This window comes from Eretmochelys imbricata, chromosome 14, assembly GCF_965152235.1.
Source record: "Eretmochelys imbricata isolate rEreImb1 chromosome 14, rEreImb1.hap1, whole genome shotgun sequence".
NCBI lineage: Eukaryota > Metazoa > Chordata > Testudines > Cheloniidae > Eretmochelys > Eretmochelys imbricata.
In genome coordinates, this window is record NC_135585.1 from 20,781,812 (window position 1) to 20,925,990 (window position 144,179).

General features: G+C 46.2%; 1 protein-coding gene across 1 annotated transcript; it reads right to left on the reverse strand.

Annotated features, from left to right (window-relative positions):
- Positions 1–20,572: 20,572 nt before the first annotated feature.
- Positions 20,573–99,689, reverse strand: LOC144274707 (heparan sulfate glucosamine 3-O-sulfotransferase 3A1-like). The gene is made up of 2 exons (XM_077833750.1): positions 99,163–99,689; positions 20,573–21,191 (listed from the first exon to the last, which is right to left on the reverse strand). The coding sequence occupies exons 1-2, from the start codon at positions 99,687–99,689 to the stop codon at positions 20,573–20,575; spliced, it is 1,146 nt and encodes a 381-aa protein (XP_077689876.1).
- Positions 99,690–144,179: the final 44,490 nt, after the last annotated feature.

Consider the following 144,179-nt stretch of genomic DNA (forward strand, 5'->3'; position numbering starts at 1 on the left):
ATTCTCCCTGCCAGAAGGAAAAAGGCTTTTTAAGCTGGGAAAGCCAAGAAGCAAGAAAACAGAAGGTGTCCTGGAACTTCTGGGGAGAGGTGAGGAGTTTGGGATGTGAGTAAAGCTATAGGGAGCTCCAATTCAAATATTCAGCAGGCTTCATGTCTGAGCCAATGGCACCAGCTGAAGATGAACAGCAGAGGAGTAAATAGTCTGCCTGCTGAGTGAGTTAACGTGGACTACCAACAAACCCACAGGAGTATAGGAAAGTGGTGGGCCTTGGTAACCAATTGGCAGTGTCCAACCTGAAATGTAATGCAAACTAAAATAAACCAGAAAGGGGGTGTGGCAGGGGTGGGCCATTCACTATGGATAACAGAGAACAGCACAAAGACTCCCATTGTTTAACACAAGCCGCTTTGATGCGCAATCAGGAAACCCCCTTAGCAAAACAAAACGTGGCCTGTGTCAGCCCCTGGGGACACGGGGATACATTCTCCAGACCCTTTGGTTTGTGTGTTTAGACTCATGCCACACTGAATCTCATCTAGGGGGAAGAGCCGTTTCGCCAGGCTATGAATAGTGGCTTTCATCGGCTGTCACTTCCCATTATGGCCGGCATGACATGGAAATGCACTCACAGTGGCCTCGCAGCTTGGGAGTTCGGCCGAGCCCTGGGAAGGGGAGTTTCCTCTGCATCCTGAAGCACAGAGATATTGATCCACATTCTTCTTTTGCTCTGTTGAGCCTTTCAGATTTAAACCCATTTAGACTTCTCCTGAGCTTGCGGGCCACTAAAACCCACCGACTTCAGGGCAACAACTTACCTCTTCACCTGAAGGCATGGGTGTGTGTGTGTGGGGGGGGAGAGTTTGCAGAAGCAACCCAGGCCTTTGTGGGTTTTATGCCATTTGACATGGGCAGTTCTACAGGGTCGAATCCCAGCAGGCTCAACACAGCTCCGCAACCTTCTAAGCTGAAGGCTGGGAATCTGAGCGCTGGGGGGGTTTCGGAGACCTTCTGAATCAAGGGCCCAGCTGTTCTGCTCTAAGAAGAGGTTTGTCTTATTGTCTTGCGATGAATTTCCCTCCCTGTATGTCACTTGTAAAGAACGGCAGAATCTCTCAGGAGGACACAGGAATGTCACAAAGGGAGGTGCTGGGTGCAGAGTATTTTGAAATGCCCTTAATTAGGTGCCTAAATGGGAGCTAAGAGCCATGGAAATGGGGATAAATGTGCTTGTCTCCCATGCTAAACACTTGGAGGGCTCAGGGTGGAAAGTGATGAATCTTGTTGCTATTCTTACACTACTGAATTAGTCCATTTTTTTAAATGGAAATTTGTGACTGCTGGCTTTTAAGTTCTCATCCGGAAAATAATGTGGCAAGCATCTGTGCTAGCAAGATGGGTGGTGGTGACACACTGTCTGATGCTGATGCATACATCCTTCTGAGTACAGAGAGTGAAATAACTCCTCAGGCTCTATAGCGTCTCACCAGTGCAAAGCCACAAACCACCCCACCCATGTCTCGGCCCACATGACACAAACCCACACACCAGAAAGCCACCTGAATGTGTGTCACTGAGCTAACCAAACACATACACACAGCAGCAGCTCTTTGCACGGGGGAACTTTTAAAATGAATTGTACCAAGCTCATCAAATACCATTTCAAATCTGTCGGCACTTGCATTTTTGCCAGACATTAATTTCAATGTGTCCTGTCTTATTTCTTGCTGGAGACAAGAGTCCTGCTGCTGGAAGGAACAGGGGCTGCGGCTGTGCTCGTGAAAGGAATTTTCCACGCGCGTGGGGGGGCGGGGTGTAACAGAAACAGATGGGTTTTATGATAACAAATTGGAAGGGAGATTAAAAGGTAGGTGAGATTCTTGGATTATGATGTTTAGCATTTTTAAAAAAAATTCTGGTGTTGGGTTATTGGGGCTTTTTAGTTTTACTGAAAAGGAACATTGCTACATTTCAGGTACAAAAATGTGTGAGCGACGGAGCAGGTTATCAGCCAGCAGGGTCTGCAGGCTTCTGGAGCCCTGGCCACGGCATAGGGTCTAATTCCAGCACTGTGGGCAGGTCTCCAAGTAGAGGCAACGTGCAGGAGCTCTGGCCATACTGTAGGGCAGCAGACTAGAGTGGAGATAGGGAAGTAGGTGGGGCTCCTCTCGTGCTGCAGACTTGGACTGAGCCAGAGAGGGGAGCATATGGGGAGCAGGGTGGGGGGTCCCTGTAATGGGGTGTGGGGTGGTGCAACATAAGTCTTAGGAAGCAAGGGAAGCCGGGACATCAAGGACGCCTTAATGCCGTGGCCAGAAGGAGAGAGCGATAAAGGGGGTGAGCCCTGCAGAACCAGCCTGGTCAGCCCCCATTTGCCTGGTCCCATCCCGCTTAGTCTATTCTCTGAAACCTTCTGTTTCATTCTTTTCAACTGGGTGTTTTTGGCCAATGCAGGAAGAAATTTTGCTCTTTCCCTCAGCCATAGCGCTGGAGCCCAGCATTGGGAAGGGGAGAGGCGGGAGGGGATTGCTGCAGCTTATCCATCTCAGGATGGAGCAGAAGCCAGAGGAACATTTGAGAGGCACCTGGGATGCTTTCCCAGCCCCACGTGATGGGTTGCAGAGGGCCTAGTCCAAAGCCAAATGATGCCAAAGGGAATCTTTTCATTGCATTCAATGGGCTTCAGATCATTCTCCCTCTCTCCTTTCATTCCCTCTCTTCCTTACCTGCTCCCTTCCAGTGGATTTGTCTGAAAGGTTAAAGCTGAAGCCAAGAGATATAGGAGGGTGGGACTGGAATATTCATGCAAGAAAGTGAAGGATCTAAGGGAGGGGAATTTGGGCTTCCTTGCTGATAATCAGTTGTGTCCCAGAGATGGCCTATTAATTTGTTTAACCATCTGCAGTCCCTCACAGGCTCCCCATCCGGACAGCTTGTCAGAGGACAGGGATCAGCACTTGCATCCTCCCCGTAATATGCTCTGGGCAGCTGCGCACTCTTTCTCGCCCGGTTGTCTCCATTATACAGCAGCTTGAGTCCAGACAGGAAATAATAATCATCATAAAAGGCAACACATCCTTGGGTGGCTTGTTTGCATCATTTCCCATCAGAGCATCCAGGGGATTCTTGCTCAGGGATGGTCAGTGAGTGTGCTCAATAGCCAGGCCAATGGCGTGTCCAGTGAGCAGGTCTGGTGCTCAGATGGAAGCCAGTGTGCGTGCAATGTGTGGTGGAAGACAACAGCATATTCAGGGGCTGGTATACTGCAGGATCCAAACAGCATGTCTGCACTACAAAATTAAGTTGACCTAATTTAGGTTGGCATACAGCTGCCACAGTAATTGCATCGCTTGTGCGTGTCCACACTTTGCTCCTTGTGTCGGCGGTTACGTGTCCTCACCAGGAGCGCTTGAACTGCCAGTGTGGGGCATTGTGGGATGGCTTCTGAAAGCCAGTAACAGTTGATGTAAGCCACGTAGTGTCTACACTGACACTGCATCGCCCTAACTACATCAACATTGACTCTGCGCCTCTTGTGGAGGTGGAATTATTAAGTCAGCATAGCAGGGGAGTTAGATCAGCGGAAGTGAAATTTTAGTGTAGACACTTCCATAGTTAGGTTGACCTAAGCTGCCTTGCCTTGACCTAACTCTGTAGTGTAGACCAGGCCTAAGATGTCGAGTTTCTAAAACCCACTCTTAATTTATCTGGGCAGCAATTTCCCAGTGATAAGATGGGGATATTACTTACTACCTTCTTTGTCAATGTAGTGTGTAAGCATTTGGGAGCTGTCTCTTATTTTGTGTCTGTACAGCGCCTAGCACAATGGGATTTCTATCTGGGTTGTGGCTACTAGTTGCTACTGTAATACAACTAAATAATAATAAGCCTTTGCCACTAGTCAAATGGAGCTTGGATTTCAATGACCCATGATTTCAGGCAAGTATTTTCCAGCCTGTGTCAACACGAAGTGTGGCATGGCATTGCTACTTCTTAGCAGTACTCAGTCTCCTGGTCTTCATCTCAACTACTTTCTCTAGCACTGGATCACAAATAGTTGGGAACTGGGAAGTAACAGAGCTGCTCAAATGTTAAAAAGTCCAGACCCACATGTATTTTCATGAATAAAAATTCTGCAAATACTTTAATTGAAAAAACGTGAACAACTGCCGAAAACGTGAGTGAATCCCTAAAGGCGGATGAATTCTAGCATCGATATTTATTCATCTGAAAGTCCACATTGGATAATACATTATTCGCTTCTTACTTTACTTCTGTTTAAAAGGTGCTGGGGACCAGAAGCAATACCATGTGACTTGGCTGACCAGTCGCTACCGATAATGCATTGTTGGAATGAATAGTTCCCAAACAGCACATACACTGCAAATGGTTTGTCCAAACTTTTTGGCATGTAGCAGCAGATGGTGTAGGCATTTGCAGGAGTCAGGATTAGTTCAGGAGCAAATTGCAAATGGAAACCAAGGCTAATGTCAGTGCTTAAAACAGGTTGGTCTCCATACCTTTGAATAAAAACATGAGAGGTAAAAAAACCCGAGTGCATAGCCACTGCAGAAATGTAAAGACAGGTGTTTTTTCAATGGGGGCGGGGGGGCCCTGGATCGCTGCTAGTGAACTCTGAGAAGCAGAGGAAATGAAGGGACTTGTTTTCCACTGTGGCCGGTTCCTACGCATCCATTTTGGTAACTACCGTGGGAGGGGGGCGTGCCAGAGATGAACATTTGAGTGCCCGCTGCCAATCAAAGGAGGAGACTGGAGAGGCGAGGTTCGGCTTGTGACAAACAACGGATACGAGCAGGTCAGCCCTTAGAAGAGTAGAGCTGTGCAGTAGCTCAGCTCAGGAGCTGACGGTCTCTTTTTGGGAATGTCTACATTTGCAGTCTGGGATGTGATGGCAGCTTGGGCAGAAATACCCGTGGTGCCTTTACTCGCACCAGCATGGCTAAAAACACCGGTGTCCGTGAAGTGGCGTGGCCATCAGCACAAGCTAGCAAGGTGAGTAGGCACCCAGAATCCCTGAAGTACTCACACTGCCCACGCTGCGGTTTTTGAGCACAGGTGCATCTACCCACGTTGCAATCACACCTCTGACTTTTATTAGAGCTGGGCAAAAAATGTGAGCCAAAAGCAGGACCAATCCCACTGAGCAATTGTTCTGGTTGAACACTGGGGGAGGTGTCATAACCTCTTTGGTAGCATTACTCACCAGGGATCAAATAAATGCAATTTAAAATAGCAGTATCAGTCCAGTGTTCGCCTTATCAGCTTTCAGTGTCAACAAGTACTGAGAATGTGCTGTCTTAGAGGGGGTTAGGATGCTGAAGTGTGAAACGTCTGCTGTGGGTAGATATTCACATGCTTCTTCTGGCCTGTAGCTAAAACGAGACATTGCTTCAGTTAAATAGCTAACGCTCTCTCGGTCAGGGGATTGGAGGGGCGCAATCGCTCTCTGACTGCTGTGCGCCTACCCACAGGGCTTGCCCTTGTGCCTTTCTGGTGGCATTGCCGCATTGGGTTCTTATTGCTGGAGAGCTCCGTGGCGCTGTATACCAGCCAGGCTAACAAGCCCCTCACACTCTTCCCTCAAAGGATGAAAGGTAGGCAGAGCCATAACCTGTGATCCTGGTCAGATAGTAAACTGGGTTATAGATACGTCACTCGGGCGGACCAATCACATTAATGCCATAGCAACAGAGATAGCTCCTTTAAGTGGCTTTTGCTCCAGAGTGACGCCTCCAAACAGTTTCAGAAGAACTGGTGACAGGCTCTGCAGAAAATCTCGGACTAGCGCAATCCCACAGGGTGTTATCAAGGAATCTCTCATCTGGCCAGTGGTTTCGTCCAGTGGGGACTATTCTATTACCCACCTCCCGGCTCACTTCTGATGCCCTCAGTGCATGGATAACTCATAGCACTAGGTCCTTTTCACTAAGAACCCAGGCCATGCAGTGTCTTTGCTTTCCCAGTGCCTGCCCAGACTGGGGCTTGGGTAAAGGCAAACCGGCTGAAGCTCAATCCAAACAAAGCAGAGCGGGGCTGGTAAACTCTAACAGAAATCTGGGACGGCCGGGGGAGCAGCGCCCTGTAGCCCACTGATTGGCTCATGCTGGCCTATAAACCAGGGAACCATCATGGGGAACTGTGAATAATGACACAGGCCGCCTCTTTGCTTCCGCTCCAGACCCTGCTGTGCTTTGGCCCTTGGACTCCAGCTTCTGATTCATCCCTGACTCCGCTACTTGTCTCCCACCTGCACCTTAGTGCCTGACCCTGACTTCCTGATCCAGCTCAACACAGACCGCCCCGCCTCCTCTCCTGACTGCAGCTTGGTAACAGATCGGTGCACGTGGGCATGCCCATAGCCTGGCCCTGACACCATGTGTCCACCTACACAGGATGACCATACAGGACAGTCCCTTTTTTAAGATCTGTCCTGGACATCCCAACTTTTTTGGCAAAACTGGGCATTTGTTCCATTTGCTCTTGCCAACTGATCATCAACTGGCGAGCCAGCCCCAGCCCTGTGCGTGGCGGGGAGAGAGGGAGTGGAAGGGGAGGGGAAGGCGGGCGGATGGGCGCTTAGACTGTCAGCCCTGTACGCGCAGGGCGGGGGGGGGGGTGCAGCCCTGCTTGCGGGGGGAGGGGTGGCCAAGTTTCGCTTTGGGAAATATCGTCACCCTACAGCTACATCTTGTGAAGGTCTGTGGACCAGGCTACTGTTACCTGTGGCTCCGTGACCTCCAGGTTGTTGACCACCATGGGCGCTGCATGGAAGCCATTCAGGAGCTGTAGCCAGGCCAGGATGCAGTGCCCACCTGCTCGGTGAGGTGCGCGACAGGGAGCATATTACACGTCTCCCAGCGTGCAACGACCCCTTTTCTTGTGCTTCCAGGTAAAATTCAAGGCTTTGATTCTGGGCTGCAAAGCCGCAGGTGGTTTCAGTGCTGGCTCCTGGAGGGAACGTCTAGCTCTCTCTCTCTCTCCATGGCAGCTAGTATTAGCTGGGGTGCTTGAGATAGCAGTGTGGATTTCAGTGTCAGGAGGCCAAAGCATTCTCAATGGAGAACCCTCAGTGCTGGAACCCAGTTCCCCGTTGGATGACCAAAGTCAGTGTCTGAGCTATGGCTTTGTCAGACCTTCGCCTGCGGGAGCACTGCATACACAAATGGTTGAGGAGAGCCGTCCACTGCTGACGCTGGTTGAGTAACCTGCAGGTTTTTTCAGTATTGTTCAGTGGTCAGAGATTACATGATTGGTCCTTTTTTCCGTCAACAAATGAAGCAATCAGTGCTGTGCACCTTAGCCGGGAGGATGATGTCTGTGATAATGGCTTGAGGATGAAAAGGGGAAAAAAGCTAGATCCTCCTGGGGAAACAAACATAGCACTAATAATTACATCTGACATTTACAGAGTGCCTCTCCTGCCAAAGGAGCCCAAAGCAATTTACAAACTTTACCCACCTCAGAAATGCAGCCACCTCTGGGGAGGAAGACAGCAGCTGTTTAACATTGCAGTGGAGTTTATGGAGGTCAGATGTCGTCGTCGTCGTCGTCTTTTTTCTTGCCACTTCCCTGTTCGGGGTCAACAACTTTTATAGCCTTCTTCCAGAATGTACAGATGTAATTAGCTCAATTAAAATCTGGCCAGGAGACAAAGGAATTACAGCCTTGCTCCTGCAAAAATGCTGCAGGGTCTCTAAAGACTCACTAGAGATTAGGGTGTTGCCGTGAAGTCTCTTCCCAAAGTTGGTATCTTCATAGCACAATGGTACGAGCATCGTGCTGGGGCATCTAGTCATCACTGACTAGGAGGAGAATGGCAATAAACCAGTGTTTTCATTTTAGGTCTCCATTATTAGTGCTAAACAAGCCTTGTCTTGCTTCGCGTATGAAATCAAGCAGAACAGCGCGCGTGGTAGGCCTACACCTACCAGAACTAATGATACATCTGCATATCCTATGCAGTATTTCCTATACTATCCATATTAAATGTGACTGTCTTTTCACCCTCTGTTTTTACAGTACCTAGTACAATGGGGTCCTGGTCCATCACTAGGACTTCTAGGCACTATGGTGGTCAGGGCCGGATTAACCTTTTGTGTGCCCCCATGGAGGCAATGGAGCATGGCGTGGGGAGCAAGGGGTCAGCCAGGGGCAACGGGGCATGGCATGGCAGGGGCGGCCCCCACTCCGCCTAGCCCAGTGCGAGGGCACTATTTACAAACCGGCAGTTGCCAGACGCACAGAGGCCCACTCGGCCTTGTGCTGCCAGCATACCCCTTCCCCTTTGGGGGGCAGGCCCATGCTGCACCAAACAGCCCCGCCACGCAACATCCTCCCAACTCCCTATGGCCAGAGCCCCCCCCCCCCCCCGACCCATTATGCCCAGCGCCCCCCAGCCTCTCCACACAAATGCATAGTGACCTGCTCAACACCACCCCTGCCCAGCGCCCCCCCCCGCCCACAACCCCACCACAACCCCCTAGCACCCCACCACAGAACCCCCACTCTCTAGTGCCCCAACACATACATCTTCACTGCCACCTCACAGCCCAGCGCCCCCTCCCCCATGCCCTGCCTCCCGGCTGCACTCACAGGCTGGGAGGTGACACTGTCTGCCAGGCTGAGCGGCCAGTGCAGCCAGAGCTGGTCCCAGGGCGGGGAATCGCTCCGGTCCCTTGGGAGTGGTGTGATCAGTCAGGCCAGGACCTGCCCCAACCAGGCTCCCTCAAGACGCACATCCCCTGGAGGGGCACAGCTAAGCTCCCTGCCCTCTCCCCCCTCAACCCTGGCTGAGACTGGCCAGGCTTCTGCACCACTCCAAGGCAGCTCAGCTCTGGGGAGACAGGTAGGGCCCCACATGTGGGAAGCAGAGACTGCCCGGAGCCAGAGGTGCACTCGGGTCCGGGTAGGGGGCAGAGAGGAGCAGGGGGCGTGGGGCGAAGGAGGCAGCAGGCGGGCAGGCCAAGAGGAGCAAGTGGTGGGCAGGGGGAGCCAGAGGGGTCTCAGGGTGCAGTGCAAGCGGAGCAGGCCGGGGCCCCTTGTGTGCATGGGCCCGGCTCCATGGAGCCACTGGCGCCATTGTAAACCCGCGACTGATGGTAGTGCAAATAACTCAGTAAACCCTCCCTATTAGGAGAAAAAAACAGAAGCCAGCTGTAGTGTGCAGAATGGTTAGTAATTAGATTAGTGACTTATTTTGCACATCCTTCTTATGAGACTATTTTTCCCCATTGCCTTCAATTATGCACCCCACTCGAGGGGATGGCTAGCAATGAGCAGTATGGGATGTCTGTTGATTTTATTCCATAAGCCCTGAATGAGAGGAGATAATATTTCCCAGCCAGTACCTTTCAGTCATTTCCTTTGGCTGTTGCTCGCATTCCCCAACCCATAGGCCTTGGTGAGAGAACAAAAGAAATTATCTGGAGAAAATACAGGAAACTGAGCCAGCTCCCCAACTGGTGTAAATCAGCATCGCCCCACTGAACTTACTGGCGCTACGCTGATTTACGCCAGCTGGCACTCCGGCCTACTATGTGTCTGTCAAAGGACTTCTAGATGTCAGGCCTGATTCCGATTGCATGTCAATTTCACATCTGTAGACAAGGGCAAATATTGCAACTAATGTTTAAAAAAAAAAGTAGAAAAAAAAAGATAATGGTTTCTTCATGCATGTTTCCTTTGCAGGTTGTCTTTATGACAGGGGAGAGCCCCTTAGAAAGTAGTCATGCGGCAGTCCTATGACGCACTCTGTAAGTCTCAGATAATTTGTTTCCTTCTCTCAACAAGGCCCATGAGTTGGGGCCCACAAACATCCAGGGGAAGCAGTTGAAAGATTGTGGCTAGGGAATACTTACAAAGAGCATTGTTATTCATAGACAGGCTGCATTTAAAGAACACTAATGTCCAGTGTTACCAATCCCAAGTGTTCAAAAATCCTGAGTCAGGCCAGTGAAAATCATGAAATTGGCTTGATAATCGTGAGATTTTTAAAAATAATAAATTTTGGGCTCTGTTTGCCTTCTGGTTTTTTGAGCCTTTTGGGTACCTTGAGTCAAGATTTCAAGCATTTCTCCACAACCATGAGGACTAGAAACTTGCTTTTTAAAATTGAAAGTTGAGATTCTTATGTATTCACATGACTCCAGAAGCTGAGGTCAGGAGAATCACAATAAAATCCTAAGCGTTGGTCACATGGAAAAGCTTTGGGGAATATTTTAGTTAGCCAGCTGGTTTGATGTCATGTCAGTAAAGTGGGTTGAAAATTTTCTTCAAAAAAAGCTTTGACAGAAAATTGGGTTCTTGATTAAATGAAAATGTTCATGGAAAGTATCTGATTTAATAAAAACAAATGCATATTTTTTTACCAAAAATAAAAATCTCAAAACCCTCAAATTTTTCAGTGCGTGGCTGAAAATATTTTGTTTTTGTTTTTTTGGGGGGGGTTTGCCATTTTCTGACCAGTGCTAAGTGTTACAAAGATTTCCTAAAGTTAGGCTCCTAAGACCATATTTAGGTAACAAAAGCTTAGATTCACAAAGGTATTTAGGCTCCTAAGACCTGGTCTACACTAAAAAGTTAGGTCGACCCAGCTACGTCGCTCAGGGGTGTGAAAAATCCACACCCTTGAGCGACATAGTTAAGCCAACTTCACTCCTGATGCAGGCAGCGCTATGTCAGCGGAAGAATTTGTCTGTTGACCTAGCTACTGCCTCTCTGGCAGGTGGATTACCTATGCTGCCCAGAGAACCCCTCCAGAGAGCCCACAGTTAGTGTCTACTTTGAAACACTACAGTGGCACAGCTGAAGCACTGTAGCATTTCAAGTATAGCAGCAAGTGGCTTGATTTTTCAAACGTGACGAGCACCTAGCGGCTCTCGTTGATTTCACAGGACTTTGGATCAGATCCTTGGAAATTTGAGTGCTCAGCACATGTGAAAAATCAGGCCCAAAATAAGTAAGGAAGTCCCGAGTCTTGGATCCATGTCCCTTGCACTAACCGTGAGATGGCATCACCTCTCATTTGCAGTGTCACACACACATTAATAACTGCTATGAAGTCAAATCTGTCTGCATGCAAATAGCTTGGCTAATAAAATATATAAAGCGAGGTAGGCTGATTATTACTTCATGTCTTAGCAGAACTATGTCTTTATATTGTGCTTGCCATGCGGCACCAGAGCCTTCCGAACCCCACACAATTATTTCTTTATTTAAACTAAACTCCCCAGTTACAATCTGGGTAGTCTTTTTTGGGTGGAGTGCAGAACCCACATTGTTAACTCCGGATAACAATAATTAAAAGAAAATAAAATCAAAGCAGCTCAGGAAATAAACGGAACATTTTTCTATGAAAGCCAAATGATTCTATTAAACGTCTGTGGTTTAATAAACTATTATGAAGTTTGGGAGCATATTTTTCCTGGGACTTAATCTGTTTACATATCTAAAAAAGTAAATAGAATATCACTTTACTTGACCACACAGAGAACCTGATACATCATGGCAGTGCTGCCACATATGTTTCTTGGTTAAATGTTTCCACCTTGGATTTCACTTAATGGAAATGTTCAACTTCTTATGCCGTGTGTGAAATCCTGGCTCCACTGAAGTGGACTTCAACAGGGCCAGCGTTCCACCCTTTGTGTCGTCAGTGGTGCTGCACTGATTTACACCCACTAGGCCCTGACCTCAGGCAGGTCTCTACATCTCTGTGTGCTGCAGTTCCCTCACTTCTAGGACTTCCCGAAATCACAGAAGTCTGGGGTGGACCAATTAATAGTTGTGAGGCATTCAGGGCCAGATTTTTTTCAAGGCATTTAGTTGCCTAAGGAGGTAAGTGGGTGCCTATTGCCAGAGCTGGGTGAAATTTTTCGTTTGAGTTGACTGAAACAATTTGTGAATTGGGGTTGGTTTGGGCGAATTGTTTTGGCTGTAAAAGCGCTATAGTTTTAGCGGAGATGTCTAGTCGGTTCATTTCAGAACATCCAAAACAAAGCGTTTTCACTTTTTGATTTGGAAAGACATTTTGTTTTAGAATTGCCTCTGTTTTATTTAAAAAAAAAAAACAAACCAACAACCTCAAAATCACAACAAAAGATTTTATTTCAGACCGACCAATGCATTTTGGTCGCCTTTGCTCATCATTTAATTTTGCCAAAATTGTTTGTTTCGGGATGAGCTGAAACAATCCCCATCCGCGCCCACCTCCCATGCCATCCCCAAGTCTTTTGTTTTGGCCACCAAATTAATCATGCAGCTCTACGTAGTGGGATTGATTTCAATGGGATTTAGGCATCCAGACACTTTTCAAAACCCAGTTTAGGTGCCTCTCTGCCTCTTTCAGTGCCTAAATGCCTTAAAAAATCTGGCCAACAGATAATGAGGGCCACAGTAATGCCTGTTTGGTAAATAGGAGGTACAACAAATTTACGCCAGCGTGCGAGAAGAATTTGCCCCTTGTTTCAAACCATTTTATACATCTGCACGTACATGTGATCATTGCTCCTAAAAGGATTATTTTAAAGTGAAGAAAACACATACAAATGAATATTTTTCCATTTTAGTATGTATCATATACCTTCCCCCTCCTTTGCATCTAAGCCATCAGCAAAAAGACAGCAGAGCCTCTCAATACCCGTAAACTTTATTAAATGTGTGCTTCTTCAGTCTTAAATTAAATTAACCTGGGCCATACAGAAATAGCACCAAAGGGAGGAAATGAGAAGATCACAAAGCAAAAGAAAACCAGAAAACATTATGTACAAACAAGAGGGTTTTTTTTTTCTATGTTTAAAAATACATGGACAAGTCCCCTGCCCTGGAGATCTAACTGAATATATGCTAAGTTATGTGGGGCGCAAAAAAGGAGGCTGAATAGCAGTTATTTAAAATAAATAAATTAAATTCAGGATATAAATTTCCATATACCAAGCACATCATTGCTTGAAATATAACTTAAGGTTATAGCCCTCCCCCCCTGGAATATCAGTTGCATTAAATACAGGAGCCTCATTCCTTGGAATCCCACGACATATTGGTGTTTAGGTTCATTTCTAGTGTTTGAAATATTTGGATAAGACAATTCCTTGTGAGGTTATTATATACCCGATGGCACAGAATGTTCATACAGCCACTTTTTCCCAGGGACTCACAACAAGAAAAATCCTTTTAACACATCAGTGGAAAGGTCACAAGCTACCCTGCAAAGTAAGTCCGGTTAGTCTGATCTTTTCAGATCCAGGCAGCTAGATCTCAGTTCAATAGTCTACCCTGATTCAGCAAAGCATGTGCTTAAATTTAAGCATGTGCCTAGGGCCCGCTTCTCAAAGGTATTTCGGTGCTTAATTCTCTTAGAAATCAATGGGAACTAGGTGCCTAAATGCCTTTGAGAATCTGGGCTTAAATGCTTTGCTGAACTGGGGCTTCTGAGTCTGATCCAAAACCTACTGAAGTCAATGGAAAGATGCCTGTTGACTTTGCATCTGACCATTAGAGTGTCTAGAGAAGGAAAATGCACTGGCTGGTTTTGTACCATTTCACCAAAAGCCAGGGCCTGATTTTGAACCGTGAGAGCACCTGTGTATCGCACTGAAGTCAGTTGAAGGGAGTTACAAGTGCGCAGTGCGTCTGATGACAAGGCTGTCAGTTATTTAAAATCACGGGGGGGGCGGGGGAGGTCCAATTCTGTACTCATGCTGTGCAATTTCTCTCTGGCCTGATTCCAACATCACACCCATTTTACACCAGCGTATCGTTATTATGATTCATAATACAATAACGCCTTGGAGCCTGTCATGAGCCTGGACCCCTTTGTGCAAAGCATGTACAGACATAAAGCAATGTCAGCTGAGACTGATTTACAGTGGTGTAAATGCGATCAGATGGAGGCTAAGGGGAGATGCCGCTGTGGAACTGAGAGAAGGCTATGACCCTCCATACAGATACAGCGCTTTAAAGAAACACTGTGGAAGTCTAAAAGTTGCATATGACACAAAACCAACCCTTATCTGGGCCCAAGACCACCTTAGCTTATTAAAAACGGAAAGATTTTTAAACATCTTATTTGCTTTTCATCACCAATCCCCTTCCTTCCCTTCCCGCCCCCTCCCCCAGCCCACTTTACTCCATTGGGAAAAATCAAACTCTTTAAGTCAATTTCACTTTCCATGTTCTGCTATACTTGCTCAGTAATATTGAGCTGAGGGTTTCCCTACACAGGGGACTAGTTAAATCCATCCCACACCCTTGTTTAGGATTTTCAAATCAGACTAAGGGCTTAGGTAATTTGGTCCCAGATCCTCAAAGGTATTTTTTTTGAATTCACTTAAATACCTTTTAGGATCTGAGGCTTAAATCATATTAGATTTCAATGGGATTTGCGGGCCTAACTTTTCTTAGGCTACTAGGAAAACGGCAAGCTTTATTCAGTCAGTAGGATTTTCAAAAACACCTAAGTGATTTAGGAGCTTTGAAAGTCAATGGGCAGGAAAGCATTTCAATGGTACAGATGACAGGTGCTAAGGGTTTGTCTATACACCAAAGCTGCACCACAATTGGTATAGTTAAAGCAGTATAACCCGCATAATGCAGACACAGTTATATTAGTATAGAGATGCTTTATAGCAGTATAGCTATTCCTGTACGGGAAGGGGACTAATCTATATTGGGATCAGCCACTGTTATACCAGTCTCCATCCACATGAGCTGTACTGCTCTAAAAATATTGGTTAAAAAAACCCCACACCCCTAACCAACACTTATACTGGTACAAAACCTGTGTATAGAGCAGGCCTACCTTTTACTGAAAAACAATGGGCGTTAGGTGCCTATAGGTCATTGTGCCTGTGAAACTTGCTCCCTGTTGTGCCTAAGGCATTTAGATGCTTTTACAAATCCTACCTCTTAGTTTTGTGAAACTTTTTTGTTTTGTAACAAAGCCTAATTTTTGGCCCTAAACTCAACTGTGTCCCTTTTAAATGATGCCAGTCGCTCAGTAACTAAGCAGGTGGTCTAGTTCCCCCAACTGGTGTCATAAGGCCATTTGATTTCGACGCCCATTTGCTTTCACAAGGGTTAGGGGGAGAACCTTGCACCGAGATTAATGATACATCCTTGTACCTCTATCTTTGCAAGACAATTTGTTCCAAAGGCATCCCACGACATGCTTTTGTTGCATAGCCAGTCATACTCAGTCTGACAGCAGCAGACAGTGATTACAGGCAATGAACACTTTATGAAACATACTGGTCCTTAAAGACTAACAGATTTATTTGGGCATACGCTTTTGTGGTAAAACAACAGTTCTTCAGCTGGTTTTTTACCCACGAAAGCTTATGCTCAATAAATCTGTTAGTTGTTAAGATGCCACCAGACTCCTCGCTGTTTTTGTGGATACAGACTAACACGGCTACCACCGATACTTGATACTGGTCCTTGACTCTGTTAACAAATGATTCAAGATGGGATTGTCAATGTCCTCAAATGGAGATGATGGCTTATAAGAGATCCAAGCCATTGAGTCTGGGAAGCGATTGGAAGGTCATGACTGATTTCTTCACAGTGCAGGGGGGAATTGCAGCGAGGCTGCTTCACTGGAGCTCTTAGGAAGTCACAATGCCTGGTCCAATGGCCACCACAGGGTGACACGGTACAAGCACATGGGCTAAATTCAGCAGTGGATATAAGTTTAGAAGGACTTTTAGTGAGCTTTATACCTCCTTCTGAACCCCCACGCTGTCACCGTGCAGGACTGTCAGACTCTCTCCGGGTATGTCTACACTGCCATCAGAGGTCTGAACGCAGCACATGTAGTGAGACCTGAACTAGCTTTAATCTAGCTAACCTGAGTGCCAAGAGCAGGGAATCCACAGCAGCACGTGGGCTGTCCAAAACGGGCAGCTAGCTCGTGTGCTCACGGCTTCATTGTGGTTGGTACCTGAGCTAGCCAGAATCAAGCTAGCTTGTGTATAGCGGCATGTGGAGCAGGCATACCTCCACTGCAGTGCAGACGTACCCTCAGACGCTGCCAAGTGGGGCTGAGAAAATTTAAATGAGATTTCAGAGCCATCTCGGTGATTTAGAAGCACAAACCCTATTGGCTTTCAAAGCAACTTGTCTTCCTGTGTCACTTAGGTATGTCTCAAAATCCCATGCGGGAAGGCTAAATTAGCCTATAGGAGAGTAATTTACACTTCCATACAAATCACGTCTGGCACTGGTTGCATGTATAAGCCAGGCTGAAAAAATGACACCGAGGTTTATCTGCAGCCCAGGGGATTCTTGCCATAGGAATCACAAATATTGAATACAATGTTCAGCCATTATAAATATTTTAAAATGAGTCTATATTCCACCGCCAGGAAGTTCAAAGTTCAATAGATTCCCTGTTGCAGAGTAATGCAGCTTTGGGGGAGGGGAAAGCATTATGTCATATAAATATACGAGTGAGCGTCTTACATGAGTCAGAGCTGTCTGGAAACACGATCTAATAGGCCACATTTCACAGAGAGGGCTTTCATTTCCCTTCAATGTGTCCTGTGTGTGTTGGGAATGCATAAGGACCATAAATACTGTAGCCCTCTCTTAAAAACAAGGGGAATTGTCAGCAGACCTCAAGAGCGCCTTTTCAAAGTGCTAGGTATGGGGAGTGGGATTTTCAGACGCTGGGTTCCAATTCATGTGAATGGATGTGGTATGGCCAAAACCAAAAAGCCACATCTTGAAACTTCCACGGATGGTTTGGATGAAACATATTGGGCCTTTTTAGTTTTTTTCATCTAGGGTTCTGATCTGAGGCCCACTGAAATCAATAGGAACCTTTCCACTGACTGCAGTGGCTTTTGGATCAGATTTTAAACACTTGACTGGGGCCAGCTCTTCACCCACAAGCTGAAAGAAGCTCTGGGTAACAGAATCAGGTCACTCAGACAGCTTCAGCCTTTGGTGAACTTCAAAATGCATTGGTCCCTCAACCCTCCAAGGAACCAGCCACTGCCTTGCTGTTAGGCTTAACCATTTGATACCTAAGGAGGCAATATCATTGCTCAACAACAGCTGAGTTTTGGAACTAGAGGTGTAAAATGGCACGCTCACACGGGAAGCAGAATATATGGAGATGCCTGTTCAAAGAGCAATGCCAGCAGGACAGCTGTAACCAAGCCATAGATTCAATTTTCAGGTGAAGCGATGATAGCAAAACAAGTAAAGAAGGGCCAGGTTTGATGGTTCTCCCATCACCCCCACCAACTGAGCATGATCATCAGAAACTATAGCGCTGGTCAAAGCATTTTACATTCTGAAATTTCATTGAAATATTCTAGTAAAATGTCAAATTTCAGGGGAAAGGAAACACACTTTGTCATTGATTTTTGCTAAAAACATTTACCAATCTGCTCTGATTTTGGCACTTGGGGCTAGAAAATGGAAGTCCAGAGGAGGTGGATAGGGAAATATAACAAGGGGGAAAAGTTAACAGCTTTACTGCTGCCCCAAAAGAAATCTTCTGGTTTGAGTTTTGGATGAAAGTTCAGGGTGGTGATGAAAATTCTTGAACTGTCCAAATTCATCTGCAAGTTCTGTTTTACTCAGCTGAGAAAGTCTGGCTGTTGCCACAGCCCATTTGGCTGTTGTGACCACAGCTGGCCAGGATCTTAACAACAGGCGAGCACTGTAGCCACCCATGACTCCACCCTTCGACAGACCTCCCCGAGGATTAAGACACAAAGGGAGGCACTATGTGCTCGAGCGAGCGCTGTGGCTTTGCTTTGTTCTGGGTTGCATTTGGCTGATCTGATCGCTACTTTTTGTTCTTTGTTTGGTTAAGATGATTATAAAATGTTTACCCAGATGTTTTGTGCCACGGGATGCTGCCAAAAAAAGGGCTTAAAGCTGGAGCCGGAACATTCTGAATCAAGAACTGAGACAGAGGATGACCATATTGGCTGAAGGTAGTGGGGTTGCTGTAGCCTCTTGTGCTGAGGATGGGAGGGTGTACTGCAGAGAAAATGACTTACCAGTTTTCTAGCACCCTACTGTTAGCTTGCCAGCCAGCTGTTACTGGACTCTGGGTAAGGAAAACTGAGCTCATATAAGGCTTTATGGGGTCAACAAGTGGGAGACAGTCTTGGGGCCAAGGCCTTCAGAAAGCCCTGCCAACATTAACACAAAGTGATTTTAAATAGATCGGGAAGTGGGTCCTGTTTGTGAATCCACCCAGGTTTGGTTCTGCAGCAGTGAGGGGGATTACTTTCTGAGCCCCTATAGCCTCAGCAATGTGCAGGATCATATCTTAAGCTGATTAGGAGAAAAGCTGGGAAGTGGATTCAGGAGAGCCAGGAGTGGGTGGAAGGCCCAGCTCTATCCTCTTTCTCTTTACACGAATGTGATATTGGTGGCAGATGGTGCCCTGAAAGCCCTGGACCCTGACCTGATTTCTTTACCTTTGGAACAGGTAGGCAGGAACTGGAGGGACCACCTGCAGAGCTAGAGGGTAATTTCACACACATCATCTTGACCTCTTCGATTATCAACTCATTTTCCTCCTGAACTCTCTTCTCTGCTTTGATGCCTAAAAAAAATCCTGACAACGGTTATGCAGCCGGTATGCTGGAACCACTGCTTCTCACGCTGACCAGTATTGTCTCATTGTTACCTAGTGCTCCCCGGGCTGTCTCCATCTTGTCCTAGACCGTAAGCTCCTCATGGCACGGACTGTCTTTTGGTTCTGTTCAGTGGAGTCCTGATCCATGAAGTGCCTAAGCACTACTGTAATACACCTAATAAACAGCAATCGTAATGCACAGAACCTAGCACAATGGGGTCCTGGTTCATGACTGAGGCTTCCAGGCGCTAATATAAATAATAATCATCTAATGAAACTATGGACAAAAGGGCCAAATTGTGTGATTTGGGCACCTGCCTAATTAATGGATAGCTACCACCAACTCACTTTATAGAAGCCACAAAACAGCTGTCAAGAATCAGGGCAAAGAATTGAGATCTCCAGGTATCGTAACAGGGAGGATTATTTTAACGAACATATTGAAGAAACCCGACAAACCCAATCTGCTCTTTCCTGTTTTCTCCCCCATGTTCCGCAGAAGAGTGCTGCCATTTCGTTCTCAGCAGGGCAGCCATTAGGTTCTCACCACACTCTTGTGAACAACTGGCTGGTTTTTTGGGTTTTTTTTCAAATGAACCTTTGCTCCAAAATTTTCTCTTCTAAGATTTTTCTGAAGCCTAGAGGGCCTTGTCCAACATATTTCTGAACGTGGCTTAGCAGGATACCTCACATGCCACCTCTCCCACAACTCTGGCTCTTACCCTGTTATTCCGTATTCAAGAATATACAGGACATGGAGTCCCCCCACACCCCACAATGACTTCCCTCTTAGTATGAAACCCCATGAGGGCCACACCCTCAAACTCTATGGATGACATCCAATGGGACGCATGTTGGCTTGGTGAAGTTTCTGAATGGGAATCTTGAAAGAGTGGGTGAGCTCTGAAATAGCGACCCGGAGAGAGTACAAGTGATGGGGGAAGCTGCTTGTGAGCTGGTGGGCTGGAAAACAGCCTTTTGGCTACACTGAGATTTTCATGTCAAAAGATCACTTTTTGTCAAAACCTATTTCCTCCCCTCCCCCGCTTTCTACAACCAAAACCCAGATTATTTCAATTTTATATATAAAAAACCCTCCCGTTTTTCACCAGTTGCTGAAAAAAAGCTTGGTTTTTGGTTGCAGAATTTTTTTTCCACTTTTTGGATCAAACTCCCCAAAATTTCAAAGAAAAATTGATAAAAAAGTGAAAAAAAATTGATAAAAAATTTTCCACAGGAAAAAGAATGTCCTGACCAGCTTTGGGATCTTCAAAAGTGAATTAGGTATTTAGGACCCTAAGTCCTATTTTCAAAAGTGACTAAGGGATACATTTTTAAAGGCATTTGGACACCTCCCATGGGAGTTAGGCACCTAACTAGATTTAAAAATCCAGCCATTAGTCATCAAGGCCCAGATCTGTAAAGGTATTTAGATGTTGCTGCGCTCACTGTTGCAATATCTAACTGATTTAGGAGCCTAAGTGCCATTTTCAAAAGTGATTTATGCATTTAGGAGCCTCAATCTTCATGATGAGATTTAGGTACCTAAATCTATTAGGCATTGCAAGGCTGAGCACAGCAACGCCTAAATACCTTTTAAAATCTGGGCCTTAGAAGCCTAAATCATTAACTTTCAATGACAGTTGGGCTTCTCTAAGTGCCTATGTCGCTTTTGAAAATGGAACTTAGGTAAATTTGAAAATGACTTCAACAGCACCAAGCTTTGGCCCACAGCCACCTTGCCTTATCCGTGGAAGGAGACACCAACCCGCTGCTAATAGAAGAAAGAAAACAAACCAAGCAGTGACATTGTGCCAAAAAGAACAAACAGAACGGAGAGTGTTTTCAGCACAACGCTTACATTTTTGTTTTTCCCTCTCTACTGATATGTAAAAAAAATATATATTATATTATATTTTTTCTTTTCTTAAATTATTCTTTTTTTCAGCCTCAGTCCCAGCCGAAGTCGTGCCCAGTCATCTGGTAGAACTTCATGTTGAAAGGCCTGTAGAACTCCCGCAGTCTCTGCAGCACCTCTCGGTCTATATTGGGGTGGGTCCTGCCTTTCGTTTTCCCCAGGCAGTGGGGTTTGCTGCTGCCTTCAGCCTTCTTCAGGCAAGGGAAGCCCTTGGTTTTGTTGAAGTAGAAGTGTTTGTCCGTAATGATCCTCTTAAGGCCCAGAAAGTCCTGGACCCTGCCCAGCTCCCCGGCGGGGTCACTGATCAGCCTCTCCCCGCTGACAAAGAGGATCTGCCCAATGGGGAAGTAGAGGAGCCAGTTCTCCAGGTGCTTGGCGTAAATGCCGATCTGGATGGCGCTCCACGAGGTGTCGATCAGGCCTGTAGTCCTGTTTTTGAAAGTCAGGCTCTCAAAGGTGGGGATATCGGGCTTCTTTGAGAGAGTCTGTGTGTAATCGGAGATGGCTCGGGTCACGGGGTCCCGCACCACCACGATGAGCTTGGTGCCCTTCGACATGGCAGAGATTCGAGCAGGTGCTTCCTTGGTGACGAAGTAGCTGGGAGTTTTCTCCATGGTGATCTGCCCATCCAGGGTTCTGGGCATCAGGTCCCTAACCGGAAGAGAGAGAGAAAACACATTAATGCAGAACATCATTGGGACTGGGGCACGCGAGTCCAGGGCACAGCATGGCCCAGACGATGATCACCTGGGAGTGAGCATCAGGGTGCAAGGACACTATCTGTGTCCTGGTGACCAAGGGGTTAACTCCATCTCCTCCTGCACAGGTGGTGAAGGGGAAGAGCTGTGATGCCCTGGTACTTAAGTACTTAAGCACAGGCCAAATTTCAAGCCCATTAGTGGCCCCATTGACTGCACTGGGACTGAACGTTTTTTCAAGTGAGGCACGTCCTGAGAACTTTGCTGAATTGTGGCCTATGGGTGGCTCTTTGGGAAACAGAAGGGAAAGCTGGGCTCCACACCAAGGGTCATGGGATAGGGCTGAAACCCAAGTAAGGGAGTTTCCCATTTCCTTTCTATTGCTTAACTTGATTGGTTGCTGTGACCTTACTGACTGTAGCTGCATTGCTCCACCTGCATGTTCTTCCCTATTCCTTAATTGGATATGTCCATTAACAAACAGTTCCACCTTCGCATGGTACCTCTGAGTTGTGTCAATAACAGAAATGCGGTGGGCATATGGATTGCCCCTCTCCAGCCAGACACATTTGAGTGTCTCAATGGCTCAGAGAAGGGCAGTACTACAGAAAGCATGATGCTACTCAGGGAGCTAGGGCGGAGAGACTGTCAATGTGGAAAAATAACAGACAAGAATGCAGTATCATACATATTGAAGTTAATGCAACAGGAAAGGTAACAATACCTGATGATCCCTTTCCACTGGAGTCACCACAAATACCCCCATGGACTTTGGTGGGAGCTGGATCAGGCTCTTGGGGCTTGTCTACACGGAAAAAGCCTGGAATAGCTATTCCGTACTAGCTCCCCATGTGGACACTTTTAGCTTAATCTGTTTTGGAACTGGATTGAGCTAATCCACCCAAATACGCTCTCAGTGCAGAAAGCGGACTGAAAACTGATCAACAGCACTGATGTGAAGAGTGGGTTAATAAGGATGTCAATTATGATACTGCCCATTTATGTTCAATGAGACTAAATGGTAAAAAAACAAGGTCCAGGAGTTACTGGGGTTCTGGTTTCTGTGAGGACACTATAGTGCCCCAGTGCCTCCAGGATCACTTGCAATAACTTCTTATAATAACATTGTACAAGCAACACGCTTGGTTGATCGTAGGATGACTATTAGCTGCCAATGTGATATGGCTGTGAAAAAAATCTAATGCGGTCTTGGGATGCATCAGGAGAGGTATTTCCAGTAGGGATAAGGAGGTTTTAGTACAGTTATACAAGGCACCGGTGAGACCTCACCTGGAATACCGTGTGCAGTTCTGGTCTCCCATGTTTAAGAAGGATGAATTCAAACTGGAACAGGTACAGAGAAGGGCTACTAGGATGATCCAAGGAATGGAAAACTTGTCTTATGAAAGGAGACTCAAGGAGCTTGGCTTGTTTAGCCTAACTAAAAGAAGGTTGAGGGGAGATATGATTGCTCTCTATAAATATATCAGAGGGATAAATACCGGAGAGGGAGAGGAATTATTTAAGCTCAGTACCAATGTGGACACAAGAACAAATGGATATAAACTGGCCATTCGGAAGTTTAATCTTGAAATTAGATGAAGGTTTCTAACCATCAGAGGAATGAAGTTTTGGAATAGCCTTCCAAGGGAAGCAGTGGGGGCAAAAAATCTATCTGGCTTTAAGATTAAACTCGATAAGTTTATGGAGGAGATGGTATGATGGGATAACCTGATTTTGGTAATTAATTGATCTTTAAATATTCATGGTAAATAGGCCTAATGGCCTGTGATGGGATGTTAGATGGGGTGGGATCTGAGTTACCTAGGAAAGAATTTTCTGTAGTATCTGGCTGATGAATCTTGCCCATATGTTCAGGGTTTAGCTGACTGCCATATTTGGGGTCGGGAAGGAATTTTCCTCCAGGGCAGATTGGAAGAGGCCCTGGAAGTTTTTCGCCTTCCTCTGTAGCATGGGGCACGGGTCACTTGCTGGAGGATTCTCTGCTCCTTGAAGTCTTTAAACCATGATTTGAGGACTTCAATAGCTCAGACATAGGTGAGGTTTCTCGCAGGAGTGGGTGGGTGAGATTCTGTGGCCTGCGTTGTGCAGGAGGTCAGACTAGATGATCATAATGGTTCCTTCTGACCTTAGTATCTATGAATCTATCAAGGCAATTACTGTACAGAGCAGTTTCATACTCTCTAATTACGTAGAGAGTATGTCTTCACTGCAAAAAAAAGGTATGTTCTTAACTCGGATTAATAAAGCAGCGTGACAAGGAACTCAGGTTTTAACTCAGCTTAGCAGCTCAAGTTAAATTCTGTAGGGGAACGTGGGCTGAACTCGAATTGCTAACCTGAGTTAAAAGCTGAGTTGCCTTTTCTTTTAACCTGAGTTAGCTAACCCGAGTGAAGAACACACCCTTCATGTGCAGTGGACACATACCCTTAGGGAGATGTGGCAATGCACTTGATGGGCCTGTCTCACAATAACTGATTTTTACACTGGTATCAGCATGTACAATGGAGGATGGAGCAGGATCTGAGTCAGGAGGAAATGGTATAAAAACATAACAGGGAACTTCCAGAAAAAACTCAAACCATTGCTTGCAACTGCACAGTAAGAACCAATTTAATCTATAAATTATCAGAGTCCTGTCCCTTTAAATTCCTGCTTGCCCACATTGGGATTTCCTGCCTCCTGGCTTGAATTTCGTTCAATAACACTGAGTTCCTGTAAGAAAGACACTCCCTTCCTGTAGGGTATGAGGAATTTTAAAGGGCCAGGACTGTCAGTCACAATCTTTTGGGGTTATCCAGGAGACAGCACAATGGTTTCACCTAAAAATGTGCAGTACTCGCCCCCTGCCCTCAATGCTTTCCTCCTTCCCCTCAGCCCCAAGGAATTCTGCACTCCACATTTCCGTCCTGTCCATTCGTGAAACTCCCATCGTCTTCGGTGTGAAGTGGTGAGGAAAAGCAAAGGCAGCCTTTGCCTCTAAGAATTCAATGCAATGCGCAAAAGGCCTGGGAATTCAGGGTTACGATTACCCACCCTCATAGGTGCAATGCACTTTGCTGGGCCTAAACTCTGTGAGGTCCAAAAACAAATTACATATGCTGGGTTTCTTATGCAGGCCAAGCTTCCACTGATGCTAGTGTGCGTTTTGCCTGAGAAAAGACTGCAGGAGCTGGTCCTATGTTCGCTGCAGTGCTTAGACAAAGAGGAACGAACTCACGGTGCCACCCTGAACTATGAGCTCCTTTACATGAATCTGGTTAAGACAGACACATACAAGTTGAGGCAGAGCAAGGGTGGGGCTTTGGGGGAAGGGGCGGAGTGGGGGAAGGGGCTTCGGGGCCGAGCTGGGTTGGAGCACCCCAGGGGAAAGCTGAAAGTCAGCACCTGTGGCATAGGAAGAATAAGTGACCCACCCAGGGTCACACCGAGCATCTGTGGCCTAACAGGGAATTGAATCAAAAGCCTCCTGAGTCCCAGTCTAGTATATTGATCACAAACTCATTCTTCCTGCTGTCACTGAAGTTGAGAGGCCACAGGGCACCATGTTCGATCCCCTTAGGCTCATGCCAGCTTTCAGGACACCTCTGAATGAGCCCAACGGCTGCAAAATGCCAGTCATTCAAATGAAGCTGTCCTGGGCCAAGTGAGAAGCCACCTCAGATCTACTGTTTGTTGATTCTCACTGCAAACAGCTGCTATCTGCTGTAAATGAGCCTGTTCTTCCCAGAGGACACTGAAAATAAGCAGGACGCCAGCTGCTGCACTGGTAGCAGGTTTCCCCTCAGTGCAAAGAAGGGCTCTCAAAGAAACCACACCCTTTGCCCCTGAAAAACAGGGCCTGTAATCAAATCAGCAACTGACCCCTAGCCTTTGACCTCCCCTTGGCACGACAACCAGAGTGCCATGATGAACTGCCCCTGGCCCATATTGCAGTTACCGTCTGGCAGTGGCAACATCTGGATTGGAAACCTGTGCAAAACACCAGCAAAATTAAAGCCATCGATCAAAAAGGCCCCAACAAAAACCTAGGCTGAGTTGTTAGGTTACAAATGAGATAGAAACGACTGATTGTTTCTAGAGGAATGCTTTTTATTGCGTGCCATGTGTCACAGATGCTTGTGCAAAGAGCAGGCCCTTCACAAGTCTGAGGATTAGCTGTCGCCGGCTGGACAAGGCAGTTTTTGTGAATAGCTTTCCTTGCACAGCAGCACCAGTTGCAACAATGCCCATTTTGCAGGTACTCTCTTGTCTCCCTCCCGTTTGGAAGCTTTGAACTGTAAATTGGGAAGCATTCAACTCCTTTAAGGGGAATGAGACGTGTTAAGGTAGCTGGAGCGCATGCATGCGATCTTGGGAGAGTAGGTGTGCTGCCATCTAATGGCACTCTCTCCCTTCTGGGGCTCATGTTGCAGTTAGGGTCTGCAGGTAGAGTTGCTACCTGACCAGGTTTTCCCAGGATCCTCCCTTTTTTGAGGGAGCAGTCCTGAGAAACCGGTAAGGACATTCAGTATATGATGCCAGCTGTCCAGTTTTATGGGCTCAGTATCATCCTGGCTGTTCTGAGTTTTTGTATCTCAGAGGTGGCAACCCTATCTCTGCAGGTGGGAACCTAAACGTACAGTGCAACAGAGAACAACGGGAGCTTGCAATTTAGTGGTTACAACTTATTATTAGCATGTATTATTTGCATTGCCATAACTCCTAGGAGCCCCAGTCGTGGAACAAGACCCTGTTGTGCTTGGCACTGTGCAAACACAAAGCAGAGACAGCCCCTGTCCCAAAGAGCTTAGGACCTAGAACTGTGCTACACGAAAGAAACAGCCCAGTTCACTTTCATACCACGAGCCGTTCATTCCAGCCTCATGATGTACTGTCATTAACACGCGGTAAGAAAGTGTGAGAGTAGGTGCAGACAACTGAAAAAGCAGCATGACTGGCTGCTGCTAGCAAGATCTTGATAATACTTAGCTGCTTGTAGGCAGCACAGAAGAGAGTGGAGTTTTGAGAATCATTTCAATAGAGACATGAAATCAGTGAGACAGAGTGAGTTCCACCATTCTTCCAAGGTCCTTATACTATTACAAGGACTTACATGGTAACATTACCAGAGTATCTGTAAGGCAGAGAAGTACTGTTATCCCCTTTGTATAGATGGGGACCTGGAGCCCAGAGAGACTAAGGGTAACATTTTCAAATTCACCTGAATTAGGAGCCTTAATCCCATTTTCAAAAGTGACTCGGGCACTTAGAGACAGATTGACAAAGGTATTTAGGCACCTAACAATGCAGATAGGTGGTTGGTGGGATGTGCAAAAGCACTTAAGCAGGCTATGCAACTAACTCCCATTGGTTTCAAGTGCCTAGAGTCCAAGGATTATGTGAGGATCTCAGCTTGCTTTCTTCTTTTGATTAAGATAGAGGGTGTTTCTAGCCCCCCCACTATTATAGAGAGAAGCCTGAAGACTTCACCTGGCTGCTACCTGAATGGGTAAAAAAACAGAAGGAAAAAAAAAATCTGACATTTATCACTTTTACAAAAAATCTCATAATTTTCTGGGGCCTGGTTCATGATTTTTGAGCGCTGGGGTTGGCAATACTGCAAGCTGCCTGTCTCCTGCTACCCAAAAAGGAACAAGACTGACTGACAGGTTACACACTCTTTGGCATTTCTAGGACTTTGTCTTGAATACACTACAACACAGGAATTGCCAGAGGGGCTAAAAGCAGTGGTCCACCCAGTCCAGTACCTTGCCTCTGACAGTGGCCTGTTTGAAGCATTTCAGAGGAAAGTGCAATAAACCCTACAGTAGGGGGTTATAACCAAGCCCATGGGGGAAGCTCCTGCCTGACCCTCATCAACTGGACGCGACTTGATGCCCTGAAGCATGGAGGTTTGCTCGGAGGCAGGGGGAGCCGAGTTACATGGGTTTGTCACCCACCCCATACCACAAAACTGATTTAAATGAGATTCCCAACTGAATGCTGCAGAGGGTGCTGAGACTTTGTGGCAGAGGCTTTCAGCCTGAAACACAAGTTTTATGACCAAAGCAAACTATAAACTTCTAGAGGGTGTGAGTGGGATGGAGGAGATGGGGGTTGATAATGGAAATGCTGATTCACCCCGAGCTGTGAAGATGCAGAGGGCCCAGATCTAACAAAGTAAAGTGAGAGTTCCCACCAAAGCAGCTGTGATAATTACCAACATTTGCTAATACTTTAATTAGCCTGATAGTTACAGTGTTCCCAGGGGATTCTAGGGGAGCACACATTTACGCCTACGTTCATAAGCTTCATATAAGTCTGGATAATGAATATATCCATAGGTTTCAGAGTAGCAGCCATGTTAGTCTGTATCCGCAAAAAGAAAAGGAGTACTTGTGGCACCTCAGAGATTAACAAATTTATTTGAGCGTGAGCTTTTGTGAGCTACAGCTCACTTCATCGGATGAAGTGAGCTGTAGCTCACGAAAGCTTATGCTCAAATAAATTTGTTAGTCTCTAAGGTACCACAAGTCCTCCTTTTCTTTTTGCGAACGTATCCATGTGCATACGCATGACAAAACACCACTGAGTGCTGTTCACGGTGCAGGGGTGGAAGGTAGCCCCTACATGCAGCTCCAGTACCCCATGCTAATGCAAACCCTTTGTCACATCCTTAGAGGGAGAGAGAACTTCTGAAGGCAGCTTAGCTCCCTGTCACAACAGCCTGACCTGCCTCTCGCTACCAGCTAGGCCCAGCCCTTCAGGGTCGCCCAGCTCCATGGTGAGGCGGACAGCCCCTCGTAGGGCCAGGGGGAGAGAGCAGGAGGCACAGAACATTTTAAACCCTGAGTGTAACCCCACTAAAGTCAATAGCTTCACTCAGGCCAATTGATTCCACTGGGACAGGACATAGCACAGCCGGTCAGTAAATCAACAGGACTATCTGTGATCAGCAAAGGAAGGGGCTCTGGAAATGGCAGCCCAGCCAGGCAAATTAAAAGCTTGCTTACTTCTGTTTGTGTTTTGATAACTCCTGCAATCCCAGCTGCCTCTTCCCAGTTAGGAGCTTAACCCTTTTGGTGAGCTCCTTCCAGCACAAAGGCTTTCTTCAGCGCTCAGAAATGAATACGTACCTTTTCTGCCGGGGTCGGCAAAAAGAAACGAGCTGGGAACCACTGGGAATGCATCACCACAGCATTGGGGAGATTAATTAATTACAAAGGGCATCTTTCATGGACATCACCGGTTGCCTGGAGGACCGATGGCATCTGGATTTTATTGCAAAGGAGCCACTTGAAAAGACCAGCACCACAAAAATGTTTTGGCAAAGGTGCTCACAAATGGTCGCTGCCAGAATAAATGGATTTTGTTATTTTAATTTTAGTGGGGCTCTGGGTCCTATTTAATTGCTTAAGAGAAGAGGAAGATTTCCCTGAAAGGGAGCCTTTGGGATGTTTGTACTTATTCAGCCTTTTGCAGTTCACCAGCTCCTTCCGCCCATCTCTGCCTGCCGGGTCCTGTTCCAAGCTTGAGCCTAGGAACTCTTCAGGAATGCACTGGCTGAAGGAATCCCTCTGTTGTGCTTACTCTACTGAGGCCAGGAGAGTGCCCCAAGCCCAAGGCTGAGCCTGCTGCCTACAGACAAGGAAGGTCTCCATTTGGGTAACCGAAGGGGAACACAGCCACTGTGGCAAATCAATCCCTGGTGCAACTCCATGGACTTTGACAGACTTACCCCAAAGATGAATTTGGCTCAGGCAGGGCATGGGTTCTCAACCTGGAGATTGCAGCCTAGCAGGGCCAGGTGGAGGAGGTGTGTCACAACACTCTCCCAAACCTTTTCCTGCTGCACCAGGGAGGTCACAGCATGGAAAAGGCAAGAACCACGGGCTTAGAGAGTCCAGCTATCAGACTGGGGACTTCTAACCGGCTACGCCTGTTATAGTGTCCAGTCAATACAGAGCTAGCAGTCATTATATGCCCTAACGTTGTGGAAATGAGATGCAGCAAAGACATCAGAGCAGAGGTACAGTGCTTGTCTCCCAGATGCATGGCATTAACATATGAAGACAGGCCTCCTTTGCCTGGCAGACAGCAGGTGATCAATAATGCCAAGCAGCGCCCTTTTCCCATCCCATCCCAATCCGAAGGGGTGTCAGTCACCCAAAGAGACAGAAGAGGTTTCAGTGCAGCTGTTGACCAATAGAAGCAAAGCCTTTGTTTGACTGCATCTCTCCTCCCCAGCCCAGATTCGCAAAGTGAAGGCATTTATTCGTTCCGCTGGTGAGCCAGACCAACTACACAGCCAGGCACTTGATGACACAAGGCACACCTGGAATGAGCACAGTTCAGAGGAGCAAGAGAAGAGAAAGCCTGGGGTACAGCAAAACTTAAAGAAGTGTAACATCCTCTCTCCTCTATCATACTAACACAGGCTGCCCTTGTCCTACATGCATCACTGAAGCGTCTGTAGGCTTGCAGCACAGAGTCCACTCATTCTTCTTCCAAAACTCACCGGCTACATTACAAGGCTTCTGAAGGGCGCAGAGCTCCCCCACGGTGAAGCGCCAGGCTCAGCTGTTACAAAGACAGACTCCTTAGGGAACTCAGGAGTTAATAGCCAGGGATGTGGTGAGCTCAGAGACTGGGGCTGTTAGGATAGGTACAGCATGTGCATTTTTGTATTCCAATGCTTTGTATTTCTTCAGCTGCTGGTCTCTGAGCATCTCAAAGCAATTTACAAACATGCACTTTCAAGCCCCTCGGGCAAGTGGACAAAGAGAGGTTAAAGCCCAAAAGTGTTCCACTGATTTTGAGTGTCCAACTTGAGACGAGGGCCTGATTTTCATAAGGACTAAGGGCCACATTTTTAAAGGCTTTGAGGCCCCTAAAGATGTAGACAGGCACCTAGTGAGAATTTTCAGAAGTGCCTAGATGCCTGACTCCCACTGAGTCCAATAAGAGTGAGGTGCCTAGATGCTTTTGATAATCTCACTAGGTGCCTCCCTACATCTTTAGATGTCTTTAAAAATTTGTCCCTAAAACCTTCTAGGTCTTCCCAGCCAAGCGGTAAATGAGCTCAACCCCCGCTCGATCTGATGAGACCACAGTCTGAGATGGCACAGCTCCTCCTTTCTATCGTTATTATTTGTCGAAGTCTCATGTGAGATCACTTTTGTGGTCACAAACAAAGCTAGAATACTGGGCCAGATATTCAAAATTGCGCAGCACCTACATGTTGCCACTGAGAACAATGCAAGCTGCTGGGTGCTGAGGACTTCTGGAAATCTAGGTGCTAACATGGGAGCAGCTGGGTGCCGAGCACTTTTGAAACTGGGACTCACTGTATTTTTCAATGGGGCCGTAGGCAAGAATTCACACGTGTGTGTCTTCAGCCCTTTCCGCTGTATTCATTTTAGCATGTACCGATGTATGTTTTACACAGTTTCAGAACCAGTCATTTACAGCAGAAGGTAAATTTCCTCCCTCCCCAGTAAGCGTCTGCCATCAAATCCCGGCACTGCAACTGTCTCCGCATTGTCAGGGCTGGAAGGCGGGATGAAAACAGCTGCTATCGCCTCCAGTTTGTTTGTGTCCTTTTACTCTAAGCGTGAAAAGCGGGGAGTGATTAGCAATAAAACCAACAGCAGCAGCGCTGTCCTGGAGACCAGCTCCCGTATGGCAGTGGCTCATTTCTGGTGTCTGTGAGTCTCTCACAGATGTGACAGCCAGTACCTGCTGCCTGTCTGGGAAAATGAAGGAGAATTTCCTTCCATGATCAGCCACTTTTCTCTCAATTGCAGCACTCAACTTCCTGCCTCAAGACCTTCTTGGGCTCCTTTAGAGCTTGGGAAGGATTTAATGCATCAGTGGATAGGGTGCAGTGAGTGGTCATGGTCCCAATCTAAATCTATCCAGGCCTGCAGTGCCTTGGGAAAGCTGAAGTGGATCCTGTTGCAAATCAGGCAGCTCCACTCCAGGCTCAGCGCCTTAAGCATTGAGAATTCAAACGCAGGCAGCAGGGACAAACAAAGCTGCTTTAACCACAGCCATCGGAGTCAATGGACACTGATCCCTACTGGGACCCACGCTCATCAGGGATCTGGGTCTGGCGAATAAAACCCAGACTTTTCCTAGCATGCCTAGTGGCACCTGTTTGTCCCAGCTGGCCTAGGCCAGGCTCAGTGTTCAGGTGTCTGTGCTGGATCTACGCTGGAACAGTCACTTATGACAACGCTGCATTGTCGGGCTGTCCTATGACATGATGGCGCCAACGCTGTGTTGTTGGGGCGCAGTGGAATGATCCCAACTGACCATGTGATAATCTATGAATCATCTCTGTGTCACTGTAGCACCTTTCACAGTGAACTGCCTCTGTGTGTGCCGTTCCTTCGAGAGGATTAGCTAAAGGCCAAGACTATAACAGGGTTCAAAAAAGAACTAGATAAGTTCATGGAGGATAGGTCCATAAATGGCTACTAGCCAGGATGGGCAGGGATGATGTCCCTAGCCTCTGTGTGCCAGAAGCTGGGAATGAGCGACAGGGGATGGGTCACGATGATTACCTGTTCTGTTCATTCCCTCTGGGGCACCTGGCATTGGCCACTCTTGGAAGACAGGATACTGGGCTATATGGACCTTTGGTCTGACCCAGTGCGACCGTTCTTATGTTCTTATAGAACTGGACCCCAAAGGACTAACTAACTCTCCTTTATCTGAATGCAGTTATTAGAATCATTTCTGCTACACTGCTCACTCACTGTGCTTCCTCACCTTAGAACCCCTGAACAGTTCCCAGTCACATGCTGCCTAGTGTCCATCTGAGGAATTGCAACTTATTCAAGAACATAAAGGATGGCTCAAAGAACTGGTTTCAGCCCAGATACACAGCTTACATTTCTATATGTTATTCGAGTCTAGCTCCGGCGGGTAAGTCTGAAAGTCAGCGCCTTCCATGATCTATATGCAGTGAAGTGACTGTGACATAAATTGGCAGTTTCGTCACAGTTCCAAATGGACAAAAAGAAAAAAAACCATCATAACTGGCACCATTGCTGGAAGTCATCTTCTTCATACGGCTGATGTAAGTGTAGAGCAACAACTAGAATTTTACATCCAGATGGTTAAGCCAGATAATTGCATCTGGAGTAGCAGAGTGTATTGCTGTGAATCCTCCTTCGTATCTGTGAATCGTGCAGAGTTGTTATATGGTCCATAGTCTGTTCTGCGTGACCACAGGTGCACACTGCAGGGTCTTTAATTTTCCATTTGTGCAGCAAGTATCTTCATCTGCCATGGTTTGTGCAGATGCGCTTTAGGGTTGCCCATGAGCTTTGTGGGAGATCGAAGCCAGGGATCTTCTGCATCGCGTCTTTCACGAGGTGTTTATTTGTGGCTTTTGTGAACTCCATTCGGCTTTCCAAGCCTCAACAGGATTGAAGTTGCATTGATGAAGGTTAAACGCATGGGTCCAAAAGGGCTTATGTGACTTCACGTGGTGGTGAGGGACATTGTTAAGGTCCTGGTGGATGGGAAGACATTTCTTTTCCATGATCCTCTGGAATTCCCGAAAACTCTTTGGGCATTGCTGGAAGTGATAGGGATTAACTGGGTCATGAGAACTAAGCTACCCTCTCAGGCCTAGATGTGAACTATGGAAGTACACTGGTGTATGAACTCTAGCTAGCACAATAGGGCCCAGGTCATATGCACCAAGGTATTTACATGGCCTCTATTTCCATGTAGTTGACTGCTTTACAGTATTTCATGTAATTAGCCACAACACTCTATGAGATAGGGTAGCACCACAATCCCATTTTACAGACAGGGAATTGAGGCTGACCTGCCCAAGGTCACACAGGAAGTCTGTGGTGGAGGAAGGACCTGAACCCAGGTCTCCCAAGTCCCAGGCTAGTGCCCTAACCACTGGACCATCCAGCCTCACTACCAGAACACTAATAAACTAGAAAGGGACAGAAAGCTACCCAGTTTTGATGTGCGTCACAACTCTTCCAGGACATGGTGGATGGCAGCTGTATCCACAGCTGCAGACAAGAGAGCTGCCCTCCACATTCTAATCCTCTCTTTGCAACGTCCCGGTAGGTTGCTGCAAGGGCTGATTGTGCTATCAGGTGCAGAGGCCTGGGATGCCAAGGGAGGAGGAATCAACAGGGCAAGATGAGCTCCTAAGCAGTGAGGATCCTATTTCCACACAGATGCCCTTGGGCGCTGTGAACAAAGGACAACATAGGCCAGAGGCCGCAAAACTTATCGGCAGCTTGACGGCTCGGCAGAACACAGTGTCATGCACTGAAGCTGATGTTTATGCTTATAGTTGGCTTTGTTCCCGCTGACTTGGCCATGGCCCCTAAAGGGCACACAGGCCATTAAGTATCTGCCAGAAAAACGATGGGAATGAAACGGAAGCGGATGCCGAAGCTCCATGACAAATTGTTTACACAAAGCTAGGTTTTCTAGAAGGCACAAAGTCATTAAGAGACAAGGGATTTAAAGGGCTGCGGTCCCAGGACCGTATGGCCTGGAGAGTCTTATTGATGTTATGACATGGTGCTTATAGCGAAATATAAAGGCAGCGTTCAGCCTCCCTCCCTCTTGGCTCTACAACACATTCACTGGGCAGCACAGGCCTAGATGGGACTTCACCGACAACCAGTGGGAATGCACCATTCTCATCCAGCCTGCAGACACCATTGCAGGCTATGCAACAGGAATATTCAGCCCAGCAGCTGTGCCAGGCACTAGGGATTCGTGCAAGGGGAAAGAGGGGAAAGGAAAGCTCCCTGCCCAGGGAGCAGAGCAGCTGGGGAGCCACCACAGGCCACTGCTGCAGGCCTGAGGTTTCAGCACCCCCACAGCCCTGAAGCATCCCTCTGCAGAGGAGGACTGGGCAAGGGGATCCATGTATGAGCTTCTTCCTGTGTCCCATCTCTGCACTAGTATGCAGGGGAGCCAGCACAGAGCTGAGTCCCTGCTGCAGAAGGGGGACACTGACACCTCCAAACCCTGCCAATTGTTGCACAGTGTAGCCATACCATGGGGGATCTGTCTGGCCCCTGGGGCAAGATTGGCCCCCTAGAGAAGAGGCAGGTTCTTATTTACTGAAACTGATGATAAATCGCTTACAGTGACACTCAGAGAAGATGCAGGAACATTTTTGCTACAGGGCAAGGTTTTTCATTACAGTGGCAAAAACTGGTCCTTCCTCCCCCTAACCTCTCATCTTATAAACAATGCCCAACATTGCTGAAATGTAGACACCTCTGGGGTGGAACCTGGTAGCTGTTTAACAACTGCACAGCATGGCATTGTTAAACAGGAAGTGGAAGTGAAGCAACAAATACCTTCCACACTTGAAACACTTCCACTTATATCCAAACTGCCAATTCAGAAATTAGCGGTTAGACTTTCAGTCCCTCACTTGACTAAAGGAAACAGGGCTACTCACTTGAGTAAGACCGACTCACAGGAGTAGAGGTGAGCATGATCAGCCTGTTTGTTTGATTAGTGCATATCTCCTGTACTCCTATGCTACCAACGCACCATTCAGGCCCATTCTCTGAGAGTAGGGGTGAGGCTGGTGAGTTGGTGTCTGTCCAAAGATGGAATCTATTTGTCACACAAGCAGGAGAAGCCCTCCTGTAACCTAAGGATTCTGCAAGATCATAACACCAGAAGGGATGATCCTTACCTGTGTTTACACACATACAGGGCTCACCTACTCACTCGCTAACACGCACATTGAGCCTGTGGTTGTACTGGTTTTAGGGCATATTGTATGTGTGTATACACATGTGAGCTGTTCAAGGAGCCAACTGTGACCAAGTGGGATGCTGCCCCTTTAAGATAATAGTCTGAATCTGTTTTGCAGCAACCTTGGCCACTGAAGGACATACCCTGAGTCCTTCATCAGTTTTCACTGCTCAGGCGTCTTCCATTCAAATTAATAATAATCAGTAGTATACCTAGTACTTTTCAACCATAGAAAGCACTTTACAAAGGAGGCCAATAGCATTACCCCCATTTTACACATGGGAAACTGAGGCACACAGCAATGAAGTGACTTGCCCAAGGGGACTAAGCAGACATGTAGAAGAGCCAGGACTAGAACCCAGGTTGCTAGAGTTCCAGTCCAGTGAGTTTTGGGTGAGTAAAGGCTTGAGCCCTGGGTGCATTTAGAATTCAGAAAATTCAGGAAATAGAGATTTCTTATACCTAGATGAACTCAACCAATAAAAAGTTGTTCCCCTTGTAGGATAAGGCTCCCCATACCTAACTCTTTGTGTGTGGAGAACTGGCTGATGCGGTCCTATACTGTGAAAGAATGACTCCCAGGAATAAAGGTGGTTTTTTTTCAGGGGGCGGGAACTGGCTATTCGTGTTGCGTGGTTCATTCCTCTAGGCTTCAGGAAGGTGGATAGTAGCTTTACTGGCTCCCAAACCCACAGTGGCTTTTTTTTTTCCTTATTAAAGAAAAATCCCATCAAATATGACAATTCCCAATGGAATTCCCAACTCTGATCCCAAAGGGATAACACAAGGCAAGCCTCTGATTGCCAGGTGCTGGGACTGGACAACAGGGGATGGATCACTTGGTAATTGCCCTGTTCTGTTCACTCCCTTTGAAACAGCTGGCACAGACTACTGGCAGAAGACAGGATACGGGGCTAGATAGACCATTGGTCTGACCTAGTATGGCCGCTTTTATGTTCTTCAGTGTTTGTACAACATGGGATGGGACTGAACGCCCAACAGCATCAAACCACATGTGCCAATTTGATTTCTCCGTGCTATCAGCAGGGAAATGCATGGTGCATATATCCTCTGTTGAGAGCACATCTCTGTCAGTGACATCAGTGTTACAAATGATTTAATCAGGTGCTACTTCTGTGGGAGCAGCAGTGATGTGTCGTTGCTCTGCTGGGTGACAGCATGGTTAAAAATGAAGCCTGCTTGTTAATGCAGAATTATCAGGGTTTTGCATATGTGGCAGGAGGAGATAAAATAAAACATATTTCCTCTGGTGCTGAGAGTCAACAGCATACACGGCTTTAAAAAAAAACAAAACAGCCCAATAACCTAACCAGTATTCGAGATGAAGTAATTGCATTCTGAGATCCTTTGTCCCTGTTTCACAGTTTTTTCTGCCTTGGTTTCTTGTTTGCTGTTTTTCTATCAACATTTCAAATATTACCCAGCTGGGTAAATATGTTAGTGGTCTATTTATGGGAGAGATCCGAGTGGGAAAATCAGACATCTTTCACCCAAAAGCATAGCAATGCTGCTATCTCCAAAAAGCCAGGTGATTTCCCTGTTCCTCATGGGTGGAGGTGAGTACACAGCTGGGCAGAAATTTTGCGAGACTATGGTTTTTGGTCAGAAAATGCCAATTCATTGAAATGAAAACTTTTCATGTGACAGGGTCAGTTTCAACAAAACTTTCTTCTGAAAGGTTCCTCATGTCCAGGATGGAATTAGAGCCCTAATCACTGGGTGATGGAGTCTCTCTCTCTCTGTCCCAATGAATATTTAATTATTTATACACAATAGAACAGCTCCAACATGAAAGACTAAGCAGGACTGACCCCAGAAGAGCCTGCTGATTGGAACACTCAGCTGTGATATGGGAGAGTCTTTCCTCTGTCTAATTTGGAGTAGAGGCTTGAACCTGTCTCTCCCAGCTGAGTGCTCTAATCACCAGGCACTGGCTGTCCTAGGGTTTGGATCTCTCTCTCTTGTTTAAAAAAGTATATTGAAAGATCTCAGTTCTCCCCCTCTCACACACACACATTTTTCACAAAAAAACATCAGAAGATCTCACTTTCGTCCCAGTACAGAACAGGACATTTTTTGAAATCTCAATTTTTCCCCCCAGAATGGGACAAACGTTCACTGGCCAGATCTAAGTGGGAAAAAACAACTAAGTTTCCAGCCACGTGTGGTCTTCACTGATCACAAGGCACTTTAGACAACATTAGGATGGTCTAGCCTTTGGGGTGCTTCTCTGAACAGAATTTCTAAATCAGTGATGGTTACAGATCCTAGAGAGATCAGTGTCCACAGAAGAACTTAGGTAGATAGATAGATGTGCCCACCATTACTGCTCTCGTTCCCAAAACTATCTTCTCCAATCACTCAATTTGGCCAGAAGATTTAAATCTCCCTGCATCCATCCCCCAGATGCAGCTTGTCTTCAGTGCAAGCTGAGGTGGCAGCACTGTGAAGCAGTGTGGAAATATGGAACCTTCCCCAGAGAGAATGGAACAAATGGGCCATAGACACTTAGGCTGCCTTCTTAGCATGCCTTCCGGGTCAGGGCTGGTGGGAAGAACTGGCAGGGCGTCTGTCCAAAGAGATGACTTGGACTTCCAAGTCATTTCTCCCTATCACATCACTAAGTTCTCTTTCAGGAAAAAAAACAGTTGATCCTCCTCTTCTTTCAAACAGTTTTTAAGAGATGACCTTTCAGTGCTACTTCCTTAAAAACAAAACCCACTATCACCAGAGATTTGCTTTCCTCCACAGCTCCCAAAAGCAGGACTAAAATTTGCGCAAGATCAGACAACGAAAGGGAAGCTGTTCTCTTGTGACCGATAACTTATCATGCCTGTGTGGTTTGTGTACGTACACAAACTAAAGCCAAAGTCTGCCCAAAGATATTAACCTGTCCCTATCATTAGGCTGGTATGGGTAATATTTCCAATCAGCTTCTCTCTCTTGGCCTGAACCATCCAGCCAGGCTATAAATTTTCTTTAACTACTAGGGCACATCTGACTGACTTGAACCTACTTCTTTCCCTTCCCTTGGAAGTCAGATGAAATCAATCAATAGAAAGAGGCAGTCTAGCTTCTAAGAAAGAGTCTGTGGGAATGAAAAAGCCCAAATGATTGTGGGAAACGTTCAGAGAAATCTAGAAGGAAAAAAGAATGAGATGTTTTATGCATTAAAAGGAGTTAAGAGCCAATCCAACTCCCATTAATGTCAACGGAGAGTCTGTCCGTTGGTTTTAATGGAAGTTGGATTGGGCCACAAATGAAGGTCTTGGGCATACATCTGTGTAGAGGGAGAGGAAGAGAATGCAAGTGAGATAGAGAGACAGGTAGAGTGGGTAGCTAGGAGCTTAATCCAAGGTGGCAGAATCTGTCTTTTTGTTCTGTGTTTGTAGAGAACCTACCACAATGGTCCATGGTCCATGACAGGCTCCTAAGTTGAGGCAAGACATCCGGTCTGATGGATTTGACAGATTGGTGATACTAAAGAGACAACTGCTACTGGTGCTAGGATTTTCTGTTCAATTTCAATACAGAAACATCCATTGAAGTGAGAAGTTATATTTCAGACAATCAGTTACAGAAGTGAAGCAGAACCTTCCATGATATCAGGACAAAAGTGCAGTACTATTGGCTTATAGGAATAACTGATATTAGGGCTTCCCTCTGCACAGGGGGAAGGGTGTCTTCTAGGAGTGACTCATTAGACATTTTAAGCATCTTATGAGGCAGGAGGTCAAGGAAGCATGCACAGAATTTGGCAAGGAGGCCATCCGGCCTGGGGGCTTTCCCCACTTCCATATTCTTAATCACCTCAATTGACTCATCCTCAGTTAGGAGCACCTCACGATTTCTATGTTGGGCTGCAGTAATTTGAGGTAATTTAATATTTTTTGAAAATTGATCCAAAGATCTGTGGCAGGGTTTGTGTCCAATTTGTACAGATTTTTATGGAAATTATAGAACTCTTTATTAATATATTTAGGTGATGCACATAATTTACCACATTCATCATGGATGGCCATGATTCTACATGCAGAGGACTTTTATCTTAGGTGGTCTGCCAGCAATTTGTCATTTTCTTCACCCCATTCCCAGAAGTCCTGCCCGAATCAAGAGAGAGTGAATTCTGCCTGTGCCTAGTGCATCTGATTGAGTTCATATCTACAGTTCATCAGGGATTATAGCAAATCTGGATATGGGATGGTGGCAGAAGACAAGTCAAACTCTTCTACCTTTTTCTAAAGGCCTATCATATTTTCTCCATCTTCCCTCTTATTGAAAGATGTAAAACTTATAATTCTACCCCTCAAACAGGGCTTGAGCGTTTCCCCCAATAGCCTGCTAGAAGATGTTGAGGGTTCATTTGTCCCCAGGAACAGGCCAATTTCTTTTTCCAATTTTTTTTTAAGTGGGGAATCCAATAAAAGTGAAGAATAAAATCTCCCTCTACATGGCTGTTTCTCACCCAGCACTGCTGCTATTTGAAGAGTTACAGGGGCATGATCAGAGACAGCATGTGTATTAATGGAGGAGTGAATTACAAAATTAATCAAAAAGAAAAGGAGTCCTTGTGGCACCTTAGAGACTAACCAATTTATTTGAGCATGAGCTTTCGTGAGCTACAGCTCACTTCATCAGATGCATACCGTGGAAACTGCAGCAGACTTTATATATACACAGAGAATATGAAACAATACCTCCTCCCACCCCACTGTCCTGCTGGTAATTAAAAAATTAATCAAGTCACTGGAGATCAAAAAGACATCTATTCGGGAATAGGACCCATGCGCCAGAGAAAAGTATGAATAGTTCCTACCCACTGGATGTATTAGCCACCAGACAGTTCCAGATTTTTAATGTGAAACTCCAGACCCATTCTAGTTTTGGTTGTCTTATGACCCTGAGGCCAAGCTTTGCCCACAAAAGGTTCAAGCACCTCATTAAAATCCCCAGCAATCAGAATTGGGAGATGGGGTTCTCTATATAGTTCAGTGGAAGGTTACAGTTTCATCAAAGTTAGGCCCCTACATACTAGCAGTGATTAGTTCAGATTCATTTATGGTGAATTTAAAGATCAAAAATCTGCACTGCGTGTCTGAAATTGACTCAGTGACTGTTACATTATGGAAGAGGATGGCTACTCCTCTCAATTTGGTTGAGAAGCAAAAAGACACCGCTTTTTCTACCCAGTCATGATCTCAGCCATGGTCAAGTGTTTGTCCTGAAAAAGCATTACATCTGCCTTTGCTTTCGTTAACAATGACGACACTCTTGGAGTGTTGACCCGCTTTACATTCCAGGAAATACAATTAAGATTCAGGGCCATTTGGCTGTGTTAAGAATGATTTTTTGGATGTCTAGTCTTACAAATGAAGGCAATGGAATGTTTGTATTACTTGTGCTATTATATTCCATCCTGCTCCAATACAGAAATCCTTGGGGGGTAGAAAGTCTATGGATGACATGACAGACACTTATTGCACCAATTTTGGATTACCTTGCCACTTGCCAGGGAACAGGGAAGAGAGAGCTCTGGAATGGGAGAGGGAAGAACACAAAAAAACCCAAGCGCAAGCAAAACCGTACAAACACATAACATATATGTAACTATCTAACTTATTACCAAGCATAGCAGATCACAATGAAAAGGCAACAATTATCAAACACATAAACACTACAAATAAAACTAAACCAATCATAAGTTGTGGAGGGGGCAGGCTGGAGAGACACACCAGTCAGGCCAGGCGCTCCACCACTATCCATTTAATATGATCAATTAATTAATTAATTAATTATTACCAGGCACCCTATTTTTCTCATACTCGACATTGTAAGGAGATAGAAAGGGAGCACACACTCCACAAACGTAATATTTATTAACCTGGTATATCAAGGATACGCCTGCGTATGATCCCCTATTTGGCATCAGCTTGCCAAACCAAACACCAGAATATTGGCAATTCAGCTTGGTGCACTGAGAGAGACGTACGTTGTGCAGATTACTTTCCCAGGGCCACTTGCCGCCTCCCACTTCTAGTTCACAACCAAACATCCGGTTTCCCTTCTCTGTATTAAATAAACATATGTCAAACAGGGGAGAAATCTGACTGCTCCCTCCAACCATCAGTTACTATGCTGACGAACAGAACAAACAATTCAACTGGATGAGTAACGATTCTTCATTACTTCATGCTCATGTTCTCGGGGTTTGAGCTTATACAGTGGTAGAGCGGGGAAAGGGGGCTGAAGGAGTTGGAAGGGGGGTTCAGGGTGAGGGGGATGGGGGAAGTAAGGGGGAAAAGGGAAGGGGCGCACAGGATCAGGGTGAGAGGGAGGAAGTATGAGGTGAAAGGGAGGGTAGAAATCACTGTGCATGTAGCTCAGCATTGACCCTCTCCACTGGTCCATAGGGTTCACAACTGCATTGCTCAGCTCCTGTGCGGCTTTCCATGACATCCTGCAGGGAGGAGAGCCATCTCTTGCACTTCCAGCACGTGGACTGTCAAGCTGCTAGGTTTTGAGGACCCCAGCAGCCAGGCATGGAGACACAGCAAGGTCTCCCACTGGCACCAATTTTAAAAAGAGGAGCTGGAGCCCTCAAATTTCTACAGAACAACAGGGGTGCTGCAGCACCCACCGGTGATCAATTTGGTGTCCATTAGTGCCAAGCTGCCGCACAGGCCTGGTATATTCACAAACAAATGGTTCGTGTTGATTAGGGTTGTTGTCAACTGTTTCATTAGTTCCACAGCACAACCACAGGAGCAGAGGCACTTACTATTGCTAGCTCCCAATTTAAACAAATCCTTTCTGTTGATTTTCGCCCATGAGATCAATTTGGGATGAGTTGTTCCCTTACATCCCCTATGGGGTACTTCACGTTCAGCCATTTGATGAGAATTGATAGACATGTTCCAAAAGTTAATAAAGTATCAGCTTGGGGCAGAAGAAACACCCCAAATCAGTAAGTAAGTTCGTCACAGTAACTGGATAAACTCATAAGTGCAGGTAGAACAGACATAACAATTGGGAAGCAAACTTAGTATAAAACAGAACAGCTACTCAATTCATTACGGGCTATTTTTAAGAAAGGTTCTGCTTCTGGTGGCTTTTGGAATAGATACAGTTCCTCACCAACCTTGACATGAAACTGAGCTGGAAACTTTATAAAATATTTGAGCCCCCGCTGCCTGGCAAGTTCTCTTGCTCAACTATCTCTGTTCAACCACATCTTTTGAAAAATCACAAAAAGTCTGTCTTTTTTGGAATCCTCCAAGATAGTTCTTTCTTTCCATGAGCTAGCTGCATTATTTCTCCTTTTACAGTAAATCTGACAATCAGTGCACGAGGTTTGGCATTTGAGGCTAGCTTAGGAGCCAGACACCTAAGTGCTCTTTCTAAATCAAATTTAAAATCATCAGGCAGACTAAGCACTTCAGAAAGGAGCCAGGGAACAAATTCTAGGGGGTTTCCTTCCTCTGTTCCTTCAGGTACTCCTGTAATTCTCAAATTAAAGCAGTGAGACTTTCACTTGAGGTCTGCAACGTTAGGTTTAAGAGAAGACAAGTCTGTGAGGCATCTCTGCACCTGGGCAGAGAGCTCCTGATCTTCCACTGATGATATTCTTCCTTCTACTTTGTTCAGCTGTCGTCAGCCCTTATAGAGAGGAGTTAATTGAGATAACTGTCAGTTGCAAATCTGTGGCCTTGATACATATTCTGTCCACAGCAACTTTCTCCAGCATGGCTATCATAAACCCAGTGACCTCAGCAGCCGCATCATGTTCAGGGGACGCGGGGCCTCTGTTCTCCTTATTTTGGGGTTACTTGTAGAGCTCCTGGTCGACAGTTGCCTGCTGACATTCCAGAGATTTTGGGTTACTTTTGTTCCTTTATGGGAGGAGTTGGTCAGGGGCCTGGACTCTGGATGGAAATGGGTATTAGTAGATGGCTCTAGAGCTCAAGGGGTCTGCTCATCCAGCGCCCCCTGGAGTCCCTCAGTGTTTACTTTCCTTCTATATTTTCACTAACATGGTGGTGTGCGTTCAAAGACATCTAGCACGTGAGCTGTCATCTTACAAAAGAAGACAGCGCGATCCAATAGAAATATCGGCAGACTGGGAGTCAGGAGTTCTATTCTTGACTCTGCTGTTGGTGTGTCCACTGAGTACTTACCATCCTTCACGAAGCTCTGAGATGCATGGATGAAAAGTGCAGAGTATATTTATTCATCTCTTTTCAGGATTTCTGTGGCATCTCTCAACTTAGCTGAAGATGACACTACATTCCTACCATATCAATGGGGCTGTTTCAGCTCTATATACACCGCAAGATCTCCATTTCACTCACTCACTCACAGGGATTGTCTTTAGAGCCCACTGCCAGATCAGTACAGGCATTAGAGCAGGGATCGGCAACCTCTGGCACACGGCATGCCAAGGTAAGCCCCCTGGCGGGCTGGGCCGGTTTGTTTACCTGCCGCATCCGTAGGTTCGGCCAATCGCAGCTCCCACTGGCTGCGGTTTGCCGCTCCAGGCCAATGGGGGCTGTGGGAAGCGGCGCGGGCCTAGGGATGTGCTGGCTGCGGCTTCCTGCAGCCCCCATCGGCCTGGAGCGGCGAACCGCAGCCAGTGGGAGCCGCGATCAGCCGAACCTGCGGATGCGGCAGGTAAACAAACCGTCCCGGCCAGCAAAGGGGCTTACCCTGACAGGCCGCATGCCAAAGGTTGCCAATCCCTGTATTAGAGCCACATCAATGATAATTTTCCCCACAATTTTTTTTAAATACCTCCAAAAATCAGGAAGAAATTTAAAAACAAAAAATATTTACAGACCAGTTCAGATTTACCATAACTTGACAAAACAGTAAATAAACGTAGAAAAGCTATTGTGTTCTACCCATGTCTTGTGCTCAAGACATAATTGCATTTTCGCTACTGAATGTTTTAAAATGTGTCTATTGTCAAAGAAAACCTCTACATAAAAGTGACACCTTATTCCATTTATCGGCTCCCCATGTGTTTTTGAGTCAGATCAGACTTTTCCTCCACTGACGCAAAACAAAGCTTTTGATCCCATCAGCACTACTGACTCAGTGCAGCTAGGGAAGAGCAAACTAGATTCTATCCTGCATCATCAATCAATCAACTAACACCATCAGCTAAATTCCAACTGCAGAATCTTTCTCCCTGATCCTGTGGGGTGCTGAGCATCCTACACGCTATCTATCTAAGGGGAGGAGGGATAGCTCAGTGGTTTGAGCACTGGCCTGCTAACTCCAGGGTTGTGAGCTCAATCCTTGAGGGAGCCATTTAGGGCTCTGGGGCAAAGATTGGGGATTGGTTCTGCTTTGAGCAGGGGGTTGGACTAGATGACCTCCTGAGGTCCAGTCCAACCCTGATATTCTATGATTTCAAGGTACTATTATTACCGTAGTATCTGAACACCTTGCAACCTTTCATGTATTTATCCTGATAATACTCCTCTGAGGTAGAGAAGTGTTACTATCCCCATTGTACAACTGAGAAACTGAGCCAGAAAGCAACTAAGGGTCAGATTTTTAAAGGGATTAAGGCAGCTAAAACGCAGATAGGCATCTAGTTGGATTTTCAAAAGTGCCTAATTACCAAAATCCCACTAGGTGCCTATTTGCATCTTTAGGTTCCTAAATTCTTTTATAAATTTGATCCTAAGTGATTTACCTAAGGTCACTCTGTGATGGATCAGGGACTGGAATCCTAGTCTCCCAAATCCCAGGCTAACCTTCTAACCACTGGATAATCCTGCCTCTCTAGACTGGTAGAGCCCTGGCTGAGTCTGAGGTGCTGGCAGTTAGAAAAACCACCTTTGACTCTTACATGGAACAAAGCAGATCCAGAAATCACTGAGCGGGAATAAGTATGGGATCCCATGCTTTCATTTTTAAAGAGTCAATTTGCCTGATTCCTCTCACGCTTCAGAAAGCAATATATGCTGTGTAAATCTGCCTTGCTGCTGATTAATATTCACTTTCAGAGTAAGGCCCTTCCTTCTCTTTCCCCCTCTGAAATTAAACTGATCTGTGGGCCGGTGCTGAAACACACAGGTACTGATGTCAGGCGCTCCCAGAGACATCTTTATGGAGGATGATGCCTTCATTTATTCAAGCAAGCCTCGGTATTTATGTATCTCATTACATCGGCAGCCTGTAGCATCTGTTTCCACGCTATATCTGTCAAGCAACATCTTATCAGTGGAGCTCCTTCTATTCACTCTGCTCCCTCCTCTCCTTTCACCTCACTGATAAGTAACCCGATGCTTATTCTAACCTCTTTTTAAATAACAGAAGGGAGACAGGACTAAGCAGACAGCCTGAAAGAGAGCAATGCAAGGGCTTGGTGTACTCTGCACATATCAGAGCAGCAGTGCTCGACAGATGCTGGGGGTGAAGTCAGCCCCATATCTAGTTAAATTATGACAATAGTAACACAGCTGTCTTATACTGACATAGTTCCTTTCATGTATAAGGATCTCAAAGGCCTTTACAAGCTTAGCAGACATACACAGTATATACAATGGATCCCACATACAGGGATACACGTTCCTGCGCTCAGTTATACCAATGGAAATCTGGGGAAACCCCACGGACTTCAGTGGAGCTACTCAAGTTCTTACAAAGAATCTCTAGTCCAATGCACTGGCCCTGGGAACCCCTGTGAGGGAGGGTTACTAAGCCCATGTCGTTGCTAGTCTGCTCTTGATCATTTTCCACATGAGAGGAAGAAGCGTGATCTAATGGTCTTAGTATAAAACAGGGAGCCTGGAACTCCTGCGTTCTGACCCTCACTCTCTCACCTACTTTTTATTCAAGTCACTTAACTGTCTTTGTTCTAGTTTTCTAATCTGTAAACTGCAAATAGTACCTACGGGGCTTCACTGGCGAGGACTGAGTAGTCATACAGTATTTTGAAATTGAAGAGCACTCTGTAAGTGCAATGTATTAGAATTCTCCCAACACTGAAATGCAGCCACCTCTTATAGACACAGACTCTAAGGCCAGAAGGGACCATCAGGATCATCTAGTCTGACCTCCTGCACATCGCAGGCCACAGAACATCACCCACCCACTCCTGTAACAGACCCCTAGTGCTTGGCTGAGTTACTGAAATCCTCAGATCATGGTTTGAAAGACTGCAAGTTACAGAAAATCCAGCATTTACACTAGTTTAAACCAGCAAGTGACCCTTGCTCCCTGCTGCAGAGGAAGGCAAAAAACTCCCAGAGTCTCTGTGTGGAACATGGCAGCAACACACCATAGATTAGGAAGCATACCAGGTGGTGCAAATAAAATCCCCCCTAAAGTTTTCAAATGGAAGACTTTGAATCCCCAAAGTGAAATCTGGCTAGACCTTTGTGGTATAAACACCCCTACTCCTACATCCAGTGCCATGACATCTGCAGAGAGCACAAGTGGTCAGAAACTTGGCTATACATCCAAGCTGAAACCTTTGGCAGTAGGCCACCCCCTACCAACTTACTAGGGTGCTGGTTCAATAATCACTGAGGAAAGAAGGCCACCAATGCCACTCTTTTAGCATCTGCATTTCTATTGAAGGTCTGAGAGAACACAGCAATGACGGGCACAGACAGATCGACTGCACAGACTGAGTAATAGACCTTCTGCCACTCTACGATCAGTGGTTGTTGGAGGGTCCCTGTGATGAGAGTGATATGCTGATTGGCAGGTGACTACCTGGGAAGTGATTTCATTGGCAGCGTGGTTATTAGAGAAGTCAAAATCCTTTCACTTCCTTGTTAAGCTGTAGCACTGCAGTGGGAGGTGAATGTTTCCTTTCCATTTAATGAACAGCCGTTTTGGGGCTGTTTGTCTGTTTGTTTCCCTTTGTATCCCAGGCAATGGCAGCTGTTGTGACCCTGCGTCTGTGTTTGTGCAGTGGGAGCCAAGACACTTCCAGAGACTAAACAGCCCCAAACTACACAAAATATAAACCTCCACGACCCTTCGTTTCTGAGTAAAAGATTCTGTCCTCAATGCCAGTGTAGGAGAGATGAGGGTTCTCAAAGCACAGAGGCAGACAGGACCTGACAATGGATCCAAGCCCTCAGGCTGGAACCTCTTGGACCAGGCTCCAAACTGATACAACCCCTCTTAGACACTGAGGAGATGTGAATCCCGATCCTCACCCAATGGAAGCAGGGATGGACAAAACATTTGGTGGCCCTGCCCATCTCGGCAGATTGGGAGAGAACGGTTTGGTCTCTGTGACTCTTCAGTCCTTAGTCTCATTACAGACCCTGCCAACCAGGATGCCAATTGTATCATGGACACCGGCCTGCTCGAATCTGCTCTGAGACCAACAACTCATTCAACAAAGGCCACCAAGATGGCGGGAGATGGAAACATTTTGATGGCTCCTGATCCGGGTTGGCTCTGAAATGGTGACTGAGCTCTGTAGCCTGTAACTAATCCCATCAGCGATCAAAGTAACAATTTCCTTAGGCCTTTGAGCTAGAGAAATAACCGGGCTGCTTCCTCCACCACAGTGCTGTTCGCCAGCTAACCAGAGGTGCATTAAGGCAGACTCACTTTAAGAATTCCAGTGTTCTGGACATTGATTGGCAGAATAGGAGCCTTATTCCAGGGTGGGAAGAACACTCCTTTTATTCCTAGCTTTCCCCCATGCCATTAAACAATGAAACGGCCTTTCTTCTCTTCCAGGCCTCGTCATCAGTGCACCCCTTAACACGGCTGAGTAAATAGCCACATATTAAAAGAAAACATTCCCCTAGCTGTCTTACTAATGACATGAGCTCGATGCAGCTAAAAGACTTGACCTGGTACAGCCTGATCCAAAGTCTGTTGAAGCCCATTGACTTCAGCAGGCTTTAGCTCAGGCCCTTCGTTTCTCAGGTCTTGTGGCTAAGACACAGCAGTGGGAGCCAGGAGACTGGGGCTTTGCTTTCTCTCTGACCCTGCACAGGTTGCTTAAAGCTAGATGGTAGCACTCGGCCAGTGCCTGCAATGGAGGTCGCTCCACCATACTAGGAGGACCAGGTGGTGCTGTGCACCAGGGAGGGGTGTGCCTCCCAGAGTTCAAGGGGAATAGGACTGCTACGCCACCTAAAAGAGGGAGTAGCATGTGCTTTCCTCCATGGCTGCCCAAGTCTGGATCTGCAAATGATACTGGTCCCTGAAAGGGGCAGAGGGGAGGTTACAAAGGGGGCAGGTCCTTTGCCCGTCCGTGATAGGGACAAGCAAACCCTGGCTCCAACTCTCTCTGTTTCCCCAGCTGTCAAATCTTACCTCCCTTACAGGGGGTTGTAAGGCTAAGTTAGAATGGTGAGGGACTCTGGCCTAGTGGCTAGCAATTGGACTAGGACTCAGGACTGCTGGGTTCTATTCCTAGCTCTGCTGCTGGATGACCCTGAGCATGTCACTTCCCCCCTCTCTGTGCCTCAATTTCTCAAACAGTAAAATGGGGACAATAGTACTTAACTCCCTTTGCAAAGCACTTTGATTTCTGCTGATGAAAAGTGCAATATGAAAGCTAGGTATTACCATTTTCAGGTTAAAGGTACAATGCACCTCCCAAAGAATTAGTATTTGGCCAAGATTTTTAAAAACAGGTGCCTAAAGTTAGGTATGGATTTAAGAGCTCATATGCCTTTGGAAGTGGCTGGATTTTGGAAGTGCTGAGCACCCATAAGTCCCTGTTGCTTTCAGTGGGAGCTGTTGAGATCTCATAACTTTTGAAAAATCACTTTTGGAATTTTTCCCCCAATTATTTTACTTAAAAAATTCAAAATTCAGAAATTCTGGACCAGATCTAGACTTGGTCAAAAAACAGGACAGGGCAGATAGATTGAGTGTGTGTGTGGGGTGGGGGGAGAGAATATAATTTTGACCAGCTCTACAAATAATGTCAGTCTTGGCTAAGAGCTAACCATGAGAGAATGTGGGAAAAGATGAGAAACATCTGAAGGATGTAAATCGTATGGAGTGAGAGGAATTATGTAGCGTGGCATATTGGAGTATAACTGGGGGTGATGGGAGGGAACCAAAACAAGCAGCATTTAGTCTACCAGGAAAAGTTTCCTTATAGTGAGCTCAGTGAGGCCATGGAAGGAATCCCAGTGTTGCCAACCACAAGTGTTCAAAATACATGAGTCAGGCCCCCCCAAAATCTTGTGACTGACTTAAAAATCCTGAGTTTCTTTTACAACAATATTGCTGGGTTCTGTTTATTTTTCTTGTTGAATTTTTAAAAGTGGTCCCTTTTCAAGTTTTTCTCTGCTACCCCAAGGGCTAGAAACTTCCTCAAAAAAGTGGGGGGGGAAGAGAGGAAAAAAAGGCTAAGATTCTCATGTAATCAAGTGACTTCAGGAGCTGAGTCCTTAAGAAAAACACCAACTATCACAAGACTCCTGCTAAAATCACAAGAATTAGCAACAGGGTGAGAAGCGCTGGAAGTCCCATTGACTAAAGCACAAGGGAATCTCCTGGAACCATCAATCCTGTATTGGCCAGGAAACAGTCTGGATGATCTAATAGAGCTTTCCCATCCCAGGTTCCCACAATGCTCTGATTAATCAGATATGTGGTTTTCAGTCGCTTCCCCCCACACCTCCCCCCTCCCCCCCAGCCAGCTCCATGGATTGTGCAATCTCTCCCAGGCTCATGCTCTCAGACGTTTTGCTAACAACAAGATCCTTTCACTAGCCTAAAGCAGCTTTATCCTGCTCCCCCTCCCAGTACCCCAACAGGCAGAACATTCAGCTCTAGAACATGTGGTGTCCCCTCCTCCCCAAGAGCAAAAACAAAACACTCACAGGCTTGGGCTTGGGAAAAGCGGTAATTAGTTTGATGGGAAATAAACTGCTGCTTCAGCACTTTGCTCACCACTGGTCCTACAACAATGACAACACCTCCGCCCAGGAGAAAGGAACTCGGCCTCAATGCACCGAGGCGCTCGCAGGGCTCACTGCTGGCATGCAGGGCTCATTAGTTCACACCAGTGTGATAATCCCGAGCCCTGGACAAGCCGCGAATGTTTAAAGGGGCCTTGTCCAATGGGTCAGCCTCAAAATGTGCTTCGGTCTTAAAACTACTATAATCCCACGTACCGACGAGTGGGGAGGCGGTGTTAAAGGAAGAAAAGTGTCAGCCCTTTGTCACAGGGGATTTAGAATTGGAAGTAATGGTGGCTCTTGTGGAAACTCCCCGCGCCTTGCACGTTTGTGTGAGTGCAACCCACTGGCGAGTGTGTTACAGATACCTTCTCTGCCCGATCCACAGAGAAGATGAGCTCCAGCCCTACTTAAAAAGCTGTGGCTCAGGCTGTTGCAGATCATGCTTTTAGCTCTCCAGGTCCCCAGTTCAATGCCTACTGTGTCAGGATCCAAGATAGTGGCCATCACACAATGGAAACCAGAATCCTCATATTAGTGCTCTGTAAGCTGGGGAGGTGGAAAGCTAACTGTGATGCCAACCCCTTCTGCACCAGCTATCAGACCAGGCATTGCATGCCGCATGCACTGAAAGAACATCTCCGCTGACGATCCTTCACAGGTTCCCCTGACAGCACGCATCTCTCCCCTGCAGGCAGAATGCCTCCAGAGACAGCCAGCCACTGGTATGGAACTTATCGATATTCCCCACAGCAGCAACAGGCCCTGGGGTTGTATAACATCATCCTGTTCCATGCTTGGACAGCACCTAGCACAATGGGCTCCTGGCCCATGACTAGGCACCTAGACTCTATAGTTATACAATAGTCACGTACTGTGCGCTTCCACAGCTTCTTTTATGGGAGGATCACAAAGCATTTGACAAACACTGATTGACTAATTAAGCCTCATGGCATATACAGTCCCCTCCCCTCATATAGGTAACTATTATTACAACTGTTTTACCGAGGGGGAAACTGAGGCACACAGAGGGTAAGTGACTTGCTTAAGATCACAGAGCAGGTCAGTGGCAGAGTTGGAAACAGACACCAGAGCCCCACTGTCTCTTCCAGAGTTATCAGATTCACTTCCTTTAAATGCCTTCTCTAAGGAGACATTTTTCTCCATTCAACCCATCTCCCTGTAGCATGGCGGGGCTAGTTTCGTTATCATGATAGTATCCCAGCAGCTGGGACCCAAGCCCAGCAGTTACCTCTGTTTATTGAGCTCCTGGTGGCTTTAAACACCCTCACAATTAAGACAATAACCCTGAGAGATTTTGCATCAACCCCAGTTTTTAAAATAGGGATATGAACACAGACCTTTAGCCACTGAGATGCCCCGGAGTATTAACCCATTGTGCCCCAGCTTCTGAGCTAACAGACAGGAAGGGTTGCATTTTATTTCCTAATGATATGTGAAATGGATCAGCGGTTTGTACAGGTGAATTGTCAGAAGAACACAGAGAATATAAGTGCTTATCTACAGAGCTCTTCCTGAATAACTCCATGTGCAGACAAAACCCTATGGTCAGTTGCACTTTGCTGTGAATCCAGGGCTCAGAGAGGCAGAAATGATCAGAGGTGTGATACTATATTTGTATGCTTCTCAAGATGAGAGGTTTACTCTGATGACCGATAGCTAAGCATTAGGTGTATGACTAATCACAGTGAGGGCTTCTGGGCCAGACCCTTCGCTGGTGTAAATCAGCACAGGCAACAGAGCTATACCAATTTACACGGGCTGGGGATCTGGCTTTCTGTCTGCATGTGGCCTTGGGAGCCTTATGTTAAAAACATCCCTCCCCCCATGTTCTGAAGGGTAAAGGCAATACCTGCATGTATAGTGGGGCTGTACTGTACTGTCCCCCTGCTATGTTTTCAATATTATAATTAACTGGATTGTTAAACAGAAATACCCTTTGCCTGGGTCTCTCAAGCGGTCTTCCTTCCCTCCACACTCGCCACTATTTTGGTCGCTCCCAGGGACACCAGTATAAAGCACTCACTTTTCTTAATGATTCAATCAGGCCCAACATCTTACATTCCCAAGGGGCTCCAGGCACTTTAAAAACTTTGGGCCCAATTCCAAGAGGCAGCGAGCAGCCTGAAATCCCCTCCACTTCCATGGAAGTTGAGAGCATTCAATGTCTGGCAGGAAAGACTCCTTAGTCTCTACATGTTTCACCAACACCATTTGCTGCAGCACCTGGCTGTTCCTTAGAGCTCTCCTCTCTAGCTACAGATCAAGTTGACCCAGTGTGGCTTTTGAGGCCTTATGAGAAGCACAGGGCAGGGCAGCACAGCTGTTTCTTACTATTTCTTTATTATTGGACCTGATACATCAGTGAATCATTGCTGACTGGCATGCCAAAGATGGGAACAGAACCCTAAGGGGCTAGGCAGGGGGAAGGAGGAAGGCACCAAGGAGGAGGGTGGGGAGGGAAAACAGCACTGATCACAGCTAATTACAGATTACAATCCCCTCCCTAATTGCTATGGTTAATTATTGATGAGCAACGCTTTTCCTTTCAGGTTGTCAGGTAACTCGAGAGCCCCATGCTCTGAGCAGGCTCACAACAGTCTTTCTTCTCCTAAGGAAGGTAGCAGTGGCCACGGGAGGAAAAGCCGGGGTCCCGCCGTCCTCTGATTGGCCTGGAAAACAGAAACGTACCAAGAAGATCCCAAAAGGAGGTTATTTCAGGAAGTGCATCTGGGCATCTCCCAGAGACTGTCAGCTCCTAAGTGCTATTGACAAGCAGAAACCCTTTGATGCCATTAGCTGGGCAGGCCATTGATTTTCTTTTCTTTAACAAGAAAATCATTTGAGGTTATACAATCTGAACACTCGATGCAGTCTCTTTCATCTTCCTGACTGGCTGGTTTTTTGCAGTTGTTTTTCTGTGTCCTCGTTTGCAAAAGCAAACAATTAAAATCGCCCTGGTATTTTTTATTGTTTGCTGAAGCAGCTGGGTCCTGCCTGGGTACTCTGCTGGCAATTTCCCTGTCCTGTTTGGGAGCTGTCCACTTATGAAGCCTGGACTAATGCAAGACAGGACCCTTGGAAATCCCATACATGGAGGGCTTCCACAGCTCTGCCTCTTGCACCACAGTTCCCTCTCTGCTTGGGGTGGGTGATGGTGGCAGTAGGAATCATTCACACAAGTGCCATCCACTGGGCTGATGAGGGACTCACCACCGCTTCTCTTTGGGCAAGCTGGTGTCCCCATCACCAGCATATTACTAGCAGGGTGATCAATAGATTGGAGCGGCCCCATGTGATCCTGGAGTTCAAGGCCTTAGAACATACTGGGTCAGACCAAAGGTTCATCTAGCCCAGTATCCTGTCTTCCAACAGCGACCAATGCCAGGTGCTTCAGAGGGAATGAACAGAACAGGTCATCATCAAGTGATCCATCCCCTGTTGCCCAGAGGGATAATCTGTTGATTACGCCATCCCCGCCACCTACACTATATACTAAATAAGCAATATGTGGGCTCTGCTCAGGCTGCTCTCCCCCCCCCATCGGTTTGAGGACCTGTTGATCTATCTTTCCCTTCCCCAAGGGGATATGGGAAACGAGGAAATGGTCTGTCTTTGAAAGAATGCACCTCTTCCCCAAGACCTGACATTCCTGACAAAAACACAGGTCCATCAACTATCCTGCCTCTGGCAGTGGCCAACAATTAACAACATTCTAACAGTAACAATTCTTTGCACTTTTTGTCAGCTGACCTTAAAGCCCTTTAAAATGTGGGTGAATGCTGTCCTCCCGTGCTCGAAGGGGGGACTCTGCAACAGCGAGAGCTTAAGGCACATATTTCCATCAGTGGCCATTCAAGTTTTGGGGACTCAATGTCAGAATCTTCCATTCAGGTGCCAGGCATGCACCTTTGAACATTTTAGCTTGTTTTTACTGACCATGCTGCCAACAGCCACAGGAAGGGGAAGGGACCTTGCCTCCCCACCCTTAAGCCCTGTACCAGGCTCGGCACTGGAGCAGGGATGAATCGGAGCCACTTTCTCCCACATCAGACCCCAATCCCACAACAGTTCAATGGCCCAGGCAGGCCCTAGGACATCAGTCATTTGATAAATCTTTAGAGCAATAGCTAATTCTAACAATCAAAGCAAATCAGCCCTGCTACAATCTCCTAACGTCACCAATGCAGCTCCCAAATTAGAAGTGATTTCTCATTTCCCCGACAGACCCGCCTGGATACATTCAAGTTGTGGGTTGGTTTTGTTGTTTGCTTCTTAATAAAAACTGATGCCTTGACAGCGTTCTTATACAGACGCCTGCGTCATTCCCTGACCTGCTTATCCCCCTTGTGCTTTATTGCATTAAAGGAAGGGTGTCCCATAGTTTCTCTCATTGCCTCGTAACCTCATGGGGGGTGCAAAGTGAAAGCTTTGTGATACCAAATTAGGACAGAAGCATTTTACACTCATTCTGCACAGGTGTAAATGACGACTCAAGATACAAGAAGCTGGGAAATCAGGCTTTTCTTTTTTAAAACAAATCTTTTTTAAATTCCTCTGAATGTAGTGCTGGTTAAAGAGACCAGACTGGCAGCTTTGGAGATGTGAACACAGAACTCTGGGATCCTCTGCTTAGCCACTGAATGGTGGCTAAATGGGACAGAATATTGTAAGCTTCTGCCAGGGTGGGCTGGTTGGCAAGGGAGAAGGTCACAATCAGATTTTTGGGCCTGAACTAATCCCCTAGGTCTGAACCCTGCCTAAATCTCGTGGGGGTGTCTGATTTCCTGTCTGGGACTGGAATTTTGCAGCTGGCCCATCTCTTTATTGAAGTAGTCTGTGGAGGCACCAGCTAAAATCGAGACTCAACTGTGGTGTACATAAAAGCAGCAAGAGACAATGGCCACCGTGAAGACCTTGCAATCTACATAAATGACAGACACATCATGGGAGGAAGGAATGATTACTATCCTCACTTTTCAGATGAGAAACTGAGGCACACAGCAATGAAGACCCAGGTTTTTAAAGGTGTGTAGGCATTGCTGTGCTCAGTGTGTCAATGCCTAAGTGTTTTAGGCACCTAAATCTCTTTTTCCCAAAAGAGATTTAGGCACTCAGGAGACTAAATGGGACTTGGTCTTCTATGTGCCTAAATCCCTTTTGGAAATGAAAATCAGGCTCTTAAATTAGTTAGGTATTGCACTGCTGAGCACACCGATGTCTACATATCTTTATAAATCTGGGCTTAAGTGAGTTACCCAAGGTCATAGTGGGAGTCTGTGGCAGGGCTTAGATCGGACCCAAGGTCTCCTGAGTGCCACGGGAATGCCTTAACCTCAAGACCATCCTTCCTCTCGGAAGGGCAAAATTTCCAGATCAAAACTCACCCAAACTTTAGGGCATTAGAAATCCCGATCCAAATTTTGTCGTTTGAGTTCATCTCAGTTTGTGTGGACCAGGTCCTAGCTCTGCCCTCTAAACAAGGCAGAAATAACTCCTTGGGGGAGACCGTCCACTAGAGCTGGTCCTGCTGGATACTATGGCAGATGGACTGGAACTTTATACTTGGGAAATATTCCTTTTCACCACCACATGGGGGAAAACGAGAAACACAACAAAAATAAAATCCCACTGTGCCTTGATTTGGGAAGCTTAAAAAAAGGGGGGGGGGGGGGCGGGTACGTCCAGGCCCTGACTAAGCAAGTCACCTTATAAAGGAAGGTTGAAGAACTGTTTATTATTTGAATGTCTCTCTCTAGGCCTCATTTTTTGATAAATTAGCTTCAGCTTCATTACTTCATGATATATCTCCCCTGACATTTAATTATACTTACCCCAAACACATTAAGCCAATCAGTCTGAACAGCTTCTTATTAATATGCAAATTTCTCCTTTGAAAACCCATGAATCTGTGAAAAATCTCTTTAGGCTTCAATTAGGTCCACTCAGGAAGTTGTGTACCTCACACAGACACTCATTCCATTCATTCAATCGATGAGTCAGCATTCACTAATTGTTTGAGCTAACTACTCTGGCAGAGGCTTGTGGCAGAGGGAGGCGGAGATGTGGGGTAAGAGGCAGGGAAGTGGGAAAGCACCGAATGGAACACAGATACCGAAATACTTAAAACATGAATGATCATACAGCGGGGCTGCTATTAGCAACTGATAATTGGGAATCACGGGCTTTTCTGAAAGCACGACTGTCATGTGTGTCTGAACGGCCCACGGCAAGCACACTGTAGACAAATGGCTTTCTTTGGTTTGACAATTTTGGAAGAAAAAATTTCAATTTTTCATTTCAAAATGACATTTCGAAACAAAAATCACTGTTGTATATACCAGTGGTTCTCAAAGCCAGTCCGCCACTTGTTCGGGGAAAGCCCCTGGCAAGCCGGGCTGGTTTGTTTACCTGCCGCGTCCGCAGGTTCGGCCGATCGCGGCTCTCACTGGCTGCGGTTCGCCGCTCCAGGCCAATGGGGGCTGCGGGAAGAGGCGCAGGCCGAGGGACATGTTTTTTAATATATATATATATATATACACACACACACACAACTGGTGTATATAACAAATTTTAAATGTTTTAAAAGGTCAAAATTTGAACAAAATGTTTTTAATTTATTGAAACAGAACATTGCTATTAACCAGAAACCATTTTTTTGTAAATTTTGTTTTACTGGAAATTTCAATTTTTTTGATGTTTTTGTTTCATTTTGGAAATTTTCTTTGAACTAAACAGAATTTCCTGCAAAATAAAAAAAAAATCTGATTCCTGCCCAGCTCTATTCATGACCCAACAGGTCTAGCCACTAGAGGGGGACAAAGAGCCATATTGTGTTAGCGGGGGCTTCACCTGGACACTCTAATTGCTGACAAAAATCAACTGCGGTCATCAGGAACTGAATTGAAATCATCATACTCATGTCACGCAGGCCACTGAACTGATAAGACAGCAAGAACTAGTCACTAATGGATGCACTGAAATTAGCAATCTAGTTAAAGAAGGTGCAGTATTACATTACCAGTCCCCTCACAATTCAAATTATCTTGGAGATGGTTTTTCCAATGCTTTTATCCAAGCTAATTCTATTGGAACTACAGTGGGACCACAAGCTCCTGTGTGTAAATAAATATTACCATGCATAAGGCCTCAAACTTGAGCCCACTTCCCATCAGAGTTCAGAGCCTCCTGTGCTGGTCCTCCCACTAGATGTGTGAGAGAGAGAGAAAGAAAGAGAGACAGGCAAAGAGAATATGAAGGCAAGAGAGCTTTGAGGCAAAGATTTCTGTCCCTTCAGTCCTGCTGCAGAGGGAAGGGGACCAGAAAGAATGAATGATGGGCTGAGGTAGAATGGCCAGATAGCAAGTGTGAAAAATTGGGACAGGGAGTGGGGGGTAATAGGCGCCTGTATAAGACAAATCCCCAAATACTGGGACAGTACCTATACAATTGGGCCAACTGGTCACCGTAGGCTGAGGTGACAGAGCTGGCTAATAAATTGCAGAGCTCGGCTGAACTAAAAAGTCCTGAGCAACTGCCTACTTTCTCTCCACTTGGGCCTAAAGCCTACATTCAATTAGGCCTGACCAGTGGCTGAGCGCTGCACAGTTGGAAGAGACAGCCATCCTGAGACCTGCATGCTGCCTCTCCAAGGTGGCATGGCCCAAGAGCGCTGCAGGGGAGCCCACCTGCTCAGCCCATGGCAGGGCCGGAAGCACCCTCCATCTTGAATCAGCGGGGACTATGCCAATTTGTTACAGAGAAACAGCAGAGGTGTGACAAGCAAAACTCGAAAGGTGCCCTCCAGATAAGCAGCAGACTGGGCAGAAGATCTCATCAGAAGAGGCTTTGCTGCTGGGTTTCAGAGACTTCCAGCCAAGCCAAAAAAGCCACAAGAACAACTTTGCCCATGGTATTGGGGGATGTATACATCTAGTCCCAGCTGCTGCCCACAAGTGCAGAGACGTATAGCGTGGGGTGAAAAACATTGGAGGAAGAGCTGCTTGAAAAATGAGTCAAACCTGTAGTGAAAATTGTCCTTTTTTCCCATCAAAATTTGAACTTTCAACCGAAATAATATTAGATAATACTAATAAACAGAATTCTGGATTTTTCCAACCAGCTTTAATCAAAAGTATCTTTGAACATTTTTCATTGAGAGCTGTGGCTTAATATTTGAAGATAGGATTTTTCTTTTATCTAACCAGTTCATTAGTCCTTCAATCCATCCCTACCAGCGTTTCCAAATGCCAACTGCGCTGCCATATCTAGGCACTGCGCATGCATTGTAGCGACACATCACTCCACCCAAATAATAATTCCCCCGGGTCTCACTGCGGGGGGTGATTATTTAACTCAGTATATGAGTGAAATGACCCTTCCAAAAATACCAGAGTGCTTTTCTCTAGGCTGGAGATGGTGCTCTCAGTAGCGGCTCTCTGTGGGGCAGGCCTGCAAGCAGAAAGAGGCCAGCTGTGCCTGTGTTAGCAAAATCTCTCCGCAAAACGCAGGGCTGTTAAGCAAGAAAAGGCAAGAGTTTGTCTGCCACACTGTCTGAAGGTGACAGCCACACATTTATTCACTCCCAAGGCCATGAGCCAGACAGAAATGCCATCCTTCAAATCTCCCAGTCCGCAGAGCACAGCTGTGGTGTGTTTATTAAACTCCTCTGCCTCCTGACTGTTCCAAGTTACACTTTTGTCTTTAAAGAACTCACTGTGGCACGGGGGCTAGAAGGAGGGAAAGGTAAAGAACTTGATGTCTTACGTCCACAGGGTAAGAACACTAGCAGATGCCAATACAGTGGCAGCAAATATAGGTCTTTTGGCTTTTGACTGCATAGGTCCAGTTAGCAAAGGAGTTTCTGCTTGGGAGCTATAGAAAGGCGCAGTGAAGTCTCACATCAGTTCTTAGCAAAAAAAACCAACAACCCCAGGCACCTGGTTTCCATGCAGAAATGGTTGATAGGAATGCACTTTGCATTAGTCAAACAAAGTGACTGTGGATTTTGGGCCGTTTGAGCTGGGAAGGATCCAGAGCTCACTTTGTAAGATGCCACTTTCAATTTCTCTCTGTACTTATAAAAAGAAAAGGAGTACTTGTGGCACCTTAGAGACTAACCAATTTATTTGAGCATAAGCTTTCGTGAGCTACAGCTCACTTCATAATTGGTTAGTCTCTAAGGTGCCACAAGTACTCCTTTTCTTTTTGCGAATACAGACTAACACGGCTGCTACTCTGAAACCTCTCTGTACTTATATTGCACACATCCAAGGAGTACTTTCTGCTGTTGTTCAGACACCAAGACAGCATAGGCATCCATTGAAATTATTCCAAGTAGCATCAGGATTCCAACCTAACTCATTGGAAGGGCATATCAGAATATATCCCATAGCTCCACAGTCTTTTTGACTCCAGAACACACTTTGTACAGTCCAGGCCTGCCTGAAAGGGGGCTGGATAGAACTGGTTGAAAAAAACTGATGGAATAGTTTTCCATCAAAAAATTTAGTTTAATCAAAATCAAAATGTTTTGTGGGAACATGGGAAAAATTCAAAATGAATTGTTTAGTTCTGATGAGGTAAAAAGTTTCATTTTGACTTTATCATTTTTATTCATTTTGTTGAGACTTTATATATGATATTAAAATATAAATCTTAACATTATATTTCCATTTGAAACTATATTATATTTAAGGAGATGATTTTGTCATGGAGGTTGCGGAAGTCACGGAATCTTTGACTTTACCCCAACGGCTGGGAGCTGTAGGGTCCTGCCGCCTCCTGCAGCGGCAGGAAGCTGTAAGGTACCCCCACTGCCTGAGGCAGTGGGCCCCAAGCTCCCATCAGCCATGGGCAGTGGGGGTACCCCACATCTCACAGTCACCGCAGGCAGGGGGGTACCCTGCAGCTCCCTGCTGCGGCCGTGGGGCAGGGGGACCCTGGCAACTCCCCTGTCACCACTACGGGACAGGGAGCCCGGCAGCTTCCCTGCCACCGCCGTGGGGCAGGGGGAACCCAGCAGCTCCCCTCCGCCGCAGCGGGGAAGGAGGGACCCCTCAGCCCACAGCCTCCACAGGAGGCAGGGGGACCCCCACATCGCCCCAATGTGGTGGCGGCAGGGGGATTCCCACAGCTCCCTGTCACTGGGCAGGGGGCAGGAGGACCCTGCAGCTCTAAGTCCCCATGGGTGGTGGGGGCCCCAGAGCTCCCAGCCACCCCGCAGCTGCTCAGTCCCTTCCCATTTTATCATGGATATTTTTAGTAAAAGTCAGGGACAGGTCATGGGCTTCCGTGAGTTTTTCTTTATTGTCCATGATTTTTACTAAAAATATTCATGACAAAATCTTATATTAAAATATTAAATATAATTAAGGCTATCAGTCAGACCAAAATGAATCAAAATGATAAAAATCAAAACAAAGCGTTTTTACCTCATCAAAAATACAACAATTCAACATGATCAAAGCAAAATGTTTGGACAGTTTTCATTTTGCAGGAAATTTTGGCTTTTCGATCTGATTTGTACTGTGAAAAAAATTCAAAATGTCGGAATGTCCCCCGGACTGGAAATTCCAGTTCCCAATCAGCCCCAGTGCTAGACTGGTTTCCCTCAAGACCAGGTCTTCAGTTTATCCCAAGAGCAGGCACGGCAGAGGGAAGAGGGGCGCGAGTTACGGGTCACACGTCCCTAGCAATGTGCCTCAAACCTAAACTGGGTTTAGGGCTGAGAAGAGAGTACATTCCTCATGAGCTGCTCAGAGAGTACATTGCCCATGAGCTATCTCAAGACTATCAACAGGAGCGCCAATTCCTTTCCGTCAGACAAGCGCCTGTCCACTAGGAACTGGGCTGAATCCACTGTCCAGTGTTTGTCTTCTGACAGTGACAACACTCAACCCCTATCAACCTGAGCTGGCTTTGAACCCCGAGATTCACCTGGGGCAGAGAGATGAATGAAAGGCTCAGTGTGTCTATTCCCAGTGAGCCAGCCATTCCTTCTCAGGGCACACACCTTGCTATCTGGCGCCGCAGCTATGTCCCCATCACCATTGTCCCCAGACAGGGAAGGAAAAGGCAGCTCAATATGAGCAGTAGCCGAGGTCTGGAATTTTGTCTTTCTTCCAGCAGGAGCCGAGTCTCAGCACTTCTCGTTGGAATAATAAACCAATTAAGCTCCTACTGTTTCATTTCAATGGGAAGAAATGATGCTGAGGCTGAAACGTTTATACAGAAAGTTCAAGGGAGGAAAAAAAAAAAAAACCTGGGAAGAACAAGAGGGATGAAAGATGGAGGGGAGAGCAGTTAACAGAAGGGTCTGACTAATACTCACTCACTCATACTTTACTGCAGTAGATCATTGTTCCCGCTGCCCTGCTCCCCAGAAGGCCTGTACTCTGTGCCAAGCAAATCCCCCTTGGTTTTTTTTTTTTTTACTTTCTTTCCACCACGTGCAGGGCCTCAGCTCCCTTCCGCCTCCCTTTTGCTCTCTCTTGACATGCGTATCTTGCATTGACCCAGGGCACATTTTTCACAAAGCATAACACTGACGGGCATCCTTTTCCAATTCCCATGTGCCAGTTTACCCCATCTCTTGGATTTCTATGACCCATCCCCAGAGGGACGGATTGCCAGCTATTTGAAATTATTATGTGTATTGCTGTAATGCCTGGGAGGCCCCGTTTTGCCAGGCATGGTACAGACACATAGTCAGAGACAGTCCCTGCCCCAAAGAGCTTCAGTTCTAAATAGCCAAGTCAGAGCTATTAGCACATTTTGCAGCTGGGGAAATGAGGCCCAGAGAGACTAAGTGACTTGAGCAAGGTCACAGGAGTGTGCAGCAGTGCCAGGAATTAATCCCAGCTCTCCCAAGTCCCAGGCCAACGGCTTTTCCCACAGAGCCACCTTTCCTCTCAGCTGGCCTGACAATTTCTCCATCACATTAGTGCATGACTCGGTTTGTCTTTGAGGCTGACTTACCAGCAGTTTCTCCTCTGAAAACAATCACAAGGTCTTTTTGGTTTCTAGTGAACTTAGGGTGGGTGGAAAGAGCCAAGTTAATAGATCTGTATGCTAATTCAGCTCCCATCCAGAGAATCTTCCCCTGCCCCATGAGGCTTAATCTTGATCCAGGAGGGGATTCAACTCTAGAGAGGAAAAAGGAATTCAGTTTCCAGCTCTTGAGCTCTCTGATACCGTGATCTGTCCAAGAACTGATCCAACGCCACCAAACCATTTCACACAGGCCAAACTATAGTAAGAACTTTCAAGTACCCCTGATCTCAACCAGATTTGAATCAGCAACTTGAAGGTCAAGGCCAGTAGCTGGCACACAAATCACTGAGCCCTCCAGCCCTGCAAACCCACATTGTAATTTCGACTGTGAAATAGACACCTCCAGGCTGAGCAAACAGCGTGTCAAAAGAATCCGATATCCCTCCCTGCAATCAGCCAGGGGATGGGGAGGGACTTCTCCCACCCTATATAAATATATGCAAGATCAAATCTGTTAAAATTATATCCACCCCTTTGTTTTCTAAAGGTCCCAGTTTATCCTTGGTCATAAGAATAAGGATAGCAAAGAGGCAAGCTAGGAACACAATCCCTTCCTGTATAAACAATGTAGCCTTCGCTGACTCTAAGTGCATCATGTGACATATATTTTATGTATGTTTATATATATATTTTTCAAACCAGCTAGAGAGACAGAGTGATCTTATATCATCTAAAAACAACAATCTTATTTGGACTTCTGGCAGCTTTCCCTGCAATCTTCCCTGTCACAGCTGCCCCCCGTCTCCCTTGCGGGCTCTGGTGTATTCTGGGCTCTGCCCCCATTATTTTTCACAAAGGCATATAAATCACTGTGGAAACTCTTATTATCTTATTTTCCCTCTGCTTCCCTCTTGTCTGTTTTGAGAAAAATTAATGCATTTGTCTCTGGCAAAATGTGCAGTCTCTATAATTCAGTTTTAAAACAAGCACAACTAGTAAATGGAAAAGCCCTGGGCAGGCAACTCATTTTTCATGCGAGTAATTGAACCCTTCCCTTCAATTTTCCCTTTGGGTGTTAAAGACAACTGATGTCTTCCTGGAATTTTCTGAGATCTTGCAAAAGAAAGGGAAAAAAGCCTGGCAGTTCACACAAACCCAGCTGCACGTTTCAAGGGAACTTTTTGGCTTCTCTCTGGAAAAGAGGCTGAGATTTTTCAATGACTAGTGATTTTGGGTGCCCAACTTGCGACATCTCATAGCGGACTGATTTTCAGTAAGCGGATGCTCAGCACTTCTGTAAAACAGACCCCCCCCACAAGGCACCCCAAAACAGCAGCGCCCAAAATCATTCGTAACCTCGGAAAATCTTGAGCCTCTGTATACATCCAGCTTCCCAAACATTGGGTGCGTGGAAACACCTACCGGTGGATGTGATGCGAATCAAGCTATTTAATCTTGATCTCTCTTTCTGCATATAAATCTCTCTCCTCCACTGATGCTAATGGGAGTTATGATCTGTGTATCAAACTGGAGCACCAACCCACAAAATGGTGATGTGAATTCATTTAATTATTTTGACAACGTCTCTCATTGAGTACACTGTGTTCTTCCAAACTTGGAAAAATACAGCCAGTTTATGTAGACTAATCCACATAAATTTAAACTGCTGGACTCACGTATAGATCACAGACATTCATTCCATCTCTAATAACAGCAAAAGTTATGGAAATAGCTAACATGGGGGTGAAGCTCATCGGAGTGGGGGTTCGAGTGGGGGGGCTCAGCGGGAGGTGGTCTGGGTGCAGGGGTGGGGAGTCCAGATGCAGGGGGTGGGGCTAGGCAAGGAGGTTTCATATGCAGGGTGGTGAGGCTCGGCAGGGTGGAGGTTTGGGTTGGGGGGCTCAGCGGGGCGGTCTGGGTATGGGGGGGGTCCAGCTGCACAGGGAGATGGACAGATGGGGGAGGGTCTGACCCAGCCCTGGCCAGGGCATTCACAGCCCTGTGCCCACGCAGTGATTTACTTCTCCATTGGCTGCTTTGGGTGCCTGAAATGATGTGTCCGCGCTGCTGGGGAGGGGCACATGACCACTCTTGTGGCTTCCCTTTGCTTCCCCATCAGAAAGTCATTTTTCTGCGGGGAAGCAAAGAAATGTGCATGGGACATGAATTCTGCACGTGCACAGTGGCGAAGAATTCCCCCAGGAGTAGATTGGGAGAAACACATTCCTGTTTCCTGCCTCCAGGGGAAGAGAATGCACACCACCAGATTTCAAAGGGTAGGAATCAGAAGTTAGGGAGAGCACATCATAGGAACAGCCATTCGTCAAAACATAAGGAGATGAGCTTTTGGCAGAGGAGCCCTTGAGACAGTGTGTGACACTGGTAGCGTTTAGAGGAGACAGCAGGCTTTAGAGCCACTCGAGTTCGAATGCTATCTGAAGGTATTTCAAAGACACCAGTTTCTTTTGTTTAATACACACAAGTACTTGAGTATATCAAGAGATGGGTGGAAGGGTTCCCTCCCCACCTCTGTATGTGATCTTTGCAAAGGAAAACACAAAGTTTGGTGGGTATTTGGCCAAGTGGGGCAGGGGTGGGAACCTATTCTAGCTCCGATAACATATAATATTAAATTGGAGCTAAAAGACTGTACTTTGACTCTTCTCTAGTGTACTCACCTGCAGGGCTTTTGTTCAGTCTCATTTCAAACGTCCCAGGCAATGGAGTTTCTCTCCATGTCTTCCCTTGGGAGACAGTTGTATACACCACACCATACGGTCATTTCCCCAGATATTTGCCCTCTCGCCTTCTCTCCTCCCAGATAGACTTGCTTGGACCACCCTGAGCAACTCCATGTCAATTTTCAGCCTTCAGAAAATACTATGACATGCCATTTACTGCCAGATAGTCTTTATATACACATCTGGGCTCATCAATGACAGTTTTATGATAGAGCTAGATATCTAAAAGGAATCCCCTTAGAGAATATATATTGTTTCTTACATTATGCTGAGAATTGTCTTCTTTATATATCACTATATAGTCTGTTCTACTGCTCCCAGGCAAAAAAAAACCCATCTATTTGTATTATGAAAAGAGTTACTGACCTCAAGCTATGATCTAAAGTATATGGAGTCACACGAGTTTACCCATGAAGTCATTCTTCATAGTTCCAGTGCCAATTCTTTGTCCTTTTGTTAAAAGGAACTTAAATGGCTAGCAAAGGGCTCCCTGTTTTCACTGCTCAAGTGGAAAAGCTGGGTGACAAAGAAGGAAAGGCCTCTGGGGGGAGTGGGCGTGAACCTTAACAGAGTCTCCACAGCCTGATTTGCAAATTCGGGGTAAGGAAAGGGACAGTGCAGCAGAGAATGTGCTGAGCAGTCACACCCCGGCCTCCACAAGCCCTGCTGTCTATTAATGGATTTTAGCCACAGCTCAAAGGTCACGAATTAAGAGTCGTTCACCCAAGTCTCTCTACTCAGTTATTCCAGCCTCATACAAGGAATGCATCACTGTCTAACCTTATATCAGAGAGAGAGTCATAGATATACAAAGAGAGGGAGAGAGAGATGTGTATGTGTGTGTGTGTACGTGTGTGTACAAAAAGGCAAAGTCATTGCCCACAATTAGAGAACAGTTCTGTCTATCCATTTATACCATGTTCATCACCACAGCATCTGAGCGCTTGAGTTACAGGCAGCTTCAGGGCTGTTGTGTTGGAGTCAGTGACACCCCAGGATTTCTAAGAACCAACCCAGCCAGTTACAAAATAAGCAGCCAAACTCCAAAAAGATGAATGAACAAAAAGGCAACCAATCAGTGCCTTTACTGTTACGAGTCAGCTTGAGCCACTTGGGCCCAGATCAATAAACCCTCATGCCCTTAGCTAACTGCAGTGTTTAGAGGCTCAGTTCTTGGCCCTTAATAAGTGCCCCTGGTTTTAGACACATTCCTGTATTCTGCTAGTTCCCACTGGATTCTCCCACCTAACACCTCACTGTGTTGGGTGCTACTTAGAAGTAGCAAACAAAACAAACCTTTCCTAGATTCCTGATCTCAACTGGAACTTCGGTTCCCACATGGAGGAGAAAAGCCAAACAGAGGACTTCAGTAGCAGGGGCTACCTCTGCATACCGCCATGGGCAGGTTACAGCTATTGCAGAAAGAGGCGAGCCCCTGCTTCCTACCTGTGCTGTACATGAATTCCCCATTATCTCATCCCAGACTGGGTTCTGCTCCCCAGCACAGACCCTGCACAGTACAGTTACAGGGATTCCCCATTGTTTCATTTACAAGAGCCAGCATTCCCCGCCCCCACCCGCCACACCATCTGGCAAAAGTCCATATATGACCCCAGTTACTGCACCTTGCAATCTTTTACATATCAATCCCCATACCTCCCCGCCGATGGGGAACTGAGATGGGGAACTGAGAGACAAAGCCCAGATATTTAAAGGTATTTAAGTGCCTAACTCCTATTGATTTCAATGGGAGTTAGGTGCCCAGAGATCTTTAAATATCTGGCTCCACGTGACTTGCTCAGGGTCATGCAGGAAGTCGGTAGCAAGGAACTGAATGCAGATTCCATGAAATCACAAGCTAGTGCCATAAATACATCTTCATCTCCAGATCACTTTTGAACAGTGTTAGCAGACACAATGAGTTAAAATGTCAGTGGCCCCCAATGCCATGCCTGTGATTGCTACCGCCAGTGGGAAAATTTAGGGATGAAAAGCTAAAACAGACATGTTCCAAGCCTGAAACATTCCACAACAGTAGAAATTCCAAAGACATGCTTTTGTCACATAACACATGTTTACTCTCTTCCTATCAGTGTTTAGCATGGCATTTCATCACACAGAGCGATAAGTGTCTGCATTTAGTTCTATCCTGCACCATTAAAGCCAAAGGAAGTTTTGTCATTGACTGGAATGGAAGCAAAATCGGCCCCATACCAAGAAAGGTGGGTGGGATTTTCCAAAGCATGTAAATTACTTAGGAGCTCAAATCTCATTGGAAGTCAAGAGGATTTCTGCTCTTAAATCAATGTTAATGAAGAGGACACTGAGGTCACTGATTCAGAGCAATCTGGATCGCTTGGTAAACTGGGAGTAAGCAAACAATGTATCTTAATATGACTAAATGTAAATGTATGCATCTAGGAACAAAGAATAGAGGCCATACTTACAGGATGAGGGGACTCTATCCTGGGAAGTGGAGACTCTTGAAAAAGATTTGGGGTTCGTAGTGGATAATCAGCTGAACAGCTGTGGCTAAAAGGACTAATGCGATCCTGGGATGCACAAACAGGGAAATCTCAAGTAGGAGGAGAAAGGTTATTTTACCTCTGTATTTAGCACTGGTGCGACAGCTACTGGAATACTTTGTCCAATTTAGTTCCAGAAGGGTGTTGATAAATTGGAGACAGTTCAGAGAGAGCTATGAGAATGATTAAAGGATTAGAAAACCTGCCTTATAGTGATAGGCTTAAGGAGCTTGATCTTTTTAGCTTAACAAAGAGAAGGTTAAGGGGTGACTTGATTATAGTCTAGAAGTATCTACATGGGGAACAAATATTTAAGAATCGGCTCTTCTTTTAACAGTGATGGTAATTAACCACTGGAACAATTTACCAAGGGTCATGGTGGAGTCTCCATCACTGGCAATTTTTAAATCAAGACTGGATGTTTTTCTAAAAGCTCTGCTTTAGGAATTATTTGGGGGAAGTTTTCTGGCCTGTGCTATACAGGAGGTCAGACCACATGATCACAATAGTCCCTTTTGCCTGGGAATCTGTGAATCACACAGATACTTTGGAAAATTCCACCAAGCACCTGCAGCCTTTGGGAGGTGAAGATTTTGGAGGTGTGATCAGAAATTCCTGAAGATAATGCTGTGGGTTGGGTTAAACCTCACTGGAGTGGGTGAGTGTAACCGGTGCCTTTCCTTCAAAATAAATGCAATTGAGCTTCTTTGTGGAACCAGACAGCTGAAACAAGGCTCATGAGCACTACCCAAAACACAGGCCTAAAGCAAGGCTTGAGTAGAAGCTAAACCACCTGGTCCAAAGGATTTCCCCGGAGACTGGCACAGAAAATGCAGGGACTGAGGCACTGACTGGTGGAGCGCTGTGTGTGTATGTTTGAGAGAGAAGCAGCAAGAAATGCCAGACAGAGAAGGAGCAAAAAGCCAAGGAGACAGCCAGAACAAGCACTGGGACTGTGGCCCTGGGAAAAAGCCTAGAGAGACAGTTTTGCAGCACAGTGCAAGCTGAGAAGAGACTTGGAACTGTGAGCAAAGAATCTATCTCCTGTTGTTTGACTCCTGTCACATTCAGGGAGACAGGATGGTATGTAAAAATATTTTGTAAATAAACAGGAATGCCTCAAAGAAAAACCTGACTCCATCATCAATTTCTCTTCCTAATGGAAGCAAGTTGCTAGACCCTGAATTTTGGATAACCTCTCGGAGTAGCAATAGCAAGAATGATTAGCACTGTTATGCCATAACATCTCCAATGGTCAGGGTACTGCAAAAGCCCCTTAGTTGTTTAAGCTCTAGGCTTTTCAAAAGGAGCCTAAGGAAGTTAGGCACCCCAATCCCACCTAACTCCTATAGACAGCTTTGAAAATCCCAGACACAGCAGCTCCACCAAGTATTATTTGCCATGAGCATTTGCTTGAGCAAGAAACTGAACTGGCCATGGATGTGCCTTTGCGCTATTGTGGTGGCTCCCTGTGGATATCCTATTGAGTGAGTTTTCTAGCAGGAACGTTTGAGGGTACAGTGAATTTAAAGGAATAAATATGGAACCAAAACCACGTGGTCCACGGATTCAGGGCAAACTGACCAAGCGCACTCAAATGCTGAGCCCTCCCAATGAGCTTCTATTATTTATGTCTATTTTAAAAATGGGCAAACTAAGGCAGAGAAGGGAAGTGATACAGCCAGTCAGTGTAGGACAAGGATTAGTTCTCAGGAGATTCTAGTTGCTAAACCTCTGCTCAGCCCTCTAGATAAAACTGCCTCTGCAGATCACTAATGGCTTTAGGGACTGTCTATGGACTGGAACAGCTATCATCCAATGGCATCAGCAACACGCCAAGGGGCAACACTTTCTGGAAGGCTTGGTCTATACCTAAACCTTAGGTCAACCTTGCTACGTCGTTCAGGGCTGTGAAAATTTTCATGCCCTGGGCACTCTAATTAGGTCGACCCAGCCTCTTGGAGGTGGACTACCTACATCGACAGAAAACTCCCTTCCATCCATGTAGGAAGTGTCTACACTACAGTGCCACGGCAGCACAGCTGCAGCGTCATAGCTGTCGCTGTAACCGCGGTAGTGTAGACGTAATCTCAGTATGGCTTCTTTGAGGTGTCTCAAATTTGGCAACCAAAATCACTAGTCCCTTTTGAAAACCCTGGCCCTGATGTTTCAAAACCATCTTCAGAAAGCCTGTTGGTACCATCTAGGTTCTTTTTTATTATTATTATTCCCTTGGCTTTTCGTCAGCAGAGACTTCGATTTGAAAAGAAGGGTCTTTTTTGTTTTCCAGAAGCCTGCATGTTCACGACAACGCAATCGTTCCCACGGCCACCAGTTGTGCGGTCGCACAGAATTTCAACTCTGGAAGAGCAATAAGAGGAAGCCAGGGAACTGGCAAAAAAATAACAAACCTGTTTTCAGGCAAATGATCCTCATGACAATAGTAATAATACAAAAGGAAAAGGGAAGATGAGCAATGCAGGAAACACATCAGCAACGATGACTCTAAAGAGAATGCTTTTCAAGGATTCCACCTGGAATCTCCAGGCTTTATTTTACCCTCCCAAATCAAAGCAACCTGGACACAGATCCCCATCAGCTAAGTCACCAGTACAATAGAACCTGGTTTGGTATTGTTGAGAAACACAGCACACATGTGATGCGCTATTGTCTCTCATTTGATTAATGAAGCGATCACACAAACAGGGCAGTCCATGCACAGCACCTTGTTACTGACCCTAGCCAGGAAATTCCCCTTAGAGCATTAATTCTCCCAGCCCTCCCGTTTCCCAACCCTGTCAGGTGATTGTTTATGAAAAGACGAATGCACACAATAATACGGGGTGAAGGGCGCTGATGTATGTGGTGTTAATGAATGAAATAATCAGTTTGGTAATAACCAGCCTGTATATTTGTCAAGAGGGAACTAGCAGGACATTAGCATGCTATAGCCACAAAACCTTTATCTCCTGGGCTTGTGTTTGACAACCACCCCGAGATAGTCCATGAATAAAATACGGAGTAGTACACAGACATAATTAAACTGCCAGTGTGGATGTACCTAAATGAACTTGATATCTTAATGACACTAGATAGCATGCGAGCAATGATGGCAGTAGGAAAGGGATGTGCATAATGAACACAGACATCAAGGCTGTCACAGAGGAGTCACCCTTAGGGGAACATGCTTATGAACAGCAGCTCCCAGAGCCCCCTTGTTATCACTGCAGGACTTGCCTTCTCTTTTTCATTGGTTTGCATTCGCAAGCATAGAGCTGTGTTTTATCTGAGCCGGGGGTGGCTTGTTCTTCTTGCACCCGTGTCTGAGGCTTTCATTTCAGACGGGATTGAGAAAAGGCTGCTTTCAGCACATGGTCACTCTGTTTAGGCTAGGTTGGTCCCCTGGCCATCCCAGTTGTATTGACTCGAATGAGAGGCAGCGCGCTACAGTGCATAGGACCTGGCCTGGGAGCCAGGGATCCTAGTCTCTGCTCTACCAGCGATCTGCTATGAATCTTTAGGCAAGTCATTTTACACCACCACCCCGTTTCCCCTCTCCTCTTTCCTTGGTCTTGACTATTCAGGCTGTAGGCTCCTTGGGACAGAGACGATCTCACAGTGTATGTCTGTAGCACACTGGGGTTCTTGATGGTACCATCATATTAATTAATAACTGAATGCAGCTGAGCACTGCAGATCTATCTATAGATCTGCTGAATGGACCTGATCGCTCCAGTTCTGCTGCTGAGACCAGAAAATCTACTACGTCCCCAGTCCCACAATGAAGGCTGAAGCTACATTCCTTTTCCTGTTTCAGATTACCAGGTTTCAGATGACTAATCATTTTCATCTCTGCACTGACAGTCCAAACATGGCTCACGAGCTTCCAAACCCTCAAGCCCCCATTTGAGCTACAGAAGAATCTTTATTAGCAGTTGCTAGTAGTAAGGCCTTTACCTTCGGCGAACCAGCCACTGGAAAGCAGGGGAGGAGAGGCACAGTGGTGTGTATATATACACACACAAAAACCTGCAAATTACTTTCTTGCCACCCGAGGTGATCCCTCAACGATGCAGAGTCAACGTGCACTGGCAAAGAAGGGCAAGAGATGCTTTGACTTTCACTGTCCATTCTTCATGAAAATAAAAGACCCGAGTCTCCAGGACGAGCAAGCTGTCTATTTTTGAAAGCCCTCAAAATTATTTAACTTTTGAGATGAATAATAAATAGACTCCACGCCAGAAATGTGCGTATAAAGGCCAAGTGGAGAACTCTATGGCGTACAATCATTCATCCTCAGCTCACTGTGCATGTGACCTCTATTAAGAGGGACTCTACCTATGCCTTTAGCGCATGAGGATATCAGAAATCAGGCTGAGTGCGTCTCTATTGATCCATCACACTCGGATTAGCAAGGGTTAAAAAATAATCTTCCTAGATCTGAGCCGTATGTGTAAGACTAAGTACACAGGCTAGGGAACATAGGCCAGCTTCTCTTTCCACCTACCTGGAGTCAGAAACGTTTGCCCCACTTCCCTTCCACCAGCAAAGCCTAAAGCAAGAAATTTCCCTAACTCAGAAAGTTCCTTGCACTGTGGAATTTGCTGTCCCGTTTATACTCCAGGCTCTTGTTTTGTCAGCGAGCAGTCACCTGAATTAGAGGCTTACTTGCTATCTGGGGCTTCATTTAGCTAAGCCTCATTATAACTTATTTAGGGCATTGAGTCGACAATGAGAGTGGGATTTGCTCCGCCTCAGTAGGTGCGCACTACTGCAATAGACCAGCCTAATGAACAGTCAGGCGCTTTGTGGGGATAAAGCGCCGCTCCCTGATCAAAGCAGGACAAGAGCCTCTGCTCAGTAAGGGGAGGAAGCCACCAAACAAAACTACTTGGGCTTCATTTTTGCTCTTTGTGGCAGATTGTTTTTAACACCGTGGAAAGTTTTTGAGGGACAAACGAGAAGAGGTGCCTCGTGCAGTCTCAGCCCCACACTGCTTCCTTGCAAATTGTCCAGATACACTTGCTGCTTGTGTGTCAGGATTCCAGGGGCAGCGTGGTCTAGTGGATAGGTCACTATCCACTAACACTCAGTGGCAAAACCAGGATTAGAACCTAGGTCTCCTGACTCCCCACCCAGTACTGTATCCGCACTGCCTCTCCAGGTGTAAGTGCAAAGTGTTACTTTAGCATTGTAACACATTAGAGATGGGGCCCTAGCTGAACATCTAACTTAGGAGTGCTCCAGATCCAGATCTCTGTCTCTAAACAGAAACACGCCAAGACTATCCCTAAATATACACTGGAGTCTTATATTGCAGCCCGCAGACACCTACTATTAAAAGCCATGCTTCCATACTCCCCCCTTTGGAGAAGCAATGTAGATATTCACATGGTGCGCTACTCAGGAGGTAATTGCCAGTTATTGCTCTAACGGTTCCAATTTTAGCAGCAAATGAGCAATGTACAGTAAGTATCAGTCTTATTAAAGAAATAATCATGGGAAATTAAAGTGCACACCACAGAGAAGGAATATTTGCCCAGTTTTGCTAGATATAGTCATGCCAACTCTGACATTTGACAGCAGCAGAGTCCCTGCCTGCTGCTGATATCACTGCAATATATTTAAGCACAAAAAGTTCAGAGTATATGTAACTAACCAGCACAATATGGATCAGCTTTCTCTGTGATGAGTGGATTGACTGGGTGACTAAGAAAACATTACAAAACCAGCAAGGGAAATCCAGATGGGAACACATCCTATTTCCCTCTGAAAGGTGATAAGGAAAACTGCTTAATGAAAAAAAAAAAAAAGGAAGAAAAAAAAAAAGGTACAGCCAGGTTTTTTGGGGAAAAAATAAGAATCAACAGATGCAATGGCCCCCATTGCCTTAGGGGAAGTCAACTTGGAACGCGGCTCGTTGGAATTAATGTAGTAAATTCCAAAGCAAAAATGAGCTATTAAGAAGGGCTAAAAATAAATAACTACCGTCTGGGCCAGAAAAGGAAAGAGATGGTTCAGAAGAGCTCAAATCTAAATAAACAGACTCAAAAATGAAGAAGAGGTTGCTTACCAAGTAATTATTTCCACCTTTGCATAAGGGATAATGGAAATGTAGAGCAAAACCAAATGCAGACGGCGACGGAGCACAGAAAGAAAAATCAGGGGTGTTTGGTTGGCTTTATACATGCACGGAGCAACCTAACAGATGAGATTACGGACGAAGGGAATCTGTGTTTGGTCAGGAGCAAACTGTGTGCAATCCCAGGGAAACGGCATTCAAAGCAGAACACCACCACTTCACATTTGCAAACTCTTTAAAGATATTAACAACTGGCTCCTAACAACCCCTCTGTGGGGAAGGGAAGCATTATTATCCTCATGCTGAAACACTGGGGAAGTGATTTGCCCAAGGCCAAACGGCAAATGGGTTGCAGAACAGGGAATAGAATTCTATCACAGCCCGATATTTACCATTAACATTTGACAACTGACAATTATTTACCCTCTGGTATTGACTGAAAAGATGTTGTAGGGATGCAAATAAATTCTAGGGCGGATTCTCAGCTGGTAAAATCCATTGACTTCAATGAACCTAGATGGATTTACACCAGCTGAGGATTTGGCCCTCACTTCCAATTATTTAACCACTGCAATTTTCAGTGAAAAACCCATCCCTGTGCAGCACCTTTATGAGACAGTAATGGTGATTCATTAGATTAAATAACTCCGTCAACCCCCAGAGATTAAATGCACTTTAAATATGGAGCCTCAGATTTAGAATTGTTATTTAATACTGATTAGATTACAAGGCAAATCCACTTTTTAAAGAATATTCTGGTTTTGATGGGCCTTGTGAGAGACGTTAAGTACTGCGCGTCTGGAAATCTACTTTCACTGAGCTTCAGCTGGTGGGATTCTAATGGACTCAGAAACATTGGGCTAGTAAGATAATGAAACACCCGTCCTCACATACCAAATCTGTTCCCCTCCATCCACCCTCCAAACCAAACCAAGCCTCTTGACAAGACTTTTTTCCCCCCTTTATAATGTTTTATTTATTAAAATGTCCCGGATCAAGGTGAACTTTCTGCGCATTGTCTCATCTGCCTTGCTGGAGGAGCTGGGAGCACTCTGATGAATGGATTAGTCAGGCTGTCTAGTTTTACTTGAGCAGCGCCTCCATCTCCCACTGCTATATCAGTTTTATGGCTTCCCCCAGCAATACTTTTAACGTGAGTCATAGCAGGCAGAGCAAAAGGCACTTTGGTCCAGCAGACTGGGCACAGGCCTGGGACTCAAGAGACCCGGGGTCTCGCTCCGCCACTGACGGGCTTCACTGCTGCAATTCAATCTTCCACAGTCCTTCCTGCTCTCCAAATGTCTCAGAATCCCAAATGCTGAGACCAGCCGGCAACTCCCATCCCATGGCATGGGAACAACTCTGTCAACCCTCCCCATCGTCCACCCAGCTGAGAGGCCAAATCTGCCGTGCTGATTTCCAGCGCTTTCCAGAGACGTGCTTTACCTGACCTCTCTGAGCAGCTCTGCTCCTCCAGACTTGGCCTTCTCTCTCTCTCCTCTGTGGTCACTCACAAGCTGGGGGTCATGCTTGGTGCAAACCCCTCCATTAAGAACTTCATGTCCCTCTCCTCCCAGGCCACTCAGTCCCTTTCCTCTTTAAGCTCTTCTTGACTCCCCAGCTCATGGCCACCTCTCTTTGCCACAGGTTCTGTGACCCTAAATATTAAGGGCCGGTGCAAATCAGGAGTAACTCCACTGAAGTCAATGAGCGACAGCCATGTAAAATAGGCAGACAGGAGAGGAGAGTCAGGCCCAAAAGGGACTGAGTACTGGTACCTAGGAAACAGGATTTGAACTCAAGAGAAATGCACTGGCAACGTGCGAAGAGCTTCATCTAAAGCCCATGGAAGTCAATGGAAACCCTTCCCTTGTTTTCCATGGGCTTCGACTCCAGCTGGAAACGTGCTGTTCAGATCCAAGCAATAGTGGGGAGGAAAAAAAGGTATGTCCTGTAAAATAAAGGACAGGTGGTCAGCCCTGGAGGGGAATTCCTGCATGGTTCCCAGCATCTAAGTGTACAGCACTGTAGGTGCCTCCCAAGAGAAAAACAGAAGCTGGAGCTCTCTCACTGCACGGGCTTCTTTTCTTCTAACAAAGCACTCTAATAGGATAAGTCAAGCATTTAGCCCCTGGGCTTAGGAGATCAGATAGGGCTCTGCTTCCCCTCCACCCCTTTACTGATAATTTCCTTGGAAGCATTTATCCAAGGAGACTAATTGGCTTGAGCAATTCTTAAATGCTTTCACCATCTTTTGCAGATCCCCCTGCAGATCCGGAGAGGCAAGGTAATTTGAGCAGCAGATGGAGAGAAGAGACTCTACTCCATCCAAGATAGAAAGCAAAAACCAACAAAAAAAATCTGTATCTTATTCCACTCCAAACAGTTGCTATTATAGGCAGGGGAGGAGAGAGGAGATGAGCAATCTAGGAGGAGCTGTGTATCAAATGGCAAGAAAAATACTGTATTCTGTTTCAAAAGCCCTGCTATAGCTCACAGCAGTAACTGGACTTAGACATGAAGATTAGTTCCAGGCAAAACCTAGATCTCACAGTGACTGGATGAGGCGGGGGGGAGGACAAGTACTTGGTCCACCGCTGATGTGAAATTCACCACCAACTCTACAGGATGGAATTGAAAAGAAAAAAAAACCTATGAATTGTTTTGGGGACCTATAAAGGGGGAAAAAATTGTGAAGCTGAAATTTCCCCAAATGCAGGAGTTAACACATCCAGGGGGACATTAGCAAAGCCCGACATGTCGCAGCATCAATCTTGGCCTGACCAAAGGAAACTCAGAAAAAACCTCCCTGTGGAAGGAGGAAAGACGTATCAGTGTCTCCATCCATTTTGAAATGCACAGCAGGGCTCAGATAGGTCTGTCCACTAGGCCAGCTGAGCAGATGCAGCAATTCCTGTCACAAGTGTGACCACAGAGGCAACCCCAGAGGAAGGGGAGAATGAAACCCAATCCAATTCCTGACATTATAGTCCCTCCACACCTCCTCTGATCTCCCTTACATCCTGGGATTTAATGGCCCTATAAACATGCCCAGTGCGAAAGACAGATTAAAAAACTGAAGAAACACAATCCTGATGCAAAAACTTTGGGTACTCAAACCTCTCTGTCTTCATCTCCCTCTTCCTGCCCCCTCAGCTCCCCAACGGCCGAACTCCTGGATTTATGGGCTGTAAGCTTTGGTATTCTGCACTGATGGAAAAACACTGGAAAGATTTCCAGTGGGCCAAACCTGAGCCAAAGAATCAAATATCAAGGCACAAAACACAAGGCACCAGAGTTTCTACAGCCCACAGATGGGCCCCGTAACTGTAAAAATTCTTATATTTACTGTGACAGTATTTATTTTAGTCTTAAAAAAAAAAAAAAAGAGCGAGAGATACTTTCGGCAAACTTGAGTTAACTGAATGGCCTGTATTTTTTTTACAGGGGGATTGTATATCATAAAAGGGTCATGAGCATCGAAAACTAAAGCCAGCCAGCTGTCCGCTAGTTCCGCTAGGGTAAAAAGAGTTGCCCCCAGCTCTAATGAGCCCCTTGGTCAGATCCTTTGTTGTCCTTTTGGGGCGGGGTACCCCTGCCCCATCATTACACATGCTTCAGACAGCCCCATGCTGGAGAGGGACTGTACTGGAACATATCCAGAGGTGATGATTAATGGGATTTAAGCTCCACTGCTGGGGTAGCTGCCTGTAATAGAGTCTGTGGTGGGGTAACACAGAGAGGAGCTGGAAAAGAATAAAGCAGGAAAAGCAGCTGAGCAGAGGGTGTAAGAAGGTGCAGGTTAAAGGAGGCCACCCTTCCATTCTAATGTGCATCTTCTTCTAGAAGATGTAGCACTGCCCCTCCAGCCCGCCCCGCCTCGCCAGTGAATCCCAGTGAGGCCTCTCAACCAGCCAAAGCACTGGGTCTGCTTTGTCCCTGCAGACACCCACAGAGTGAGAATATTGGGGCATTCCAAGGTGGGCCAGGAATGCAGGGAAGTGTGGGTTTCTCTACACCCCAGCTAGCGCTTGCTGCCAGGATTCCTACAGGGGTTATGGCAACAGGAGGCAAATCACAGCTGCAGCCCACTCCATCGTTCCAGCAGCCCAAGCGCCAGCACGGGGTCGAACGAGGTTGGCAGCACGTAAGTTACACAAGCTTAGACTCTTCACACCAGCCTATATGTCCCCGTGGTAGGACGAGATTTTTATCGGTAAACGTCAATTTCACCGAACACACAGAGACAAATATTTCCATCAACAATAATCAAAACGCACAGAGAAGCAAAGTAAGAAAAATGATGCTTGAGAACTTATTAGAGTTTGATTTAAGGATATTTACTTTGTATGTTTTGATATGTGATGTTGAAAGTGTGTGTTTTAATGGTTATAAAGCTTTAAGTTTTTGAATCTCAGCATCTACTGTCATTAAATAATTATTGTCTGACACCCCCCAATAATTTCCCATAACTGTGAACATTTAAATTGATAAAAATAGGAAAAAATGCTTACAACCTAGAATTTTGCACAATGGTGAAAATTTAAATCAATACCAATTAAAATATACTTAAAAATGAACATCGATATTGTCCATCAAACTTATAAAAAATAAAAATCCAATTCTGCCAAGACTACCTATAAATCACTGCTGAATTTGGCCCACCGAAACAAATCCTGCTTTCAGATGCACTAGTCTAAATCCAGAGTCACTCTTCATGTTAACGCAGATTTACCCGGTGCAGCCATGACCAAAGTCTTCCCCAGTGTGTCTAAATGTCTCACCCCACTCAGGTTATATGTGCTCCCTTAACCACTTACAATGAAAGGGAGTGAATGCACACTATCACAAGCACAGGTACAGGACTTCCACTTGCTGCGGAATGAGATGTGGCTGTGTGCTGAAATTGACCGAGGCACACTCAGAAATTACAAGAAGGATCGGAGCTGGGTGAAAGCTGGTCTCCACAGAATAGTCTTTGGTTGGGAGAGAAGGATGGTTGTATAGTTTTAAAAACAAAAAAACAAAAAACCAACTACAACGTAAGAGGATGGAACTCATGTATTGAAGAACCTCGAGGACAACTTGAAAACCAGCAGCCTTCTGTCTAGCCCAGGAGGGCTGGCATGTCCCAACTGCTAAATCAAGCAAATGGCTTTCACTTTCAACAGCAGCAGGAAACCATCTGTTAGTGATCTCTCTGCCTTGCACAGACAGCCTGGAGTGGGGGAATTTTTACACCTCAGCAGGGTAAGATCCCTCTTTGGGCTGTACCTGTTGCTGATGGGGGTGGGTTAGGAGAAGGGTGGGTTTTATTAACCAGAGATTTCCCTCTTGCAGCCTTGATTTTGGAGTGTGTGTTGGGGGCGTATGTGTGGATGAGTTGGAGAAAGAGGAGTGTTAATTTTTAAACAGTTTGTTTTTTGATGAAGCCAAAGTCACTTGAATGTCAGCATTGCACAGATGGGTGAATCAGAAATGGAGACATCCATGCATAAGCTGGGATCTGAAAGTTAGCTGTCACTTCGCCAAATTGCCTCCTAATCATCTGTAATTAGGAAACGATGAACAGATGATGCCTATAAAACACACACACACACCCCTGAAATCGGCAAATACAGTGTTCGGCTGGAGCTCAGGAATTTCTCCAAGCCCTAATATGCAATTCCAGCCACAGCCATCCAGCGCTGAATGTGGCATCACTAGACCGTGGATTGTAAGGCACCCTGCATTCGACAAGTGTCCTGTTACCTCAATGCAAGCAGGGCTGAGTGGAGTAGGCACAAGTGGCCAAATGAAGTGACTTCAATGGAGCTCCATCAGCTAATGGTGAGGCTGAATCACACTTAAGGTGGTTGACACCATCTAATTCAATTAAATACTTGTGCAGTGTATTTGGGTCAGAGTGTGAAGCGCATCCCCCATCTTGGCCCCTTCAGAGACTGCAGCCAGCTGCTTGCATTTCCTGCTATTCTTTATTCCTGAAAGTATGCAAGTGAATTTATTGCCCCTGAAAGTGAGGGGCCCTCAGCACAGACTGCAGACAGGCGCTACAGAAGTGAGCATGGGACAAGATCCACCCATTGGCCTTTGCTAATGCACCTCCCTCCTTACCTGAATCATCTGGAGGTGCCGGGGAGGTGCCGGGCCTCTCTTGACCAGCGGCTGGCCCTCAGAGAATCATAGAATATCAGGGTTGGAAGGGACCTCAGGAGGTCATCTAGTCCAACCCCCAGCTCAAAGCAGGGCCAATCCCCAATTTTTGCCCCAGATCCCTAAATGGCCCCCTGAAGAATTGAACTTACAACCCTGGGTTTAGCAGGCCAATGCTCAAACCACTGAGCTATCCTTCCCCCCGCCCCCCCCGCCAAAAGGCAAAGGCCACACCCCTGTCAGGAGGGATGCTCTCCCCAAGCAAGGTGCACCAGGACAAAGGCACAACATGCAAAGCTGCACGGTGATTTTAGTACGTGCACACGTGAAGACGACGATGAAATGCATTTTCTGCTTGGTGACTTAAATGGGCATTTGAACCCAGAGAAACTGTTCACCCCACCCTTCCCTGCTTCCCATTCTACCACTCCCTGCTGTTGAGCAAATGTAACAGAGATATCTAAGCAGTGGAGTATTCATTATACCCAGGGAATCAAAGCTCCCTGAACGATACATGCTGAGACTGATATAGATTCTATAACAGGGATATTAGATTCTGTGATAATACCTAGCTCTCATATAGTGCTTCTCATCAGTAGGTCTCATAGCAATTTACAAAGGAGGTCAGTATCATTATCCCCATTTTACAGCTGGAGAAACTGAGGCACAAGGTGGTAAAATTACTTGCCCAAGGTCACCCAGATGGCCAATAAGAACCCTGGTCTCTTGAATCCCAAGCCAGGGTTCTATCTATCCATTAGGCCACACTGCTTCTATGGATAGCATGTATCTATGTATAATATATAATTATTTATTATTTGTATTGCCGTAGCACCTAGAGAGCCCCAATTATGCTAGGTACTGTACTGGGTTTTGGACACAAAGACATTCCCTGCCCCAAGGAACTTACCATCTAAGTATAAGACAAGAGACAACAGATGCAGACAGACAGACAGACAGAGGAGCAGTAGATAGCAATGAGACGTTAGTGGACCCAGCACTTAATGGCTTAACCATTGTTATATTTTGTAGGCTTCACAGCAGAGGAGAGCTGTGTGTCTGTACATGCGTACACACACACACACACACACACAGGTGTATATACATATATTAGAGCTAGTTGGGAAATGGGGGAGGGAAAGTCTACAGACAATTTTGACTTTTCAGCAAAAAATAAAAAAACAAAATATTTTAATTCAGAAATGCTGCTCTGGTGCCTCTTGGGAACTCTTGTTTGGGTGTCTCAGGCTCCCATAATCCTCTACAGGCTGGGCTCCCTGGTCAGACTATGTCTCCCATGATGCACCATGGTCTCCTCTCTTGGTGAGGGCAGGAGGTGCATCATGGGAATCCTATGGTCGTGGTGTATCAGAGGGGATGACATCCCAGGAGGCAACTGAAATATATCTCCGAAAAGGTACTCTAGCAGCCAATCAGAATCAAAATATTTTGATTTTCACACAAAATAAAACTTTTTTCAGGCATTCAGCTTTTCTGTGGAAAGAGGATACTTTGAGGAACAATTTTAATTTAGTCAAAAACCCAATTTTTCATCAAAAAACAGTTTTGACCAAGTTTTCCCCCATCCCTAAAATGTACCTATGTGGACAAACACCCAGCCCTTCTATTAAGAATAACGCTTCTCTTTTTTCTAGGAGACCTCTTTCCACAACGTCTTGCAGTGCAGATTTCCTTGTTGCTTTGCTGGATCAGGCAGATGCCCCAAAGCTTAGCCTGGGGCCCATATTGCTTTTCAGCCATCCCTAACAGACAGAAATAGAGGGAACTAGCAGACCATCTCAGCCTTGGAACAGGTATAATGTACCTTATTTACACTAAAAGACACCATAAATGAGGCCTACACTTATCGGGCTTATTCTTCTTTGTAAATTAATACAGTCCTAGCAGATCTACAAAGCAATGGTAAGTTGGAACACCTGTATGTTACCTGTGTACAGATCATCAGTGTCCATGATTTGAAGAGTGAAAGCCAAATCTGACATCACATTTTAAGTTTGGGGGAAAACAAATCTAGAAGGAACTGACACAAGCAGAGACTGGGAGTTTTTCCAAAGAGCCTCAGGAAGCTAAGTGTCCAACTCCCATTAAATTTCAGTGGGATTTGGGCAACTAACTACTATGGTCTCCTTTGAAATCTGCTGTGCCCAGGGATATTCCTGTCAATCTGCTGAAATCTTCCTGGAAAGCGGACATGGAAGGGGCACGGACACAAAGCAAATTCAAGTAACTAAAAAAATCCCAGACCCTGAAATGACATTTGCTGAAAGTTATTCTCCAGTATTTATCCAGCAATAATTAAGTCTAATGTAATAAGGGACCCTTTTCTTAGGGCACATCTACACGGCAAAAAAACCCACAGCAGCGAGCTTCAGAGTCCAGGGGGGCAACTGACTCAGGCTTGCAGGGCTCTCGCTACACGGCTAAAAAGAGCAGTGTAGATACTTGGACTCCGGTTGGAGCCCTGTGAAGGGAGAGTGTCGTGGAACCTGGTCCCCAACTCAAGCCTCAACATCTACACAGCTAATTTTAGCCCCACAGCACGAGCCTAAGTCAGTTGACCTGGGCTCTGAGGGTGTGTCTACACTGTAATTAGCCACCCATGGCTGGCCCGTGCTCGAGGGGCTGTTTAATAGCAGTGTAGATGTTCAGGCTCAAACTGCAGCCTGAGCTCTGGGACCCTCCCACCTCGCAGGGTCCTGAAGCCCAGGCTCCAGTCCAAGCCTGACTGTCTACACCACAATTAAACAGCCCCTTAGCCCAAGCCCTGCGAGCCCGAGTCAGCTGGCATGGGCCAGCCGTGGGTTTTTAATGTGTAGATATACCTTGAAACTCACTGCTGCGGGCCTTTTTCTGCTGTGTAGGCGTACCCTTAGTGTCTATCGTGATTACTTATCTGGCTGGTGCCCTGGCTTTCACCTCACTAAGATGAGAGCTACATGACATTTGTTTCCAGTGTTCTCTGACTTTGGCCTGATAACTAGAACCGAGTGAGTAATTCACAATGAATAATTTGTTATTTAGGTCATTTCACCTCGCTTCCTGTTCCCCTCCAGATCACAGAATTTGAAGATCTATATTGTTATTCAGTTTCTCCGATTGGGAAACAGCGGTCCTGACTCAGACCTTGTCTATATTAAGAAAGCGTGCCTTGAGGTAACTGAACGGCTTTATTTACACCAGTGCAAATATACTGCACTAGGGTAAAACGGGGCTGAAACCAGTTTAGTTTAATTAGTTTAACCTCTCCATTAGCAGTTTGATTCAGGGTAACTAAACTGATGTAGTTACACCCGTGGACAGGTTCTTAACAGGCAAATCCTTAGGCCCAACCCCAACAAGATTTATCAGGAATTATGACTGAGTAAGGACTGCAGAACACAGCCTCTTGAGAGTACTGGAGGAGGAAGCTATTCGGTGTGAGGTTTTCATTAATACTAGCGTGACCCTGGAACATGGGTGCAGTGCACAGTTCTCTCCTTCCCCCTAAAACCTTCAAATGTCTCATATGCCTACTGGAAAATTCACCCCTTCGCAGGAAATTATTTGCAATTTAATAGCGGCGATTGAGGGCCCAATTCTGTTTCCACTGACAACTGTTGTGTTGAAAGCAATGGGAGCAGGAGCTGGGCCTGGATAGCTTTGCATTCCCTCTTTAAATCTACTGCAGCAGCACTCCCTGGCTAATTGCATGTCTCTCACTCTCTCAGGCCTTTTCAAAAACACAATCCAGCTTTTTTCCCCTCTCTCAATGGCTCCTGTGCAATGGAGACTCCTTGACACCCTGACACCATTATTACAAGGATTAAAGAAGATAATGGCCAGTTACTTGAGTACACAAAGAGCAAGAGGGAGGCATTTGTCTAATGACAAACACTGGCAGACTCTCTGTTGTCAAAGGGCACAGGAGAACACTCATGCTTTCCTTACTGATCCCCTACAGAGCCCCAGATAATGCACTTTCCTCTACCTACATGTGTCAGGCACAGCAATAATTAACTCAGTAGGGATGAGCTGTGGGGAATAGTGCTGAGATACTTGGGCTCTCAGCGTAATGGCACAAGCAGATCGTGAACACACGGATCGCTAGGTGGATCAGTGGGAAATGCTGCCCCATGGTATTTTACTGCACAAATAGACCTGGTGCAGAGTGAAATGGGAATGAGTCTCAACGTCTTCCTCTGAAACAGCCTGTGCAGGGTGCTGTAGAAGAGAGGACATTGGACTAGGTGGGCCACTGATGCACTGCAACATGAAGTCCCACTTCACTGAGATCTTTTGCAAATACTTCTTAGCTCCGATCCGCTGCTCCTCATGCTTCAACCATGCACTCACTGGCAGCTCTGCAGCAGTGTTTAATTTGTAATGGAAGAGGTGCTGGGGCTCAAGCAATTATTTTACTTTCATAACTGACATGGCAAGTGCTGGGGCTATGAACTGCCAAGTGTAGAGGTGCTGGGGCGCCTTGTCTCACAGTGGCTTTAACACTGCAAGGCCATGTGATAATGTCACCTGGTACGGAGTACCACTTGGGACACTGCTGGTACTTTTCCACTGGAAACAAAGGATTCCCACCTTGTGTAAATCCTATTTAAGGCTGGGAAGTGAGTCAATCAGGGCTCTTCTCCATTGTCTCCCCGCCCAAGAAGGAAGACTGCTGAAAGCACCTGAAGAAACAAAGGAACTAAGCTGGGGAAAGGCAAGGGCTGAATCCAGGCTAAGACAGGGGTCTAGCCTGTGAAGAGAAATAAATAGAACTCTAAGCTGTAGAAACTCTGCTACCTGCCCAAAACAACATTTAGGGTGAGAAATTACTATTTGTAACCTGTTCCTTTAGTGAATTAAGTTTAGGTTGTGTTTTTTATTTTATTTGCTCAGTAATCTGCTTTGTTCTGTTTGCTATCTCTTATAATCACTTAAAATTTACCTTCTGTAGTTAATAAACTTGTTTTTGTTTATTCCGTAACCCAGTTTGTGCAATTCATATTGAGTGGGGAGGGGGGACAAAAAGCCGTGCATACCTCCCTCCACATTGAGGAAGGGGGTGATTTTTATGAGCTTGCGTGGTACAGATCTCTCTACACAGCGCAAGACAATATTATTTTGGGTTTACACCCCACAGGAGGTGTGCACGTAAGTGCTGGGTAAATCCCAAGAGCTGATTTCAGTCTGTGTCCGGAGCTGGGTGTGGCCTTATCTGTGTGTGTGTGCCAGAGAAGGCTTGAGGGCCTGGCACAGCAAGGACAGGTGAGGAATCCTGGGCTGGTGGAACGGGTGGGCTCAGTGGGACCCCAGCACATCAGGTGGCACCCTAGACGTGGGTGGGGGGGGGTCTGACCCGTCACAGCAAGCACAGGGCATTTGTGATGAAGAACATGATGTGTGTGGCTAGGATTTTGTTTTCTTTGCTCTGGCCTTTTCCAAGCAAGGGGTCTGGCTGCCTTTCTCATCTGGCATGGCCAGGAGGGGATGCCAGAGAGAGGATCTCTCCAGGTGAGGGAAACGCTCCTCTCTCTTGCTCCAGAAGGTTCTGGATTTGTCCTTTCCCTAATCCCCACCCCAGTCACCCGGGCTGGAAGTGTCCGCTTCACACTCTGCGTCTGGACATGTGGGCTCCCAAATTCCCTGTTTCGAGGCCTGTCTGAAAACACAGCAGCCTTCAGGAGCCTGCCAGCAGCAGGCCATGGAAATCCCCAGACTCCCAGAGCGCCTTTCCCAAGCAGCTAGCGACAGCAAGGGCATGGAGCCCTCCTGTACCACCCCCACCCACAAACCCATAGCACCAGGCTCAGTGGCCTCCTCTCCACATGGGGTGCAGGGGCCAGGAGGAGCTCTCACCGCCCCCTGCCAGCCCTGCCCCTCAGCTCATAAAATCAAGACTCTGGATTTCCACCCCTCCTTTTCTGTATCGCCATTGGCTGTTGGTTCCCCTTTACCCCGCCCCCCTCCTCATTGCCCTCCTCCTCCCATTCCCCTTGCCCTCTCTCACTCCCTTTCCTGTCCCCCGCATCCAACCCGACCAGCCTTCCCCACCCAGCGTCTTTCTATATGTCTACACAGCACCCAGCACAATCGGGCCCTGATCTCACCTGCGGCCTTCTAGTGCTAATGCAATATATATACATAAAATCAGTGACCTAGCGGCTGCAGCTCGACAAAGAGATTCAGATGTGCCCTAGGTGGCCAGCTGAAGCCATAAGACATGTTATCCCCAGCTGTACAAGTGGCACACATAGCCAATGCCCATTCACCATGTGATCAGAGTTGAAAGACCAACCTGCTTTTGTGGCCCAGTACAACAACAGATGCAGTGGGGATAGCACTGAGCACTCAGCATGCGACAGCTGGCTTTAGTTCTTTCTTCTGGAGGAGGTAAACTGTCCTGATTGTTTAACAGTCATAGGCATTCAGACGCTATACTGAGAAAAGCCATGGAAATGGCTGTAAATAAATATTAATATTCACGCCGTATGAGAGGCCAGGGCTCGGCTAGAACATTATCAACATCCCTTGCCACTGCATAGTGCTTTTCATACGCAAGGATCCCACGTTGTTTTTCAGATTATAGGCAAAGGATCACTTCCCCACCACTGAAATTCAACCAGTTCTGGGCTGGAATCCAGCAATCAGTCGATGCCAATAACACACTGCCCATCAGTTTGTGAAAGGGGAATAAGGGACATCATAGCCAATTGAAACCGCCAGGTCAATTTTTAGGGATGAAGACTAGAATTACCTGAGTTGGCACTCAGCCAGGATGTCAGGAGTGACACCGTATAAAAAGAGTCAGGAGAACTTTGAACGACCTCAAGCGTAAGGACCACAATTTCATGTGTAGAATGAAAGGTGGCACCTCTGACAACACACTGGGAGCACCATGCTGGAAATTCCTGGCCCAACAGAACCCCACCACCACTTCTTGTACCTGGATTTTCCTTGGTGCTCTCCTAACCCATCATAAGGACAAGAGAACCACAAGTGGCAAAACGGAACTGGGCATCAAGAGGTCCTGAATTGCAATCCCGGCTCTGCTACTGACTCACTGGGTGACTGTGGGCAAGTCAAGGTACATTTCTGCCTCAGTGTGTCCATCTGTAAAATGGGGATGATGATAATCCAGCTACCTGATGGGTGCTGTGAGGATTCATTAGTCAATGTCCATGTGGTACTTTGAACATCTAAAGGATAAAGTATTATCTGCAATGGGAAACTCATTATCGTTGTTAAAGGAGGGTGGAAACAGATTTCCAGGTTCCTGCACGAAGTTTAACATGCCACTATAGTTATTACTTATTTTTTCTATTATGGTAGCTCCCAGGAGCCCCAGTTGTGGATCAGGACTCTATTGGGTTACGTGTTATACAAACACAGAACAAAAAGAACTCCACACAGCACCATCCTCCGGGAAAACTCCTTTCTAGGAGTTAATGCTGTCCCTTTCCAGCTCTGTGCCACCTGCCCACTGCAGAGGGGTTAGGAACAGGTCGGGAAAGCAATGTAGACAGTGGGGAACAGCACATAGGAGTCAGTCCTCACCCTGGATGTCCCCGCAGTCTGAAGGTTTTCCACGTGGATCTCAGTTCATCTTGCGATGGCGGGGCACAGGCTCCAGGGACCTAAACACCACTGCTCCCAGAGTAGACGATACTCAGACTCCAGCCCAACCCAACAACCACCAAAGTCAACAGGATTCTTTCCATTAACTTCACTGGCAGTTGGGGTGGGCCCTTTGTGACCAGAAACTGCCCCTTGTATCCAGTGGGACAGTCTGCAGACTGGGACAATTTGTCCCCATATAGAAGAAAAACAATGCCCTACCTGACCCCAGGGTACTGCAGTTCATTAAATCTGAAAGAGCTTTAAAACATCCCATTCACTAGTTTGTTGACATTCAACATTTTGCACTGATTGGAGAGTAAAGCCAAACTGGTTGGCATTGCTCTTTATAGTCCTCAATTTCATGTCCTGGTCTTCCTTCGCAACCACGGTATTACAGCTCGTCGGAAACCGGAATTTCTGTCCTGCAGGAAAGTCCAACAGTTCAAAATTTATATTTGTTCAAAATTGGAACAAAAAAGTCAACATTTCTCACGGAACAGAAACACCAAAAAACTGCAATCTGGGCCCAATCAAAACAGTTCAGTTTGGTAATGTTGAAACATTATGGTATGAAACAGTATATTATATCATATTCAATAAAACTGAAATTAAGATATTATCAAAGTTGAAATGAAATAAAATGGAATGATACAGCTGAAACAAAATGTTTTTTATATTATCAAAACACAAACGTCAAAATGATTTGTTTCAACACTTTTCCATCAATAATGTCATTGAAAATCAATCAACATGTTCCCACAAAATCGTTCAATGTCAATGAAGCTGCCTTTTCCAATGAACAACTGTTCTGCTGAACGTTTTTCCACTAGCTCTCCCCAGTGATGTGGGGTTTGACTGTCCCACACTGCAGAGGAATATCTTTAAACATTACAAACAAAATCCTTCTTATTGAAATGAAGGAAAAAAACAAACCGTATCACAAAGAGCCAAACTGAAATCCCAGCGTAAGCAAAACTCTCATTGAAATCAAACCCTTCGGCCCACCAGACCCTTTCCCACGTACTTGCCCCAACAAAGCCTTTGATGAACGGTGTCTGCATCGAGGAACTCCCCTGAGCTTGAAATCAATGGATGTTTTGATTGACTGGAAAGACTGGACAATTTGGTCCAGGTACTTTTCTGTTCATTATTAGATTAGTGTAACAACCATTAAAAAACCTCAAACCAGCTAACCTTGGAATCCAAACCACGCGACGGTGCCTCTTTACAACCAACAGACTTTCAATGTGGTAAAAGTTTTAGCTAGCCTTGGTGTTTATTCATCAATAATACTCCTCCTGGGGGAATTAATCCATCGAAAACCTTTGTCGTTCCCTTTAAATCTAAAATGGAGTAAGTAGCATTATGAGTTAGCCCAGAATGAAGCTCTGTGGCTCTTGTTATGGAGGACCTGAGACACAGCCCCGCTGAAGCTCTTCAGCCAGAATTCCAGCTGGACATTTTCCACCATGCAGTTTCCTGCCTGGTTTTGTGTGGTGCACACAGCCAGCCCGAATATCGCCTTTCAGATTTGGGTTCTAGCCAACCAAAGCCCCATTTTACTTCAATAGGTGAACAGCATGTGGGTCAAGCTAGAACGCATGCCACTTCCTTAAACCAGACAGAACCTCTCCTGCTTCCTAGAGACCATTATAGGAACTTAACGATTCAGGAAGAAAATAAACCAAAAACACTGAAGCTATGAAATAATGAAATACTACAAGCTTTTGCTACAATTAGAAGAGGAGGAACTTGGGTTTTAAGCACCTGAATTTTAACATTGCAAATAGGCTTTATAAAATGTTTCCCCCCACCGATTAGGAAGATCAAAAGATCGAAGAAAGCAAGAAACCCTTGAATCCTACACAGTGTAAATCTCATTTAAATATCCCTGCTGCAGTGAACTGGTCTATATATAAAGAGACTGGGGCAGAGGTTAGAAACAAAACACATTGTGTTTGAAGAAACATTGGAAGAATGTGTTTGTATTAATGATGAAATTAGAAAAACCCTTTAAAAACTGAAATCCTTTATTACCAGGTGTTATACTTAACTGAAATTGCTGCTGGAGGCAAGTATTTAAAAGGCATATGCCGTGGAGGGAGTTAAAGCAAGTAGTTCTTCAGCATGTTTTTTTTAAGGTTTTAAAGAGCAGATTAGACAAACACCTGTCACGGATGGTCTAGTTAATTCTTAGTCCTGCCTCAGTGCAGGGGACTGGACTAGATGACCTCTCACGGTCCTTTCCAGTCCTACAATTCTATGATTTCTATGATTCTGTGGGCCCTGATTCATGAAATTTCCATCAAATCAATGGGAAGATTCCCCCCAGACTTCAGTGGGAGTTAGATCAGGCCCGTCACACTGAAAATTCAGCCTGATCATTCAGATCCTGATTTACAGTCTAGAGCTGGGCACATAAAGATGCAGATAATAGGCCACATAAGATCTGCAGAGTTCTACAATGCTGCCAGCAGTTTCCCCTTTCCCTACTTTCACGTGGAGGTGCGGACCTTCACATCTCAGTACAGCATCAAAAACACCTAAACAACAAATCAATGCCGAATGAATTCAGCCTCTCTCTGGCTTCCAAAGCATCCCACAGGGTGAAGTGGGGAATTTTCTTTTTGCAGTGTCCTAGGCTGTATTACTAAACCAGTAACAAGATTTGTAGAATGCGGGAGATTGGGGGAACTTTAGATGGTATCATTGCAACAGATGGTGCTGCAACAGGAACATTATTTTATGAACTTCTCCACAAAGAAAAGAAAGCAATGACCTCGGCAGGAACAAAAATATGTATCTTTCTTCTTGCAGAATCACACAGGTGATGAAACAGAAACACTAAGAATAATTAGACCCCTGATCCTGCAGAGCTTACTTGCATGAGGAGACCCCACTGAAGCCAATAGACTTACTCATAAGAATAAGGACTCCTCACAAGAGTCAGGCTTGCAGGATCAGGTCCCTCAGTTTACACACTGTATGAAATCTCTGCATAGCTACTGAATTTCCCTGAAGGCAGATTAGCAGCAAGAGGGCTGGAAACAACTGGGATATCTGGGGTAAGGAAGCTAGTGAACATAGCAGTAAACTGCAAGAGCCCAATCCTGCAGCCCTTACTCTCATGAATAGTCTCACTGATTTACTTTGGGCTCCTTATATGAGAAAGTGCTACAGGGTTGGCCCCAGGAATGTAACTACAGCTGCAACCTAATCCACTTCCCTTCCATAATAAAGGTACTTAATGAGAATTTGCAAAGATTTATGACCATAACAATCACCCCTTCTCCTCTTACCCCCTTTCAGCATGCAAACAGTTTGGGTTACTCCGATATTCTCAAGGGAAAGAAAAGTGTAATTAGTAGCTAAGAAGTGTTAATGTGTACATGAGAGAGAGACTGGAGAACATTTTTATTCTCAGGTTTTCTCATCGCTTGTTCCCTCTTCTGAGCACTTTGGAAAGAAACTAACTACTCCCATATGCCTGATTTCTATTATGCTTCAAAAGATATGGGGATGAAATCCTGGCTCTAGTGAAGTAAATAGGAGTTTTGTCGCTGTCTCAATGGAGCCAGGTTTCTACCCAGGGACCAAAGACTCAATACAATTACTCACAAAAGTCCCCCCAAAGGCAGCAGCACTACTGGCCTATGTATGGGATATCTGTGTAAGTAAGAGTTTGCAAGATCAAAGATAGCACCAGCTACTTATTAAAAATGGAGGCAAGTGTATCACTGTTACGCTGGCTTCGTGCATGCCTTTAAAATGTGCCACTCAGGGTATGTCTATGCAGCAGCTGGGAACTGACCAATGCAGCGATGTGGACACAGCCTCCAGAGTATACGCAGCTATCTCCATAGTGAAGACATACCCTCAGGCTAGCTGTCTGAATACAATCCTGCCCAGCCCCCAAGGTACATTCTCGGGTGGTTAGCTCAAGCTGCCACCCATGTCATTGCGACCACACTGCTATTTTTAGGCACTAGCTTCAGCAGAGCTAGCGCGTGCACGTCTACCCAAGCTGGAAATTACACGGCCCTGCTGCTGTGTAGATGTACCCTCAGACTTTTCTGCAGGAAAATGGGCTTAATCCTCTCCCATGACAGCCACATGGCGTTTCAGCACTGATTTCCATGAGACTGGGCCTTGGGAGTTTTGCCTAGGAAGTCTTTGATGTACAGAGCCAGATTCTCAATACTGCTCTGCACCCACAAACAGGGTTGATTCTTCAAGAGAGCTCCACTCCAATTTAGGCAGCCAGACGTGAGGCCACGCTTCTGAAAGAGCTCCCAGCCCCGCACCGAAAGCCTGGTTGTAAGGGTCACGGTGGGAGTTATTGGTTGCAGGGCACTTAAAAACATCTGATTGCTTATTCTGGTGCCTAAATGGGAACTGGACCCTTTTGAAAACCTGGCCCTGTCACAGACCTCCTCCTGCTCAAAACGATGAGTTATCCTAAATGCCTAGAAATTAAAGGAACCCCGTATATTTTCAGCCTCCCCACAGGCAAGAAATCAAAGACGATATTTATTTGAAAATAGCAGAACAAAACCGAACAAAACCCCTTTGGTTTATCCCTAAAAAATTACCCACCAAAATAAGTTTGGGTCCCACTGGGTGCTGGGTATGTGGAATCGATGTTGCTTTTTTAATCTTCCCCCATGTGTACACACTAGATGGCGCTCTACATCGTGTAGTGAAGAGAGGTGAAAAAAGCTAGCTCCCAAGCAATCTCAGATTGTGCAGACATAAGAAACAAGGCTATGGAGCGGATTGTGATAGAAGGGACTTGTCTCTTTCAGCTTTCTCTGAGGACTTGTCTATTCACTCTCTTAACTAATCAGCCTTTGCCCTGATCAAGACATTCCACGCAGATAACATTGTGAACAGGGGCCAAGGTCACGAGCGTACTCCGGTGATGCAAAGCAGCCACAAATCTGGTTTAACTGGACAGTCAGAGCGGGTTTATGGCTGCTTTGTATCTTAAGAGTGGCGCAAAGCAGCTGGAACATACAGGTGAATCTGGCCCTGTAAAGGACATGGAGCCCTGCACCATGTGCGAGGTAATCCCTTTTGCACAGCTCTCCTGCCCCAACCCCGTGCCCGCAGGCCCACTGCCAGAGGACGCGCCACAGGTACAGCAGCACGTGTAGGGTTTACCTCACAGTGAAGGTGTTTTGCCCACAGATAAATATCACGCTAACCTGATGGTCAGTTTGTAACAGGAACTCCAATTACCAGATTACCTATTTTAGGTATGTCTATGACCTGCCCCCGTTACCACAGTATCTGAGCAGCTCACAATCTTTAGGTGTTTATCCTCATAATACCCCTGTGAGACAAGGCAGGCCTATTATCCCCACGGTACAGGTGGGAAACTGAGGCACGGAACAGCTAAGCGACTTGCCCAAGGTCAAACAGGAAGTCTGTGGTAGAGCAGGGAACTGAACCTGGTCCCCTGAGACCAGGCAAGCACCTGAAGCCCTGAACAACATTTCCCTTCTCTGACTCCATTCATCATCTTATGCTGCATTTGATGATGCCAGCTTCCATCACCCACTAGTAAAATTTTCAAACAAGCTCCTTTGTGCTGTCCCCCAGGCTGCCCCCCAGGGCTAGGGAGGAGCTCCCTTTAAATAGCCGCAAAGCAACCTTACTAACCTCCTTCAGACGTCTCCTCAAAACTCTCCTTTGCCATGAGGCCTACGCAAATCTCTACAAGTTAGGCAGCTGGTGTGCTTGGACCACTGCCCATCATACTGGCCAACACTGTCTCACTGCACTCCCCCGTCTGTCTGAATGGTTGTCTCTTGTCTTGTATTGTAAGCTCTTTGGGGCAGGGACCGTTTTTTTGTTCTGTTTATATGATGGGTCTATGACTGGGGTTTGTAGGCCCTACTGCAATACAAATACATAATTCAGGACTCCCATTCTCTCCCACTGTCTTCCTTACACAGCCTAAGCTCACTATAAGCAGGTTGCAAAGTCACTATAAGCAGGATGCAATGTTTTAATCAATTCAAGTGTGTTTGGGAGAAGCAGAGTTCATAGAACGAGGCGCCTCCCGCAAAAACATTTAAAGCTCTGGCTTCATGTAAACGAGCTTTCCTAAACTCCAGCCTCCCCAACACAAACCGTCTCTTGGAATAGAAAAACCAGCCAAAAAATAATGACTCCGTCCTTGAACACAAGGATTGGGAAGCTTAAATCTGCTTTAACGGCAAAACTTCCGACAACGAGCACACACTGGGGGGGATATATAAACCAGGAATTAAAAAAACAAAAGAATTAAGTTCAAGCGAATGCCTGAATATAATTATCTGCCCGCAGAGAATACAAACAATATAAAGGCTCACAGTTCCAGTATTGTGGGGGCCACATCAACATCTAGAAACCAAAGACTCTGTCAACCAAGCTGCATGACGGAGGGGAAAAAATCTCACTTACCCTGAGGAAATTTGTACGGTACATAAAGTCTCCCCTACCAGGCACAGAGTTATGACTGAGGACAGTTGTGGCTCACAATTGCTAAAGCATCTCCCCTTAGAGAGAAGAGGGTTTTTGGTGTTTACATCAAGTAGTTTGCTCTGCAGTACTTTACTCATGATGGTTGGGCCATCTGGGCTGCTTGCAGTTCTCATTCATTGCGCTAGTTCTTTTTAAAACATTCCCCCCTGTCCACGCATAACCCTACCCAAAATGCATGCTCTCTTCTGGTCTCTCACCGAGTGGCAAACGACTCCCACTCCGCTCCTCTGAACTATGCTGTCCAGATGAGCGCTGGCCATACGACCTCGCAATAGTGGCTGACCTCCAGAGTCCCGGAGGCTCTGATTTCATTTCAGACTCTTTGTGTGAATCGAGGCTTGAGGCACAGGGGCTGGGAAACTCACTGCACAAGAAGGTCCTTTACAGCTGCTCCCAGCTGCTACGAACTTGCTTTTCCTGCCATTCTTTTCAGGAACTGAACAACTCCCAGCTCACTTTGACCCTCATGCATTACTGGTTGCCTTGAAGAAAACCAAGAGGATATTCATACAAGGACACGGAACTTCCTAGGTCTAGAGGCATCAGGGAGGAAACTCCCAGCCTGACAGAGAAACCTTGAATAATCTTTCATCTCTTACAGAATGCTGTAGCCTAATGACATTAGCTCAGCTTTTCTCTAGTGCAACTGGCAGCAGCATTACAAAGGCAGGGAGATTAAAACATATGAAATAAACGTTCCCTGTGTGACTGACAGCATAATGACATTCCAACGGGCGACTGAATCGGTGCACGGCTAACAAAGGATCAGAGAGAAACAGTGAGGCTCACAATACCATCAACAAACACGTATTTTTCTTTCAGACATTTCTTACTCGATTGCATTAACCCCATAGACTGGAAGTTTTCCCCAGGCTGCATACAGTCATGTGCCGGGTAGAGGGGATGGTAGCTCAGCTCTATTAAAACACAGGTTCACCTGCTATTGAACTCTGTCAACTCAATAGACTTGTTCAGGACCAGAGCAGAGATTTCTGTGTTTTAAAGTCAATGAGACCATTGTGGGCTGTTTCCCCTCCTTCCTTCCCTTATGAACTAAGTACTCGCAAAACTGAAATGGAGAAAGCTGTTGTAAGCACTGAACTTCCCTTGATATTCAAACCTCATGCAAATGCCCATGTAGGTGTCACACCTCCCAAATAAAATCACCAAGATTGTTTTTAAATAAACCTCACTGTAGGTGAGCTGCCTTTTAAACAGATGCAATGCAGTCTAAGAGGAGAGGTGATTATTCCACTTGATTTAACATACAGCATTTTAGATCAGTTTCACTTATTGTCTGGAACCACAGTAGGTGTTGAGACTTTCACTTATTAGCACAGAGCTTTGCTACAAGTTCTTTGCTTAGGAGTCTGCTATCCTACAGGTATTATAATTTAATTCATCGGTTAAAAAAAAGAGTCTGATCTTGCTGTACTTCTGTTATCGGCCTCTCCAAACACTTACGTCCCGATTAAAAGGATCTCATGATAACATGCACCAGCTACTAAAGCTCATCTTTTATTCCAAATAGATATTTTCCCTTTATCTCCTCTGTGATCAACATTGCTTCTCTCTTCTCAGCCTGTGAGGGGCACTGTGGTGACAATATACAGTCCAATTTGAATGATCTCTTAAGAATCCAAACACATCAACTTCATGAAACATGTAAAATCCACTGATCCCCTCTCTCTTCCCTTAAGTCTGCTATTTAGCTGCTGTTGTTAATAAACATCTATGAATATTAGTATCTAAAGGCTTTTCCATTTCAGAGTAAAGATCCTGGCTTTTTTGTTACTTTTTAGATAAAGCATTCAGTGCCCATGGAGGTTCCCTAAGGCCACAGAAAGTGAACTAAAATGTTTATATCCTGTAATGATGCTGTTTAGTCTGCCTGCTCGAAAATAAAAATAAATCTGAAACCTAAGATGGTGATTCCAAAGACAAGCAATCAAGAGATACTAGCAAACATATGGTGATATTCCCAGTATTCAGTTCTACTCAAAGATCATGACAAATGCATGTAAAGATTTTTTTAAATAATGTTTTAAAACAGAGCCATTTAAGTGATTACTGACTTTTTGATCCTGCAGCTCTGAGATTCCTGGAACTACATGTTAATAAGGATTACTCACATGAATAACGGTTGCAGGATTGGGTCCCTAGTCATGAATAGCCCCATACAAAGAACTCACTGTACTTCAATCTCCACAGAGCTAATAGCAAAACAGTGAAACTCATCACATCAAACAGCAAACAAACTGAAGCAATTAATGTAAATGCTCCAGTATCAAATGGTAAAACACAGTGATTACCTGAAGAGCCTGAAGGGGAACTACTCACATGAGCAAGAGCTACCAGATCAAGCCCAAACTCTTTGAAAATTAAACCCCCGACACTAAGAAATCTATTGTGCAATAATGTATGTCACTGGCATATGGTCAGATCCTGTATTCCTTGCTCAGGCAAGATTTCCAGGATTAGGCCAACCCACAGTGCCATCTCCTCTGCAATGAATCAAGGAACCCATTGTCAAAGAAACAGATTTCCTGAATTACCAACCATAAATAATGGCAGACCCTCTCCCAAAGCCATGTGTTTATTTTTCAAAGTCAAGAGTTGATTAAAGTTCTTGAGGTTTTCAGATTTGTTTTTAATATTTCCTTTCTGATAGAGGGTCAGTGCATGGAAAATTGGATAAGCGCACACTAAAAATATCATTCTGTAGACAGCTTCAGCCCTCACAAGAGGAAATCTTTATTCTCAGAAAAAACACACCCTGCAATCTGAGAAAATAAGGTGCATTCTATCCAGTGCAATATATGGAAGTACAGTGGTCTCTTCCCTTTGCAAAAAATACATTGCACAAACGCTTGGGCTAGACTCTGATTTTCCGTATGACGATACTGCTGATTTCAGTATAGTCATCACAATTTTAACCAAATACCACCTTCCACTAAAATGTTAGTAAGAGTTAAATAACAATTAGATACAAGTTTTAGAGTGACTTCAAGTCCCTTCTTTTTTGCTTGTTTGCCGGATGCAAAACCCCAATATTTCTATTGTGTAAAAGAAGGACAACCTATTTTTAGATCCAACAAGTCATTTTCATATGAACTTGCCAGAGGACACAACTTTATTAACTTTAAATTACTACGACACATCAGAAAAAAAATCTAACTAATAACACGAGGAGTATTGCCCTATGGCTTTAATTTCTGTTTTCACATTGTCAAGGGCTCCCACTTACTTTCTTTTCCAGCAAATGAAAAATTAATTACTTTAACAGAAAGCTAAAACAAAGACACTTTAACAACATTTGCTTTCTTTCCTGACTTTGTTCATGGCTATTTATGGATAATTACTACCACTGACATTTTTATTATCATCAGATTGCCCAAAATTATGAGTGAAACTTATAACTTTCCTCATACTTAAATGGAGGAAATATATTTTAAAGACTAGATGCTTAGGGGTTGTTTATTTGCTTGATTTTGTAATACCTGATAACATATGTATTTCTACACTGTCAGTTGCTCACTTTAAAATACAGTCTTATCTCATTTTCACAGGGATTACTACCTGATTTTACAAATACAACAGCAAATTTAAGGGAACTCTGAGGCTTTCCTCTGCATGACATTTTTCTTTCTTAAAAAGAAAGATGAGCCAGGCAGTTTACAAAAAATAAAAATCGAACAAAGACAGGGCTCTGGAGCTATTGCTAAGTTTTCATCTACTTTCATCCACAAGCAGTTTATTTTTCCTACAATGAGACTTCTTTAAAAAACAAAAAGTTCAGTTTTCTTGCAACAAGTCTTTTTTTAAAGATCATCTAAAGCAATGTTCGTATCAGGATGGTGTCTAAAATTATCAGCCAAATTTCCACTGAAAATAGTGATTTAGGCCCTGATCCTGCAAACTTGCTCAATTTTACACACTTGATTGATCCCATGGTGTGTGTGATGTTAAGTACATGGAAGTTGCAAACACACACAAAAAAATCAAGTGAAATGCTGAGTTAAGTCTTTTAGATCATCACAGCAGAAAAACACAACTGATAATACCTTGAGCCAGACTTTCAAAATATAGTTTGCTATCAACTTATGCCTGGTCTACACTACAGAGCTAGGCTGACATCAACCTAATCCTGTAAGCATCTACACTAAAATGTAGCTCTCTCCGACGGAACTCACCCACTATACCGACTTAATAACTCCATCTTTGCGAGCGGCGTAGCGTTTACGTTAATGTAATTAGGTCAACGCAGTGTCAGTGTAGACACTGACTGCACTGCTTACATTGACTGCCGCTGCCTTTCAGAAACTGTCCCACAATGCCCCACTCTGGCAGTTAAATCGGTGCAAGAGCTCCTGGTGAAGACGCACACTGAGGGCACAGGGAGAGTAGTGTGTACATGTAAAACTGATTCAATTACTGCAGTGGCTGTACCTGGTCGTAACTTAGGTCAGCTTAGTTTTGTAGTGTAGACTTGCCTTAGCCTTCAAAATATACCTTAAAAACACCCAACAATTTCCTAAACATCCTGACATGGTACTTCCCTTCCTTAATGAGGAGGAGGAGGGGGTATGAATACCTATTGCTTTTTTGTTTGTTTTAATCACTAAAGAAGCCTTACAAAGAAAATGAGCCAGTCACTAAATAAATCACATGCTATAGGTGGTTGAAAACTTTGGAGCCCAGTTCAAGAGCTGATTGTCCCTGAGAGGAACTCTCCTTATAAAATGACTTTTGCTATGGCCTCCCCACACTGGGCTCCCCCTGCACTGACAGGGTTAGGATGAGTCCTGTTCCCCTCTTCTCTCTCCCACCCCGTTTCCCCTTCACTGATGCAACTGTGGACAAATGAGACATTGCTGATCATGTTGCATGACCTGATCCTGGCAGGCATTTGGGAAGGGATGTGGGGAAAGCTATGGAGGTTGGAGAGGCAGAAGAAACTTTGAGGATCAGGGCTGGGAAGGGCTTTGGGAATCAGGGCTGGAGGAAGCACTATGGGCTGAGGAGTGTCTTTGTGGATCAGGGTTGGACTGGGGATTATAGGGTATCTTCAGGGATCAGGGCTGGTGGGCTGGAGGGGTGAGGGAGCCATAGGGATCAGGGGCAAGGAGGTGTCTGGGGATCAGGGCTATGGGGGGTATGAGGATCGGGGCTATGGGGTTCGGGGCTGTGAGGGCCTTTGAGGGTCAGGGCTGAGGTGTGTTCGGGGCTAGGAGCTATGGGGATCAGGGCTATGGGGTGTCTTTGGGGATCAGGGCTAGGGGCTATGAGGATCAGGGCTATGGGGGGTCTTTGGGGATCAGGGCTGGGGGCTCTCAGGGGTCTTTGGGGATCAGGGCTGAGGTGTGTTTGGGGCTAGGGGCTATGGGGATCGGGGCTGGGAGCTATGGAGATCAGGGCTATGGGGTATCTTTGGGCATCAGGGCTGGGGGCTCTGAGGGGTCTTTGGGGATCAGGGCTGGAGCAGGGAACCTCTCTAACTCCCCCGCCCAGCCCCGGACGAAGCGCGAGGGCAGCGGCTCCCGCCCCAGTCCGGTACCTGTACCAGGCGAAGCCCCGCTCGTAGCCGCGGTCGAAGAAGTGGGGCTCGGCCCCCGCTGCCCGCACGTCGGGGTGCACCCGCAGGAACTCCAGCAGCGCCCGCGTGCCGCCCTTCTTGACGCCCACGATGATGGCCTGCGGCAGCCGCTTGCTGCCCTCGCCCAGCAGCAGGGCCAGCGTGCCCGGGGGCTCCCCGCCGCCGCCCGACCCCGCGCCTCGGCCGGGCGCGTCGGGCCGCCGCCGCTGCTGCTTCGGCCGCTTCCTCCGGGCCGCCGGCGGCCAGCTGGCCAGCGAGGGGGACCCCGGCTCCAGCGGCCCGTCGCCGCCCGCCGCCTGCTCCGGGGCGGCCGCCAGCAGGGGCCCGGGCAGGCTGGGGCAGCGCTCGGCCAGGCAGTAGAAGACGTAGAGGGACATGAGCAGGGACATGAGCATCAGCAGGAACTTCTTGAAGACGCTGCGGGGCAGAGGCTCGGGGCAGGCGGCGGGGGCAGGCGGCCCGTTCCCTGCCATGCTAGCCCGAGGCATCTGCCCGGCCCCCCGGCCATGCTAGGCAGGTGCCATGCCCCCCGCCCCCGGAGTCAGCAGCCAGCGGGGGGGCGCAGGGCTGCCCCGGGCCGCATTGTCACTGAGCTGGAGCTGGGAGGGGGCTCGCGTTGTGTCCCCCGTTTCCCGCCCACCCCCGGTCTCTTAAGGGCGACGCTTCAGGGGGGCATCATCGGCAGGCGGCTCCTGCCAACCTCCCCGCAGGAGGGGAAGCCCCGACGCGAACAGATCCCGTCTCCCAGGGGAGGGCGAGTCGCTAACGGAGTCCCTGAGCGCAGGTCCCGGTCCCACCTATCGCCGGCCCCCGCCCGGCCAGTCCCCTGGCAGTGGAGTGGGGATGTCACAGTCTGCACGACTGAGGCAGCTGCTCGCCACAGCCCCAGCACCCGCTGCGCACCCCCGGCAGGGGAGAATCGCTGCGAGCCAACGGGACAGAGCCGCTCCCAACTCCCGGCTTCGCCTCCCTCCTCCGGCTGCAGCCTCTGGCTCCGCTCTGTTGCCACCTGGGCTGACGAGACCTGCCGGGGGGGGGGGGGGGGAGCGCTCCGGGGCCTGCTGTCACCGCCCCTCTAGCCTCCAGCTGCTGCCACACGTGGAGCCGGAGCAAAACTTCTCCGAAGGCAGCGAGCGGGGCGCGCCCCTGAGCGAGGGGAATGCGGCGCGCAGAGCCGGGGCTGGACTCTGGAGCGGGCCGCGTGTCGAGCAGCCCTTGCTGGTGACCCAATGGAGTGAGAGGGGCGTGGGCGGCTCTGAATACCCCACCCCCCTTCCCCGAGTCGCAGGAGCCACTGGTACATTGAACGCTGTGTTTATATCAGCCTCCAGCTAGAGGTGGATTTGGTAGCCAAAGGTTCATCTAATTCTCTATTGTCATAAGCTCAGGCAGATTTAGGGGAAAACCAGCTTGTAATTCACCCTAAGCGTGTGATAGCTGCTTCTTCTTCACCAAACACGTTTTAAACAGAGCAAGCACAGAAGTCGCTGCTTTTTATGGCGGAAGCCCTATTAGGATTATTACTAGGGATGAAAGGAAGTAGGGTTCTAGAGAAATGTACTAGGGGGTCTGTCGAAATTATTCTAAAACCCTATGGAATTTCATAATGAATGATCTACTTTCCGTTGAATGTTTAAGGCATCCTATAGGATTTATTAATAGAGAATTGTATCCCTGCTCCAGCATTCTATAGGATCCTTTAAACATTCTATAGAAAGGATCTCATCCTATAGGATTTGGGGTGATTTCTGTAGAACCCTATTTTAAATCATCTTCTAGAATTTCATAGAGAATTATAAAATTCTATATATTAAAAATTCTCTATTAAATTAGATAGGACTTTTCCATAAGGGCTTTGTATCAGGACAAACATGGAGTTTAGACCTATCCAGTACTGTATCTGGCTGTGTAACCATCCATCCACCTAGGTTTTCATACTATATCCATCACCATGGTATTGGAGCACAAATTTCTGATTTAGGCCCTGATCCTGCAAACACTCAAGCACATGAGTAATTTTACACATAGGAGTAATTCCACTGAAATCAATGAGACTACTCAGATATATACAATTAGGTACCTGCATAAATCTTTGTAGAATTGTGGTCATAGACTGGTAGGAGGCAATTTATAAAGTACATGAAGTCCTGAAACCAGATCCAGCCCCAATGATTTCAGTGGAACACACTTATGCTTTCAGGATCAAGTTGCATGATTGGGCCCTCAGTTTGTCATAAATATACACATATTGCTTTCAGAATTTATTATTCTCCATTGAGAGTAAATAAAATATTGAAATAGCTATCATCTTCATGCCTGGAATGCCTGATACTAAGGGCTTCATTATTTCATTGCCTGTGGGAATGTCCTTTTAATATGAAATGTTTGTCATAGATTATAGAGTTTTTAAACACACGTGCACATGAAACACTTGACTTGGATTTTTTCTTCTGTTTATTTGGTGTGAATCTAGCTAAGCAATTAGACTTCAGCTACTTGGAAGGAGAACTTGTGTATTTTCAAATTATTCAGTGAAGATTAAAAAATGGCAATGAATACCGTTTAGCCATCTGCAGCGTGGGTTGAGTTATACAAATGTGTTTGTAAATAGAAAACAGACTATAATTCATAAACATTTACAATGAATTATTCTACTAAGTCTGCTTAGAAATTTGATAACACTTTTTTTCCCTTTCAGCAAATAAACATCCTCCGGAGGGAGGGGGAGAGGGATAAAATAGGACAGGAACGGGATCCTGGCTGGGAGGGGACTGGAATTTGACCTCCCCAAGAAACATCTGAATTGGCACCACTTCAGGAGTGCATGCACCAATCCCGTTCACTTCACTTAGGGTAAAAGGTATGGATCTGGAGGCAGAGTTTGGCGCTAATTGGGGTTAAAGATGAAGTCTTGCTGATATTTCTATTCTAGATTTATGCATTTTGGTGTGAACACTGTTGCAGAATACTGTACTTCCAATGTTAGAAATATTAGGTGAGTACAGTTTTATTTATCTATATTTGTGAGCGTACGCACCTCACCTGTTTCAGCTTTAATACAAACCATTTTTCAGGGTAATATTCATGATTTTTCAGGAAGTTTGCACTTCAGAACAAGGGGTGTTTCACATTGTAGTTGCACTGAACATAGCAATATTGATACACATTTTGCCATCATGACGGATTCATTTATATTTTTGTTCTGTCCTTTTCTCCTTTCTTTTATAGTTTTAGCTAATCTATCTAGCTATCTTAAGGTTTTGCATTGCCAGCCATCAACAGCTGAGTACCTTCCACAATTAGCAAATCCCTAATTCCCTAGTAGACTTCATGGAATCTCTGGCTATTCTCTTCGGAAGCCCTGTCTGGGGTAGGTTTCTTTAAAGGAAGCACAAAAAGGTGTCCAATGCTGTGAATCTTATTTCAGTTACTGGGGGAAAGCTTTCTCATGTTTGGCAGGATTTCTGAAGATTGGGACAGGCCCAACAAAGAAAGTAATAGAACGCCACTAGCCACAGCCCCCAACTAAAACCTCTCCAGAGTATCATCAAGGATCTACAACCTATTCTGAAGGATGATCCCTCACTCTCACAGACCTTGGGAGACAGGCTAGTCCTCGCTTACAGACAGCCCCCCAACCTGAAGCAAATACTCACCAGCAACTATACACTACACAACAAAAACACTCACCCAGGAACCTATCCCTGCAATAAACCCCATTGCCAACTTTGTCCGCATATCTATTCAAGGGACACCATCATAGGACCTAACCACATCAACCACACCATCAGGGGCTCATTCACCTGCACATCTACCAATGTGATCTATGCCATCATGTGCCAGCAATGCCCCTCTGCCATGTACATTGGCCAAACTGGACAGTCTCTACGCAAAAGAATAAATGAACACAAATCAGACATCAAGAATTGTAACATTCAAAAACCAGTCGGAGAGCACTTCAATCTCCCTGGACATTCAATAACAGACTTAAAAGTGGCCATTCTTCAACAAAAAACCTTCAAAAACAGACTTCAATGAGAAACTGCAGAACTGGAACTAATTTGCAAACTGGACACCATCAAATTAGGCCTGAATAAAGATTGGGAGTGGCTGGGTCACTACGAAAAGTATTTTTCCCTCTGTTGATACTCACACCTTCTTGTTAACTATTGGGAATGGCCACATCCACCCTCGTTAGCACTACAAAAAGTAATTTTCCCTTTGTTGATGTTCACACCTTCTTGTCAACTGTTGGAAATAGACTACGTCCACCCTGTTTGAATTGGCCTCATTAGCACTGACCCACCACTTGGTAAGGTAACTCCCATCTTTTCATGTGCTGTAATATATATACCTGCCTACTGTATTTTTCACTCCATGCATCTGATGAAGTGGGTTTTAGCCCACGAAAGCTTATGCCCAAATAAATTTGTTTTAGTCTTTAAGGTGCCACAAGGACTCCTTGTTGTTTCTGAAAGATTGTAAAGACTCTGGATTCATCTAATCTTCCCTGGAAGTTCATTCTATAGCCAGATCCCCTTCGTTGATTGCTAGTGTATTCTTTAAAAAGAAAAGGAGTACTTGTGGCACCTTAGAGACTAACCAATTTATTCGATGAAGTGAGCTGTAGCTCACGAAAGCTTATGCTCAAATAAATTGGTTAGTCTCTAAGGTGCCACAAGTACTCCTTTTCTTTTTGCAAATACAGACTAACACGGCTGTTACTCTGAAACCAGTGTATTCTTTGTTTCACTTTCTTCTTCTCATCATTTAAATTGCTCATCAATTTTTAAAGATGTGATAAATTAATGAAAAAGAAATATAAAATCCTGCAGGTGCTTGTGGGATGGTTCCTGAACTGATCACAGTATTTCCTCAAAGAGATTCCTTGTTTTCAGCTGACTCTCAGAAAACATTTTTTTCTTAAATCTTACAGGCAACCTTTTTTTGGAGGGAAAAGGAAAGAAATGGAGGAAGTTTATCATAAAAATTATTTTAGCCTTTAGGATTTACAAGGCTTGATCTACAGCCCATTGATATCAATGGGACTTAAGCACATGCTTAAAGTTAACTCTGCGTAAGAGTCTTGCTGAACCAGGGCTATGTTGCGTTTCATCAGTAAATCTCAGAGCTCTTTTTAAGGGTGGTTGAGCACCATTTTCCCCCTTTTTACCAATGGGAATTGAGGCACTGGGAGGTTAAATCAGTCCTCCAAGCTAGTCCGGCAAGTCAGAGGCACAGCTGGGAATAGATGCCAATACTAGTTAGTTTCAGGCCTTTGTCGTTAGCACTGGATCATGCTGCCTTGCCTGAAGAAGCAGATATTAGCGCTAACGTTACTTACAGACTTTCATCAGACAGCCCTGTTTGCACTCGCTCACTAGAGGGATTGAACCATCCCATACGTGGCCCCAGCCCAACTATACGATACAACTGTAAATGGTTTTTTTGGTTATATTTCTGGCAGTGAGCACAGTTCTCCCATTGAAATTAATGGCAAGACACTCGCTGACTTCAATGAGAGGAGGATCTGGCCTATTATCTGAAGTGGCTAGTGATTTGGGGCGGGGGGGAGTTTAATTCTGGAGGGATGTCACAAATTATGAGGCACCTTAAAGGGGCCTGATTTGCAAGAAGTGCTGAGCAGAGGCCTTCTGAGAATTGGGTCCCAGTGGAGGGGCGTTGGGTGCCCAGAAGCAGGAGTCCCTTTTGCACATGTCAGCCTGTGCCATTCTTTAGGTTAGGAAGGTTTTTTCCATACTATTTAGGAGCCTCTGGGACTGCGAGTTACAGCACATGACACCTTGGATGCATCATTAATGGGTGACCAGTTATAGCCTCTATTGGAATTTAATTGATTGATTTTTTTTTTTTTTTTTTTACTAGCGACTCCCATAATGTAGATAGGACCAGGAATTAAACTGGGAATTTGGGGATGAGGGGACGTGGGTGCCTGGGGCTCGCACATCCTGACATCTCATTACAAGGTTGGAAGCCAAAGGGAGCCACTTGGTGTCAGGAAGCTGCTCCAGAAGAAAACATCCCATTGTACCAGGGGAGGTGGGGTAATGAACAGAGGAGAGAGAGCCAGATTGATAACCAAGGGGCAGGCTGACCCCGAACGGGTTTGTGTGACAAAAGCCCCTTCATTTAGAATGAATAGGAACAATAGTTAATGGGGCTGGGCCAGCAGCAGCCTGAGGATTTGAGAGCCCAGAGGAGAAGAGTCAATGGAGGGTCCTGTTTTACCCAAATCCTCTATTGATCTCAGTAATCTCCTGGGCTTTCCCCTCCTTGAAATTGCTCTGAAAGTTCAAGGACTTTTTGCCTCTGAATTGTGTGGACGTACGCATTGTCCGCTAGGAATTCCACTGAGGCCATCTAACTCATAGCATGTGTGATCCAGCCTGAGACAGATTTAAAGCTGGCCCTTGCAAGGCAAATGCTGTTGCACGGATCACCGGGAGGAAGAGCTCTCTCTTGAACTCTGGGTTTGTCCTAGTGGATTTTTCATCTGTGGTTGGAGGCTCAGGGGCTCCGTGCTCTGCAGATGCCTCCCTTTGCCTTCAACTCAGGGATAAAAAACACTTAAGGGAGTATTGTAGCATTAATGGGCACTGCTGCAGCATGGGGAGGGGGCATAAAAAGGGGGAGCATGCATGGGAATGACACTGCTACACCCTGTCCTAGGCTGCAACATATGCTCCCTCCAGTCGTCCCACACCAGCTGACATGGAAGGGGTGTGTGGCCACAACCTAACTCCTGCCCCTCACCTGCAGGATGTCTCACTCTATCACTCCCATGTTGTGTTCGGGCACTGACATCCTGTCTGCTGGGAAAGGATCCTTTGTCCCTCCCCCACACCCCTGAGCATCTGCCAGAGGCTGCTGGAATCTCTCGTTAATGTTCGAAGGAATCCCACAACTAAAGATAAATTGAGGTTTTACCCAGAGGAACGTTCTGATGGGAGCTGCACAGAGCTGAATGAGGAAACGGGCCAGGATTGTTCATGGTTATTAATTTTTTTTATTATTTCTACCATTAAATGAGGCAGGGCACGTCCATACTGGGGATATTTTGACAGAATAGGGCCAGTTCCTCACCTGGTAGAGATGAGAGTGGTTCAATTATATTGATTCCAGTACAGCTGCGCTGGTTCATACTAGCTGAGGATCTGGCCCATCGTGTAAGTCTCATCTACATACCCAGAAGCTCATTTCTTTCTCTGTGTTTTATCATCTTGTGTGCTCAGAGTGCGAGTGCTTGAGGGCTGGGATCCTTTCCCCCGCCCTCCACCACCACCATATGTGAGTGCAGGGCCTAGCACCATGGGGCCCTGATTCCAGCTTGGGCACTACTGCTGAAATACAGCGCTTCAGTGTCTGTCCATCCTTGGGCACATGCAACAACAAAGGATAAAGCCCCCAGCTAAGCCAGGAGAGTGAGGGAGGGTCAGGGGGGCTCTATGCACCCCTTGTGGGAGTGAAAGAGGTCAGAGAGGGGGCATGGAAGATGGAGAGCAGAACTGGTGTTCCAAGCTACCCTTTTCTGGACCTTCACCTCCACTCTTCAGGGTTGGCACTCTGCAGAGTGTGGGCGGGGGAGGGGGGGCATCAGGCGCCTCTCTTTTTGGGCAGACTCCTGCAGATATGTGGTCTGCCATCTGTGCTGTAGTTAATGCTGCTGATGGGAGCTGCACCCAAGCAAGAGAGGGAAGAATCAGGCGCTTCTTTACCAGTTGATAAGAGGGATGTACAGGCGCTGGTCAGTGTCTGTGCAGCCCCCTGGAGATGCAGAATGCTTTAAGGTAGATCAATGGATATCAATTGGCCATGACCAAATTCAGGCTGGAAATTAGAAGACAGTTTCTAACCACTGGAGTGTGTGAGGTTCTGGCACAGCCTCCCAGTAGGAGTTGTGGGGGCAAACAGTTTTAAGAGAGACAAATATATGACTATGATTGTATGATGGGGATGCTTGGGATGGAAGAGGGAAGGGTTTAGCAGCCCTGGGGATCACTTATGGTTTATGGCTTATGTTCCTAAAGCTCGTGCTTCAGGGCTTCAGTTGGCTACCAGCAAGGGTCAGGAAGGGATATTTCCCCCAATGTATTCTGGGCGGTTTTTTGATCTCCTTCCCCTGAAGCATCAGGGCTGGAGATGGGAAACTGGGTGGAGTGGGCCAGGGCACTGAGCAGGGACAGAACATTCTCTCTCTCAAGTGCTTGGCTGGCTGCTTCTTGTTCCCGTGCTCAGGATCTAACTGATCACCATACGTGGGATCAGGAAGGAATTTTTCCTTCAGATTGGCAGTGACCTGGGGGTTCTCTCACCTTCCTCTGCAGTATGTGGGTGTGGGTCACTTGCTAGGAATGTCTGGGTATATCTCACTTACTCTTTTTCCTGCCATTGCAGGGTACCTGAGCACTGGTGCACCTCCCTCCCTCCTGTGGCACATAACAGTCTGGTCTCTTGTGGGTCTCATTTTGGTTGTTAGGGGGTGCTGCTGGCCTGTGACATACACAGGAGGTCAGACTAGAGATGATCTAGTGGTCCCTTTTGGCCTTAGACACTGACTCTATGTAGAGCTTGTCAGAAAATGGGTGTTTTTTCTCATGGAACATTTTGATTTGTAGGTTTTCTGATGTCAAATGGATCATGTAAGGAAAGCAGATGCTCTCCCCAACTCCCACACCCCAAATCAGTATAGTCAACAACCCAATTCTCTGTCCAAAAATTGTGATGGGAAATTTTCAAGCAGCCCTAGTAGGCAGGCGATCACACAGGTAATTTACCCAGGCAGTACTGCCTATGCCCAGGGAAGCAGGCAACAATTCTCTGAGCAGAGTATAGTGCAGTTGAAATCTTACCCAGTCTTGCTTTAGCTGCTGCAAGAGGCAGTGTGTTCTTACGCCTGTTGTCTGTATCCAGTGCTGAAAATCAGCTCCATCCACCTTGTATCTGATATCCTGTCCCAGGCAGGGAATAAAGATAGACCAGCATGACTGGTAAGCTGGCATGAGAATAGGGGACATCTGGGAGACGTTTAGGCAGGCACTCCAGCCCATGAATTAATAAGAGCTGGTAAGACGAGGAGACTGAAAAGGATTCAAAACCTTTCCAGCTCCTTGATAGAAAAACTTTGTACTTGGTGGTGCCAGGCACAATACTGATTTCTGTAGAGCCAAAGAGCTGGATTCTGCCCTACCTGAGACCCCATGTGATCCCACTGAATTCATGGTGCAGCCCTATGCATAAAGGAGGAGAGAATTTGGCCCTGAATTCTGCATTATTCATACAGAATATAACCCCTGGGGGAAATGGATCAAAAGCTCAAATGAGCCTGTAAACAAGACTGATTCACATAGCTTTCCCCATGATATGGGGGTCGGTGATTTCTTGGGTGGGATTCCATAGCCTTTTCATAGATCAGATGTTCTGTGAAATCAGTTCTCTCAACATTTCCCAAAGTATACAGGACTAGCCAGAGAAAGGGGAGCCCAGCCAGGTATTTCCATCTTTCTCCACTGTCTGAGTTTCCATTTCTAATTTTAAAAAAAATAAGTCTCCAGCTATTCTGTTTGCCAAGACACCTTGAAAGCATGACCCGAGTGTAACCAGTGCAGCAATGTCTGCCTGAGTTTGCAGAGAGCCTGAAACAAAAGCTTTACAGTGTGAACTGCCCCCTTTCATTTCAATGCTACCTCACATGCCGAATTATGACACTTTAAACAGCAACATTGTTAACTATGTCACTGCTCATTGAAGCTTGTGACAAAGGAGAGGAAGGATCATATGAAGAGCTACACCTTAGCAACCCCTGGTGGGATTGGAAGGGGCGTGAGTGGGCTCATTTTTCTGAAGGGGGAGAGGTTCATCTTTCACACATTTGGGAAACATGGAGTAAATGCTAAAAGCTCCACCCTGCCAAGCATAAGTCAGGCTGCTCAGTCTTTAGCGCCAAAGTTTATGCTGCATAGCAATGGCCGCTGTATGTACAGCATTGCATTGGGCAGGGTCTGCTCTCCCCTAGTCACTCCCCAGGGAGATGAGTTAGAGGTGCTGAATGCCACGTACACCATGTGCTCTTGAACTTGTTGCTAGGCGCTTCACTCACGCAGCTGCAGTAAGTGCCCTTCCCTAGTTTCTGACTACGGGGATTGTGGCACACTGCACAAATGTACCAGGAAGCACAGAGGCAAGAGGAAGCAGGCTGGAGAGAGACATACAGAGTTTAGGGGTTCTCTAAATCCAGTTTAGTTTCTGATGTAAGTTACACAAAAACATGTAGCTGAAACCAGTGCTGTTCTGCTCCTTTGACAACGTAGCAGAGATCCGGAGCTGTGGAGTGCTGCGCGTGGGTGGTTTACATTCAGCACAGCCTCCCAGATCAGGGTGATGGCACATGCAGCTTTGGGGCTCTCATCTCATCCATTTCAGCACCTCTGAAAATTAGGCCCTGCGTTAGATCCCAAAATACACATTCAAGTCCTGATTCTGCACGATACTTTAGCATGTGCCTTACTCTAAGCCCATGAGCAGCCCACTGGCTGCAAGGGGACCATTCACATGCTTGACATCACGCCTGTTCTTTAGTACCCTACTGAATAATAGTTTAAGAGCTCCACTTACTTCTTATCTTCTGACACAATCCTCTCCAGAGTGCAGCCAGAATGTAGGATGTTATTAAAGGAATGTCTCCGACAAGACAATCACTCCCTCGGACACACAACTCGTCTGAGTTACAGACCAATATCATGTATGTTACTAATGTCATTCAAAGACCGAATATTAAATTCTGTACATAACAGCATGCTCCTCTATGGGACAGGGACCTCCTCTTCACTCCTGTCTGCTAAGCACCTAGCACGCTGCTGCCGTACAGTCATCGATTCATTCAGACACAAACCACACTGACTGGCAAGAGGGATTGTCATGTACATGCGCCGTTGTAATGCTCCTAAACACCCATGTCCATGTTAGTTCACAGAGGCCCGCTTTTTCCTGGCCCTTCACTGGTATCTAGAGGGCCAGGTCCAAGAATCTCCCTCCACCCCTCTCTTTGTGTGGCCTGCATAGAACCAGGCACAGCTGCAATCCTTGTCCTTCCTACTGCCCCAAATGTACACAGCAGCAGAGCCAAGGAGGGGGAGAGAGACAGTGGGAGTTTGACTCCACTCCTGCAGCACGCCCCAGCCTGTGAAGTGGAACCGACAGAGCAGAGGGAAGGTCAATGAACCACTCTGTGCCTGGCAAAAGCATTGTGCGAGCTGATTCATGTGCTCAAAGCACCTGGAGATCCTTGGATGAAAGGCGCTTTATATATAAACATATATAAAATATGTCCTACTATTATTTATACAAATCAAGTGTTTCACATCTGAATCTAGCTGTGACATATACACAGGCTTCACATGCACAGTCTGTATGTTTCATGGACAAGCCAGTGTCCCAATAAGCCAGTGTCTTCTACATCTCGACAAAAGCCGCAGGACAACCCATGTCGGCGTGTTAGTACAAGCTCCTGTTCAAGAACGCTTGATCCACTGAGCAGTGGGTTACTTAAGATTGTCTGGCAAACTGAATGATCAGCACATCACTAGCATTAATAACAGCTCTTAACTATCACAGGTAAATATTTACCAGAGCTCTGCAAAGGAAACCCACAAACTGCTCACTGGTATAGTTTTGTGTGGATCACTTGAGACAGCTATATTAGCTGGAATGGGAAATAGATGCATTCCTGCTGCCAGCCAAGTGCTTTGGAAACAGGTACTTATCTGGTTTATTACCATTGTTTATGTGTTGCTTTATTCGTGCCCAGCAGCCCCTTGTGCTTGGCTTGGTACAATCACGATTCAGTACAATCTGGAATGACAGTAAATACCATGGGGGGAGGGGATTGTTTTTATAATATTCTCAATTGAAAAAAAGTCCAAACCAAACCACACAAGGAAAATTAAACTCTACATCTGCATTCACATTCTGTATTAAAATACCATATATCTTTCCACTTCCAAAGTAAGGTGAAATTGCGGCATGTTCTGGAGGACAGGATACAGAACTGGGAGCCACAACACCTGGTTCCTCTGTCTCCATCTCTGCCCCAGGCTTCCTATTGGACCCTGAGCAAGTGACATCACCACTCTTTGCCTCAGTTTCACCATCTGTAAAATAGGGCTAACAATGCTTAACCACCTAAGTAAAGTGCTTTGAGACTTACAGGTGAGAAACCTTAGATAACTGCAGATGGAGAGAGACTATAAAAGAAAGCCAAATACGCTGTCATCACAACAGGCCTGAGCCAAAGCCCACTGCAGTGAATGGGACTCTGAGAGTATGAACCAAAACCCCAGACTGAAAGACTCCTGAAATGAACTGGGACTGAGGTGGGTAGTAAAATCCAGGTGTGAAATCCTGGCAAATCTCTCATGAACAATGTTCAGATCCAGGCTTTGAGATCGTCCCTTACTAACAAGGGGTCATTTTCCATGTTTTTATTGGAGATTTGGTGGGGATTACTCTTATTTGTATTATGATAGCATCCTGAGGCCCCAACTAAGCTCAGGGCCTAATTGTGCTAGGTGATATACATATCCATTGAAAGAGTCCCTGTCCCTTGCAGTCTAACCAGAAAGGTGAAGTGACTTGCCCAGGGCCACCCAGCAAGGCAGTGGCAGAGCCAGGAAGTGAAACCAGGTGTGGCTGTTGACTCCCAGTGCAGTGCTCCTTTCACTGGGCCATGCTGCCTCGCCGTGCTGTTTCCTCTGAGATGTCCCCTTCTCCTTGAAAGGTTTTGCATCAGGGTTCCTGTTCAATTCAGGGAAATTTGCCCTCCCTAAATCTTCTTGTCTATTTTGGTTGGATACAGCATCCTTCAATTCTCGTCCCAAACTACTATGCAGTATTGCTGTGCACTGTTAAAAAAAGCTGCAACGTTGCCTCCCAGAGGTGGCTGCACATCAGTAGTGGGTGCAGTGATCTCTGTATATATCTGTGACCCTTTGAGATCCTCCTGGATGAAAGGCATCATGGAAATGAGAAGGAAACAAAGAAAACCAAAGGCAACTAAAATTGCAAGGGACATTTATGAGGAAATTACTGTCCTATCATCCATTTATCAATCTGTCCATTATACGCCTGCCTGCCCATCTGCCTGCTTAAGCATTTATACCATGTCATTCACTATAGTGTCTATGCACTACACAGAAATTACCATCCGTTAGTGGGGAATCTGTCTGGGAGTGGAAAGTTTATGCAGAAATGGTTTGTGAGGATTTTCTTTTCTCCTCTAAGGAATTAGCTGGTGCCTTTTTGCAGCAACCTGAAACTCCAGGGTCCCCAATGGCAATAATGTATATGCATTGGGTGAGCCAGGAAGCAGAATAGAAAGGGAGGCAAGGCTGGGAACACTTTAAGTTCTAAAGCATTTTTGGGGGAAATGTAGGGCTGGGTTTTCAACAACTTTGGAGCACAAAATGCAGGTGTAATTTCACGCCCAATTTGCATGGGCAATTATCAGGACTGTGTGGGTCATTACCTGATTTGCGCAGGCAATTTGTCCACTGGAATGTTTTGAAAATCTGGTTCTTATTGTTTCACAGAACAGAATCACCACTTCTGCAGTAGAAGATTTTACTGATCACACTTACACTGGCATACAGCTGCCAACACTGCAGGGTTGCTAGAATGTGTGCACACTCAGCTGCCTTTGCTGATGTTGTGTGCCCGCACTGCGACGTACTGTATTGTCAAAAGACGCACTCCATTGTGGGCAGGCATTCCAGGGTGGCCTGTGGCACTGTCTGGCACTGACAGGATCGAGCATCAAGTGTGGACACATGCAAAGATACGCCGAAGTAAGGCAAGTTCTCCCAGTAAAACTTTGTAGCACAGACCAGGCTGTTGTGTACATGCATCTATGGGTATGTCTAGACTAGACAACATGGTTGAGTTTAGGTCAAGGTTAGCTAACCCCTAGGGTACACCTCAACCAGCTAAATAAAGAGACAAGGTGTTACCATGCATATAGATTAGGAAGAAGGTTGAGGTTAGGTTGAGGCTAGCTAACCTCAACCCACTTAACCGCAATCGCTTTTCCTTGTCTAGACTTAGCCTATATGTATAAACTGGGTCTTTAGCTATTTTCCCAGGTCACCCCCTCTCTGTTCCCTCCATTCTCCCCCTTCCCTCCTGGGTCCCACATCTTACAAACCCCACTTCTCTCAGTGAATCTAGCCCTCACAGAGCTCATGATCTGTAAGCCACATCCTTTGGAATATGCTTAGAGGGCACATCCACCCCCAAAGCTAAGCCAGAGTCAATCTTGAGGATTTTCCTAATTGCTCTTGCCTGCTTCCCAATGCAGAGGCCTCTCTTAGCAAACAAACAGATGAAAAAGTGGAGCAAAGGAAATCGGAACAAAAAGGAGGTAGTTGTGTAGGTAATGGCCTCTCCAGGTGTATTGCAGTGCAGTGGGCATGGCTGGGAAAGGGAGATACACAGGACTAACAGGGCCTGTGAGCCCTGTACACTGTCATTTAGCTTTGGTTAAGGTTGAGTGGTTGGTCCCCGGAAAGCAGTTCTTTGTGTTGATTTGATCAGAGTGGGTTGTGTGTTCTTGTACATATAGTGATGTGTATGGGTGTACAGTGCGGTTCTGGTCCAGGAATGGGGCTCCTAGATTCTTCTGCAGTAGGAATAAATAATAATATGGATGTGCATGTGTATATATGCATATATAAGAATGCTTGTTTGCATGTGTGTTTGTTGCATGTGTGTGTATTCATATGTGTGTGCATGCATACACATGGATGTTTTATGTCTATGCATACCTGTATGCATGTGTTTGTAGATATGCAAGTGTGTATACCTACATGCATATGTTAACAGGAAGGTGTGTAATGCGTGCATGGATTTGTCTGCCTACAAAGATGTGCTTGTGCACATGTGTCTTTGAATATGGATTTATGTGCATATATGTGGATTATGCACCATGTGAATGTGGAAGAGAACACTTGTATGCTGAGGATGCCAATATGAACAACGCCCGAGAAAACTCCAGCCGCTTTGCTGAATCACTTGTGTCACTAGAGGATTTATTATTTGCCCAGTAATGTTTGCACATACAGTGAGCCGAATGAAGCTCGGGGGGATTCGGCTGGAAAATGACTGACATGCTGTGCTCATTTCAGGCCGGGAAGGGGTCATCCGTAGCATATATTGTTTTTTCTACTTGCCTGTTCCTTTGAGCTTGCAGTTTCTCCCCCAGCTTTTTGGTCCGTTAAAATCAACAAAACCTGCCAGTGCAGCTCATCACCGGAGCTCTGCCACAGCAAACGCAACATACTCAAAACGTGCAGTCAGCTTTTCCAGCCAGTCCACGCTGCCTGAGTAAACAGCTGAAGTACTGTCAGAAACCACTTTATAAACTGAGGCTGAGGAGGAAATGATGGATGCTCCCAAACTGGACATGCCACAGCTTCCACACTTCCCTATATTTATAATATTGGTGCATTGCCTCTACCTCCAATTTGACAAGACTATTCCCATTCACCTAGTGATATGAATTTGGCACAGCCTGACATAAACTTCATTACTTTGGGCCACCAAGGGAGAAAGTCATTGTTGTAAACTTTCTCTCCTCACCCCCCTACCACCACCCGCCCCTTCCCTCCCCCCCCCCCTTTCAGTTGTATTATTTCTTTACAAGCCAACAAGAACAGAACCAAATGTTTCACATCTGCTCTCACCGTTCGGCCATTTGCATGAGAATCCATGGTCAGTGTTTCAATGATGCACAGCTCACTGGCTGAGAATGGGGGCTGGAGCCAGCTATCAGAGACCCTTCTTGCTTCTGCCAGATGTCCTGGGTTAAGATACAAAAGAGACACACCCACAGCTTTAACAAATCACCTTCTTTTGGGTACTAATCTCTCAAGAGCTGGAGGGGGTTTTGGGTGCCAGAGAATATCATGGAACTGATCCCCAACCTCAGGTCAACCCTTTTTAACCTCAGCATTTAAGGCCTTTATTGTAAGCATTCTTACTTTCTTGCATCAGATCTTTGAAGCAAAGACTGTGCACCAGTGAATTTTAAGGCTAAAAAGGGTAGCTTTTGTTTAATTAATCAATAATGGTAATTCTTTTGGCAGATCATCCTGTCTTCCATAGGAAAGGTGGATTTGGCATCAGATAGAAAGAAATAGATTTAAAGAAAAGAAAAAAAAAACCACCTCCCAGAAGCTGCCTAAAGACAACACAACCAAACCTCAATAAATCTTCTCCCCACACAGCTTGCCAAAAAAATGTCTTCTTCCACCTCTGCCCCACTCTAAAATGCAGCCACTTGTTTGCTGAAGAATGTACTGGACCGCACGCCATCCTTTAAATCATTGCCAAGGGTTCAGATGTTTGAGTGTGCAGAGCTCCGACGAGACGATGGGCTGGGATTTTTTGGAAGACATTTGATCTTTTTCCCTGCTGGCCAGTCATTATGAGCTGTTATTTGACTGCCCCAGCAGCCGATGAAAGGGTTGGTATTGACTAGAGCTGGTAAACATGCTTTGAAAATTGTAACTGGGAAAATAATACTCTGATGCCACACTCTGCTTCATTTCTAATAGTCTATCTAGCCAGCATCCCTATTAACCCTTCAAGTCCTGGCATTCTGTAGCCAAGTGAATGCTTAAGGAGGATGCGTATACACTGTACAGGTCTGCAGGCTCATCGGGTTAACTGCTCTGAATTTGACTTCTAATCAGCAATACCGTTATTTTTTGGCACGAAAAAGCAGTGCAGGCTTTACCATCAGTGATGCTGGGTGGCTAAAACCCCATGTTCTCTCTGGGCACAACTGAACTGAGGTCATAGCCCACCTGGTGGTCCCCAGAGTGATTCCAATACTGTCGGTTCACACGCAAGGCTGTGCTTTTCGAGGGACAGGCTGCATCCAGAAATGGCTTTGTCAGCAGGAGCTGGCTTGCTGCTTCTGGGCCTGCCTGGGAACTGGTGTGTTCTTCAAACTGTGAGGAGAGAGGGGAAACCCACTCCATAAGCCAGGTGAAAATTACCCAGGGAGCTAGTTGATATCTATCTGATTCCAGCCCCCACATCTGGGTTCAGGGCTTTATGAATCTGTCTTGTCCTAGGTTTTTAGACTAGCTTGGTGGGGTATAAGCTTGATCTCATCGGCTCTCAGCCTCTTCCATATCAGGATCCCTTCTCACCAGGACCACCCCCCTTCCCCGCCCATTGAGTAACATGGGAAGGGCAGGATAGTCCCAAGCCCCTGGCACCTGTTGGGGTCCTGACCCTCTGCTCTATCCTTTCCAAGTGTTGTTTAGCTACATTGTATTACCAGAGCCAGCTGGGACTGATCCCATGTGCTAAGAAAATAAGACTTTGCACCTAACGAGCACCTCCAAACATCTATCCGTATGAGGAAGGGAAGCATTACTAGCCAGTCCAGCCCCGGTTTAGAGATGGCTGGAATGGGGAATAGCTAGGGTCAGGGCTGGCTCCAAAGCCCACTGAGGTCAGCAAGAATCTTTCCATTGACTTCAGTGGGTTGACGCCAGAGCTAGGGATTCAGAGCCAGCCAGTGAACCTCAGCCCCTATTCGGTCTCTAGGCCTCTCTCCCTCTATCGCTAACTGAAATGCGGTGGATGAGCTATCGCCTTCGCCATCAGCTGGGGAGACAAGAAACAACATCACAAAGGCAGATGTAATTGAACAGGACAGACCGAATGACCAGTGGGACCATAGGGAAGATGATCCTTTGGTTAGATTCAGGTCCACTGACTACCCATATGACTGTGGGCAAGTCACTTAGGCACCTAACTCCCACTGAAATCAATTGGAGATAGGCACCTAAATATCTTTGTGAACCCTCCCCTCCCCCCATGTCTTATTTTGGATATAGCATTGCCCTACCTCACAGGGGAATTGTGAGAATAAATACATTAACAATTGTGAGGGGCTGAAATAGTATGGTAATGGGACCGTATAAGTACCTAAGACCTAGACCTAATTTAAACAAATGGCATTCAGACTCTGTTTATAATACATTGGAAGTTCTCTATTAATACAGGGCATTGTAACGCACCAGGTCTAGTTTGGATTAGAGTGACTCTTTGCTTACAGTGAATTTGTTCTGTGACCCCCGCCCCCACTCCACTCTTATAGACAGCTCTGTACCATGCCTACTTGATCATACAATCTACTTGATTGGAGAGGCAGTCTGAAGACAATTCAGCCCTGATCAACTAAATGGACTAAGGACAAAGGTTTTTCGTTTGTTTTTTAAATGCTCTCCAGTTTTGTGCATGCCAAGCTGAGGACATTTGGGGTCAGAATTTCAAAGCTGCCTAAGGGATCTGCATGCCTTACATGTCCAGATGGCCAGGGATTGACAATCTTTTCCATCTTGGGATGCCCTCTAGCTGGGAACCCTCTCCCACGCAACACTATGGGAAGGGCAGGTAATCATGAGACCCTGATACCTGTTTGCAGCTCACCTGGGAGTCATGACCCCCAGGTTAAGAACCCCTGATCTAGGTGGCTTCAAAATTTCAGCCTTAGGTCATTTAGATAACCAGGCCCAGATCCTCAACAGTATTTAGGATTCTAACTTCCACTGATTTCAAGTTAATTTCATTGCTCGAAGTTAGGAGCCTAACTAGCATCTGAGGATCTGGGCCCTAAGTTCTTAGCTGTGCTTGTAAATCCAATTCCTCAGCTTTCAAATGACCTAGACAGCACCTACAAGTAATTGCTGGCACAAAATGGCACTTACAACTATTTGTCAGGTGCAAAGCTGAAGACCTCGTTAAAGCCAGACCAAAAATCAAGCCCTGTGCCCTAAATTTTTAAACCTCCACTCAGTTTTGGTTGTACGTGAGTTGCATGCACTAAAACACCTATAGAGTGCTTGTAGGCCAGGGATTTACACCCACACCCACCTATCCCACTGGCTCACACAGGCCCTGATCACGTATGTCACTTTAAGTATGCTAGTCATCCCACTGAAAGGCACAAACGGGAGTTAAGGGTGCCTTGGGCTGGTGCTGGCGCCCTGCATCAGAGTGCATTTCATTCCACCAGTGAACTTTGCAAAAGGCTGCATGCATTTCGTTCTTTATTCGCTGTGAAACTACCGGAAATAAAGAACCCAAACTATAAATAGTTTTCAAATAAAAACTGGCTCAAGAAATAAAATTACTGCAATCCCAGGCAATTTGTGAACCTCTTCATGTCTGAATCCTTGACCAGATTTAGGGCGTTGCTTCAATGGCTGTTCACTTGTTGACTTTGGGAGAGTGCAAAGCAGGAGAAAATACAGTCCGAGCTGGGTTTTGTTTGTTTGGTTTATTTTTTAAGAGCAGGTGCACCTGCTAGCTCAGGAAACAGTTGGCCACACCAAGACAGGTGTCGCTTGACCCCCCTGGAATGCCTGCCAGGCCACCCCTGTAGAATCAACCCTCTGGAAGAGCCAGGATTGGCTGGCTTGGAGGCATGATGTTTTTACTATCACCGTTTAAATGATGCTTTCACCATATGTCTGACATCACAGTTAATCCAGACTTATAGCAAACATGCATTGCCAGGATCCCAGCTCCGAAATCCTCCTCGCTCCTGCCAAATGCAGGGAGATGGGAGATCCACGCATGTAAGAGCAGCATTTCACAGTCAAGACAGGCTAAGTGGATCTGTCAGCAGAGTTCTCCCTCTTGGCTTCAGGGCAGTCTCTCCATCGCCTGAGCATCACGAATAAGAGACCTGCAAAGGGCTATTGCAAATTAGCTCACACCCTTAGCTCCATAAGAGGTGCTGCTCACAATCACCACTCCTCTGTTATAAATCACTCCCTTTTCATCCCGGAATAACAGTAACTCTCTGCAGTCTAGGTTGGTTTGTAAACTGGTTGCATCAGGAGAGAGGAACCCCCGGCAGATCTGTGCAAGGTGTACGTCTCCACAGCCTCCTCAGCCCACTGGGAATCCCAGTTGCCAGGAACACTGCACAGTACAGACAAGTAAAGGCATGTCAGAAGGCCAGCCAGTGACAGAGGCTGCTGTGGAAGGAGGTCTTGGTGTATAATAGTCAGCTATCTCATTATCCAAAAGCCTTGGCATTCAGACTTCACAGCAGGCCAGGGCGGGCACCAGCCACCCACTAAGGCAATGGAAAGGCTCCCATTGACTTCAGTGGACTCGGCCCTAGCAGAGCAAGACTGGACGGTGCCATGCTGGGGGTGTACAAAGAGGAAACCAATTCTTCCCCCTGTTAGATCCCCCATGTGGGGGTCAGCCACCACTGCAGCCCATGAGCCCATCTGTGCATGAGGGCTTTGCCAGGGTCACTGGAGGACTTGGCTGCCTCCTGGCAGGTGGGGAGAAGCAGGGAGGAGGTGGGTGGAACATAGGGGGGAAAGGGGCAGGGTAAGAGAAGAGTGGAGAGGATGTCTCTGTAGTGACCGCACAATGTGGGCAGAGATGAAGAGCTGGACTGGCCAGCACAAGCACATTTGTATGTGCTGGCCCAGATTCTGATCTCGCACTGGTGTCAATCTGGCGCAACCGCATCCAGTCAGATTGTGAGGAAAGGATACTAGGCTTGTCACAACAGAGGTTCCCGCAATTGGAGGAGCACAGGGGCTGTCCCTAGGATGGGGTCCCCAGGGTGCACAGCACTCCGGGGGGCAGGGAAGAGGCAAGGCTATGACCCTGCAAACTCTGCACACTCTCCCTCAGAGCGGGCTGACTGCAGAGCTGGTGGAGATCCTCCCTGCCTGTGGGGAGGGAGCAATTCCCCCAGCAGAGACAGTGGTGTCACTGAGTTCAGAGCAGCCCCACATCTCAAGTGCTTTGACATCTGTGAGAAGTGCCAGCGGAAGCTGCCTGCAGGACAGTGGAATTCCACAGCCAGCCTTCCTCAGCTGCTGGCCCTGCCTGGTCTCAGCACAGAGGTGTGTGTGTGCGGGGGGAGGCGGGGGGGGTCATGTTTTCCTGTAGAGAAGCTGGCTGTGAAGTTTCTCCAAAGTAACAGGCACAGTCTGTGGGGTGGACAGGGACCGGCTGATGAGCAGAGACACAGTCCAGGCTTTCCTTCCGTATCCCGCCTCGCAGAGCTGATCCTCCCACTGCCTGGAAATGAGCTCACACCAGAATACAGGCTCCAGCCCCTTCACACATTGCATGAGTTTAGATCGGATTCTAAACTTCATGGCTTGGACCCATCACTGTAGCTCAGAACGAGAGCAGAGGATCTGAACAAGCCCCTGCATGCACATGTGTATACACAGACATACAAACACAACGACACATACCCTTCAAAGCTGGCTTGATTACTACATCACAGGCCTGCTCGCTGCATGGTAGGGCTGCTGGCTATTGCTGTAACCAGGGGGAAAAAAGGCACCGTGCACAAGGGCACTGTGGTGCAAGAGCACGTGAGGAGGCAGCCAAAGGAAACTAGCTGAAGGGCCCTAAGACAATCAGGCCTCTGCAGCTGTTCTGTGTGCTTAGCTTGTGAGATGTGAGACACTAACGATGAAAACTGCTTTGCATTGTTGTTCTAAGAGTTGGCCTCGGGGACTGGGGACATATCCCTGCAGGGCAAAGGTACATGAGGCCAGATTCCACACAGGCCCATGTTATGCCCAGCTAGAAAGCCTTGTATTATTAAGCAGCAGAAGTCTTCTTCTCTGATGCCCCCATCACACTGATAGGACCTCCACCCCATTGAGGTGAATCCTATCTGGTTAAGACACCAAGAACTGGTATTCACAAGGTTCCTAGGCCCAGAGCCTGAAAGGTAGTTAGGAGCCGAACATCCAGGCCCTAGTTCCGACTGCAAGAGCAGCCCCTCTCTTGTTGCATTCAGTAATCAGCACTTCAGGTCCAATCCTGCAAAACACTGAGCACGAGCGCTACTCAGAACATTTTTGCCTAAATGAAATTTCAGCAAAGCGTACTGCTTCAGTGAAGCCACATGTTTCATGGAGACGTTTTGGGTACGCCTGAGCCTTCACCGAAAAGATTGGTTGAGTCAGAGTGAGCGGCCATGAAAAGGTCTGCTCTAAATCAAGCAGAGTAGGGAGGTGAACTTGGCTCCCCCACACCCCAGGCCGGTGCGCACGCATGTACATTTGCAGAGCCTTGTTCTCGTTCCAACGGTTAATGAAAATAAATATAGACCAAAACCCACTGAATAGAGCCAGGGGTGCTGAGGGGCACCCTTCCCCATCTCTCCCCTATTGTGCACTTCCCCCTGAATTCCCCTCCCCATAAGCAGCCCCCTACCCCACTCCCTCCTTCTCCAAGAGGTTATGGTTTTTCACATTGAAAATCTGATCACCCTAAAAATGCCAGTAGCAGCAGCAGCATCGGTTTCATATTCATATGGTCTTTGACAGGATGGACGGCCCAGTGGTTAGGGTGCTCGCTGGGACATCCAGGTTCAAGTCCCCCCCCTGCCATGGCCTTCCTATGTGACCTTAGGCAAGCCACTTAGTCTCTGTGGGCCTCTGTGCCCCATCTGTACAAGGTGATAACAGCACCTGGGGAGGACCAACACATTAGAGACTGGGAGGAGCTCAGATACTTATATAGCCCTCCTCACTCAGACAGGTAGATTTATTGTACCTAATGCTCCCTAGACCGAGCACGTGCAAGACCTATTTGTGAACACTAGGTGGACCGGAGGGAAGGGGTCAGAACCAGAGACAACAAACAAGCAGGGATGTTCCGAGTTTGTAAAGGAGAGGATGATGATTACAGGATCAGCTGGAGGGCCCACTGGAGGGCTGGGGCCCCATTGTATTAAGCACTGTACATACAGCAGAAAGACAGTCCCTGCCTGAAAGCACTTACAGACCAAGGCTCTGATCCTGCATAGTTTTATGCACATACTTAACTTTACACCCACCAGGAGCAGGGGGCAGGAACAATTAGTATAGTGGGGGTGCTGAGAGCCATAGAACCAAACTCTAAACCCTGTTGTATGATGGAAACCACTTTAAGACGGGGGTGCAGGAGCACCCCTAGTTCCAGCACCTACAGCCAGGAGTCCCATTTTCACCTGCATAAACCTACCCCCCCTGTATGAGGCTTTGCAGAATCTGGGGGTGGTTGATTAAATAAAGAATCCATTTTAATCCTGCTTACTACAGTCAAGACAACAGTCTTATCTGGAAAAAAAGTGGCTAGTATACTGCCTAGTGTGATTTTACTGTCTTATATTTTATCTGTTTTATTTTACGAGTAACTCTTACTACTTTATGTGAGCAGATGGGAACATGTTCGCTCTGACTGTTTAGCAGAGCCAACAAAATAGATATCAAACAGATACCAAAATGGATGCTGTGGTTGGCATTTTCCAAGCCAGTTTGGAGTTTGCTCCCTGTACATGAGGTGCTTAGAAGTAACTGAGCAGAAAACCTCTTAAGTATCCCTATAAAATGTAGAGTTATAGCACAAATACCATTTTCATCTGCCAGTAATCTGAGCAAAATATGTGACTGCAAACAAAGGGCTGGCACTGGCAGAACAAACCCTGTTAAAAGTGCAGCCCCATGGCAGAATTTGACAGGCAGTGCAAGGCCGTGGAGTCTGATGCGGGGGATTTGAGAGCTATTTAGCAACACTGCATTGGGACTTGAAGCAGAATTAATTGCACTTAAATTGCATCCTTCCAGCAATCTGTTAATCTGCTCTAGCAGGAAGGTAATGATGACCGGCAAGCCCTCTTCTCCTACCCCCTCAAAAAAACCCAACAAGCGGCAAAAATTGAAGATCATAAAGGAGCTCTTTAAAAAAAATCCTTAAAAAACACCTCAACAATTCTTCCCTTTGGTTTGATGAAGATTCTTTTATCTCTAAATGTAACAGGTGTCTCCGAGATTCGTAAACACGTACATGCAGGCGTGCACACACAACCAGCTGTCATCTTGCCCCCAAATTACATCTCTCCAACTTTCTGTTTATTAGTTTTAGGCAGCTCTTAGCATGGAGACGCTTTAATAAAAGCTCCTTTCAGCCAAAGACCTCAGCATGCTCTACAAACATTAATGAATCAAGTCTCACATCATCCATGGAATACATTATAGAGACATATAGCTGCAGTACTGTACCTGTGTGAGACGGCTTACATACAGCAAACCAGTGGCAGAGCTATGAATGGGAACCAGGAGTCTTTCTTGAGTCCCACTGCCCTTACCCTACATAGCATCATTCCTTCCCCCCCTCCACCCCCCTCCATCTATGGAGAGCTACATAACTGAAGTATGTTAGGTAAAAAGGGATTTCTCCTTGAATTGGGACTGCAGAATTTGGCTTATCATTTTACTTATAAAAAACCCTCTCCTCTTTCCACATGGTACAAACAGTGCAGCAGGAATTTTCAAAAGGGACTGAGGGTAATTGGCATCTATTGACTTTCCCCAATTCCCAAAGGCTCCTTTAAAAAAATTCCAGTTTAAAGCAACTGGACTGAATTCATGGAGAATTTTCTTTCAGCCTTATAACCATTTGACTCAAGTTTGGGTGGGGCTAGTAGAAAGGCATTGTGCCTTATTCTATTCTGAGATACGCCTGTGTAAACCTGGAGTAACTCTCATTATTCTTCAGGTTTACACTGGTATATCTCAGAGCAGAATTTGTCCCCATATGCATAACTTATTACTTAATAGCTGCCTATTTACTTATATTGATACCTTGGTCTAACAAGAGGAGACAGGAAACTCTCCACAAAACCGTATCTGTCACCCTCAAATTACATATTAACACAGATCACCCAAAGCAAAGCAAATCAACCATAGCCATTAATCCTCTATCACTGGCAATATTATCATTGCCACCAATGCAATTAGCAGCATTTGTCAGTCTTCAGTAATAAACTCTGAACTAGCGCTGAGGTCTCTGTCTTTCACTGGGTGGCTCACAGTACATTATGAAATATTTATGAACTACCAAACAGATGTCATTTAAAGTATTTTGCTTATGATGTTCACAGCGGATATATGGCCCGAAGAGCGCACACAGTTCCTGGCAGTGTCACTGTCAGGTCCAGATACTCCCCGCTCCGGATGAGAAGAGAACAAACAAACAAAACCAGGGCTTAAATATTCCAGCAGAAAGCAACTACTGCCGAGGTTAGGGTTTATCCAGTCCTAGCAGAGCCACATACTACCTGCAAAGCCTTCGAGATTACACATTCGCCTCTCACCAAACCAAAAATAAAAAAAGGTGAGATGAGGGCTGGTCAGAAAAGTTCCGTCAAAACTGGCCCATGAAAAACTGGGTCTGTGACTAAGTGCTTTTTTTTTTTTTTTTTTCCAAAAAGTGTGTTTTCTATGGAAGGTTTTGATTTTTTACATCAAAAAGCCAAATGCTTGAAGACTGAAATATTTTGGGTTTTTGACTGAAAACTAGTTTCAGCCAAACACAAAATTTTTAGACCAAAAAATTACGATTTGGAAATGGTGCCATGGTGTCTACTGGATATTGTAGTCTGATAGCCTCATGCTCGAATTCTCTATGGGCTGAGCTCTCCAGCAAGACTACATCTCCCATGATGCAAGGTAGCCGTGGTTCTCAACCAATTTAGCATTGTGGGCCGCATATGCAGCTCTTTCTGTGTTGTGTGGGCTGTATCCACACACTATATATATGACCTGGACATCTAGAAAAACAATACGGTTTAGTATTTGTTATATGACGGCAATACCATTCAAGTCGATCTAGTACCTTTCATTTCACCACTGGCAAATGTCTACCAAGAGCATTTTAAATTAGCAAAATAAGTCAAAACATTCACTGTTCAAGTTAATTAATTTCCTGTTAGGGTGGCACGGTATGATGCATTGCCAGCCTCACTTCCACACTGCTGCTGGTGGCGTGGCTGGGAGAGTGCGGCTGCAGAGCCTGCCTACAAAGATGGGAAGCCCTGCCCGGTGTGGGGCATCCCCCCCAGCCAGGGAATGCCCTCTATGCACCCAGCCAGAGACTGCCCCCAGCCCCTTCCCAGACTGCCCCCTAGCCAGGGACTGCCTCCCAGCCAGAGTTTGCTCCCCCCATCACCCAACCCCCTCTGGGACTGTCCCCCCAGCATCCAGACTCCCCCACACCAACACTGGGAAGGCACATGTACTTTCCCTGCAGAGACAGGGTGCCCTGTCCAGGGTAGAACAGCCCCCTCAGGGACTGCCCCTCTCCACCCAGCCTGCCACATAGGAACTGCCCCCCCCCAGCAACTGCCCCCAGTCCCCCGAGGACTGCCCCTCAACACTCAGCCCACCCATCCAGGGACTGCCCCCAGCCACCAGTACCTCCACCTAGAGCCGGTCCCCCATGCACTGGCTGCACCCCCATCCCCATGCTCCTAGTCCCCTACACCCCTCCTAGTGCCCCAGCCCCCTACACCCCCTTCCCCATGCCTGCTGGTCTCCTACCCCAGCTGCACATAGCTCAGCCACGTAGCCCACCCTGCCTGCCTGCTGCTGCAGTCCTAGTGCCAGGCGGGGAGGAGGACCGAGGGTGCGGCACGCTTGGAGGAGGGAGCAGAATGGGGTGGTAAGAGATGGGGCTGGGGTGAAAAGAAGTGGAGGGGGATTGGGCCTTGGGGGAAGGGGTAGAGTAGGGGGCGGGGCCTGGGGCAGAGCTGGGGGTCCAGCACCCTCCGGCACACTGGAAAGCCAGTGCCTGTGTCTCCTGCACAGTGGCTTTACCCTTGTGGTAGAAAGGTAGAGGTCCATAGTCATGACAGGGATTAGATACCCCGAGGAAATAATCCGCGGGGACATGTCAATCAGGAGGCTTTTATCACAAGTGTTAGGGAAGGAGAAAAGCAGAGTTAGCTGTAAAGAATAATGTTTGCGACCTGGACTGTTTCCGTCACAAACCATTCCTTGAGGCAGCCTCAGGTTCAACGTTGGTGATAACTAACAGCATCTTCCATCAGAGGAAGTCCCAGGCCAGCTCCGACCCAAGGTCCATCCAGCCCAGCAGCCTGACTCCATTGGTGGCCAACCTCAGACGCTTCTGAGAAAGGTACTAGAAACCTTGTGTCGGGCAGTTCGCCTCGGCGTCAGGTGCCCAACGTTCACTGACCTTCAATGGCAGTTGGGTGTTTAAATCCCTCAGGCCCCTTTGAAAAAAACCTCAGCCTTATGGTATGAGTTGCCTATAGGAAAGCTTCTTCCTGATCCCAGGCAGTTAGTGACCGGCTCATGCCCTGAAGCACGAGGGCTATACTTTTTTCTAAATCGAAGCTACGTTACTGCGGCTGTTTTCACAATCTATGTTCAGTTAAATTTTCCGAGATGAAGAAGTTCTCAGCTAAATATAAAAGAGCTGATTCGGTGACCAGGAGTGCTCAGGGGAAGGAGTGTACTCCATATATTTGGACATAGAAATAAAAGACAGGAAGGACAGAGGTCCTTTCCCCCCTGCAAGTGCAGGAAGTTTGTCATTTGGGCTATGCTCAGATGATTCCAGCTCAAGGCCTTCCCAGCATCTCTTAATGGGAAACTTTTCCACCCCAAAGTTAGCAAGCAAGTCATCCCTTTGCAAGTGGACTTAGTTTTTTCAGCTTGGTTTAATAATCATAATTCCAGTTGCCTAATGGGTAAGGCAGGAGTGAGTGGTGCGAGTCTCACGAGGGGCTGATGGTCTATTATGTTATGTAAGAGGTCAAATGGTTACCAAAGGGGTCTACTTCTGCCCTTAAATCTGTGAATGAAGGATTACTTTACAGGGCGCTGATTTCCCATAAAACCTAGGTATCTGAGACCACAAATGAGTCTTGCTTTGATGATGTTGCTTGTTTTCTGACTGCACTGTCCCAGACTCCCCATTGCTGGTGCAGTTCAGTACAATGGGCACCCTTTGCTCCAAGACAACTGGACCTGAGAAGACAAGTGTTGCAGAGGCCACTTTGCAAATATATATATTCCTTATGCTTGAGGATCCTTGGAAGGTCCGTCTTCCAGCTGTGTGTCCCCAAAACACATTTTCTCCATCTAAAATGCAGACAAGGGCTGGATGGCCAGAGCTCAAGGAAACGGAAACACTGTCCTACCCACCCACCTGGAAAGACTACTGTGGGGGCTGTACATGAAGCTCTTGCATACTGAAGTAAGCATTGGGATCTGCCCCATAAAGACCACTCGATCTTCCTCCCTAGCTTGAATGATGAAGCCACAAATGTGAATATTTATGTATTATCTGCAAACTCTCTCGCAACCTTTCACACCACCATTTTGCTCTTCTTGCTGCACTCTTCAAAGTGCAGACAGGGAGAGAGGGAATGAGGGCAATTTATCTTCTGGCTGAAGAGGCTGGATCAATATACTGCAACAGGGGAGCTATTCGTAGCAGAGTAAATGTCTTCCCGCTGGCAGGTATTGCTGTGCAGACCAGCACCAAGAAACAAAGTGCACATGACGGGCAAAAGCCTAGCAAGGGAAGGGTATCAGGCTAGGCAAAAGCCTAGCAAATCCTGCAATATCCTTCCCTCTCCAAGTAGAAGGCAGAGACTGGGCCAAAACCAGGATTTGCACATGGACATTGTATGTATGTCACATCATATGTCTGAGTTCAGTTTATTCTCCAAGGCTCAACATGCCGTCTACCACCTCCTGTCTGAAAAGGACAAAGTCTACTGAGTATTCCAATCCCATAGGACACCCTGGTGAAGTTAGCCACATGAACTCATGGCTCAGCGTGAAAAGCAAACAAGATCTGAGTCTGAAGCGTGGGTGATGACTGCAGGGTCAGGCGTATGGCATTATCTGAGCACTGGTATCACCCTGAGCATATAAACAGCCCCTTCTGCACAAGGCTCTCAGTGCTTTGCAACCCCTGCCCCCCGCAACCCTCCTGCGTGAGAGTTACCTGTGGTAACACTTTGTTCATGAGGAAATGGAGGCTCTGAAGATACACAAAGTGACTTGCTAAAGGCCACAGAGTGAGTCACGGTCAGAGCCAGGATTGGAACCCAGTTCTCCTGACTCTCAGTCACCAGAGGCCACTGCTGCCTCAAAGCAAGTATCATTCTCTAATACAAGGACTTTGCAGCTCTTTTCCTCCTGCACCTAAACTGCAGTGACTTTTCTTTCCCGGCTGTCCCATATCCCAGAGTCACTGGCACCAGGTCTTGAGTGAATTTGGTATCGAAGACACTGACAAATTAGGGACAGATGAATTGATTTGGGTGAAGAGGCCAGTCTCTCAAATTTTTGCCTATCCCTCCAACTGAACCAAATGCAAACCTTCTTCAAGATCCAGGAGAGCTCTTGATGAAGTATTGTGATCATGGCAAACATTCAGAGAAGTTGGATAAAAAGATAAAAGAACTCTTTTTGAAAGGCTGCAATGTGACATTACTTTATTTCTTGGAAGCCAGAATGATAACACACAGTAACCAAAACCAGAGACAGACAAAACAGACTGCTCACTAAGACAGCAAGCACAACTCACCCCATCTTGCTCTAGGCTGTCTTTTTGCAGATGGACTGCAGAAGACCTAGATCCCATGCTTCCATATAGAGCCCCCTAGCCTGCAAGTTAGACCAGGAAACCCCTTACTTTTAAAGGGATAGTATGTCATTTTAACAGTTTTCAGTACACCACATTGAAGATGTCTCCATTCCTCTTCCTATGAGGAGAGATGGAGGAAGTCCCAACATTGCCCCTGCACTTTTTAACCTCATTCCTGGTTCTTGCTTGTTGTGCTGCTCAAATAGTTATTGGGAGACCTGAGAGCCAGCTTCTCTCCTGCAGCATCACAGTTATCTTTGGAACACGAGCCCACAGTCAGTGTGATGGAACAGACTGCCAGGCCACTCCCGAAGAAGATCACAATTCAAGAGGGGTCATTAGGTTGCTAGATTGCCACCTCCCACTCGTCCCCAGCCTGCTGACCTGCAAGAAGGCAAACAGCAGGTGTGTGAGTGTGTGTGTTCTCTACAGAGGCTTGTGGGACCTACTGGGTGAAGGGGGTTATGGGTAGACAGGAAAGGCTGGAAGCCACAGCTTGGACTAAGATCACTATTTGGATGTTAATCTAAGCCTGAACTCCAAAGACCCTTTGGAGTGTCCCCCCATTAAGCCACGATTTTATAGTCACTTCTCTGGACATAACCAAGCTGTGGAAAAGATTTATTCCCCCCCTTGCATGTCCACATTTTTCCATGCAAGTCACCAGACTGGCTTTTGATCTGTCCCCAAACTTGCCTGAATCCAACTGACTTGCTTGGAGAATCAGGGCTGCTTTACATTGGAAATGCCTTTGGCATTAGCTGCAGCAGGACTGGAGGCACCAGGTTAAGCTGCTGAAAGCTCTTAGCATATCAGTCCAAAATCTCTCCAGAGAAGTCACTCTTGGGCATTTTCCAGGCTCAGCGTGGGGGACCCAGCACTTCCCATCTCCCCCCCAAAAGTTCTGAAAACTATTTTAATTAAAATCCACACCAACACCTTTTTACATCCCACTTTGCAGCCAGGCTGTTATTGCTGGAGATGGCTCTTAACAGAGCGGGTGCTGTTAACACTTTGTAGCACCCACAGCACAGGAGACTGGGAGAGAAGTGGAAATCATTTTCCTCTGAAGGACATCAGTAAAATGTATGAACACTGCCTGTCTCCGGACCATCTGGCTGCTGATAATACAATATTAATAACCACACTCAATTAAACCAGGCTTCCCTGGGGGAGCCAGGTTTCAATTGGGCAATGTCAAAAGAATTGATGTAATCCAAGTTCTGATGCCATTGATAGCAGCTGGCCTGGGAGGAGGGGTTCGGATGGGATGGTTTCCATTTGCAATTACATGGCTTCTAATATGATTCCTGCGATGATCAAATGTTTCAGGGGTGGACTTTGGACGATGCAGGGTTAAAAAGAGGTTGGCTGCAGTGCAATTCAAAGTCTGGCCACAGATAGCCACATGTCTGAAGAAATCCCACAGAGTGTGTCAGAGCACTGTGCCATGAGGATGAGCACTCTATAAATTCCAATGTGAGAGGCAGCTACGTGGCTAAATGGACAGACCGATTAATACGACGATAAGGAGGTTTGTCTCCCATATGAGGATAAATGAGCTTAAAAAGGCAACCCATTGTGTAGATCTCTTATTATAATGAGCACTAATGTGTTGAATGGTGGAATCATGGTCACTTTGTATTGGAGATGTTCCCTCCCGCCCAATATCTGGTTTTTCCTCACACACTCAAGGCTTCACCATCACCAGCTGATAAAGCACAATAGGGATAGAGACATGGACCCTGGAAGGATTTGCTTCTACATAAATCCTCATGATCTCTCCTCCCTTGTGAGCTAGCAGGCTCCCAGAGCTCCTCACATACTAACTCAGCTGTTCCTGGGCTCAGATCCCACTCCCTTCCCTCGCAGCCTGAGTACCATAGACTCACCTAGCTCCCCTGCTGCAAAATGCTTTTTGTGCTTCTGTGGCATATATGCCCTGAGGAAGCGAGAGGCTGACAGAAGTGGATGGGGACATCTGGATTAACTGGGAAGGTATCTGTGAGATGGATGGGAAGGAGGGAGATGGATTGGCCTGGGGCAGTTATTTTTGAATCAAAGAACAACAGGCAGGGGGCATCTGGCTGGGTGGGATAGGGATTAGCGTGCATCTCTTCTATGTTGAGAAGGGGATTACACACAGGGGCAGCTGCTATTACAAGAATTTGGGTCATGTCATATCATGCTTAGGGATGGATAGGGAATAGGATATGTTTCCCATTATGATAGCTCGAGATACTCAACAAACATCTAGGTGGGCTGGATAATACCCCGGTCCCTGAACTTAAACAATGTCACTGCAATAATCACCGCGCACAGGAGCAGTTCTTTGGCTGGAGAGGATTGGTTGACAGATGTTTCTCTGTGAAGGTACCATTTTCAGGGGGGGTTATTCCCAATCACAGCATCCTTCAAGATATTCCAAGGGCAGGTTATTAGAACCAGAAGATCTGCTTTATCCACTTATAACCCACGGCGTGAAATATTTGCAGTGAAAAGTGGAACAATTTTAAATTCTGATAGATGATTTTATGGTTGTTTAAAATCAACACTCATTTCATGATTAACTTGAATCTGGAACCATTTGGCTGGAAATTCCATTCAGCACAGGACAAATTCTGACTTGAAAAGGAGCACCTTTTCCAGTAGGAGAGGCTCTTTTTGATGGATAGGGGTTACTGCATGTCAGCATTCAAACTTTGAAATCCAAATTTTCATGCTTTTTGACCCATCTGCATAAAATTCTGCAGAAATGCAAAACCTGAAGGGCTGGGGGTGGGGAGGCAGGGAAGAGAGAGTTTTAAAGTAAATCACTGACCTAGAGTTTCTGAACAAGTTTTCTGAACAATTTGGCAGAAAGCGTAGTCATTTTCATACAACTCTCTCTCTGTGTGTGCGTGTGTGTGTGGTGGGCCTCACCCAGAGTTACAAAGCCAGAACCCCCTGAAATCATGAAGAGACTAGCTTGGCAAGTTACTAGGTTAACTACCTATCTATTAAGCAATTTAGTTCAGCTCTGTCTGAAGCTGAGGCAGGATGGTCCAGTGCACTGGGATAGAATACAGGAAATCTGGACCCAAGCCCTGGCACAGCTGCTGACCTAGGGCTAAGCACTTAACCTGTTTCCTCTCTTGTTTATTAAGGCTGTCGTTGCACTCTCCAGAGCAGGGTCGTGTTTGTACAGCACCTAGGACCATGAATTAGTGGCAGAGTGTGATAGCTACACCCAACTGAGAGGAGTTTAAACAAAAAATACCAAGATTTATTCCAAATTCTTCCTCCCCCGCAACATCCACCCCCACTCCCCAAAAAACCCCAAATAAACAAACACCCTACAAGGAGTACTTTCACTAACAAAGCCCCAACACACCCAGGTTCCTCTAGGTGACCCTTCCTCCTGTAACTCTGACTCCTAACTGGAAGCCAGGGAGTTTTATAGAGGGCTTCCTTACCCATAGTCCTTTGCAGGGAAGGGAGGTCCCTCCCTTGTCTCTCTGGGTGATTGACAGCCCATCTGGCCATCTCTTTTCCTCATTCCTGGCTCTACAAGAGCTTCACCCCATCACCCCATCCCTGAGCCTGGTTGGGTTCCCTAGGTGCTAGTGGAACATAAATAATTGTAATAATAAACAACACAAGAAAATTAAAATGCAAAAGTGAATCGTCAAGAAACCCTGCCCCCCAGTTCTCTCAGTACATCGACAGACAGTTTGAGTCCCCTACTGAAGTCAGGCCAACAGAGCTGTTGTACGGAAAGTTTGCTTATGCTGAAACTATATTGTATGCTCCATTTGACAATGGTTCAAGCAATTGCAAAACACCCATAGGATCACACTGTAGGATTTGCCCAGAATGATCGGACAAATAGGCCATGAAGTCAGATATCTACCTTCAGAGAGGACAAATATTTGATGCTTTTACATGAGAGGAACCCCTCATTCTCCTACAAAGTACCTGGATGATTATTGCAGAGCAGTACATAGGAGGAAAAATTCTTTCCTGACCACCTGAGGCCATCTGCTTCGCTCTAAATCATACAATTGGACTAGCCATTTCTTAGCATGCCTCACTGTAAACACAGTGTTGCCAACTCTTGCTATTTTATAGAAAGGCTCGTGATATTTGGAATTTTTCTTAAGCCCCGGCTACTGGAATACAAAGATTACGTGAGAATCTCGCCTTTCATTTTTTTAAAAAAGTAAGTTTCTAGCTAAAACTGTTTTGAAAGTCTCCTGCCTTCTCCATGCATTCAAATGGGAGCTGCAGACCCTGAGCCTTAATCTTAGACCATCCTCACACTGGGATACATCAGTGCTAGATACAGCTGGGTCAAAACCACCTCTTTCCAGGGCGTTAGGCATTAGTCACAGCCTATTGTAAGAGTTTAAATGGTGCACCGAATTTGTGTTGACCTACTGCATCGTGGGTGAAAATCAGCCAGGCACGAAGAGAATCAATCAGTGAGCTGTCCTGTATTTCTGAAAACCCAATTTTAAAGTTTCATTTTACTCACCCACCCTCCCCCCCTGCATACACATGCTAAATTTAGTAGCTGCTTATTTAGTCATCTAAAGTGTTCTAACTAATCACTGCCGTTTTCCTTTATAGACTCCGCCATTTGGGTCTTGAGGCAAGCTGGAACTGAGCAACCGGACAATGGTGAACATGGAGCCACATTCAAAGAGGGGGCTTGTTATTTCTGTACCAATTACAAGTTTATGGATCAGGCTGAAAGGTGTTTAATATGTTGTAATATTTAGACACGCTTGGCTCCAACATTTATAGGGGCTGTTTGCAGCAACAAGGAACATGCGCTCACCCTGTAAGTATGCGGCACTCACATAAAAACTGCACAGATGTGCCGGGGAAAAGAAAAGAAACCCAAATCAACCTGAGAAATGGGGAACAAGTGTTTCTGGTTGCATTGCGGGCACTAAGAGGGAAGGGGGAGGAGGTAAACGATACCTGTCATGCGTTCTCCATCAGCTGCTGCCTACGTTTATAGGGTGTTTTCTTTTCAGGTCCCAAACCCCATTGCACAATATTGTAAAAATGCTATAAAATATTTTATAGCATCATACAACTGTATTTCTGCCAGGGTGTTTAACCCCTGAGTTGCTTGTCTCCTCCAGCAGATGCCTGGCATGTGTCCAGGTGACTCAGACAATTCTGTGGATGCACTTTGTAGTCTAGGGTCTCCTTAAGTGCATGTGAAAGGAGCCAGACGGACAGTCTGAAGCAGATAACCTGTGGAATTGGCAGCAGTTAGTTCAGTGCCCCCACACTCCTCTGCCATGGGGACCAATCTGATCTATTGGAGAGAGTGGAGATCAGTGTCCTTGGACTATTCAGTCTTCATCCTCTGCTGAGTCCTCCTCATAGTGCCAGATGTGGTGATGGATTCGGTGATGTGGACACTTCTCGGCTAAAAACCCGATTGAGACCCACCAAACTCATCACACAGAGAGGCCACCCGACAGCCCGCAAATGGGTACAACTTTTGGAACCTACTGACTCCATGGTGGATTTCTTTCCAGCCACCTCAGACAGGAAAAACATCCAGATCCCATCAGTAGACCCATGTGGAGAAAGGTAACTGTTTCACAGAGGATTTTGAAATACTGTGGTTTGGTTTCAGTCTGATTTGAAATGAAAACAAACATGTTGAAATCCTCAGCAAAAAGGAATGGCGACCCAGCCTTGGGGCAGTCTGCCATGCAGCCCTGCTGGCGCTAATAGTGGGCAAGGAGCTTGGAAGCCCTGGGAGCCCTGCTCCCCGACAGCCCACCAAGTGGGTACATCAGAAATCTGCCTAGGGTCCACTGCAACTTCAACAAACTTGAACCATGTCTGCAAAACGTTTCAAGTGAGACGAATCAGCATTTGTCAATGAAATATTTTATTTTCCATCAGAGAATTTCCAACCAGTTCTACTCATTTGCACTTATTTGAGTGCAGCCTAGGGGCTGGCGCACTGGACTGGGGCACAGGAGATGTGGGTTCTAGTCTCAGCTCTGCCACTGGCCTGCAAGGTGATCTTGGACAAGTCACTTCTCTCCTCTTTTCCCCTTCTGTTCAATGGGGATAATGATAGCAGCCTCCTTTGTAAAGCGCTTTGAGATCTACTGATGAAAAGTGCTAGATAAGAGGTGGCCAGCTGGGGCTTCTGGTTCAATGGGTGATGTGGGAAAGTCACTGTGCTGTTTCCAAACACTGGATCCAACACATTCAGTGAAGCAAATAGATAAGTGAAAATGGACAGAGTGGGAGACCCCACCCCTGTTCCTCAGACCAGCTACCCCTTCAGATTGAAGGTGAGAAATTGAGTTCTTTGAAACCTACTCTGTCTAGGGCTGACTGATTTATCCTGTCAAATCCTTATGCTGGGCACTCCTGGAACATAAGGATGGAAGCAGGGACACATCTCAGGGTGGGGCAGGGCATGGACAATCCAGCTGCCCCACCCTCCCCTCAATAAATATTGCAGTCAGCTTGAGAATTTTTTTACATGGGTTGGAAAATTCCAATAAATTCCGGAGGCCAGAGGCTCTCCGTTTGCAGATGTTGGATTTGATGCCTGCCAGCAGTGAGCCTTTGGCCTATCGTTTGTTGTAAAGAAAGTGCCAAAATTAGCCAGCTGTACTTAGGGGAGATTTTCATCTTTTCCCCACCTTTAATCAGAAAAATAATAACTCAGTGAAAGGGTCAGACAGGATTTATTCTAGCCTGGTGAAAATTTACCCTTGCTCATTGGCCTTGATGCCATTTAAATCTCATTTAAACCCTACCTTGAGGAATTAAGTGAGATTAAGTGGTGTTTTAGCTGGCCCACTCCATGGAGGTGAATTTTCACCCCACACCACAGAGCCAGTTATAGCTCTGGGAGGCAGAAATTGAGGTACCTCCTGTTTACAGCTCATGAGAACACACTACAAGTGGTACCTCGGTTTCTGCTTCCTGGGGCTGTGATTTGGTGTGTGGTGTTGAGTTTCAGGATAGAGTAGCCTAGAGGAGAAGCAGTTCCTTGCTGTACTGACTCTGAAGATGCTATTTTATTTCCAGCCTGAGTTATCAGTTGCCTTCCCTCCCTCCCTCTCTCTTTTAAACCCTAAAGCAACCTGTGGTGCCCAATGTCACCAGAGACGCTGCCAATACTTTAACAAGGGACTTGTGCCAACATTTCCCCTAAATCCCACTGCCCAGGGGGCTTGCAGGGAAGGGCTGTGAGAAAATGGGGGCTCTATTCAGTTGTTTTCCTGTTTAAACAAATGTGTTCCATAAACTTAACAGAGAAAACCGTACTTGGAGGGTGCACTTACAGTACGTGCATTGGCTGGGAGAGTTTATACTTTGTTTCTGGAACCTAAACGAAATCAAACAGAAACCTATAATGGAAGCCATTCGGCACGGCTTTACTAGGCAAACACAGGGGCCAGCTGGCACAACTTGAAATGGGGGCAAGGGCGAGCACCTTTGGGGAGCTCTTGGTCTTCTTCCCCCCAGGATGTCTTTCACAATCCCTGCTGTCGGGTGCCATCCGCTCTGTTGCACAAGCAAAGCGTTTTCTCTTCAGAACGGTGACATTCACCCAGACCATAGGGCCAACATAAAGGCCTACGTACCCATTAGCCAGTTATGACAGTAGCATCCAGGGGCCACCATTGTTCTGGGCACTGTACAGACACACCACTCTGTCTCCTGCTCTGGAGAGCTTACCAGCTACCTGCACGAGACAGAAGGGGAACCAGTGATGACGTAGCTTGCCCAAGGTCACAGAGCAGCTCAGGAGCTGAGCCAGGGACAGAACCCAGGTCTCTTGACACCAGTGTAGTGCTCTGTTCACTAGGCTGGTGGTTTTCAAACTGCAGGTCGCGACCCAGAATTGGGTTGCGGAAAGGAAGGCACTGGCTCACGGCGGTTCTGGTCAGGACCACCGTCCGGGCTGATAAAAGTCCCGTTGGTGATGCTGCCCGGCTAAGGCAGTCTAATCCCTACCTGTTCGGACACTGTGCTGCACCCTGGAAGTGGCCATCAGCAGGTCCGGCTCCTGGGCCTGGGGGCTATGGGGATCCACGCGCTGCCCCCACCCCGAGCATCGGCTCTGCACTCCCATTGGCCAGTTCCTGGCCAAAGGGAGCTGGTGGGGGGCGATGTGTCTGTGGGCCAGAGCTGCACGGAGCCTCTTGTGCGCCTCCCCCTTAGAAGCCGTTTAGTTCTAAACAATAGTTTAGTTGCTTTAATGAAGTCTGTAAATTTGGTGGGGTGGGGTCTGCTGGAGCTTTATTGCATATATACATTTAGTGTATTAATATTTTGTCCGGAGAATTTTTTTGAGGTAGGAAGACAATGGGGCCACCAGCTCCAAAACTCGCCTGCCTGTTCAGTCTCTACCCGGGAAACATTACCCTGCTCACAGGGCAGCATCTGCCCAGGGGTGCTGCTGAGGGAAGAACATGTAGTTGTTTCCATTATGTACCCAGTCCAGGAGGACGTTGCAATGTCACCTGTCGGACTCATAAGAGTTGGCTGGCAGGTTTGCAGGCTGCTCTTTTCGAAGGCACAATGGGAGTTAGGTGCCCACATCTCATTGCCTGTCAGTGGGAGTTGGGTGCACGACTGTTTCTTGTGCCTTTGGAAAACTCCCTGTAAATTAGCGTGGGTGGTTGCAGGCCTAGGCTTCTGGCTTTTGGTATGAGAGCTCGTGGGTTCCAATATCTGAAAAGCCCTTGCAGTGGTTGTTCAAATCGTGGTACCTTTAAATAGTTTCTACTGATTCCTCGGGCATAAGTTACACATGCTTGCTCTCGTTCAGCCACAGATTACTGGGCTCATTGAAGGAATCACTAGATGCAGTTCTCTGACCTGTGTTATTATGAAGATCGTGGTGCCTTGTGGCCTGCTTGGGCTGGTGGGGGTAGTAATTTGCCACCTTCCTACTCCAGGTGCCCCTTACTCTTCATTGCTAATCACCAGTTCCGTTGGGAGGAAAGTAAGGAATGGAGCTATTGCTTCACCCACTGTCTGCTCCCCTGAAAGCTGCTCATGCCATGCAGGTAGCTCTACCATGCTGTAAAAAACCCTCATTCCCCCACACGACTGCCCTAGGGTTAGACATAGTCTAGGCCTTTCCCAGCAATGCCGTCCAGATGGATGTTACAGGGAAGCAGCAGAGGTACACAGATGGGGCATGCAATGGTTGCTAGCTCTAGGACTGACTCACAGTGTGACCTTGGGCAAGTGAATTCACTTTTCTGGTGCTTCAGTTTCCCCACCTGTAAAATGGAGATGCTTGACCCTTTAGAACTGCTTTGGCCAGAGAGTGCCATGTAAGTGGATTGTATATTTATTACACTCAAAAGAAAAGCCCTTGAGGATTATTTGAATTAAGGATGCACCAGACAAAACCTGAAAATCCCTAAGGCTCCAGGAGCCCCAGGCAATTCCCTCTCACAGACCCACTGACCTAATAAGCCTTTCCTTAGTGATAACACATTTCCAATTACATCCCCCCTGATAATAGGGCTTTTTTTCATCTATAGTATATGGGATGGGAAGAAACAGCTGTAAAGTGCTCAGCAAACTCATTTCTCTGCTATCCCTCAGAAATCTGAACTTGCCAGAGTCATCCCAGCCACCTGGAGAGCTCGAAGGGCCCAGTGCTGTCCATGCCCAGACTTTGCTGGGGGTCACGCTTTGGGAAGATGACATGTTACAGTAGTGTGGGTGACAACGGTGATGCACCATGATCATTGCATTGACGGGGAATTACAGTGACACTGATTCATGACACTGTGTCAGGGCTTCAATTGCGTCTCTTTGCCAACATGTCACTGACTGAAACCAACCACTGGCACCCAAGGATACAGAAAAGAAAGACTCTGCTCTGCCAGCTCAAAGGTTAATAGTATTTTGGGGGTGCAAAGTGTGAGGCTCATTCTATGTATGTGCCTGATCTCAGCAAATAATAGAGACCATATAAGATTGGTAACAAAAGCTCCCGTTGTTTATGCAATGTCCCTGCTACTGCACTGTGTGCTAAGCTCACTGAGCACAGGAGCCTATATAGTCCCCAAAGAGTTTCACCTGCACAACTGCTCACACCCTGTCCTGCTGGAGAAGGTTAACAGTATAGCTGGGTGAACTTGAAAGTAAAGTTGCCCACTGAGCCAGATTGCCCTCGTTTTGTCAGTGCGTTCTGACTCATATTTGCACAGGGGGTTCCAAAACTGCACCTTCAAAATTTGTGATTACACCCATTTGCACCACAACCACTCCAATTTGCACAGATGCACCCCCACACCCACTCACTAGCAACTTCTTGTATATGCACTTTTCTCCAACGACACCACTAAGAAGGAAAATCAGAATATGGGCTAAGATTTGTGAAGATGTCTATGGGACATGTGGATAGCCAGTTCCCATTAAAATTTAGGTATCTAGAAATTGGGTATCTAGATTCCTAAGGCAGTTTAGAAAATTCCACCTGCAATGCTTAGACCATGGCAAAATAGCTGAGGTGGAATTGAAGGTCTTTTGTAATGACAAATTCATGCTCCAGTGTTACGTTTGTTGCATAAAACTGAGTCTTCTTCAGAGCAGATGGAACACTTGGCCTTCCCTGTGGAGAGAAGAAGGGCAGATAGCCCACCTTCTCATTTTAGCTGAGCAGGACACCGCATCCTGAATACAGACTCCCATCTAAAAAAAAAAAAAAAAGTTAAATGGTCAAATCCCGACCCTCTGAAGTAAATGGGAAATCTCCCCTTGACATCAGTGGGACCCAAAGCGATCCCCAAGCCAGAAGCACGTTGTGAACACTATGGGACTGCACACACTGCAATTGAATCAGTAGCTAAATCATCATGCTACGTGGTCTTCACTTCATTGCACCATGCTGCCTTCAAAAAACGGGACAATGGTGAGGCAGTTGGTGTGCTTCGACCACTGCACATCATGCTGATCAGTATTGTCTCGTTCTTTCCTTGTCTCCACCTGTTGTTTCTCATTGTGCACTGTTTGGGGCAGGGCCATCCTTTTGTTCTGTGTTTGTACAGCACCTAGCACAATGGGTACTGGTCCATGATTGGGACTCCTAGATGCTACTATAATACACCTAATAAACAGCAATAATAATGTCCAGCATCTCCCACAATAAGATCCTGGTTCGTGACGGGGACTCCTAGCCACTACCATTACTACAAATGATGATGATGATTATAAACAAAGATCAGCCAATGCCCTCTTACAAAGGCTGAATATATGTAGCGACCAGCAGTGCTCTGGGAATTTATCCAAAGATCTTTTCCACAGACTTGCGCTCTGGTGCAGGTCTTTCACTCTGATTGATGCTCCGTGCAGTTTGTAAAAACATGGCCATTTTCTAATTGTCCTTTGTAATCCAGGCATTGCTTTGCCCCCTCATAAAATGCAGGGGTTTTTCACCATTTTTTTGGTCATCGGCGTAAAACAAATGTTATTGCTCCTTTGCTCATCCTTTTTGATTTGCTAGGGCCCCTGTATCCTGAACACACAGATTTATACATACATGCAAAATAACGTGGTATGAGTTTGCTCAGATCTAAATACGGCACAAGCATACATCTACACAAAACCAGAGCCAGTTCTAGGCAATTGCTTAGGGCCCCGAGCAGCTCACAGGGCCCCCCTATTTGCTTTTTATTATAAAAACTTGCCTGTTTTAGTATTGTGTGTGTGTGTGGGGGGGAATATTCCTGCTTAAGACACCCAATGGGCTAGCATCGGCTGTGCATCAAACACACACATACAAACATATGCTTTAACATTTATTGACATTCTCAAAAGAATCATAGAAATGTAGGGCGGGAAGGGACCTCAACGGTTCCTCCACTGAGGCAGGATTAAATGTATTTAGCTCATTCCAGACAGGTGTTTGACTAACCTGTTTTTAAAAACCTCCAGTGACAGGGATTCCAAGACCCCCTGTTACAGGAATAGAGAATGCAAACTTTCATTCAGGAGAAGAGGCTTTACATACATGCAAGCAGTCCCTATTGACGTCAATGGGTTTATTCATGTGTACAAGGACTATTAGCCTGAATAAGGTCTTGCAGAATTGGGATTGTAAACTCTGGGGCAAGGTCTGTCATTTGCTGGGAGGGAGATTTTCAAACGAGCCTAAAGGATTTGGGGGCAATCTCCCACTGAAAGACAACGGGCTTGTGCTCCTAAATTCATCCAGGGTTTTTGAAAATTATCACCTGTGTTTGGACAGCGCCTAGCCCAAGGGAGCCCCAATCTTCTTGATGTCTCTAGGAGCTAGGGCAGTATAAGGATTAAATAATACCATTAATAAAAGCAATAATAGTAACAATGTATTGGAATTGTACTATTATTGCTGAACACCATGTAGGTTAAGTTCTATGCCCGCTACTATTCTACACAAACACACACAGAAGTGCAGATGCTTACAGAGGCCAACACCCACGCACTAAATGAATCGCACACAAACATTCACGCATGTACACAATACCACCGTATGCAAACACACACCAAAGCTCACAAATCCAGGCACAGAGACGCAAGCTCAGATATAATACATATTATTAAGCCTCAAACAAATACATGTATATACTACATACAAACATATTGTTAGGGATGTATTGTTAGGGATACTTCACAAAAGCACTTAAACATTAAGGGACAGATCCTCAGCTAGTTCAAATGGATGTAACTCTATTGGTCCCATGGAGCTGATCCCAGTGGAGTTATACTGATTTATGTATCTCTGAAGATCTGGCCCATTTTTTTAATTTTATATCCAAACATGCTACCCCATGAAAGTGAAGCTAAACACCAGCCATTCTGATTCTGTGAATTTAAAAATGCTCTGTGATCGAAATAAATCATAGTGCATTGTGCTCCTTCTTTCTCTGCCTGTACCTATACTGATATGGAGCATGGCTGCACTGAGACAAAGGACGTGCTAGTCCTTTCATTAAAGAAGTGCGTCTTTTCTTCAGCCTAACACTACTTCACTGGTGAGTGGTTTCCATCTTTCATCATGCAAAGTGAAATGATTAAAAGAGAATTACTGGAATTCCTAACATCTCCATCAGAGATCAGGCCTGGTCAGTTGGAAAATAAGTAATGAACATCGTTTGTTAATGTCACCATTAAGTGATGAATTTTTTATGCTTAACAAACCAGACATATTTCCTCTTTATTTCTAAGTTTGTTTTTAGATCTGCTAATTTAATTAAATCTCTACTGTTGAAGCTCTGTTCAAGGTGACCAACTGTGAAAGATACCTGGCTTGCACTGGATAATTAAAGCATAGGGCTGGGAGTGGGTCTATTTCCTAGCAAAAACTGACATATCTGGTAGAACATGGCCACTTCAGAATGATGCCTGATCTCAGTGAAGACCAGTTTCCGTGCCATTGTCTATCTCACTAGCTGCCATTTTATTGATATTGAGTGTGATTGTGTTCTTGCTTACCGTGGTATAAGCGAGGAATCAGTGTACAGAAGGCAATGGAGTTTCTCTGATGTAAATCTGGTGTGAGACTCGAATCAGGCCCACAGGTCTTAATTTAAAAAGTTGCAGCAGGAAAGGAATCATTACAGTCCCTGAGCATGTGGTTCAGGGGGCTGTTTCTTTGGAGATCCAAGAATCAGGATGCAAATCCCACTCCATCTGCCCCCAAACTCAGATGCCATGCTAGAGAGAGCGAAGGATCCATTTGGGATCTCACTAGACGTGGGTGAAAGTTTTCGCCTGAAACATTTTTTCTGGAAAAAAATGTAGATTTGGCAACAGAGAAACATTTTGCGATTCATATTGATTTTACTGAATTGTTTTGGTAGAACCCCAACCCCTCCAGCTCCCCCCCATCCCCCCCAGCCACCCTAAAAATTGAAAACTTTCGTTTTTATAAATGAAAGATTTTGATTTGCTGATTCAAAGTGATGCCTCATTTAGAAATTTCCTTTATTTTTGAAAAATGAAAAAGCATTTAAAAATACTTAAAATTGAAATGCACAAAATGTTTCCATCGCCCCCAAAACGATTTTTTGTCAACTTTTCAATTTGGCTGCAGCTATGAGGCATCTGTATGACATGAAATTCCGAAGTTCAAACTAAGCAGCATTAGCCACACTCCCCCTTTTTTTTTTTTTGTTAGTGTGAAGGCCTCAACTTTCCAGACTTAATTTATGTTCCCAGGTAATTCACATCTATTAGATTTAATTTCAGTTTCAAAAGAAATTCCATTTGTACCACAATAAACAGAATGAATTACATGGTTATGAGTCAGTGGAATTTCCCTTTAAGAGGCCTGTAAGTGACTGGTGGTCTTCAAGGTATTTAAATCCAATACACACTGGTGTCTACAGTCTGAACAAGGGGACCATTTATTGAGACCATGATTGCAGCCAGGTGATGGTATCCCTTGGGGTTTCCCCTTTCTGCACAAACACTCTTATCCATCCAGGATCATCTTTTGGCAAAACATGGTCTAATTTGTTCAACAGCCTTTCCACAGAGGGTGAACATTTTGTCACTGTTTTTCCATCAGGAGGGACCAAGAGGGATTTTAATGAGTGCCTTGATGTGTTGCACAGAGCAGCTCTCAGAATGGCTTTCTGTCTGACTAAAACCAGTTCTGCAAATGGGAATTGAGTGGGAAGATTCTGGAGCAGTGCTATGTTCCACTGGGACTGCTTGTGCAATAAGGTGCGGAGTGACGGTATCCAAGGGCACCAAGACCATTCTAAACCCAGAAAGGAGTGATTACACAGCCAGTCCAACAAAGGAGAGACAGACACTTTCTAATCCAGTGTCCCAACTATGAAAAAGACAAAGATTTCATCAAACCACCAGGAAAAGATATCTAATCACAGAGCAATGAGGGAAAACTACCTGGCACCGGGAAATGGAGAGAGACAGTGGAGATAGCATTGTGCTACATAGCAGCTGGACACTGGATCCAGGTCAGCCAGTAATGACAAACAGACTGGAGGGATTATACTTCAAACACAGTGTGTAGCCCTATCCTGGGTGGGTTGTTTCTACCCCTGGAATACACTCAAGGTTGTTCGTCTGTCTTTTTTTTTTTTTTTTTTAAACGTTTTGGCTACATTAGTTCAGCTTACCTTGCCAATAAAGACTTGTCCATTTGAGTTGAAATGGCGTATGTGAATGCCGCCCGTACTGTTTCAGAGAGCATTAGGCAGCATGCCTGGTGACCAACAGAGTGAAATGATAGTGTATCTTTTATTAAAAATACAGAGTCCCAAGTCCACCGCCCCATCCAATGGACCCCACTTTCTCTTGATCGTGTCTCATGTTCAATAAATATTTCACTGCCCCTAAAAAGAAGCACTAGTAGTTATTTGTGAGTTAATTACCTAGCAATTATTGTGAATCTGAACTGAGCAACAACACCTGCTTAA

What these genes read in the sequence shown, in the direction of transcription:
- LOC144274707 (XM_077833750.1), bottom strand. Translation starts at nt 99,689, where the DNA reads ATGCCTCGGGCTAGCATGGCAGGGAACGGGCCGCCTGCCCCCGCCGCC. An exon ending in CGGGGCTTCGCCTGGTACAG is followed by an intron (nt 21,192 to 99,162) that starts GTACCGGACTGG and finishes TCTTCCGGTTAG; the next exon opens with GGACCTGATGCCCAGAACCC.